Source organism: Dermacentor silvarum, chromosome 11 (genome assembly GCF_013339745.2).
Source record: "Dermacentor silvarum isolate Dsil-2018 chromosome 11, BIME_Dsil_1.4, whole genome shotgun sequence".
Taxonomy (NCBI): domain Eukaryota; kingdom Metazoa; phylum Arthropoda; class Arachnida; order Ixodida; family Ixodidae; genus Dermacentor; species Dermacentor silvarum.
The window spans coordinates 114890345-115034523 of record NC_051164.1 but is presented as its reverse complement, the minus strand read 5'-3'; the positions used below and the strand labels follow the sequence as shown (position 1 = coordinate 115034523).

The 144179-nt window shown below is 44.7% G+C and overlaps 5 protein-coding genes across 5 annotated transcripts in view; 2 read left to right on the top strand and 3 right to left on the bottom strand.

Moving 5' to 3' along the window:
• The window catches only part of LOC119432873 (uncharacterized), a 539288-nt gene extending 527334 nt beyond the window's left edge, over positions 1 to 11954 (bottom strand). Inside the window, exon 1 of the mRNA XM_037700026.2 lies at positions 11951 to 11954. The gene's annotated coding sequence lies outside the window, so the exon portion shown is untranslated. The remainder of the gene's footprint in view (positions 1 to 11950) is intronic.
• LOC119432347 (uncharacterized) lies at positions 8516 to 10046 on the top strand. The gene has a single exon (XM_037699512.2). The coding sequence runs from the start codon at positions 8562 to 8564 to the stop codon at positions 9780 to 9782; it is 1221 nt and encodes a 406-aa protein (XP_037555440.1). The 5' UTR covers positions 8516 to 8561; the 3' UTR covers positions 9783 to 10046.
• A 47376-nt stretch (positions 11955 to 59330) lies between the features above and the next one.
• On the bottom strand, positions 59331 to 92075 carry LOC119432930 (RUN domain-containing protein 1-like). Its single transcript, XM_037700076.2, has 17 exons — positions 91922 to 92075; positions 90600 to 90730; positions 89513 to 89657; positions 86727 to 86816; positions 86521 to 86628; positions 85442 to 85594; positions 82661 to 82751; positions 82505 to 82560; positions 82034 to 82126; positions 77609 to 77739; positions 73500 to 73605; positions 72683 to 72778; positions 69971 to 70081; positions 69796 to 69888; positions 64762 to 64859; positions 64530 to 64624; positions 59331 to 64039 (listed from the first exon to the last, which is right to left on the bottom strand). Exons 1-17 carry the CDS (start codon positions 91931 to 91933, stop codon positions 63933 to 63935), a joined length of 1716 nt encoding a protein of 571 aa, XP_037556004.1. The 5' UTR covers positions 91934 to 92075; the 3' UTR covers positions 59331 to 63932.
• A 5549-nt stretch (positions 92076 to 97624) lies between these two features.
• LOC119432931 (PDZ domain-containing protein GIPC3) lies at positions 97625 to 129291 on the top strand. The gene is made up of 6 exons (XM_037700077.2): positions 97625 to 98362; positions 118609 to 118839; positions 120034 to 120172; positions 122313 to 122431; positions 124925 to 125006; positions 126871 to 129291. Exons 1-6 carry the CDS (start codon positions 98063 to 98065, stop codon positions 127056 to 127058), a joined length of 1059 nt encoding a protein of 352 aa, XP_037556005.1. The 5' UTR covers positions 97625 to 98062; the 3' UTR covers positions 127059 to 129291.
• A 7866-nt stretch (positions 129292 to 137157) lies between these two features.
• LOC119433474 (zinc finger CCCH domain-containing protein 4-like) overlaps positions 137158 to 144179 on the bottom strand; it is a 28154-nt gene continuing 21132 nt past the window's right edge. The window contains exons 8-11 of the mRNA XM_049658413.1: positions 143838 to 144079; positions 142870 to 143018; positions 141422 to 141826; positions 137158 to 139182 (exon numbers count right to left, since the gene is read on the bottom strand). Coding sequence (XP_049514370.1) covers positions 137815 to 139182; positions 141422 to 141826; positions 142870 to 143018; positions 143838 to 144079 — 2164 coding nt within the window. The 3' untranslated portion in view covers positions 137158 to 137814. The remainder of the gene's footprint in view (positions 139183 to 141421; positions 141827 to 142869; positions 143019 to 143837; positions 144080 to 144179) is intronic.

The following is a 144179-nucleotide window of genomic DNA, read 5'->3' as shown; positions in this document are numbered from 1 at the left end:
ATCCCAACTCCAATTATGATCACCAACTGGGCAGGCTGCCCAGTTGGTGATCATAATCCAATATGCATTTTTATCGAGCGACGAATAAAAAAGTTAGACAAAAATATAACTAGGTCATTTCAGAACATCAATGAGCGTACAATGGCAGGCGTTTCAAACAGAGTTACAACGAGTAACATGGGAGGACGTACTTGAGGAAAATAATGCCGAAAGAGCCTACAATATTTTCATTGAAAAATTCTTAATTGTGTATAAGAAACATTTCACCATCAAACAACATAAACCCAAGTCGTGTTGAAAACCATGGATAACAAGAGAGCTATTAAAGAAAATCAAGAAGCGAGAAAAGTTCATTAAAACTCGTCAAATTGCTGACCTTAAAGAATATAAAGTTTACAGGAACAGTCTAAACAAGGAAATCTACAATCTTTTTTTATCGTGTGAAGGAAACTCAGAAAAACTGTGGAGGAACCTTAATGATGTAATGGAGCGGACACAACGCACAGAACCTATTGAAAAAATTGGGCTAGAAGGTCGTTTACTGTCCGAAACAGAAATAGTGAATGCGTTTAACGAATACTTTCTGAACAGAGAAACACAAACGCATACGCGCCCGAAAACCGCTCTCTCCTTACCTGGAAACTCAAACAATCTTTTGCCATCCAACTAATGTTGACGAGGTTTGCTCTGTATTTATGGGAATGAAAAACTCTAGAAGCTGTGATTCAGACGACCTGCAGATAAGACCCATAAAATATGTCATATACATGATATAGCCCCCATTCTAGTCCATATCTATAATACCTCTATTGCTGAAGGCATCTTTCCATCAAAAATGAAGATTGCTAAAGTCATTCCAATATAAAAGAAAGCAGACAGGCTCAATATACAAAATTATCGCCCCATATCACTTTTGCCTCACTTTTCTAAGGGACTTGAAAAAATAATATTTATTCAGTTATCATCCTTCTGTGAAAAATATCGCATTATCACGAAAGCTTAGTATGGCTTTCAAAAAAACAAATCAACACAGTTAGCACTTCTAGACCAGAAAGACCATATACTGCAAAATTTTGAAAGGAAGCTACTGACAATAGGTATATTTATAGACTTTACTCAGGCCTTCGATCATATTAACCATAACTTATTATTAACAAAACTTGAGACGTATGGTATCAGGGGCCTCCCACTGCAGTTAATTAAGTCATATTTAGGAAAAATACTGCAATATGTGCACATAAATAAATTTAGATCGTTTCCTGGAGAAATAAAAACAGGAGTTCCGCAAGGAAGTATTCTTGGTCCGTTGCTTTTTAATTTATATATAAACGATGTTGTTCTGATCAATCCGAAGGCACAATTCGTCATATATGCAGACGATACTAGTGTGTTTATTTTATCGGCATGTTATACTAGTTTAATAAATAGCGCAAACGAGTTTCTCCAGAGCATGTCCACATGGTCTACAGAAAATTATCAAAATAAATTCAAATAAGACAAAAGCCGTAATTTTTTATGCGAAAGGCACAAAGATTCCACAAAGCCACACTTTAGAGATGAATAAAGGGAGCATAGAAATAGTCAACCAAATTAAAGTATTAGGTACATACTTCTCTAGTACGCTAAACTGGGATCGACACGTAGACTCTGTAGTACAAAAGCTTAGCCGTATCACAGGAATGCTAAACAGGAACAGATATCGTCTACCAACATCCGTAAAAATAATAATTTACCACTCATTATTTTCATCACACATTAATTATACACACCTTGTGTGGGGCACAACAACTGAATCTAACCTCAGGAAAATACACTTAATACAGAAAAAGGTCATACGTATCATAGCAAACGTGCCATACCACAATCACACTGAGCACCTCTTTAAACACTACAACATACCCACAATATATTCCCTATATAACCGCTCTCTCCTTCGTATATGGCACTCAAACTTAAGCTCTGAAAACAGCGTATTTAATGAAATTGCTTGTCTGCAAAAAAAAAAAAAAAAAAAAAATACAGCTACCTATATTACCCGTCATGGAGAATATTGGTCTATACCCCCTTCAAGAACCAACTATGGCTTGCAAATGACGAAAAATAAATTACCCAGACTGCTTAATTCATTTCATGACGCCGGCATTGACATCATTAACATAACACGGCCCGAACTGTTGTCACTTATCGGAACCTTTTCCTAATTAATTAATTAATCGTAATTTCTTTTTCACCTGTATTAACATATGCGCATTGTTACATGTTTGTAATGACATAATTTTTGCTCATCCTATTCCTTCTCCTAATTATTCCAATATAATTCTAGCACCATTTCTTTGCACCTTTAATTATGCACCGTCAAGTGTACGTAATTTTCATTTTTATTTACCTATTGCCTAGTGTATGTAATGTGGAGATGTGTACTATCTGCATTGTTTGTACTTGCCATTGTCCAATTTCCTTGTACCCCTATTGAAAATTATCTTGAATTGGTTATTTATTGTACTTTCCCATTTATATGTAACGTTTCTGCATATGGTTCATTGCGCGATTCACTGCCGCCATGTAACACGGGGGCTAAGGGCACCTCAAGCTGCCTCACTGCAGCTTTTATCTTAGCCCCTGCCATTGTATTTTGAGCAATGGAAACAAATAAATAAATAAAGAAAGAAAGGATCTGTTGGGAGTGGGTAAGGGAGGGGTGGGTTACCGAGGCAGTCGCGCCACACTTGGCTCCGTTTGCAACGTGCCTCTCGAAACAGATTGTCCGCGCCAGCCGATATATCGTGAAATAAGAACACGTATAGAGCTGCGCTCAAATTTCACCTTAGAGAGTATCGCAATCGTCGGTGAATGTTTTTTTTTTATGTTTATACCTTAGAACACCTAAGCCACCCCTATAGATTAAAGACACGGGCGCGTAAGCTGAGGCGAGCTGCAAGCTCAGCGAAGAAAAAATAACTGTTCGCGCAGTGGCCAAAATTCCGGACAATAAAGGGTATTGGAAATTTGCGCCAAACAGCGTAAGATCACGACGTGGCTTCCACTTGCTCGTGTGATATCATAATTTTTTCTAATTTTTTTAATAGGAATTGTCCCCCGGACACACAGATGGCGACGATTGCAACTCATTTTATAGACATGTGGGCTTCTATGCAAGCTTCGCTATCAGTTCACATTTACCTTGGTCCACCTGCACTGACAGTCATGAAGCTGGAAGAGAGAACTATCTACTTTCCGCCCTCCTCCGATTTCACCCGAAACACATGTTTTTAAATCTCGGACAAATAAAATTTCTGTTCCAACGTAGGTATATAGACAGCATTTGGCCAAATGTAGACAAGCGGGGACATGTGGGCAATTGTAGTATGTCGTTATCGGTGGATCTGACGTGGCCTCATTCCACACGCCAGTGGTCCGCGCTCTATATGCATGTATGCGTGCATGTTTTGACCGCGCCGGAACAATTGAGCGCGTATGTGGCAAGGTCGACAACGTCGCCTTTTTCGCCGTTCTATTTCTGCCGACCGCGAGCATACTGTCAGACCAACACATCGCAGCGGGTTCTCAGACAGGCGTGTGACATGGAAACCGTTTTTGATGCATCTGTGGCAGCGTTTCGAAATGCCGGAACGTGGTGACCGCCGAGCGATCGTTGTCAGGCCTCCGTGCGCTGTGCAACTGCCGAGACGTCGCACATGACGCAGAGGACGGGGCGCATCCATTGTTTTCCGGGACAAAGAGGGTGATTCTCCTATAGCTTCGCACTGTGACACATTGGTGTCTCATAGCCAGGGGCCATATTTTCTGACCATCTATTTCATTTTCTATTCTTTTCGTCCTGCTTCATTGCTGGGACTTCATTGCTGTACTGTCGCTAGCTCTGGAATCGGTTACTCGGCGCCTTACATATAAGAATAGGGGAAAATTAAACGTATCGTTACAAAATACGGGCTTAGCGTAGCTTTATCAATGGATCGTGTACGTCTGTCAAAGCTTCGACAGGCAGCAGTTGTGTTGTCGTAGTAAATAAATAAATAAATAAACGATCGAAGCATTGACTGGTGCGCCGGTAGCTAGCCGCCAGATATATTAAAGCACAGGAGTTGGCTGGTGACTCTCTCTTTTGTAAACTGTTGCCACCTTTTTTTTTTTTTTTTTTTTCGGGAAGAGCTAACCGCAAGAGCTCGCACATGCGCGCAAGAAAGGTGGCCCGGACAACGACGACTGTGAATTTATTTTGCGAAGAAAGCAATGCTGGAGATTGCCGGGGCGCTTACGCATTACACAGAGGAGGTCGCTGAAAATGTAGCCAGGCTAAAGTCACGAGAATGTAATTACAGGCATTCCACCAGGGGCGGTATTCGCGGTCGTTCATTTAGTGGGATGCAAAAGATTTCGCGAGATTTCGCGTGACTAGCACCGGACGTCTACGGGCGACGAATCACAGTGCCAGAAACGCAGTCGCGAAAGTCATTGCAACCCCGAAAGTGAACGACCGACAATACCGCCCCACTATTCCTCTGCTGTTCGTACCGTAACAGTGATATCCTTCATTCCCGACTCAAGCTACAGCTACAATTTTTTTATGACATGAGTCTGTCGACTAGTCTAATAACGGAAATAAGATCATGATGCAAGGTTTCTGTTCAATTTTTCCCACAAATGTCCCACACATTCTCAATATCTGAGAATATTGAAATCATTTTCACATATGTTACGTATATGTAGGGCTACGTGGAGCCACCCGTCACACTTTAAAACTTGCTTTCTTTAACCACTACTGCGTGATTTTTTTTTTATTTGCTCGTAAAAAAAAAACATTTTCTTTAGCCTGCATACAAACCTCGTTTTTTTCTAAAAAAATTATTGGTCGCAATTTTATGAGACTGTCACGTATCATACACCATGCACTTGCGGCTATTTTATGGTGATGCAGAAATACACTTTAATTGAAAAAAGGCATGCGAGAAATAGCAGAAGGATTGAAAGAACTCCGGCAGAACCCATTCCACGATGAATGTCGACTTAACTGCGACTAGCATTGAAGCAGTGCATACCGACACACGGTATATGGCCACCGCAGAGACGCGTGCTGTTGTATGAGGCGCGTACTGCATCCGGGCTTCCCTCTGGACACGCTGCGCCATCTAGCGCCGCCGCCGCGAAGTCTGCGCGTGTGTAAATTTATATTCAGACGAGATTGTCTGAATGTATATCACGCGGGTTCGATTCCGTCCAGCACCGAAAATATTTTCAAGATTTTTTTTTTTTTTTGGCCATTGAAGACCGGCACAGACCCTGTGACTGATACCCCGTCAGCAAACTTTGTGTCAGGGGTTCATTAATGAGTGCCCAGCTTGGTGTCAAAGAGCGAGAAATAACATTTATTAGTCCCAAACGAACTGAGGCCCCAGTCCGGGCTTCCTGGCCCAGCACGTTCTTGACGTTCATTGAAAAGCGGCATAAACCCAAGTTGGCGTGAAAGAGGTTTATTGACGAGCGGCAGATGGCCCAGTGAACCAAGTTGGTCCTACGGTTGGTTTCGAATTGGGTTCTCTCGGCATAGCAGCCCATTAAACCATCTAGTGACCCAAGGTGGCGGGAAAATGGTTAGAGACAGACACCGGAAAATGCTTCAAATATCCTAAGAATTCTAATAGCGTATGAAACTTGAAATATCGATTTAAAAACGGAGTGTTTCTCGAAGCTGTAACTATAATCAAGTTTCTTTAAAATGTGATCAAATCATCCTTGATTGACTAAATGTAGCTTCAATATGTGTGCCGCTACATTTACAGACCTTAGTTTTATGTCACTTATTGCTCTGCAGTCTTTAGGAGCTTGCCGCAGGCTGAAGATGATGAGCCTTCTTGATGAAGCCTATGTACGCAAGAAAACCTTGTTCCTCTTCCTGCGAGTGTTACTTTCGCTGCTGTTGTTATTAGCCCTTGGAACACAGCAGGCCACGATATCTTCATCATAAACACTGCTGGCATTTAATTTTCTGGCCCGTTCATCACCAATAATAGTGACAAAAAAAAAAAAGCGCAGCCCACACAAGCATTATATTTTGCTACCAGATTTGTTCTTTCGCGAGGAAACAAATCTCTGTTCTCTACAAAACAACTTATAACTGTAGGCTGTATCATACTGGGTGTTTTCTTTTAGCTGCACCATTTTTTTTTTTTGTGGCAAATAGCACAATTCCAACCTTTGATATCTAAATTACTCGATGAGGCGGCCATTACGTTTACGAAAAATCACAATGCTTAATTGAATAATTAACATAATTACGCGAGCTAACTTGTTAATTGCTTCTCGGCACATATTTCAATCTACGAATTGTAGCTAGGAGTATGCAAGGCATATCGACTCGGAAAGAATGCTCAGGACTACGCCAGTTTCGAGATACTCATTTTCAACGTGTGCGACGAAATGCATTGGCATTCCAGTTGCTTTCGTGCTTCATTGCATAAAAGAGCGTTTTCTTAAAAAAGTAAGTGGAACACCAGTGCATTTTTACTGCAAGTTTGGTGGCGCATATCTCGAAACCGCGTCATCCTCAGAAGCACCGACTTTTGGGCGAGTTGGTACAAAAGTCGGTGCTGCTGAGCTTCATTTCTAGTACGCCAAGCGCTTGTGTTGTCTGCACCTCCCTCTGTCCTTGTTTGTGCGCGCTTGGTCGTCTTCTGCCATCCTCAGAGGAATAGACGGAAAGACAGGGATGCCATCCTCAGAATTCGTTCTATATAAGTCGATATGCCTCGCATACTCACTGTAATACTCGTACATTTTAATGTACGTGTGCCGTAACGTAATGAAAAGATTAATTAGCGTCATTAGGTTAATTATTCAATGAAGTATTTTGATATCCCGTAGGAGTACTGGCCGCCTAATCGAGTAATTTAGATAAAGGCTTAGAATTGTGATATCTGCGACAGGCAACTTTTAAAAATTTGGTTCACCTAAAGAAAAACAGCCTGTATATAATGCAGCAATTAATGCTTGCCTCACGGAACGACCCGAACGTCTTTCTCGATAAAAGCATCGCAGTAGGCTAATAAACAGTTAACAATTAAAATAATATCAGTGGTTTTACGTGCAAGAACCACGATTTGAATATGAGGCACGCCGTAGTGAGGGACTCCGGATTAATTTAGACCACCTGGGGTTCTTTAACGTGCACTCAACGCACGGTACACGGGCGTTTTTGCATTTCACTCCTCATCTAAATGCGGCCGCCGCGGCCGGGATTCGATCCCCCGCCCTCGGGCTATTAGTAGCGCAACCCCCTAGCCACTGCGCCAACATGGCGGGTGCCAATATACAGTAAACAATCACGCTGGTATTTTTGTGCGCTGATTTGAAGCGTATAAATTGTGGTGGAAGAAACGCTTGTTTACGAATTTTGTGCACTTTGTGTGAACTTCCGCCATAGATTTGGTAAAAAGAAAAAAAGAAATTACAGAGCAACAGTCGCTATGTATTTTATTGCTTGAGAGGACATAGATTCCGGCTGAATATGTAGGCTTTTCTTTCTTTTCGATTCTATTATGCTAGAAAAGGTTGTTCTATGTGTATCATATATGATACACCTTTCGGTAAGGGGCTAAGCTTACAAGAGATTCCGTATTCACTCAAGCCAATATTCGTAAATTGCACGGACAGTCACTAGCCTATAAATGTATTTGAGCCTTAGAAGCACGTGCAAAGATGAACAATGCTGTATCGCGTTAAGCGCGAGTCCGTGCTGATAAGCGGTGACAATTCTGGACCGAGCTTCGCATATAACGGCACTCAAACTTGCTCTAAACATGTGAGAATAGATGTAGAGGAGCGGCAGGAACAACGCTGACGCTGACGAATAACTCGGCGCCCCCTAGCGGAGAGCCATGAATATGACTATGGCTAAGCCAGACGCACCATTTCCGCCGCCTTACGTGATGAAGTGAGATATCATGGCGCTTGATATCGTTCAGTTTCGAATTAACAGCTTCAGAGCGATATTTAACGCCTATAATAACAGCCGTTTCAATTCCCCGTGACTATACGTCGCGCGATTGCCATTGCTGCTAAATTTTCGTGAGGCTCATTCATATCGGCTGCTAACACTTGTGCCGTCTGCAAGCGGCAGTGTGATCGATCTGGAAATTACCGAATTGGGAAACTTTACGTGCTCGCTATACGCTACGCCCATGGACCTTCGCTTTATGGGAACATCGGTTTGTTTCTGCTTAATTTTCTGTTTATTTTTACGGACGCATATGTTTTGTGAAATCGAGTTCCTGCCATACGCCGCCTGTGCGGTTTGTCACAGGTTTGTAGAGGCGCGCTCGCATGACGCGGCAAGGTACCAAAAGAATTTAAAACAAAAAGCAAACAAGAACGTGTTTGTGAAGCCACGGCTGCTTGCGACCCAGACCCCGCTTAAGCGCAGCTGTTCCCCTCTGTATCAGCCTCCTTCCTGTGCACTGGCGCATCGACCACGTGACCCCTTGTACGCCTCATCTGTACCTGTTCCCACTGCGCTGGCGGCATTTTTGCGAGGAACGCAGCCAAACATGGCTTACGTGTTGAGGCGTCCCCGTTACATCTCGTGCCTTTTGCTAGTACTAGTCTTCCTAGTTCTTGGAACACCGCTGTGTCATGGATCCGAAACCATGAGTGACTGTTCGGGACGCTTCTATGTAGAAGATTCGACCGTCAAGCTCATCGTCCAACAGTTCGTCAACTCCACCGACAGCCTCGTTGAATGCCGCTACATCTTCGAGGCGCCACGGGACTCCGGCTTGCTAGTCTTTGCGAATGACATCAGGGCCGTACACGACTACGAGATACCAGGGTGCCCCGTGACCATCTACAACAATGCCAATGCATCCGGAGACCCTGTCGTTTCTTTGTGTAGCCACTACGCTACAATGACAATTCCCGTGCCTTCTTCCGTAGCGTTGGTAGTCTACAAGCCGGAGTTCAACGGCAAACCGTACACCCTAACACTGGACTTGCAAGTTACTTTGACCGGAGGAACCAACCTTCGCGCATGCGGTGATTCCCATATTAACGCCGTGTCCATCGTACCGATGAAATACTCGGTGGGTTTCAGAGCCGATGCTGGCTCGGGCGACGCGTCTGATTTCTGCGACCTGAACGTGACGAGCAAGGACAATGACGAAACCTTAGGCACCAACTGTGTGCTCACCAGTGAAGGCGTCTGCAACTACGAGGTTCTTGTGAGCAATGGAAGCGCTGCGAAGTCCGCAGACTCGATTGACCTAGCCGCCGTTGGCGGATTGGCTACGGTCAGGCTTCACCCGGCTGGTATCACGGGTGTCCTGGTCTCCAATCTTCCAGCGGGATTCGTACCCCTGACCTCCCTGCAGCCACCAATCGCTGTGTCGCCGCCGGAAGAAACAGTTACCGGCTCTTCCGGTGCAACGAACGCCGCTGACGTCAGCGAGACTTCCACAGAAGGACCAGCTGGTTCTCTTGTGACCTTGGACACTGACTTGGCAATGAACGAGACGGAGACACCGATGCTGAACGTCACCGACTACAACACGACCACTGGTGTCGATGCCGCCAATGCGAGCACTGTTGGAGACAATGATGACATTGACGACGACGATGACGATAATGTCATCCATGTCATCATAATCGACGACACCCCGACAACGTTCTGGCGTAGAACAACTCATTGGTTCAGCGAAACGTGGACCACCATGTATTACACGGTTACGTTTACCTACAGGAGCTTTGAGACATGGGTTTTGAGCTGGTTCTGAGTCTGTTTGACAATTAGATGTTGTGTCATAAACCAAGCGAAGTATCGTGCTTTTTATTTTCTCGTCTTGGTGAACAGAGTGTGTATTCAATGCTTCTGATGTCAAATTACTCATAATCAGCTGGCAGTATATCCACACGTGTACTCCAGCCTTGGATAAACCCTGCATCTTCCAGCACCTGCCATGTTTTCGTTTTATGAAACTGAACATAATGCGCTGTTCATTCGTTAGACAGCCAATAAAGCTTCATGTGAATTTACTCCACGAATGTCCATGCTTCAAAAATTCCCATACTTCCCGCGCTATCGATGCTGACGCGTCATAGATCTCGCAGTTTGTGAAGTATATACGAATGGTTGTATATACGGCACCAAATTCAATCTCCTGGAGACGTAACATTGCAGCACCAAATGCAGTCGATCAGCTCACGATGATTCATTCGCCGACAACCCTTGCTTATTCTGGTTGATTCAGAAAGCTTTTTATAAATTGTTAAGGCGAATTATAAAGCACGAAGAGCTTTCTTTGTCCTTCCAGTACGTCGTCGTGGTGGTGGTTGGTGGCCGTACTTTCACTGCCGATAGAAATGCAAAAGATGCAGAGGGCGCATGCTCTCGCGCAAGCGAGTTTCGGGGCGCCTTCGTCGGCTGAGCGCCAGTTATGGCTAATTTATGATGCCGTCAAGAGAGAGCTTTGGCGTGCCTGCAGGTTTAGATGCTGCGGTGGAGCGCTTGGGAAGGACCCTAGCTCCTCCTTCGTCTGCCGTCTCCCCGTATGGCTGCTACGGGTGATAAGGCCAGCGGCGAGAGAAGGATGGAACTCGCCGTAGACAACACGCATGACGAATCGGCTTACGAGCATAATGATGTACAGTCACCTATCGCTGCACATGCTCTGGTAAACCTTTTCCCCCGTGCAGAGTAGCAAACCAGACGTTTCCTGTTTAACCTAGCTCCCTACTTTCCCCTTTGTTTTTCTCGTTCTACCTCTTGTTAACGGCTCTGTTCTCTACGGAATTACACGATGAAGCAACAAACGCTACCCAAGTATCGTCACTGCAACAAATGTATACCTTCAAGTATGGCTTTTTGGGCTTGTTGGTTATATACATCAGAGGTGGTCATAGCGCTAGAAGACACGGACAAGAACGAGAGAACAGGACGAGCGCTAACTTTCAACTGGTTTCAACCAGTTCAAAGTTAGCGCTCGTCCTGTTCTCTCGTTCGTCTCCGTGTCTTCTAGCGAAACCAGTTGAAAGTTAGCGCTCGTCCTGTTCTCTCCTTCTTCTCCGTGTCTTCTAGCGCTATGACCACCTCTGATGTATACCTTCAAGCGCATTATTCGTCTGATAAAGCGAACAGCTTTCTAGAACCGTTCAGCTATTCACTCACATTAAAAATTATCATCGATGGTTTCTGCGCATTTTAAGAGCGGAGCTGTTTAAGCCGACCGTTAGTCCGTGCAGAGCGAACAGAAAATGTGGGCCGATCCTGGCGGTAGTGCAGAAAAGGTCCAAGCGCAATGGCACATACTCCTGTGATAGCGAAGGTGTTTAAGCTCGAGGGTGGTCCGTCGAGTGTAGAGCGCAAAACCTACGCCTGGCGATGACGTCACCATGCGTCGCCTAGCAACGCTTCGCCCCAGCTGCGCCGACCGCGCGCCGCATCGCTTCGCCTAGAGTCTTCTTTATTGCGATAGCAATTATATGGGCACTCCAAGCGAATTTCTGCCGTCGCCGTGAGGTTCCCTATGAAGTCCAACGGCGATGAAATCTTCGCCGTGCGCCATATGCTGTATGGGCGAGTGAAAGCGCGCGAGGGACGCGCGCTTTCATGGGGAGCGAACGCACGGCGGAAAGCAAAGCGCGACTTCTTCCGTCGCGCGAAATGCCGTGGGGGGACGGGAGGGAGGGGAGGCGACGTTTAGCTGCGGCACCAAATGCTTATTTATATAAAAACATTGCGAGGCGAGAAGGTGGTAAAGACTTCCGACGCTGCTCGACAGTGTCACGTTGAGGAATCGATGAGTGTGTTATCAACCAAATATGACAAAGTTCTTGAGACCGTTGCGAAGCATGACAATGAACTAAAGGCACTCAAGAACAGAATTTGCAAACTAGAGGAGCCAAACCTGAGCGCAGAATTGCTTTCAGTGCGCTCCTCGGTAAATGAACTTGAGTACCACAGCAGAAAACTAAATATTGAGGTTCACGGTGTTAAAAAAAGACACCAACGAGTGTCTTATAGATAAAATTAATGCCATTGCATCGAAACTGCAACTTGCCCCTTTGACTGAACAAACTGTTACCTCGATTCACAGGCTTAAGACCAGAAGCGAAAGGCCTCCCGGCATTATCATACGCTTTTCGAACCAGTCAACAAGGGAACAATGGCTGAACAAAAAGAAGGCTTTGTCAGTTGCTCAACATGGAATGTTTATTACGGAAAACCTGACTGCGCAGAATCGAATGCTCCTAAAAGCTGCGAAAGAATGGGCGCGCGTAAATAATTTCCGCTTTGCATGGCACCGCGCTAGAAAAGTGTTTATAAGAAAGGGTGAGGGCGATCGCGCACACTTGTTAAAGTTGCCTGCAGATCTGGATAAGATCGTTTCTTGAGCTTAGGAGGGTAAGTAAGTTGTAGATAAAATGATGTTGGGACACTCGAACAAAATGTTTTTGTCGGATCTTCATGATAATGTAAGCTCCCAAAGCGGTGGATCGATTAGTTGCATACATATCAACTCCCAGTCGGTGAAAAATAAAAAAAAGATAAACTTGACATTTTCTTCAACAGCCTAAACTTTCGTTTTCATTTCGTAATGCTTTCTGAAACGTGGTACAGTGATTGTACGGTCCCCTGGTGTCTGCCAAGGTACGAGTGCTTTACACGATCAATAATGAATTCGCGCGGTGGCGGGGTTAGCTTAATTGTGTGCGATTCATTTAAAGTCAACTGTGTTCAAGAATTCTCTTGTGTTAACGATGACTATGAGGTATTGTCTGTGTTACATGCGCGCACTGTTTATTCTGTTGTCTACAGACCACCGCGAGGCAATCTCCAAGGCTTTTTTCACTTTTTTGAGAAACTCTTAAAATACATTGTTGAATTACCGTATAAATTCATTTGTGGTGGCGATTTCAATATAAACATGCTGGTTGACTGCAATATCACACGCGACTTCGAATTGCTTTTGAAAATGTATGGGTGTTCCAATGTTATCAACACTCCTACCAGAATTACCTGCGATACGTCCACATGCCTTGACTTGTTTATTACTAACTACGGATCAAATAGTATTAAATGTGGCACTATTTCATACAGCTTGAGTGATCACATGCCGGTATTCTTCACTGTCAAACGGAAAGATAAAAGACCACCAGAACGAGTCTGCTTCTCGCAAATTATAACTGAAGAACGTCTAGTGCGTTTTCGCGATGACTTACGTGACGTAGTGTGGGATAGTGTTATTGCTGCTACAAGTGCTGATAGCGCCTACGGTGCTTTTCTGGAAACGTTCCTCTCCTATTATGATAAACATTTTCCTTCCCGTCCTAAAGTATCTGCTCCATCAAGGATACGTAAGCCCTGGGTAACTATTCAATTATTTAAAAAGATAAAAGAGAAATCAAGATTATTCAATAAATTCCTCATATCTCGGGATCCTGATGATTTAAGAGTGTTTAAAACATTTCGCAATGGCTTAACTAAGGAATTACGTGCTGCGAAAACTACGTTTTATAAGCAATCCTTCGCAACGTGCAGCCTAGATAGCAATAAGATATGGCACTGGCTTAATTCTTTGCTGAATAGAGTGTCCAATTCAGCGGCAGGGTTGCGTATAATTTCTGATGGAACGAAAATACCTGAGGCGAAGTTGGCCGACTGTTTTAATGGTTATTTTTCTAATTTACCTAAATGCAATGTGAATGACAACGCATGCCGTTTCTTTAAAACGAACTGTGTGCATTCAATTCTTTTGCGTCCCACAACCACTTTAGAAGTAAATTTACTGTTTTCCTCACTAAATAATAGCAACTCCTGCGATGCTGATAACATTAAAATGAAGCCTGTGAAATTTGTAATAGACATAATCGCTCCAGTACTAGCAGATATTTATAATATCTGCCTTTCTACCGGTGTATTCCCGTATAAAATGCAGATGGCAAAAGTAGTTGCACTGTTCAAGAAAGGTGACAAAACTGCCTTATCTAATTATAGACCTGTGTCTATTCTCCCTATATTTTCGAAGTGTTTAGAAAAAATTATTTTTTGCAGAATATCAGACTTTCTGGACAAGCACAATTTGATAACTAAGCATTAGTATGCTTTCCGGAAAAATATGTCAACGCAGCTAGCTTTGCTTGAACAGAAAGAACTAATTCTAAATAATTTTGAGGAACGTTTGTTAACATTGGGAGTATTTGTCGACTTTTCAAAGGCCTTCGATTCTATAAATCATGATCTCTTGCTTAGTAAGTTAAATCACTATGGTATACGCGGCATTGCACTTGACTTGATTAGGTCGTATCTTGGTCACAGACAGCAGTTTGTACAATTAAATAGCTTTAAATCTGAAGTTCGCTCGGTCAAGGTAGGTGTACCCCAGGGCAGTATTTTAGGGCCCCTTCTATTTAATATTTTTATGAACGATTTAGTAAACATTGATGTTGATACACGTTACGTAATCTATGCTGATGACGCCACGTTATTCTTTTCATCTAACCGCTCTGCTGAATTGATTACAAGAGCTAATGCAGTTTTGAATAAACTGTACACATGGTCACTTGATAACGGTTTGACTATTAATTCGCAAAAAACTAAGGCGGTGTTATTTCGTGCTAAGAACACGCAAATTACTCTCGAGGTAGATTTGCTAATGAACAATTCTAAAATTGAACTTGTTAATTCGGTGAAATCGCTAGGTGTATTTTTTGACCATACTATGACCTGGCATAGCCATATAGATTTTCTTGCTAGTAAGCTTTCACAAATCACTGGAATTTTTTCATTCCTTGAACTATCTTCCCTACTCTATTAAATGCTTTATATACAATTCACTTTTTCTCAGCCATTTAAATTTTTGTTGTCTTGTCTGGGCTACCACTTCGGAAACAAATATCAACAGGTTGTATATACTGCAAAAGAAGGCTCTTCGCGCTATTTGTAATAAACCGTATGATTTCCCTTCAGCTTATTTATTTCATAAACTTAAGACACCGAAATTACAGGCCCTTTTAAAGTATCGTCTAGTGCTTGCGTATAAAAATGAACAGAAAAGAAACATAAACCACATTACTTTTATGGCTAACTTGAAGCTACACGAAACTCCATACAGTACAAGAAAGCCAGAGTACTGGCACGTACCACAATCGCGCACTAAATACGGATCACAAATGCTGCGCTCCAGGCTACCTCGCTTACTAAATGATCTTATTGTTAACAAAATTGATATTGCGTCTTGTTCTCTTCCCGATATTCTTGATTTTTTCTCTCATATGTGAGTTGTACATTGCCTATATGCTTATCAAGTGCAGTGAGATTTTGTGAGGTTTTGCAAAAAATCTTACTTTTGTTTCTGTTTTCTTTTTGTTTTTTCTCGCCCGGTTTGCGATCTCGTATGCATAATATGTTGTAGTGCTTCAATTTTAAGTACTTGAGAAAACTGTATTTCCGCTCTGCTGCTCCTTATTGTTTTACGGGTTTTGGGGGCTGGTCAAGCTGCTACGAGCAGCTTTTTTCCCCACTTTACTCCCACAAGGCTGTATTTACTTTTTGTGGAAATAAAGCATACATACATACATACATACATACATACATACATACATACATACATACATACATACATACATACATACATACATACATACATACATACATACATACATACATACATACATACATACATACATACATACATACATACATACATACATACATACATACATACATACATACATACATACATACATACATACGTTCTGATCTCGTCGAAAACCTCCGAGCCGCCGCCAGAGGCACCGGCAACAGTCACCAATGCCGCGCGCGTTCGGTGCGAACACGAGCAAAACGCTGACGGCGTCGACAACAGTTGTGCGCGTTGCTGGTGGGGCTACATGTCCAAGTTTATACAGCTGATAAAACTACTATCATTACTCCGTATAGCTCTCTACTAATTTGCTATCGCAATTGATGATTCGCCTTTAGGGTGAAACTGCGACATTTTACAAGTGTAACCTAACGGAATTCATTTTCAAGCAAAAAAGGAGGCTTGGAAGCTTTGCCGAGCCATGACATCACCGCGCAGTACGACGCAGTATCCTGAGTATCGCGCCGCCGAAGCGGCGGCCAAACGTCGGCGATTCGTAGAGGATCCTGAGTTACGAGCCCGCGAAACCGAGCAAAAGCGTTTGAGCGTTTGATCTTGCGCAAAATGTGGCCGAGTCTCGATGCATAGCCTCGCAAAAAAAAAAAAATCACAGCATATCCACGGGGTGAATGATGATGAGTGGGCGAAGCTCCGGAGGGAATCATCGGATCTCCCGCTTAAGGGGACGCTAGCACAAACGCGTTAGAAACGTGCAGTACTCTCTAGTAAGGGGGAGCGGCCACAGCGTCTTACGCAGCCATTTACACATGCCGGAACGTGCACCGCGTTTGCCGACGCCATCACATGACTGCTGAGAGAGTATACCCCCCGTATTCATAAACGCTCCTCGACTTGAACTTGACTTGCCACCGCCTTGGGCAGCGCGTTCGAAACGCGTTGAAGGTAAGACGGAGAGGCCACAGCGTCTTACACCAGCTTCTTACACGGGCCGTAACGCGCTAGCACAAACGCGTTAGAAACGCGGCCTTTCGTTAATGTTGGGTATTTATTGCCATCGTGGTGCGTGTGTCTATGTGCGCTTCGTGGCGTAGTGGTTAGCGCCGCGCGTTCGGAAGCGAGGGGTCCCTGGTTCGATTCCGCGCTACGGACACAACTTTCGGAATTTTTTTTCATAAAACGCCGGAAGCGTTCTCCGGAAGCTGGCTTCCGGAAGCGGAACCAGAAGTGGAAACGGAAGCGGAACCGGAAGTGGAACCGGAAGCGGAAGTCGGCTTCCGGTTATACTATACGTATACATATATATGTATATATGGGTATACATACATATACGGACACACAACGCCATCTATTGAGCAATTCATAAAACTAGACGTGGCTACCTACTACGACGGGGACGAACGGGTGCCGCTATAAGGAGCTTCGCCCCTAAAACTTGCCCGAACCGAGATACGCGTAAAGCTAGGTGGGGTCGCCGGCTTCGCTGTTTGTCCAGTCTTCGCACCACTAGTGAAGCTGTCCCTAATTTTTCTTTTTTTTTATTGCGATAGCAATTATATGGACACTCCAAAGCGGATTTCTGGCGTCGCCGTCGCCGTGAGGTTCCGTATGACGTCAACGGCGATGAAATCGTCGCCGATAAGTGGTTCTTGAGGGAAAGGGAAAGGTTGGCGCTATCTTCTGCAGCCCTTGAGGGAGCACGGTTCAGCGCCAGCGTCGCCGCGCTCCGGACGCTGTATGTGCGAGTGAAAGGGCGCAAGGGACGCGCGCTTTCACGGGGATCGAACGAACGTCGGAGAGCAAACACGCGTTCTGCGCCGTGCTCCCTGAAGGGCTGCAGAATTAAGCGTCTCTTTCCTCCTTTCCATATATATAGAGCAAACGCAACATTTTCCGTCGCGCGAAAGGCTGTCGGGGGACGGGCGGGAGGGGAGGCGACGTTTAGCTGCGGCACCAAATGCGTATTTATATAAAAACACCGCGCGCGTTCGGTGCGAACGCGGGCAAAACGCCGACGGCGTCGACAACAGTTCTGCGCGTTGCTGGTGCTGTTGCATGTCCAAGTTTATACAGCTGATAAAAATAATATCGTTACTCCGTATAGCTGTCTACTAATTTGCTATCGCAACTGATGTTTCGCCTTTCGGGTGAAACTGCGACAGTTTTTTTTTTTTTTCATATCCCGTCAATGGGATGCTGTCGCCACAAAACCCAAGCAATATTTTCTCATAAAAAAAGCGTTCAGCGTAGTAATCATGTGACCTTGAGTACCCCGACAAAAAAACACACACACACATTAACGGGTTAATATTAAATTCATAGCGCGTTTGACAAGAAGCCTGGTAGCGTTAACACTTAAGCATGGGCAGCATATGAAAATTCTGTCATAAGCGGCAAATGTAAACCCGCCTATTGGCAAATATGCTATTCCCTACCCTCCCTCCTTCGAGATATTCGCAGCAGATATGTACCATTGTGTCGTCAATACAACTCTCACTGCTTATATTCGCCCTTTCAACCGACCTCTTTCCGCGTATAAAGTTTTTTTTTTTTTTTTAACGCAAAGGGAGCTATCGGTCATGTCTATGACTCAATGTAAATTAAATGCGGATAGCACTTCAATGGCGTGGAATAATGTCTAACAGGCGGCCCACAACCAACGATATAGGAGGCTAAAAGCCGTATTCGGGTAAAAGTTCGGGTATCAGTCCGCTGTCCTTGTGCCAGTTTTGTGTAGGATCGTAATTAGCATTCTCATACTGACTCATAATGAAATATTTATTCATTTGAAGAAAGTGACTCCAAGGAGACTTGATTAAGGCAAATCGCCTTTAACTTACATGTGCATTGTATACCTACCATCCTGAAATGTAATATTCCCTTGTCGCCTATGTGGCGTGGCAGTACAGCAAGGGCGATATCCTACCTAGAACCGCACATGTGGTTGTAGTTATACAGGTCCGGGAAGGCACGCACGTAGATGGAATAAAAATATCAACAGTAACGAATGACCTCCGTTTCTGAAAGTGCGTTGCTAGATACCTCAGCGGCGCGCAGCAGCAGTTGGCATGCGCGTACCTGCAACTTCCGTGCGCCCAGTCACCCTGAGCACGTGACTAGCGGCATTGCTCATCACTCCTGTTTATTCTTTCTGCACCGGCGCCCGTGGTGCGCAGAGGTATGGCGCGCGCATTGAAGCAGTCATTCGTTCGGTTCTGCATGCTGCTCTTGTCATTGCTATTTCGTGGCACCTCGCTGGGTGGCGAGTCTGCACCTTTGGGAGATTGTTCCGGACGGTTTGCGCTAGAGGACTCGACCGTGAAGTTCATCCTCCAGCAGTACGTCAACTCCACCGAGAGTGCCGTCGAATGCCGCTACACGTTCGAAGCCCCAGAGAATTCTGGCTTGCTTGTCATCGCGAACGACATCAAGGCCGTGAACGATGGCGAGATCCCCGGATGTCCAGTGAGCATTTACGACAACGTTGACGCGTATGGAGACCCAGTGTTCTCACTATGTGGTCACTACGCCACGTTGACCATACCGGTGCCGTCATCCTTAGCCTTAGTCGTCTGCAAACCGGAGTTTCTAGGCAGTCCCTACACCCTGACGCTGGATTTGCAAGTTGTTTTGACTGGAGGGAGCAATCTTCGCGCATGCGGTGACTCTCGCCTCAGTGCTGTGTCAGCCGTGCCAGTCAGGTACTCTATGGGCTTCAGGGCCGATGCTGGTTCGGGTGACGCCTCTGATTTCTGCGACCTCAACGTGACGAGCAAGGACAGTGACGAAACCTTAGGCACCAACTGCGTACTCACCAGTGACGGCGCCTGCAACTACGAGGTTCTTGCGAAAAACGGAAGCGTTGCGGAGTCCGTAGACTCGATTGACCTAGCCGCTGTTGGCGGATCAGCCACGGTCAGGCTTCACCCGGATGGCATCACCGGTGTCCTGGTCTCCAATCTTCCGGCGGGATTCGTACCCCTGACCGTGCTGCACCCGCCGCCCACGGTTGCCCATCCTAATGGGACGACTTGGAACACCTTATCGACGCCAGTTGCAAACACTTCTGAGATTTCTACAGAATACGTAGCTGACGTTATCTTAAGTTCCTCTACGGAAAGCGCGACGAGCGAAGACACGGAAATGGTGACAGACGCTGTCGACGACCAGACCAGCATGGCTGTTTCTGCCCCGATTTCATCTTCAACTAGAAGGCCTAGTGATGAGGATGACATCAACAACGCGATCGTCGATGATTGCCCACCGACGTTGTGGAATAGGATGACAAACTGGTTCTCAGAAGCTTGGGAAACTGTAAAAAACTCTGTTATGTCCGCCTTCAGAAGTGTCGGAAATTGGTTTCGAAGCTGGTTTTGATATCTGTTGTGAGTCAACCTGATGTTGTTTCGGCTGCCGAATGTTTCCCTCGTCATTCGGCTGCCGAATGATGGTGGGTCGTAACGCAAATGAGGTTTCAAAAACCCTGGAGTTCTGTTTGCGGATGAGATATTATTTACATGCGACGCTAATCAAAATCAGAAGAGACTGTTACGCCTATGTACTTGTAAAGAATGACGGCTTCTATGGACACATCAGCGACTATGTTGGAAAAGTTGATGGAATTGTGATGACGTCAAATTGATATATTGCATTTGTTTAGGTTTTAAATTATTAGCCAGCAATTACGCCAGTTTTGGATATTATTTAGGTCATCCTGCAGCGATATCTGGTCATTAGCGTTAGTAACTGGTCGGTAAATAACAGTCGTCGGCAAACATAAAAGTTTGGCGGGAAACATGTAGCGGTAGGTAATTAAAGTATTTAAAAAAAAGAAAACCTAGTGCAGAACCTTGTGGTACGCCTTAGGTTACGGGAAGTGGGTTTGAAGCCGTGTTATTAACATGCACGTACTCACTAGTAAGGAATTACTTTATCATAATATGCTATGGCGCCAGGATGCAAGTTCAAGTGATCGAGAACGTCTTAGAAGTAAATGTTTATGGGCTGCTTTATCAAAGGCTTTTGCAAAATCAAGATAGATAATGTTGAACTGGATGTTAACATCATGGTTTAAGTGAATGTCATGCAAAAAGATAGCTTATTGGGATTCACAAGAGAATCCATTTTGAAATCCGTGTTGTGATGAATGAAAGTCGTTGCTGTCTAAAAAGTCCATTATGTGCGAGAACATGACATGTTCCATGATTTTACAAAGGACAGTAGTTGCAGAACTGGGGCGGTAGTTTAATAGTGAGTCTGTTACCTGACTTGTAATATGGGACAACCTTCCATGAAAGTGGCAGGTTTCCTGATTATAATGCCTGCGAGAAAAACAAGGTCAAATATGCGGAAGAAATGTTCTTAACATTTTTAGCAGCTTAGAAGTGATGTCATCTGCACCCGTTGACGATGACAATTTTATATTCTCAAATTATACAAGAAATTCCGTTCGCTGAAAAAACAATTTCGGACATCGATCGTAGACATGGAAGGAACATGCAATGCAGGAACCGACGCGTTATATTCCGTGGTAAAAACAGACGAAAAGGCAATGTTAAACATCTTAGCGCAGTCAGTGTGTGGAATAATTTCGTCCTGGTCGTCGGAAATACTGATGTTTGGGGATGATTTTGGCCTGATAACCTGCCAGAATTTCTTGGCATTCTTAGTCACCATTCGATGCAAATATATAAGTGGAAGAAGCTCGTGCTGGCTGTCATGGAGGCACGTTCCGCTTCTTAGTATCGTTCGCAATGGGTTTAACGTAGCAGAGCCGGAAAGGCGCTTTTCTTGTTGTTTTCGAGCGTTATTTGGGACGTTGTGAACCATGGTTTATTAAGAGTTGCGCGAATGGTAATTAATGGAATGCACTTTTTTACCAGGTCATTCATTTTGTTTTGGAAGAGCAACCAGTTTTCTTCAATGGAGCGGTTAAAAAAGCCCGATTCGTATGTTTCATAATATGTGACCAGTTCGTTGTTTATAACGGTGTAATCTCCCTTGTCATAGAGCCGAATTATTGTGGGCTTGACGCAAAGAAGGCATAAAGTTGAAATTTAAGTGGCGTGAATTAGATTATGATCATTACTTCCGGGAGGAAGTTAATACGGTATACACTTTCATGATGCGTAGTGATTATGAGGTCTGAAATGTTCGCCGAATCGTCTGTAACGTTGTTCGATTAGCTGAGTAAGGTTAATGTTAAGTCGTACGTTAATAAATTCGTAAGCTTTTGTATGTCTTACGTTAGGTCTGATACATTAGACCAGTCGACATCGGGGTAAGATTCAATATGCACGCATTGGGGTACTTTTTATTTAATTGATTCAGGATGTTATTTTAATTGTTGGGAAAGCCAGGATTTATTTTGGGATGCCGATAGCACCCACCTAGAACTAGTTGCGGCGCTGCGCGGCATAGTAGCCATGAAGTTTCGAGTTCGGATGCAATGTTTATTTTGGAGAACGTCAACTGTTTGTTAGTCGCGATGAGCACACCACCCCGTCTACCTGCCTGTCTTTGCGGAATGAATCAGTTGGGTAAGTCAACCAAAATATCAGCATCAAAGTGTCGTTCGTGAGCCATGTTTCTCTTATACAAGAAAACTGTTTTGAGATAAGACAAAATTCGACACGTGTTCACGCTTCGGAAAGAAGCTTCTGGGTAAAGATAACAGAAGCGACAGGAGTGGGTGAAATACCTGTTTGCTCGAATGAGATGCCGGTCGATAGTGACGTGTTTTACGCGTTACCTAGGGTAGATCATGCATGCTCTGTAATGGCTCACCGTATACGCATCGCTTCGAACGAGTAAATAAAGTTTTATATCGGAGAGAAAACGGAACAGATTTGTTTTTGGCAAAGGCAACAAGGTTCTTGCATTCATTTCGTACATTCTGAGAGTAATCTTCGCCAATGCTCAAGCTAGTTCCCTTCCATTTACGCCCATTTGATGGAATCTCGTCTTTTGTATTAAAAAAAGAATTGTTCGATGATCAGACTATTAATAAAAAACAAATGCAAGAAACAGCGCCCAAGATGGCGCCATGCGCACGTTCAATTTCTTTTGGCTCTAAGGTGATGTTTAGTCATTCGGAGCAGTGACGAACAATGATTTCTCCGGAACGCGAAAGTGATTCAGCAGAACTGAGATCGGGAAGGCCATAGAATAACAGCTTATTGCACCGGGAACGGTTTTCATCAAGCTGAGCTTCCAAGTTTGGTGACACGGCGAACAATACAGGCAGTGAAAGTAAGCAGAGCTTGAAGCAGGATGATGAATCAGTCAGTTAGTACACTTTCCAGTTGCTGCTCTAAAGGTTCGAGACGCTGGCAGTTCAACTGCTGTCATACAGTTACCAAGGTCTGAGAGTGCATGAGTAGTTGCCAAAAGTTCAGTTTTTAGATCTTGTACTTCTGACAGCAGTTTTGACTATCCTGCGCAGGGTTTTTTTGCAATTCAGCCAGCACGGCGGCCATTTCGGGTCCCGGGTTTGTTTCAACGTCACCCGATCGGCAGCACCAAGGAACGCGCCCAACGTTCTCTAGCGATGCACGTTCTCTAAACAAACACTGCGGGCTCAGCAGCGCTGCACCAAACAGTAATTACTGGATTTTTTTGAGCTGCGTGAAGAACTAACCTGCATGATGAAACAAAACGGGTTTGTGGTCTGTACGGCAGCACAGCCACCAAGCCACATAGCGAAGCAGTCGTGGGCTTCGGTTTTCTAGTTGTCTCCAGAAAATATGTCGCACGAGGGGGGAAGCACTGTTGGCCATTCCGGATCGGTGGCAGCCTGCAGCGGCTTTGTACACATCACCGGTGTGGCAACATTAGTGAGCGGCTGTGCGCAGCTCCGGATCGGTTGTGCGCAGCTCCGGATCGGTTGTGCGCAAGTAGACGCCGCATGTGAAGAGAGGACTGCAAAGCCAAGACGACGCAGCATTACGATAACTTCAGTGACGATTTGCATGATGAAACAAAACGGGTTAGTGGTCTGTTGGACCAAGCCTAACAGTTTATTATTAGAAACATCGCCTAAATTGTGGTATATGTTCTTTAAAAAATATTGTGTTCGCAGGTACAGCAAGTACACCCGTAACTGTGTGAAATGGAGAAGACTGAGACAATTCTGTTAGAAACTGGCATAAGGAGCGCAATAATTTCATGTAGAACCTGAATTTTCGTCTTCCTTGTTAGTCGGAGAATGCAGCGCACAGAAGACAGGAACAAAGAAAACACGGAACACTAGACGAGCGCTGTTCCGTGTGTTAGTTGTCCCTGCTTTTGCGTTGCATTCCCCAACTAACTATGAGCCAACTCGCCCAAATCAGTCCTTCTTGTCTTCCTTGACCACTACACGTGCTAATTCCTAAGTCATAGTTTATACAGCTTAGTTCATAGAATTTCGGTCAAGCTTCTAGTACTAATTGCAATGTTTAAGATATGCTTGGAAATCCCGCAATCTTTAAAATTTCTTTTAGGGAACTTTGTTCTGAATGTTTCGTCAGATATCTGGCGCCTTGTGTGTGTGTGCGTGTGTGTAAAGAAACTTTCCTGAATTGTTCGTAGTGCATGTGCACGTTCTGATTTCAATATTCAATGACAAATTATACGTCTGTGCTCTTCCAGCGAGACAGCTCCCTTGAACGCTTCTTTGGTAAGTTTTATTGCAACAGCAATTACATGAACACTCCAAGAGGATTTATGCCGTCGCCGTGAGGTTCCGTATACAGTCCAAGAGCGATAAAATCGTCGCCGCGCGCCGTATGCTGTTGTGCGAGTGAAAGCGCGCGAGGGATGTGCGCTTTCACGGAGAGCGTACGTACGGCGGAGAGCAAGCGCGACGTCTTCCGTCGTGCGAAAGGCCGTGGGGGATGGGAGGGGAGGCGACGTTTAGCTGCGGCACCAGCTGCGTATCTTGCGACCGGGCGCAACGGCAACTGGAGACTTAATCTCGCGCGCGAAAGGAGGAAAGCGGCAAGGCAGCGCGGGAGGGAGGGGGTGCGGCTTTACTCTGCCAGCCACTGCGTACTTTGCGCGGCTGCGGGCGGTCGCGCGCACCGTATCTTAAAAGTGATCTGCACACGGCTCCTACCTCTGTATGCTCTGTGCTTTCGCCGCTCAGTTTCCGTTCAAACGATAAACCGCACGAACCTTACCTCGCTGCTGCACCGCGCTTGCTCACGCCAACATTTTGACAGCGCGGTTGTGTACGGTCATCGAGTGTGATCTATTCATGTTTGCTTGTGCGCGCTGACACCATGCTTGCTAATTCAGTTAGTAAGTGAATGTCAATCAAATCAGTTTATTATTATTATATTGTATGTTAATGACAACATATAAAAGATACAGACGAGGGTCCCAAAATACAAGACTGCAACGGGACCCTTGATGAAGGTTACAAATAAATACAAGGATTAGCAGCAGTGCGAACCAATGGAACAAATATATGAAATAAAAAATAACATAAGCTAAAGGAATAGAAAACATCAAAATGCATGAACGCAAAAAACGAAGAAATTGAAATAAATAATGTATATAAAAACACAAATCTAGTACAACTTAACAAGCATCAACATAAAAAATTCAACAAATAATCTTTAACGAATTCTTGAATGAAATTGAAGAAACTTTGGATTAAACAGACATGGGTAAATGATTCCACAATGTGATCGCACACAAGGATGAAGATGATTTACCGTAATTGGTAGAAACCTTAGGTAACAAAAAATATTGTTAGCAGCAAACCTAGTACAGTTGGAATTTACTAAAAGATCTGAATCAATGAAATTGATGGCAAATTTATTTGTTAATTGTTTATATAGCAACAAAATTAGACTAAACCGAAACTAGTTATTAATAGATAAGATGTTGCAGCGAAGAAGAGCAGTGGCGCTGCCGTCGCGAGGAGAGTGAAAAATAATCCGAATGGCTCGATTTTGTAAATGCTGAAGGAATGAAAGATGATGCTGATAAGTATTTCCCCATGATGTGATGCCATAAGTGATATGAGAATGAATAAAAGCGAAGTAAAGACAAAGCAGGGTCTGATGAGAGAAATATGAGCGTGATTCAAGCAATGCACGAATGCCGAATGCTGCCATCTTTCTAATGTGAGCAATATGGTTAACGAACTTAAGGTTAGTATCGAGTTGAACGACAAGGAATGATACACTATCACTGACACTTATGAAATGCGAGTCAATTCTGATGCCTGTTAATGAGGTGAACTTACGCTGAGGTGATTTAAAAATAAGAAATTTAGATTTATTTGGCTTAGTAAGTAATAATTATCGTGGCACCACTTGTACACGCTACACAGAACATCATTTAATTTGGTAACGGCAACATTATTACATGAATCACCAAAGGAAATAGTCGTATCGTCGGCATATAAAACGCAGTGAGCCATGTGTATACTGTCAGGAAGATCATTGATGTAAAGTAAAAAAAGTAATGGAAGTAAAAAAGTAATGTTCGACCTGAATTATTTTTCTAGCCTGAACGAAATATGACTTGCTCATAGTGATAGCGTGGAAAACTATACGAGCAATTTTGAGGAATTCGCGTACATCATCGCGGTTTTCGTTGCCCGCAGGCGCTTTACGTATTACGTCATAGAATGCCTATATGCTACTCTAAGCGTGGCATGGAGGCTAAGAAAAAAAAAAAAGACGCATTTTAAATAGAGTGTTAGACAAACTACCGTATTTGCACGGAAATAACAGTTTGCGAATTTTCGGAACTTTCGAATAACTATAGTCCTATTCGATTCGGTGTTTGAATCGAATAGTCATTCGTAAATGCGCATATTTTTCGAATATTTTTTTTAATATTTCAGAACCTCAACTGCGCCCAAACCAACATAAAATGGGACCAGAAGTACGGTAATGCTTCACCTCCACGGCCATAGTAAAGGCGTAAAACACGAGAACGTGCGTAACGCAGCAGGCCACGTCACTTAGGTAGCCATACTTTACAGGCGATCATTGTCACTCTCTGAAGAGCCCCGTGCACGCGAAGAAACTACTTGTTTGCTCCTATGCTCCATTTGTGCTTTAAATAAACAGCGCTTCATAGCGTACTATGTAATGACAGAGATTTGTTAGCTTTAAGAATACTGAGATGTGAACATCGTTTTATATTAATTGTGATACAGGTTATTAATTATCCCAACACTATTCAAAAAGTGTTCGATTCGATTCACTTCTGGCACTTCTGATTCTGGCACTTCACTTCTGATTCGTATTCAATTCGGTCTCAAAAATCACTATTCGCGCACCTCTACACGTAAATATATTACGACCGCAAATATAACGAATGTAACGCGAAGGGTGACTTCTGTCTCTCATAAAAAGAAAAAAAATGTATTAGGATTTTAACGTCAAGTTATGTCTCAAATAAACAGGAAACGACGCATAAAAACAAATGCCCGCAGGGCTTTATTTATAGTTGCTGCGCAATACCGTCGCAAAATAAAATGAGAGGACGAGTCCATGCACAATTCACTTGTCACTGCTGACGGTTTTGTCACTGTGGGTGAAAGCGGCGTCGTCCTCCAGGCCGCCAAGGTTGTTGGACAAGCAGCACTTCAGAAATGCCCGTGACACAATCGAACACGGCAAAGCCTTCCACGCACTACGCGGTGGTCCACCGTCCGACTTCGAAGCGCCAGAGAAAATTATTGCGATAGCAGTTATATGGACATTCCAAGCGAATTTCCGTTGCCGTCAGCGTCACCGTGAGGTTCCGTATATATTTAGGTATATGTATGCTATATTACATGCGGTACATGCGGGTTATATTGCCACCCATTTCTACCACTAAAGTTGCTCATACCAGGTCTTGCATCCTTGACAACATTATTCCTCAGGATTTCGAGAATGGAAGCCCACAAACAAATGTCATGAAACAAAACACCGACAGCGCATGCCTTTCATCTTAAATCTTCTCAGATTTAAACATTATAAGCGCGAAACAATAACAGAGTTCAAACCTGAAAATGATGTAATTTTAATGGCGCGGATGGGGTGCACTACCTCAGGGATCGGCCCAGGAAAGAGGTTTGAAACATACCCGATTGATACGGAAATGTGGTGGTAAATTCGCTAAGAAAGACGTTGGTTTTAATTAGTAAACATAAATGAAATTGGCCAATGGCAAGATTCAAACTGAGGACCTCTAGCACAGCAGCTCGTTTTTATTTAGTCAGCTTACGTTTGCTTCAATTCATACTGCCACTCAAGCTACGAGTCTTACAATTCGTGTAATAGTCCAACATGTTGATATCGCATTCATTGTTCGCCCTTATGTGGCACAGGCGAGGCTTTTCTTTTATTTTTTAATGCCTCACCATAATTGTGTTCGCCCTTATGGCGAAACTTTGATATTAAAGAAAAGCGTGCTACATTCATGTCGCGAACCCGGCGCGTTCTGCACCTGGAATTTTTTGGGGGAAGTGTGTTATATATACTTGCAAACACGGTATATCCCTAGATTGAGCTCTGAAGGCTGATTCCGTGAGGACTTCACATTGCGTTTTATTAGTTACCGGTAAACGAATGTTTCGAGATCGCGGGATCGAATCCCGGCCGCGGTGGCCGCATTTCGATGGAGGTGAAATGCAAAAACGCCCTGTGTGCTTGCGTTGTTGTGCACGTTAAAGAACCCCAGGTGGTCAAAATTAATCCGGAGCCCTCTACTACGGCGTGCCTCATAATCAGAACTGGTTTTGGCACGTAAAACCCCAGAAAGAAGGTAAACGAATGTTTGCCGCAACAGGGATCTCCTCCCAAGTGTTGCTTGTATGAGCACCCTGCACTATCCAGAGGGCGTTACGACGTTTTCATTTTTCACCCCAGCGTCGCCGACACCGGCAGCTAGAGTGGTGATCAAAATGATACGCCATTCCAAACGATAGCGGTTATTTCGTCGCTCGTCTGCTTGTTATGCCCTGCGCATGCGCACTTTCGACGTTTTCACAACTCGGACACTCTTGCTCCGTGATAAGCGATCGAAAGTGTCACGGCGAATAAATGCAGCGTCCCTCCAGTTTTGCTTCGCCCACTCGCTAGGCTGGGTGCTCTGGCGCTGATGTCTACTCTACAATAAAGTCCCTATATAAGAAAAGTACCGCCATCTACTCTTTCCTCCGCCGCCTCCTCTCCTAAAGCGCTTGCTTTTTTCTTTACTTTTTTCTTGCGAAAGCCAAGTCGACGGTGGCGCACCTAGAAGTCCACGTTGAAGCTTTCTGGCCGGGCGCGCGCGCCGCCGCCGCCGGCGGCGACTGCGGCTGCGCAGAGGACTTTCAGCATGGCTCTGAGGCGGAAAAAAAAGAAAATATAAAGAAGTGAAAAGCGCGCGCTATCATCGTCCAATCGGAGATACAGGAGAGAGAGGAGCGGCGTTTATCAAAGGATGGCGGTACTTTTCTTATATAGGGACTTTACAAAGCTTTAGCGCAGGGTGCCTATAGGCGGTTAAAAAACACTGCCGCTGAGGCATATACATCGCGCGCAATAGCGCAATAGCAGGACGAGCGACGTACGCCAATCTCTGATCCTACGGTATTTGCTAGGCGCAGCTGCACTTTCGTCAGTGCTGGCCTCGCCGATACTCATCGCCACGCGACAGTTGCGACGGCTCATCCGTGTCTCATTCTGCACCGACGGCGGGGCGCACGTGCAACAGTCATGGTGGGCACGTTGAAGCAGGCTCGATCACCGTGCCTTCTGTGCTTACTTTTGACACTTATGGTTCGTGGATCGCCGCTGCTTCCCGCGTCAGATGCGACGGACAACTGTTCCGGCTACTTCGTCGTTGAAGATTCGACCGTCAAGCTTTTCGTGCAGCAGTATGTCAACTCCAGTGAGGACGCTGTGGAATGTCGCTACACGTTCGAAGCACCACGGAAGTCCGGTTTGCTCATAATCGCGAACGACATCAGGGCCGTGAACGACGGCGAGATACCCGGATGCCCAGTGAGCATCTACAACAACGACGGCGCGTACGGGGACCCACTGTTCTCACTGTGCGGTCACTACACCACCATGACCATCCCAGTGCCATCGCCTTTGGCCCTGCTTGTCTACAAGCCGGAACTGAAAGGCACAGCTTACACACTCACCTTGGATTTGCAAGTGGCTTCTACTGGAGGGAGCCATTTACGCGCCTGCGGCGATTCGCAGCTGAACGTGTTGTCCCTCGTGCCGATCAGATATTCGGTGGGCTTCAGGGCCGACGCTGGCTCGGACGATGCCTCCGATTCTTGCGACATCAACGTGAGGAGCACGAATGCTCACGAAACTTTAGGCACCAACTGCGTGCTCACTAGTGACGGTGTCTGCAACTATGATGTCCTTTTGGGCGACGGAAGTGCTGCACCGTCCAAGGATTATGTTGATCTCGCAACTGGTGGCGGGTCGGCTACAGTCAGACTGCATCCTGCGGGTATCTCTGGTGTCCTGATCTCCAAGGTTCCTGCTAGATTTGTACCAGTTAACTTTTTGGAACCTCCGCTGACGTTGGATTTCGCTGAGGAATCGATATCCAGCGCCACAGATCTCCCAGGTGACTCGAGTGTCGATGAGACACACGTTTCCAATGTGCAGACTGTAATCAACGACGACGCAGACCCCGGTTTGTGGAACAGGACGAAGCATTGGGTCCGAAAAGCATGGAAAAACGTAAAGAATGCGGCCAAATCTGCTTTCAGGAGTGTTCGAAACTGGTTTAATGGTTAGTTCCGAGATGCGATTGGCTAGCGCCCTCTTACGGTGCTCCAGGATTGTGGCTACGGGCTCGGTCTCGTAGAAAACCACACATAAATTTATTGCTCACCTCGTGAATTGCCTTTTTTTTATTTTTAGAACTGAGCTGACAATGCAAACAGAATGAATGAGACTGCTGTTTTTCTATGCTTTGCCCCGAGTGTACAAAATATCTATAATTGCGCACCGCATTGCTCATTTTCACCGTAAGATTTGCTGTGACAGTATAGTTCGCACCTAAAAAGTGTTGCATGCCTCAGTCCCGTTCGAGTGATCCCGTATCTTTGTTTTTCAATAGTTTCAGCATGATTTTCTTCCTTTCAGCTACTGCCACATCTGTTTTGAATGGCTCTCAGCTCCCTTGTTTATAATTTTTGGCGCGCTGCGTTCGTTCGCCTACGGAAGAAAGAAAAAAAAAAGCTATCCTGTTAGTTTTTATGTTCTTTTTGCTGCTGCTCAGTGAGGTCTTTGCAATTCGTTGTTTTTCAGAGCTTCTCGGACCTCATCTAGTTTCTCAATTTACGAGTACGTATACCAACCAGGTCCCATTGACACATTACCTTGTGCGTGATAAACCGTCTGAGAATCGCCTGAAGTTAGATCTTAAGAGTAGATTCTAAAAAAAAAAAAAAGCCAGAAAAATATTTCTGAGATCCCGAGCCGAAAAACGTGTGGTGTGACGCAGTGGCTGAATTTGTACTCGGGCTTTTATTCGAAGTTCTATGGGTCCAATGAGTTTTTCTTGTAATTTCGCGCGCTTCCTTCTCTCGTGCCAAAGTCGCTCTTCGACGCGTGCGTCACATGCCAGTGTCTCGCATCATTCCAGCTATAGCGCTTTGAGACGCTGTGCTAGGCTTCACTGCCTTCGGGATCAGCCCTCATTTTGATGCGAAAGCGTCAAATGGCTCATTGAGCGAAAAAGCCGGCGTCTCTAGCAGCCTAAATTCCCATTGGCAGCGATGCCGCGTCAGAGCGGGCGAAACGGAACACCATTGCGCTGCGTCGCTCTCGGAAGCCTGTGCACTATCGGCGGGTTCCTTCTCCGCGCAAGCTCTCGCCTGCGTTCTTAAAGCGCCAAGCGTCTCAACGCGCTCGCTTGCCCGCAACTCGAAGGACCGCTCATCGGCGTTAAACTGGACATCAATAATGCTTTTCGCAACTCATAAGAAGTGCCTAGGTGTCCTCGGATTTTTCGTCAGACGGATGCCTACAAAGGGTGTGAGGTCCACCTATATTGCTATCCCATAAAAATATCTTTAGCAGATCAATTCAAACTCCCAGCTGACACATGTCAAGAACAGCACTAGAAGCTCCACCTAGGTTTATTTCAGTATTATTGATTACTTAATTACGCTAGTTAAAACTTCAGCAGGCATACTTTAAGAAACTCAGTAGCATCTATACACACCATATGCCAAGTTTCAGCTCGACAATACCTCTGTTATCTTTCCTGCGGGGGTTCTTTGATAATCGCCTATACTTTGCCTGCTGCCGCGGCGCTCGTGCAATTCTGTTAATTACGGGATTTAGGGCTTTGCCAGACAACCGTTAAGGGTATCACACAGTACACGCACCGAGTCTACTCAATCACTATCTGTTAAACTTAATCTCGATGTCTCTAAACACAAGCAAGTGCTTTTAATATCGCCTACACGTCGGGGCCTGAGCAAACTGGACGGCGAACGCTGGATGCGCGAATGCGTAAATGGGTTTTCCAGAGTTCCTTTGAATACCCTGTTACACATCTTACACCAGCATCAACAAGCATTTAAAGCGAAGCTTTATTCACTTACTTGTCTCGGGGTCGGTGTACGCGGAAAACTATCATCATCAGGATTGGCTCGAGCGTCGTCGTCGTCTTCCGCAGCTGGCTGGTTGGCCCTCCTCGGGTTGCGCTCGTACCACTGCTCCCGTGTTCGTCGTTGTCTTTTTTTTTTGGTAATGCTTTATTTAGACAATTCATTGTCTGGGATGAAGGGGCTAAAGTCAGATGCAACTGCCTGACAGAGGCCCCCCTACCCATACATTACTCAGCGGGTGGGACATTATGAAGGATAGTGCAACAATGTAGAAAAAAAAATGAAAAAAGTGTATGCGGCACGCAATCAAATACAAAAGGAGCAAGAATCTTACACTGTATACATAGTATAGCATCGGTTAATGCGAGAGAACAAGGAAATATTTAAACAAGCAAATAATACCAATCAATGTTACAAAACATTATACAACAAATAGGAGAAAAAATGTAAGAGAACGAGTAGAGACTAAAAAAATGGGGAAAAAATATCGAGACCAAATAGAAGAGCTAAGCACCGTACAGAAGTTTTAAGAGCTAAGCAAAAGATAATTTCTAACCTTTTTCTTGAGACTGTAAGCCGACCTGCATTCCTGAATCATATTAGCGATTTCTCGATTATTATTTAGGAAATTAGGTATACTAGGTAGGCGAGTGTCTGAGTACCATAATTGGTTCTAAACATAGGTGTTCTAAGTCGGTTATGCCTAAGGTGATATTGTGAGTTGTCAGATGGCGAAGATGTGGACAGGGTATTTGGGTCATGCAAAATTTCCTTATGTGTATACATAGCAAGCCTTAATTGGAATAACTGATCTACTTTGAGTATGTTCAGTTTGGAAAAAAATGGCGATGTGTGGCCAATTCGTTTAAGGTTCTCTATGCAACGAACAGCTCTTTTTTGTAGGATTGTCAACCTATCTAAATTTGTCTTAGTAGTTGTACCCCAGATTAGTAGACAGTAGTTGTAGATGTGAATGAACAAGGGCATAGTATAAACTTCCACAGATGGCTCCGTTGCCGCTCATCATTCCAGCGTATTTCACTTCTCTTCTGTCGTCGTAATGGGGAGGCCGTGTTTACGGGGGTATGAGCCATTGCTTAGGGGTGGATGAGCCATTCATTGTCTTACGTGACGGACAGATTTAATTTTGAAGGAATTTAATTTGCTTTGGGCCGTCCAGCGAGCCATGGATGCCGTGCGGGAGCAACAGCTCCCAGTGGCCATCTAGGCGGCCTCAGCCCCGGGCCTCCCAATCGCCGGATTTAAAATAAAGTTATGTCGCTCGTTCAATTTAATTTCGAAGAATCGCAAGGGGCAATGGGCGGGCGAATGCTGCTAACCACGCCGCCGAGCAAACTCGAGACATCGAACGCAGGCGACAAAAGCGACGTGCGGAGCATCCAACAACGCAACGGAAGGAAAAGTTGCACGAAAGAGAAGGACAAGTAGTACAAAAGGGAAGGAACAGTAGGAGGAAAGAGAAGGAAAAGTATTAGGTCAGGCACACACACGACAACCTTCACTTACCCCCATTTTCTCGACAGGGGAAGGGCTGGTGATTTTTATTTCTCTAGTTCACGATGTTCCAGCCTGTTATCGAACATGTTTCTGCTTGCTCAGGCGTTATATATAGGCTAATTGGTTGGCCATTATCACTCTAAAGGCAGCAGCGCACTTGCGGAGACATGGCCTAACTCAAAAATCACAACCACGAGCGCTGAATTTCACAATCAGCGCAGTAATTCTGTGATTTTGTGTTCGTCCATGTCTCAACAAGTATGCTGCCTTTAGAGTTATAATGTCCCTGCTGCTGTCACTCTACCACGGCCCACCTTCACTCAATTAAAAGTATGTTTGCTTTTATCCCACGATGGCATCCATAGTGTAAGCTAATCCACAAGCTTGAGTTTTGGCAAGATGCTTCCACTACGCAAAAGGACAGCGCAGACACGTTCCATACGTCAGTATGGTTTATTTTCAGCACCATTGAAGCACTTCACAAAACAACGTGAATGAATTACAACGTGTGAAAAAATTGCAAGCGTCTCTCTGTGGAAACCGAAATAAACGTTTGTGGGAAATGTGGTGTACTTCTCGTTGGGTAATTTACACCTGTGTACAATAAAACATGTTTTAACGAACACTATTGTATGGGTAAGCGAATTGGTGCTCTTGTTTTAGATCAGTCAGAAAATTAGCGCCATTCGGTATGTGTTGCATGTGATGTTACTAATGAGTAGACAGAAGAAACTTGCCGCCTCGGCCTTGCAAGTAATGCCACCCAGGAGAAAGCCAGCTCCAGCACCTGAAACCATTCCGCAGAGCACTCAAGAAGGATGTGATCTCAAAATACGGCGAACAGCCGCCGGTCCGTCGTCTGGAGGAGGCAGACTGCTCATTCACGCGACTTTTTATTCAAAGCTCTTTGTGGTCTGGCCGTGTCTCAGTCCTCTGCTTGTGTTTCTCGCGTAAGTGCAAACCAATTCGCGTAGTCCTCCAGTATCTTTACTCGAAGCGAGTCCGGAATCGTTTAACCCCACTTGTCCATTATGTCATCATAGGCTCTCCAGCAGACGTGCGTTACCCTCTGTAAGAACGTAAAAAACGGCTTCATGAAATGCTGAAGCAAGTAGCACAACATGCAACGTACAACAGGTTGCAACAGGCCGCTGAATGCTGAGAATCCTATACGTCAGACCCCAGAGGAAGCAGGACATTTAAGGTAGCAGCTGTCCCGCAGAACATGGCGCTGCGTTCATCGTGGTGACAGACAACTTTTATTCTGAAAGGCTTAACGCACACAACACACGCAATTGATCACTTCATTAGACGCTCTAGAAAAATTATGTGCGAGAATGTGTCAAAAGCAAATACAGATACAATCGGAGCCCGTTTGACAATCGCCCTGTGATGTCTTCAAGCAAAAGAGCCTGAGGCTTCATCCTCTGTTACGGCTGGACGTTACCACTTTATTTGCGGAATTAAAATGAATTTATAGCATATGACGTGCAGTGCACACGATAGGATTGGTGCACTATAGTGCTACAATTACTGCGTGTTCAGCGCAGAAACTACTGCGCTGCTTAGCGAACGCCGCGTGCACGCCCAGCATGTTTCTACCAGGAATGCAACGCAAGCCAGTATAATTCCGCAGCTGTAGACCAAGAAATGGTCCCAGAAGGGTATTGGCGCCGCCGATACGGGGTCAGATGTTGCGTGAGAAAGCTTGTGTGTCAGTTTCCAGATCTCCATCGACATCATCTTCTGGTGGTGTCCGTGTTCCCTGATCTCCGTAACAAGCCGTCTCAAAGCTGATCCGCAATGAAACCCCTTGGGCATCATAGGAGCATTTGGCATGAACCGAAAGGTATCTTCGCTCGGCATGACACCGAACTGGCGCCACAGCATTTTGCTTATAACGTCATATACTCGTATGTAAACGTGTGTTCCGCGTCTGGTCAGCCGCAGGCACGTATCATCCTTTCCACTTTTTGTGTTGACGCAGCTTCGGCAGTTCGTCAGGAGTTCACGCAGTGCCTTTCCTACTTCGGTGGTCGAAGTTTTAATGAAGGCCTGGGAATAAGAATTCATCTCAAAGCAGGGGAGCACCTGCCTCTGCGTTGCGTACTTCTTAAGGTCCTCGGTGTTTTTTATTTTCCTGTCTTTCGTGGGAATGTTCACGTTGGATGTGATAACGGACTGCAGGTACGCACAATATGAAAGCACCCCAAGTGCCCAGAATGCGACTAGGAGCCGCGTGACGTTGCGGGCAGACGGTGCCGGAACAGGGTAGCCGCGACCTACTAGGTTGGATACGAGAAAGAGCACACACCCGGCGACGCTAGTGCGAAAGCCCGCAAATGGCGTCTGGCAAATGTAGGCGCCTAGCACAATGAGACCACAGCCGGTGAGGGTAGCCAGGGAGGTGCCCGAGGACAAGAGGGCGTGCGTGATCCGCGGTGGAACTTGCTCCGCCCGCCGTGAAAAGAAGACTAAGGATCGATAGGCGTTGATGGCTCGTATGTCGTTCATGGAGTCCATTTCTTTCGTGAGACCCGCCGGAAGAAGGGAGAGATCAGCTTTCTTGCGGTGAATTGCGTTAATCAGGCGATCCTGTCCTCGGCCTGTTCCTACAAAATGGTATGGAACTATTGTGGCATTGAAATATTTCAGCATGCTGAGGAGAAGTGTTGCCTCAGGAGCACGGGTGTACTTGTGGGTAATGTTTATAGAAGTCAATGTTACGTCCGTAACAACTACCATTTTTATACCACTGAAGATTCCGTAGGAACTGTTGGCCCGATTATTACAGAAGTCAGACGCCAGTGTAAGCGTTTTCCTTCTAACGCAATTGCTGTAACCGTTGGTGGCGACGTCGATTGTCGTGTCATTGGCGCCAATCAAAATACACGCAACTTCCGGGTATTCCTCGTACACCAGCTGCTCTTCTTGCCCCAAGAGAAACATGAATCGAACCAGCGACAGATCGAAACTAGCTGCCGACAGTCTTGTGGTCAAAGACTTCCTCTGTTTTGCTGATGATGCCGGCGTCAAAACCCACACTACTATGTTGCGTGCCACATAGTCCTTAAGCTCTTTGAGCTGAGCTTCTCCAAATACGGTCCACTGTTGTACAGGATGCTTGAGATAGTTCATCCATCCCGGTGCACGGTGAGGTCCTTCGGCTGCAAGCCACAAGAGAACAAACTGACTTGGGGGACACGGCGGCTTGGTGATGTCGCTCAGAAATGTCGACACAGCTCCAGCATTGGCGTTGCAACGGATGACAAGTGAGAACAAGACAACTGCTTCAATTGCTGGGACGTGGCGAACAACTCTCATGGTAAAAAAAAATGACATGAAGGCCATTCGCGGCGGACCAGCCTAAAAGAACCAGGCTGCAAACTCCAGAAAGTAGCTTACAGAAGTTGAATGTTGTCAGAACATATATGATAAATAGAATTTCACAGTATACGTAGCGTATTAAACGTCTAGAGCGTAACTTGGAAGGTATACCTGACACGAGACTTTCGCTGCGTACACTGTAGACGTCGCACCCAACCCTGTTCACTCCAGCAGCAAGTCGACCTACCGAAAAATTATGCCTATTTATAACATGCGTCTCATGCAACCCCCACAGTATATGTCCAAAAGCTGATACGCACAGAATTCGAAGCTGCCTGAGAATGACTCAAAGGCCGACGCAAAGCGAGCTTTTTATCGCAATACCTGCGCGCGGTTCTGACAGGATGAGCACATCGGCACCAAGATTTCGTTTTCTGTAAACACCGTGGAAGACCTCCAAATAAATCCACTGTGCTCTTAAAATTCGATTGCATCAAATATTATCATTTGAAACACGTGAAATTATACTTATTTACGTGGGTCAAAACATCCAATACGAGCGTGTTCAAAATTTGATTCGTTGCGTGACTTCAAAGAGATTGATGGCGCTTTGACGGGCATTACAGTGCAACGTTATTGCAAAAATCGATTCACGATATTTTTTTGTCAAATTACAAATTTTTGATTGCATTACGCGTGCACGTGGAATAACGTGCGCCTGCCGACAAGAGCCCCTACGTGTCGATCGGAGTAAACAATAAAAGCACTTTCCCAATAATATGAGAGAGAGAGAGGAAGGCAGGGAGGTTAACCAGAGGAGAGTTTCCGGTTTGCTACCCAGCACTGGGGTGGGTAACAGGGGTTGGAAAGAGGGCACAATTGCCGCGCGACTGGCCGCTCAAGGCACTTTGCGTATATTCGCGGGCTTCTTTCACACTCGGAAAAACACTTTTATGTAGCACGTATTGAGCAACATTGAGCTGTATCGGGAGTTTTTCACGGTGCTCTACAATTTTCTCATTGACACTTTGATAATTAGAATAGTACTTCTCGAGTTAGATAATTAATTACAATTACCTAATTAAATCTCAGTAACAAAAAAAAATTACTGGCAGCTCCTCCACTGTACTGGAAACAATACGCACTAGGTTGGCTTCGCGTAACACCGTTCCTCTTTTTTTTTTTTTTTTAATCGTGCTGCGTGATAGCTGGGACACCCTGTATATTCTATACGGCATTAAAGGCGTGCTTCATCACTAAAGTTGTTCATACCTTGTCTTACATTCTTTACAAAGCAATTCCTCGGAATATTGAGATTGACTGCTCGCAAACAAATGTCATTATACAAAACATCGACAGCGCATGCCTTTTATGTTAAATCTTCTCAGACTCAAATTTGACAAGTGCGAAACAAAAATTTAGTCACTTTAGCATACGCCAAAGAAGATGAAGGCGAAAGACTGCGCGCTCACGATACCTACATTCTATAAACTAAATTACTCGGCATTCTCATTCGAATGCGTTGTTACTTCTTATGACTTGTTTTCTCCCACCATAGTTCGTGGGTTCAAGTGCCTTAATTGACGCTAGCTTATTTAACCGTGCCTTAATTGACGCTACCTTAACATCAAAGGTAGTATACGTTCGACTCCTATACCAAAGGTCGAGGGTGCGACTCCCACCAAAGGTCGTGGGTTCGAGTGCCTGAAATAACTATATCTTAATTAACTTTGCCTTAATTAAGATGGAGTTAATTGAGGCACTCGAACGACGAACCCGCGAGTAGTGACACGAGCGCGAGGGGCAGTATGGGAACGCTGGCATGATGAGCAGCACCGGAGCCAGCTGTGGAAGAAGACGACGACGAGCGCGTCTCTGCCACCACGTGAACTTTTGTGTAGTCGCCGCGTTTTCGCTCACGGACTTTGAAGGGCGGCTGAACGATGATACATATAAGGCCTTAAAACAAAAGATTGGCCCTCGTAGCAGGCCGCGTTTCTACCAAAAAGCTCGCCTTCGTGCATATATCGTTCGCCGCCAGCTATCATCATATAGGCTGCTGATGATGATTATAAAGCTGCACTTGCTGTGAAGCGTGAGAAGCAGTCGGGAATCATTGAATGTTATCGCGTTCCACTTTTAAAGGCGAAGCTTAAGCGTCCTCCAAATTTTTGTAACAAGCGAAGCTTAAAGTGCTAGAATCGGTCATCTTTACGCGGGCGATTGTGTTATATATCGCGACATTCGGAACGAACCGGACAAACGTATGCTGAAGTCAGATTTACATTATATTACATACATGCAAACAGTAGTTAGTGGAAATAAACATTGACAACTGCCAATTATGTGTCTCGCAAGAAAAAAGAAAAAACGCGCTACAGTCCTAAACAATATCCCGCTTAGGGATGTGTCGTAAATACGATATTGTCGATATCTCGGCATAACTGTGGCGTGATTTAAATGTAAGGTGCATATCGAACTAGGGGGGGGGGGGGGGGGGTAAATTACTTCTTGTGCAAACCCCCGTGAGCTCCACATTGAAATGCGACCGCCTCTGTTTCAGTTCCTAACCGCGATAACTTCATATGTGCTCTTAAACTACTTGACAATAACGCCTACTCGTTTATTTTTATTATTATTATCACCGCGCGGCTTGAGTAACATGTATGTAAACCTGCTTGTGTTTGCCTGTGCAGCAAAGTTTTAATGGGAATAGCATTCTTTACCTGCTTCAACCGTTTTGAGTCCTCCATCTAGCCTCTTACAACTGAGCCAGTGGCCCAAGCTGTCTACCTGCTTAGGGTATGGTAGTGACGCGTCGTGGTCGTTTCATCATTCCTGCTTCGTGATATCTTCCACCCCGACCCAGTGGCTCAAGTTGTCTAAAGCTTGGGCGACTCGTGGTCGTAATTGCATCGCCATCATTGGTCATGCCGTCGTCGTCACAGTGATGCCGTCGTTCAATCGTCGTCATTCCAGCTTCGTGATCTGACTCTCGTCATGCTGCCGTCGTCACCCCTACCAGTTTTAGCCTGTGCCACTAGGTTCGGGGTATTATTGATGCGGTCGTGGTAGTTGTATCGTCGTCATTCCAGCACCTTTGTCATGCCGTCGCCATCACGCTGTCGTTTTATCATTGTCTCCACTGCAGTAGCATCATCCCATTGTCGTCATGCCGTCGTCGTCATACACGTTTCGTGACATCGTCACGCGATTGTCCTTAAACAGTCGTCGTCATTCCGTTGCCGTCTGGCCATCGTTTCACCGTTGTCATCACTTCAGTATCGTAATTCCGTTGTCGTCATACCACCTTCATCGATCCGTGGAAGTAATTACTTGTTCTATCGTAATCATGCTATCGTCATTCAATCGTGATTATGCCGCCCTTGTCATGCCATCGTCGTCACACATACGTTTTCATGTCATCATTGGACGTGTCATCATCATTCCTGCTTCTTCATCCGGTTGTCGTCATACCGCCGTCGTCGTCATGTCGGCGTCGTCGCGTTGTCATCCTTATACCGTCGTTGTAGTTTAAATGACATCTCATTCTCGTTATGCCGTCGTCGTTACACGCCTTTGTCGCTCGATCATTCCTTCGCCGTCATTCTATCGTCACTGCGTCGGTGCCATACAATCGTCGTCATGCCTCCGTGCTCATAGGCGACCTTGGCAAGCGGGTGCCATAGTGTTGCGGGAGATGTTTATTTACACGGTGAAGCGAGGTTCAGGAGGAAGCCATAGGAAAGGACCAGCCGGCGCGGAGTACAGCCCAGCTCACGCGCCCCACTTCCACTCCGAAAATTTCGCGCAGTGCTGCGACTCTGTGTCGTGCTGAATCCGGTCCACGGTGAACGCAGGTCCAGAAGTCAACAATAGCAAAGTGGGACGATATCAGGGTGTGTGCCAAATAACCGAAGCAACGAGAGTCTCATAATTACCACTACACGTTTTAAATAAACGTGACTTCAGGAATATGATCTGTCGGTATACACTACTCGATTCCTATTGGCATCATTGTGAGACGAGTTCTGCCGTAATCTTTTTCGCCTCTGTTGTTTCATCAAGTCTGTCATCGTCTTTTACACGAGAAACACAGAGAGAAAAGTGAATTTCGCCCGAAAGGCGAAGCATTGATAGCGATAATAAAGTATTAAAGAGACTGACAACCAATTTTTATGGTGTACCCGTTTTTTAATTCAATGGAAAGCTTACAGGTCAGTGTCCAATCATCCAGTGGTAACGCCGTAAGCGCCGTGGAACATTTTTTGTCACAAGTTTTCGATCTGCAGTGAGGATGTCGTTCACTGGAAGCATGCTGGAAACAGTGTTAGGTGAGCGCGATAGCGTTTAGATGCCGGCATTGATGGGAGGCAGACGACAGGTGCGGCCGTAGTTGTGAGAAAGTATTACAATTTTATTCCTGCGATTCATGTTTTCCGAAGTGTTAAATTATTTATAAAATAATAGCTATACGTGCTTTCGTGATTTGCTGTTCAATAGATTTGGTTATTAACAAGTCAAGCGTGTTTCTTAGCCAAGCCAAACTAAGTTCTACAAAGCGATACGGCGCGCTTTTATACACCTGATACGCAGTTGAGCGTGTTGCCGTAGCCACGCGTGCGCTTTTGATTTCCGAAGCATGTTGCCTCTCGAAGACCTGAGTGAGTTGGAACAAAGTATTTTAGCTCCGTACAGACGCAACACACCAAGGAAAAGACTGGCGCAAGGAAAGGGCACATGCTCCCTCATTGGCTCCCATGCGTGCTCGCGAGTGTACAATATCTATAGCACTCATGTGCGCCGCCATGCATTGAGGGCCGCCGCTCGTTAGCGTGGACTTCGTAATACGCATAGAATAAAGCCCAAGCGGCTAACAATATACGAACCGCAATTTTAAGCAATAAGTCATCATCACCAGCCTATATTTATGTCCACTGCAGGACGAAGGCCTCTCCCTGCGATCTCCAATTACCCCTGTCTTGCGCTAGCGTATTCCAACTTGCGCCTGCAAATTTCCTTACTTTATCACCCCATCTGGTTTTCTGCCGTCCTCGACAGCGCTTCCCTTCTCTTGATATCCATTCTGTAACCCTAATGGTCCACCGGTTATCCATCCTACGCATTACATGGCCTGCCCAGCTCCATTTCTTCCGCTTAATGTCAACTAGAATATCGGCTATGCCCGTTTGTCCTCTGATCCACACCGCTCTCCTCCTGTCTCTTAACGTTACTCCTAAGATTCTTCGTTCCATCGCTCTTTGTGCGGTCCTTAACTTGTTCTCGAGCTTCTTTATTAACCTCCACGTTTCTGCCCCATATGTTAGCACCGGTAGAAGGCAATGATTGTACACTTTTCTTTTCAACGACAATGGTAATCTCCCAGTCAGGATTTCGTAATTCCTGCCATATGCACTCCAGCCCAATTTTATTCTTCTATTAATTTCTTTCTCATGATCAGGGTCCCCTGTGAGTCATTGACCTAGATTAACGTACTCCTTTACAGACTCTAGAGGCTGACTGGCGATCCTGAATTCTTGTTCCCTTGCCAGGCTATTGAACATTATCTTTGTCTTCTGCATATTCATCTTCAACCCAATTCTTACTTTCTCGATTAAGGTCCTCAATCATTTGTTATAATTTGTCTCCATTGTTGCTGAATAGGGCAATGTCATCTGCAAACCGAAGGTTGCTGAGATATTCGCCGTTGATCCTCACTCCTAAGCCTTCCCAGTCTAAGAGCTTGAATACTTCTTCTAAGCATGCAGTAAATATAGCATTGGAGAGATTGTGTCTCCTTGCCTGACTCCTTTCTTGATAGGTAACTTTCTATTTTTCTTGTGGAGAACCAAGGTTGCTGTGGAATCCTTGTAGATATTTGCTAAGATATTCACGTATGCCTCCTGTACTCCTTGATTATGCAATGCCTCTATGACTGCTGGTATCTCTACTGAATCAAATGCATTTTCATAATCTATGAAAGCCATATAGAGAGGTTGATTGTACTCCGCAGGTTTCTCGATTACCTGATTGATGACATGGATATGATCCATCGTAGAATACCCCTTCCTGAAGCCAGCATGTTCTCTTGGTTGGCTGAAGTCGTGTTGCCCTGATTCTATTGGAAATTATCTTGGTGAATATTTTATGCAATGCTGAAAGCAAGCTAATGGGTCTGTAATTCATCTATTCTTTAACGTCTCCCTTCTTATGGATAAGTATAATGTTGGCGTTATTCCAGCTCTCTGGTACACTTGAAGTTGTGAGGCATTGCGTATAAAGGGCCGCAAGCTTTTCAAGCATGATATCTCCTCCATCTTTTATTAAATATACTGTTATTCCATCTTCCCCAGTATCTTTTCCCCTGGTCATGTCTTTCAAGGCCCTTCTAACTTCATCGCAAGTTAGGAGCTTCGGTATCCGGTTCATCACTATTTCGAATTAAAGTAGCTTGGCTGTTTTGGGCACTGTACAAGGTCAGTATAGAATTCTTCCGCTGCTTTTTACTATGTCATCGAAATTTCTGATGATATTACCATGCTTATATGTTTCAGGGCATACATCTTGCCTTGTCCTATGCCAAGTTTTAATCTTAGTGATTTCATGCTAATGATTTCATGCTGCGTCAATATTTTACGGCTTCATCAATCTTTCCCACGTTATAATTTCGAATAGCCCTTACTTCTTGTTTATCAGTTTTGACAGTTCAGCGAATTCTAGCTGCTCTCTCGAGTTTGACACTTTCATGTTTTGTCGTTTCTTTATTAGGTCCTTTGTTTCTTGGGAGAGCTTACTTACTGCATGGTTGCCTTGGTGCCTTACCTCCCACTTCAATTGCTGCTTCAGAGATCAGCCTAGTTACGGTTTCATTCATTACCTCTGTTATCTTCATCTTCCTGTTCTAAAGTTACACATTTGTTTGCGAGCACCAGCCTGAATTGGTCTTCTTTTACTCTTACTGCGTCTAGGTTGGCCTGTTTCCTCTTGACTAATTTCAAATTAACTTCAAATTGAGAGAAATCCTAGACCTCACTCACCTATGGTCACTGCACTTTACCTTACCTAACACTTCTACATTCTGCACTATGCTTGGATCGGCAGAGAATATGAAATCTATTTCATTCCTTGTTTCGCCATTAGGGCTTTCCCAGGTCCACTTCCTGTTGATCCGTTTCCTGAAGAATGTATTCATTATTCGGAGCCTGTTCCTTTCCGCGAATTCTACCAACATCTCTCCTCTTGCATTCCTAGAATCAATGCCGTAGTTGCCAATTGCTTGCTCACCAACCTGCTTTGTCCCCACTTTTGCATTCAAGTCGCCCATGAATACAGTATACTGAGTTTGCACCTTTCTCATTGCCAATTCAACTTCTTCATGAAACTGTTCAATTTCTTCATCATCGTGACTGGAGGTTGGGGCGTAGGCTTGTACTACCTTCATTTTGTACCTCCTTTTCAGCTTTATTACGACGACTGCTACCCTCTCATTAATGCTGTAGAATTCATAAATGTCGCCCGTTATGGACTAGAAGTCCTAGCCCGGATTCTCTCTTATCTGGAAGACCTCTATAGCGGAGGACGTGGCCGTTAGTCAGCACTGTGTAAGCCTCACCAGTTCTTCTAACCTCACTAAGGCCAATAATATCCCAGGCAATGCCTGATAATTCCAAATAGTCCTGCTAAGCTAGCCTCACTCGAGAGGCTGTGCGTGTTGAACGTTGCCAGGTTCAGTTTCCATTGGGGGCCTGTCCGGACCCAGAGATTTTTAGCACCCTCTGCCACGTCGCAGGTCTGACCGCCGCCTTGGGCAGTCGCTCCGCAGCCGCTGGGGACTGAGGGCCCTGGGTTAATTGTCGGGGTCATGAGGGAGGTAGTGGCCGAATACTGCACCAGGGAGGCCAATTCCTGTTCTGGTGAGGGAGTGACTGATGAAGCTTAGTGGGCCTGCCTAGTTTGGTTGCACCTGAACTAGTATAGACCCAATAGCTCTCGGCAATATATATATATATATATATATATATATATATATATATATATTGCCGGTGTCAGCACCACTCCATGCCTGAAAATGTAGTCGACTGGAGTAGGATTTGAACTTACGACCTTCAGATTTGAAGTCGGGTGTTCTACCTCTGCTCCACGCCACCACATCAAAAAAACAATAAGTATGCAGTACTTAATAACAGCCGACTTATGTACAGCAGTCTCGTTTATACTACATCTGAAGTACACCAAGGCTTCACCGCTAGTCCTCGTCATTTACTGGTTTTAACAGCGGAGCTGTTTAAGCCGGGCGTAATGTATCTGATGAATAAAAAAAATGTGGGCCGATCCTGGCGGCAGTGCAGCAAGGGTGCAAGCGCAATGGCACATACCCCTGTGAACAAACGAGGCTTAGCCTGGCTAAGTCTAGCTAAGCATGGTTAGGACTACTCAAGCTTAGTCAGTCACCGATAGGAAATTGATAGACCATCAATAGCTAATCGATCCATAATCAATAAATTCCGGAAAATGCCGGGGATGACTTAGTAGTGCTTAGCCTAGCCCAAATACGTGGCCAATACCTTGCGATAGCCCATCAATAGCTAATCGATCAATAATCAATAAATTCCGGAAAATGCTGGGGTTGAATTCATAGTGCACATGCTTACCATAGCCCAAAAAGCCAGGACTAGCTAGGTGCCCATCAGCTCCGCTGTCTGTTTAGCATTGCGCCTCCAGTACAAGGTACGCTAATTTTCATAGCGAAGCTACATACCTCTACCAACCAACGGTTATTTCGTGTGCCCAGCAAAAAACTTCCGCAAAGTGGGACGATCCTGGCGATAAGGCAGAAAGGGTCCAAGCTCATTGGCACATACCAGGGAATAAATAGAGAGAAAGAAAGAGAAAATCACCGCGAAGGTTAGAGAAAGAAAGGGAAAGAAAGCGAGAGAGAAAAAAAAGAAATAGAGAGAGAGAACGAAAGAAAATCGGAGATACAAAGAAAGAGAGGGAAAGAAATATATATAGGAAAAGAGAAAGAGAGATAGAGAGATCTTTAAAAGTTCAGCAAAAACTTCTAAATGATCACCCCGTATTAAGCTGTGGTGGTTGAACAGTACTTAAATACCCGGCTTAGTGGCGTATAGTGGCTTCGGCGTTGCACTGCCAAGCCCGAGGGCGCGGGATCGAATCCCTGCCCCGGCGGCCGCATTTTGATGGGAGCGAAATGCAAAAACGCGTGTACCGTGCATGTTAAAGAACTCCAGGTTGTCAAAGTTAATCCGGAGTACCGGTGTGCCTCATAATCATATCTTGGTCTTGGCACGTACAACGCCAGAATTAAAAAAAGAAGTACTTATATGAAAATGAATTAATGCGTGTGCACTAGCTGGTTGAACGAATGAAAAACGGATAACGACGAATCAGGCAGGGTGCCGAAAAAAAAAAGAGAAGGCAACATATTTCGCAAGCTTCAATCGCCTCAAAGGCACCAGCACTCAAGGCTTAGAGCACGAATAGCGTGCTACTTTGCCTAAACTCCTCCCACCTGACAGCTGAAGTAAGTTCCGCTTTGGAAAGACCCTAAAGTCTGCCATCACTGTGCATCACAAACTCTTAAAAATGCAGTCCTATCGTTCAAGGTCGTACCGTGAAAGCGTTTTCCACTAGTGTCTAATGGTGAAGATGACAGACAGTAAGTGAAGTTCTTTTGCAAAACGAAGAGTCCAGTAAATTTATTCCATCTCACGTGGATCGATAACTAATCTACCAGGTCACGGCCTCAGCGCGTGTGTCCTTTGTCTGGTACACGTAGCGCTTAAATCACGCCAATTCTTTCTAGAGGTACAGCCACCCAAATCTTTAACTAGCGTGCGCGAAAGGCGACTTGCTGTGCGCCAGCACCTTAAATTAAGAACAAACTAACAAATTACTACACTATCTTAGCCAGCTTTGTCAGCATTAGTTATCCTCGACCGTTTCGCAAGTTCGTTCCATCGTAACGCACTGGAAAGCAGAAAAAAAAACGCATTTACATAAGCTAGCTAAAGATTTGGCCGGCTATATACATCGCCACGAACGCTTGCATTGTTGCTGGCCGCATAATTATCTATAAATATTAGCTGCGCACGCGAGAGCACAGTACGTGTTTTAAATGGCCTGCTTGTGCATTTTGACGGGCACATTCCGAGGTGATCCTTTGAAATTACATAACCTCGAACGCGAAGACGCAGAGTTCGTTCACTGCAAACGTAGGATTTTTTTTCTCTCTCTCTCTCCAAAATGGGATGTAATGAAAGAACGTGCATTCAGACAGCAACTGTTGGATTTTACAGCTTGGTAGTCCAAATAATTATCAAAACAACTACACGTTATTGCGTCTATGGCCTTGGGCTTATTTCAAAGCAATTTCGCCTCAGTGCCACCCTGTTCCACTATGGACCTGGAGTGAGAGAGCCCTTCTCTCTGCGCGTGAGGAACAAAATGAGTGTCCCACTCCTTGAACATCACCTATGGCTCCAACGAATCTATTACCACCGTGTCAGTGACATCTCTTAGTTTGTAGCACGTCTTTTGTCGAAGTTACAAAGCATGCCCCCGACACACGCATCCGAATGCACTTCCTAGAAAAAATACTCGTGCACAGAATTCTACACGGACGCATCGAAGTTGCATGCGGTGTTTCTTATGCAGCGGTGGACGCATCGTTCTCGGAATCCGTTGCTCTGCTCCCGGAAGCAAGTATTTTCACGGCCTATGCATTACTCTCAGCTGTAAAGTATATCAGCAATATCCAGCTTCGGAAGGTAATTATTTATACTCACTCTTTAAGCGTCGTTAAAGCTCCTTCGTCACTACAGAATTAAAGATGAGAATCCTGTAATTACTGAGCTTTACTCGGTTCTATGTAAAGCATACGCTTCGCAGCATGTCATAATATGCTGGATTTCTGGGCATAAAGCCACTGAAGGCAATATGCTTGCCGACAAACTGGCTACATCTATAAGATCAAACGCTAACTGTTCCGTTGCTGTCTATGCCATAGATCTGAAGCCGTTTATATATGCTAGAAATGCAGCGCTTTGCGCTGCAATTCAAGCCAACGAAGGAGGCTCCCCAGGACGCAAAACGAGACACGAAGAAGGCCATCTTAAGTCACTTTCGTTCTTTGTGGTCTCCACAGTATCAATCTTGTGTGATTGAAGGACTCACTCGCCGTGGTTGCTCAGTGGCTACGGCGTTGGGCTGCTGAGCACGAGGTCGTGGGATCGAATCCCGGCCACGGCGGCCGCATTTCGATGGGGGCGAAATGCGAAAAACACCCGTGTACTTAGATTTAGGTGCGCGTTAAATAACCTCAGGTGGTCCAAATTTCCGGAGTCCCCCACTACGGCGTGCCTCATAATCAGATCGTGGTTTTGGCATGTAAAACACCATAATAAAAAAAATTAAAAAAAATTGAACGACTCGACAGAACTGATGCCGCTCTCCGAAATCGCATCCGCACAGGGTCAGTGCGAACTCCAGCTTGGCGGTGCAAGACAGGACTTGGCCCATCATCTCCGTGTGTGCATTGTCAAGCTCTTCGTGATATTGAACATTAAATAATAAAGTGTCCTGAATTTGAAGCAGAACGTAAGAAATGAATACATGAACTCAAGCGTAAGACGGCACCACACTCATATGCAAGTGATGTTTTGTTCCCGCGAAAGCATTGAATATTTAGGAGGGAGGTGCTTCGGCTCCTCCTAAAGTTCCTCCGTGATACAGGATTGGGAAGTGGATGGTGAGCCATATCCGTCGTCGTGGTTCGGAAAACGTGCAACGTATTGGGCTCCGAGTCAACTTGTATTTGATACCTGGTGTAGTGATATCTAGTAGTGAATCTGTTATCTCAGCGATGTTAGCGGAAGCGAGTTCCATTCGGTTATGCAAAATGTAATGCTGACAAATTCTGATATTTCTTCGTCTGGGCGGTGTTGGAAGAAAGCGAACACACGAGAACTATATGTCTATTCTTTTTTTTTTTTTTTTTTTTGCCTTGTCTGTTTCAGCGCTGTTTTGTCACGTATGTTCACTGCAGACTCAACTGGGTGGATAGGTGGATTGAGCATGCTCTTTGAAATTAAGTAGCGTCTTATGCTACCAAGCTAGTTATTACTTTTTATTTACCTCAAATAAATCTATTGACATAACTCGCCACAGGACATGCATGGTCATCTATGGTTCGAAAGCTCTCAGCAGTGACGGGGCCGAATAAATAGTTCCTCATATACGTAGGGTTCTATTTGAAGTAATGATATAAGTGGTTCAAGTTTCTTAAAAACGTTAACCCGCCGTGGTTGCTTAGTGGTTATGGTGTTGGGCTGCTAAGCACGAGTTCACGGCATCGAATCCCGGCCAGTGCGGTCGCATTTCGATGGGGGCAGAAGGCAGAAAACACCTGTGTACTTAGATTTAGGCGCACGTTAAGGAACCCCAGGTGGTCCAAATTAATCCGGAGTCCCCCGCTACGGCGTACCTCATAATCAAATGGTGGTTTTGGCACTGAAAACTCCGTAATTAAAAAAAAAAAAACATTCTTCAAAGTGTTTCTAAAAGTATCCATTTAAATGTTGAACTTTTCTACATTATTAGCAGCTGCAGCCGCGAGTGTACATTCCGCAATAGGCACTGAACCTTATTTTATTCTCTTGAGAAGCACAGCGAGGTGCCCGCAGGGGCGTCTGCGTAAGCATGCGTTTGGTGTGTTGCGACACCACGGACCCGAGCACACAGGGGTTGGACCCTCCCGCCTGTAGCCGTGCGCGGCTTAACCGTGTCTGGGGTAAAGAGGATCCTGGGGGTTGAGCCGATGCCGGGTGTCTGGACCGTTATGGCCCCCCGGCGGAGGCAACACACCTCTTTGGCCTCGGCTTCACGTAGACGGCACCCCCGGACTGACCCACCCGGGGGAAATCGGTAGTTGCCTTTTCCTGTCTCTCTCTCTCCCTCCAACCTTCGTCTTTCTTGTTTTCACTCTTTCCTGTCCTCTCTTTATTTTCCTTTCACTTCCGACTCCGCGGGCTGCAAGGGTTAACCTTGTGCATTATATCCTGCCTTGGGTATATGTATTTGGTTATAGTGGTGGCGTACAGTTGGCGTTTGCAGGAGCTCTCCCTTACAGACTCTGCAGCGTCCCCTTGTTGGGCTCCATGGTGGGTGGCTGGCGCCACCGCCGAAACTCTTCCCACATATATGGATAGCTCCTTTCCTGCACTTGCTGATCGCCGCCCGAAACGGGGGCGCACCGAAGAAATATTCCAATTTTTTGGCCGACAAATTGAGAACTTTCCACGATACCACGTCGTACATAGTGAGAAAACTGACAAGTCCGTGAGAGTGATCTCACCCTTTATTGTTGCAAAGAATCTGACAGAGACTATAGGACCAGGTTACAAGGCGACGAAGATGGCCAGCGGTGATCTCCTTCTGGAACTCCGCGATAAGAAACAACATGATAAACTACAGAATCTAGTGTCGTTTGGAAATTTTCCTGTGACTGTGACCCCGCACCGCACCATGAACACCACCCGCGGTGTTATTTCTGATGACGACATGTTGGAGCTCACTGCATGAAGATGAAATTCTGGAAGGATTTAAGGAACAAAATGTTTTGGCTGTAAAACGAATCAAGATGAGGCGCGATGGTAAGGAGATTCAGACAAAACACATAATTCTTACTTTTGGTTACTATACAAAATGAGAGCTGTCTATACAAGCACACTTCCAGTTTGCTGCTTGGGGGTTTTCCCCCTATTGTTTAAAAAATTCCCGCAATTTTTTTGGTTGATTATGCTTATTCTTGATGTGTATTGCAGATTTATATAAAAAATAAACTTTTCTATGTTTTTATATGTCTTGTCATTAAAGGATCAAGAACGCATGACCGTTTATTTACTCCCTGGTAAGGTATTCTGCATATATGTACCCCTCCACCTCCTATGGCCTTGTCGCCGAAGTTTCCAAAAGCGGAAAAGGCGTCGTGCCTTAAGCACTTTTTCAGCATGTCGCGTGTGCATAAGACTGTAATTGCGGTAGCGCATGCGCAAGCCAGGCTTCGATTATCCGTCCATGAAGAATTGCCATATGTGAATCGATATCTATCGAGAGTGCACACACGTTTTCATTATTCACGGGCTGGCGCTGCCTTCCTAAGAGCATGCGCAGATATGTTTCTGTACTACTTCCTTTCGGGTGATAATCGGCGTTTGTGTCCTTGTCGTTCGTGCCCACGTCTTCTACACGTAACCTTTGAAACAATGCATTCATACGAACTCGCTTAGCTTTCTGTCTTTTTAGGTTCCTATATTCCGCGCCTTTTATTGGTATGTTAATTGTCACGGCCACATAAAGCTCGTTTGCGTAAAGTTCAATTTGACGCAAAATACCGAACACTCCAAGGGTAAAATTTATAATTCCATATGTTCGATGCTTGTACCAATCACCGCCCGTACAGTTTGTTGAATGCTCCATGAAAAGGCCAAGGTCGATCTATTTCACCTTTGCGTGCTAATCTAGACTAACTGCCTTTTTTTACCCCAAAATAAAGGTCTGCATGCTGTGGTGCTATTGCAAGCAAAAATCGAATTTTCATATGACGAAGACTTGTCACGCACACGAAGACCTGGTGTTTAAATTCTGGAATAGGAAATAGCTGCTATAACTTTTTCAGGTGATAGAAATGGGAAAAAAACGAACTGCTTCGTTATTTTGCCTTTAAGCATTTCCATTAGAAATTTTGACAATGTTTCATGGTAGCCAAGGCGACGAGTCGAACCAATAGGTCGAAGCCTCCAATATGCATCACTTGCCGTTCATCCCTCCAAAGCTCGATTGACTGGAAAGGGGGTGGCATAGGTGAGGGATGGAACTGTTGATAAGCACTCGCGGCCGACCTCATGCAATTTCTAAGGCGGAATCTGCGACATCAACCGAATCTCCCAGTCAGGATTTCCACGCAGTCTCCATCCGACTGTTGACGGAAAAGGCACAGCGGAAGAAATGGCAAGGAGAAGCCCGCTTTCGATTCTGCCGTTGTGTTGTTTGCATGCAGTGCTAATGAGAAATGTTTTTAACGCTGCAGCATTGCGACGCGTCACTTACACCTGGCTAATCGTTTTCCCGGTTTTCTCATTTTGCAGTAATCAAACTATACCTCGACTGCTACTAGATTTAGCCGGCTCGCTGCGCAGTCCGCAAGCTGTTGTGCTGTTGTGGCTCAAAGACAGGTCTTTAGAAGATTCCAAGTCGATTTTGAAGATCGTTCAGCTACCTGTTATGCAATGGAACCAACTTGGGGAACAGCAGCTGAATGAGCTGAAAGTTCACGTCAATGAGAACAGGAGGGTCTGGGTGGTAGTGCCATTGGCTGACATGAAGCAACAGAGTGACCTATTGTCAAAACTTAATGAAACTGTGTTCGGCCTGTCGCTTGTTCGCTTTGTGATCGCACTCCAGCCCGATGAGCAGCTCCCGCACGATCAGTTCACAGAATTGTCCTGCATTGTGGTTGGCGTCAAGGACACAACCATCGATGTTGCCATGGACGGCTTCCGTAACTGCATACAAAGAAAAGTCCTGCCGTCACCTGATGAACTTTTCCATCACAACAGCAAAGCCTCTTACAGTGTCTTCAACAACAGGATGCTCATCACCGCGACAGAGATCACGTTAACGACTGTGAATGTTTACAGCCGCTACACTCGCATTCCAGAGTCGGTCCTCCTTGCTAACACCCTGCAATATCTTAACGCGACTATCATACCGTACCACTTCAAGGGAACCGGAAAGGGACAAGATCGTCTCATTTACAAGGTTCATCGAAAAGAAATCGACCTGTCACTTTTTCCAGCTGGACTCAGTGAAGAGGAGGACGCCCGCATCGACGCCCGGGCTATCAATGCTTTTCGATCCATCGTATTCTTCTCGCGCAAGGGAACGCGCGTGCCTCCTCGACTTTCGCATGTGCTTTTGTCATCGGGTCACCTTTTAATAGCTGTCACAATCTCTGCATTCATTGTCGTCTGCGTCTACCTTTGCCAAAATCCCCTGCTTGGCTCTCGCACCAACTTGATCAAATGCTTGCTCTTCCTGTTCGCCAACCTTGTCGGCCGAGGCTATCCTGAACCGCCCCCGCGCCGTGGTAACGGAACTCGAATTATTTGCTTGTTCTGGGCATTTACCATGCTGTCAATATGCGCATACCTACAATCAGCGATCACCTCCGAAGTGAACGTTCCCACGCTGGAAAGAAAAATCAAGAACTCCGACGATTTGCTGAATTTCGCCAAAGCGAAGCTTGTGCTTCCGTGCTTGGAGCAAAGTTCCTTCTCCGAGAGGTTTATCATGACCTCAACAACAGAAGTTGGATCGGCACTTCGTGAACTGCTTAAGAGTTGCCGTGGCTGTATCAACACCAAGAGCGGCCGGGACGGCATTTGTCTGGGCCTCGCCAAGCGCGGCACGCACGTCTACATACGAGTATACGACGTCATCACTCAGATGTACTGGGAGCGGTTCGGAATCGCGGCCAGTGAGGACAGTTTTCGTTTCTTGCCGAACGCTCCGATGATGGCTAAGGGCTTTCCGTGCGGACCAGCCTTGAAGCGCCTCGTCCTGGAACTGCGGGAGCATGGACACGAGCAGAAGATGACGAGAATGAATGTGTGGCATATCATGAAGGAATTATCCGGCGTTTCATATGACACAGCGATAATGGCTCCAATCTCCTTTTGGGACAGCTATCTGATCTATACAGGCGGGACACTGCTCGCTTGTGTTTCGTTTCTTTTGGAGCTTTGCTGCGCGCGTACCGTTGAGCGGTACCGCGGACGTGCTCGGTGAAAGACATTCGCCACGATATCTGCACTATACACAATTCGTCGCTCATGTCACGGCCACCGCTATCGCATTCAACAATCACGACGACACACAACCTTTGTCCGTAAAGTTCCGAGATTGAGTCCATTTAAAAAAAAAAATGCGTTTAACATTGAAATCATTTGTGCAGCACCCCTTCAAGATAGTCTCCCTTGCAGTCTATATACACAGCTTCCAACGCTTCTTGAGGTCTTGGAAACAGTTGGAAAACATTTCTTTTGGCAGGGGTGTCAGGTCCTTTGTCGTGGCGTCTTGAATGGCCTCCACGCTCCCCATCCAGCGACCTTTTAGGGCTCTCTTCACACGAGGAAACAGGAAAAAATCGCATGGGGAGAGGTCAGGCGAGTATGGCGGATGAGGAAGTACAGTAATGCTGTGCTTGGCGATAAATTTTGTCACGCTGAGAGCAGTGTGCGGCCTTGTGTTATCGTGGAGAAGGCTCCATTGTCCAGATGCCCATAAGTCAGGACGACGGCGTCGCAGTGCATCACGCATGTGTTGGAGCACGCGGATATAAAACTCCTGATTCACCGTCTGCCCTTGTGGGACGAGCTCGTGGTGTATGACACCTCTGGCACCGAAAAAAAAAAAACTATCAGAGTCGTCTTTCTATTGGTCTTCTAGCTGTCGCCGCACCTTTCTCGACGCCGGGGAGCTTGTGGACCGCCATTCGGCGCTCTGCCTCTTTATTTGAGGATCGTATTGAAAACACCATGTTTCGTATTCAGCAATGATGCTGTCGACGAATGCAGCATCCTTCTCTGCCTCGGAGAGCAAATCGGCGCTCACTGAAATCCGCGTGTCCTTCTGGTCCTGCGTGAGGGAGTGTGCCAGAGGTGTGGCATTCAGCTTTTCTTTCCTCAAGTTCTCACGCAAAATTTGGTGGCATGTTGTTTTACAAATGTCGAGAGCATCCGATAGCATGCGGACTGTAATGGTGCGGTCTTGCTGTACGATCTCCCTTGTCCGAGCCGCGTTGTTTTCATTCCGTGAGGTTGCAGGGCGCCCCCGCCTTGTGTCGTCTTCCACCGACGTTCTCCCCGAAACGAAACTCTTGTGCCTCTCTAAAACTCGCGCCCGCGATAACGTCTCGTTGCCGTAAGCGTCACGAAGGAGCTCATACGTCTGTGTGGCTGCCTTGCCAAGCTTCAGACAGAATTTTATGTTTACAGGCTGCTCGTGGTGGACGTCCATCTCTCCACATTCACTCACAGTAAAATCATAGAATAAAGATGGTAGAATGCGCAAACGACTAGTGGCAACGTATTTTTCTACATGTAGTACCATCTAGCGGCTGCCACAGCAATTAACATAAATAGCTCAGGTTAGCCCGAAAAGATGGCGCTATATATACATACGCACTAGAGTCACCAGTGACTCTAATACGCACCAACATTTGTTTTGCGGAATCATTTCTAGAGAAGAAAATAAATCAGTCTCGAAACTTCACGGACAAAGGTTGTAAAACCAAGCTTTATGCAGCGACTACTTTCGAAAATGGCGTCTCGGTTAGCGATAAAAATTGTGACTTACTGATGAATGCAACAGAGACAGCAAACTTCAAAAATACAACTGCGGCAAGAAGGTCGGTAATTTGAACGCTAACAGTGTTGCCCGAAAATGTGCCTGCAATGCAAATATATAAGAAAAATGTGTTTCGCTGTATAATTCGAGTAGCCTGCCTAAGCGGCGGCTATAGCTTAGCTTGAAGCTCTTACGTCTTTCATGTATGCGTCATACGAAAAAAATAAAAAAATTCTGGCTGAACCCACCTACGATGATCTAAGTTACGCGAGAGCATTCACACAGCACACATACTTCCTTTACAGCCGATCAGACCGTACGGTGCGTCCGTTTGGCTTCGCCGCTTTTGCGGTCAAACGCACGCGTCCATAGAAAGCCACGTTCGAGCCACCCATCCATATCGTGAGATATACGATTGTGCTCTTCTGGGGCGGTATTCTGTAAGAGTCTACCTAGTGGACTGTCCATTTCTACGCCCGTTGATTCGCTGCTGCTTTCTTCCTGCACGTCAAGCAGCTGCGAATCAACGGGCGCAGAAATGGACAGTCCACTAGGTAGACTCTTACAGAATACCGCCCCTGTTCTACTGTCGCACGTATTCCACGCCCCTTCTTAACAGTTGTCGTGGCGCGGTCGTGGCGAACGAGCTTTCGTTCCTCAAAAACAGGAACGAAAACTCGTTCCTTCCCAATATTGAAACGAGTTCCCGTTACAAGTTCCTTTAATGCGAAAGGAACGCGTTCCAGTTACACTTCGAACATTGGAACGTGTCATTACATCAACGTTAGATTTTATTTTTTAAAATTAAAATATAGTGTCTGATAATCCTGAGGCAAAATAAAGTGAGGAATTTAAAACTCACATTGATCGAACTACGTATGTTATACGAATTTCAACATTGCCGACAGCAGATCTGGAGATAAAAAGAATCCAAAGAAATGCTCCTAGACGAATTTGTTCAGGGAGCACCGCACATACCCCAGGCATGTCCAACTGCAACTTTGGTGCTCCTCTATTACAAATGCAACACATATGGTACCTTCCCCTTTGGTCTTCAAATGCGCAGTCAAGATACTGTGCTTCAGATGTGCAAATAGAAAGTTACTCACTTGCATGAAAATAATTAAATTTCTTTCACAAGAAACCGCATCGAAAGGAACAATACATAAGCGTTTAATAAATGCTGATCCAATATTGCAGTATGAGCGGAAGAAAAATGTCCACTATACATATTCGCAACTTAGTTAAGTCCCTTGTTTGAACTCTGCAAGAGTTGCACCTCGATGTTGGTGTCCGACAGACGAACCCGTTTCTTCGTCAGCACTTCGTTGGCAATGTTGAAGAGCCATTTCACAGAAGCGCTTGAGGGTACTGCCGTGCTGTACTTGAGGAAAAGTTGGTTCAGTCCCTCGAAGTCCTTCATCTGTGACAGTAGGTAGTCAACTGTTACCAGCAGGTACCGCGACAGCTCATCCTGTTCCGCGGCTGGAAGGGTTTGGTGCCCGAACGAGAAGAAATCTTCGGGCGCGGACGAGGTGAAAACAGCTGCGCTGGCTGGTTTGGTCACCACAGCCAACTCTGTCTTTATGTTTATGGTCTACAGGAGGCAGCGTCACGTGCCAATCTTGAAGCCTAATCATAAAAAAAATATAGCGGAGAACTCACGAAAAAAAATGCACCATAGTCACATGACAGGCAAGCGGTAGTTCTTTGCGCCTCACGCGGTCGCCCATCCGTCCTGCATGATGTGCTGCGTATGTGCGTGCGTCTGTTCAATGCCGTGGAACGTTTACAGAAGGAATGCTGTTCCCTCTGCCGTACCTTCGTAAACGTAACGAGTTACCGTTACAGTTCCACCTCCCCTTAATGGAACGGTGGCGTTGCTCCCAAAAGGAACTAGTTCCAGGAACGCCGTTCCGTACAACACTGTCGTGGCGTTGTGAAAATATAATCCACACAAAAGCGAGCCCTTAGAAAGCAAATACAGTAAAAGCTCGATGATACGATCACGGCTAATACGAATTTCCGGATGATACGAATTTTTCTGTGGTCCTGGCCGAGCCCCATTACTTTACAACGTGCTAGCGAACGGTTGTTACGAATCGATTTTCAGCCTGCGTCGGTTGATACGAATAAACGCCGCCCCACCGACGGCCGCGAAAGAGAACAGCGCGCAGTCACGCGCTTTCTCTCCTTCTCTTTTGGTGCGGAGGCGCGGCGCCGGACAGCGCGGACTCCGCGACTGGGCGCGAAGAGTTTGAAGCGGTGGCGCTTCAAGAAATAAATGCTTTTTACGTACATGTGCCTGAGTGAGTTCACCTCTGACTCTTTAATTTAGCTACAGTCGAATCTCGTTAATTCGAACACGCTTATTTCGAACATACCGCGTACCGACAATGCTCTTAGCAGCGCGCCAAATAACGCGGCGGCGCCTCCGACCGGCATTGCTCCGACACCGCCATAGAGCAAAAGCTCAGGAGAGACCCCTCAATGCCGCGCGCGAAGGAACGGGAAAAAAAAAAAAAACCCGCGGCGGAAATTTCCCCCTCTCTCAAATTGCAAGGTCGCCGTTTCTGCATCGCGCCGGAACAAGCGTGTACGTTCCGACTAGTGAGTTCTAGACAACCGTATGCTAGCACACACTAGTGCCGACGTCTCAGCCACGCCGATAAAATGGCAGTGAACCCTTCTCTATTTTCTAGTCACATGTTGAACTTGCATGCTGCGGCAGCAGCGCAGAGGGAAGCAGCGGCGGAGGCACAGTCGGGCTAACGAAACTGCCACGCCCGCAAACGCTCGCTTCCCGATAACGGCAGAAAACGAAACTTCAGGGGGCGGCTAAAATAAGCTGGCGCCAGCACGGCGGCGGGCGCGCACGGAGATGTGCGCACGGAGTGTGCCAAATCCGCTTCCCTGCCGCCCTCCTCCCTCACCTTCGACGGTCTCCGCGCGCACCCGTGTGCCGGCGCCGCCCGCTCGCTCCCTGAAGCTTCGTTTTCTGTCGTTATCGGGAAGCGACCATTAGCCGGCGTGGGCAGTTTCGTGGCCCGCGCTTGCTATGCGCTTGCGCGCCGCGATATTTCACGACTCGCACCGTTCGTGCATCGTGCTATGGTGCACGAATACTTCAAAAATACGTCCTTTTAATTCGAACAAATTTTCGGGCCCCTTCGAGTTCGAATTATCGAGATTCGACAGTAGTTTTAATTGTGTTTCGATGATACGAATTTCGGCTAATACGAATATTTTTCGTGACCCCGTGAGATTCGTATCATCGAGCTTTTACTGTACTTTCAACAACCTCCGTCAAGAAATCCCAAGGGGCCATTGTTACATTTGGATGGATGGATGGAAACACTTTATTCATTAATCAAGGGAGGGGAAAAGGTAGGGTGAGAGGGAGCGGGTGTGTGGGTCCTTATTCCAGGCCACCAATATTGATCCTGGCTACGCTCTCCGTCTGGTCCAAGAGGCCCGGCCCTTTGGACACCCGGCCGGGGAGGAGGATCTCCCACGGCTCCCTACTGTATATGCGAGTTTGCTTCCTGTGGTCTTTTTGTCTATTCCCACGTCACATGTGGTAGTGACGGCCATGCACCGCACCGACATGTAGTGTGGGATTCATGTGGTGTGTTCCTCCCAAATGGGGATAGGTGTGTGTTCGTATTCTTCTATATGCGCGGGCTTCTAGTGCCCCCATTTGCCAAAGGGGAGGGGGGGGGAAGGGGGGGGGGTTTACAAGGTGTTGTAAACTCCAGTGTCATGTAGTCTTTCATTTGCGGTGTTCACCGGTAATCCTAGTGCCGCGTGAATGAAAAAGATTTCTAGGTACTTACCCATCAATAGAGAAGGAACACATTAACCATGTGCACATTGAATGCTTTGTGAACAAACCCTGTTTATTTTAGGTAGTTACATTTTAACATATGTGCGCGCGCACCAAACCTGAGCCAGCTTAGATATGCTACCAACAGTTATTTCTCCATGTAGCAATTAAGTAACCATTAAATACAAGATGCACATACCCCAGATTACAAATTATTATGTAATTGCTATAGACAACACACTGAAGTCAAAACCCTAACCTTAAGTAGGTAGACAAGTGATGATTTCAAAACTCATCATCATTATCCAATATGTACATTAATGACATAAAGAAATAAAACAGTTATTAGAATGTCACCCCAAAAAGATGGCATCCACTGTAACATCAAATGTAGAGAAAGACCACTCAAACAATGGTTACGCTGTGGTGCTTTCACATTCAACATGCTTGTTGAATAAGCATAGAAGTGCAATTGTTTCAATATACCTTCATAGAAATCATATGTTATGCACAAAAATCAAATTAGACATTTGTGTAAACATCAATTATTTACTACTTGTACAGAACACACTTAATGCAAATACATCACTGCTCATGCTTTCAGGTAAAAATGTGGTACAATGCAATTTTCAATATATAATATACAATGAACATTTGAAACTGTGAGTACCATATTGCTATAATACAATAAACTTCAATGCATGCTTAATTCCTTGGAGAAAGTGAACAACACATATAATTTATCATGTAAATTTACTTTGTATTGGCTCAAAAGCGTCCACTGCTACACTTTTCAATTCACATAAAGACTGCAAGAACAGTCATCAGTAGTACAAAGGCTGATAACTGCAAGGGTGCATGCTATATATATACTCAAAAACATTATTTGAAGCGCATAACACAAAAAATGCCAGCAGTAACCCAGTTCTCGTGCATTGTGAAGTGGTGGAAGCGGATGAATAGATCACAACAATCACAAGTGGATGTAGCTGTTTCACTAGTTTCACATAAAATAGTTAAAGGTTTTGATGGCAAGCAAAGACAGACTCATCCCTCACCTTGCACACCAGAGATAATGTTTGTATTCATAGAAGTGCCTCAGTTCCTCAACCCTGTCTGTGGAGAGCAGGCTGCCTCCTGAATGCAGTAGTTGCCACTGTAGTTCAGTAATGCCTCTCGGCGATTACTGATGTACAATATCCCAACTGGCCACCTCCAGTATAAAAATGAAATCAAATTACAAGGCTGAATGTCCCAAAGGAACACTATCGATGGGGGACACTGTAGTGGGGAGTTCCAGATTAATTTCAACCACCTGGGTGTCTTTAGCCCTTTATTGACGAGCGTTGCCTACAGACAACAAACCAGAAAAGCTTTTTTTTTTCTTGCCGAGTTTCAGTATTGAGTATGAAGTTGCCAGCTAAATGTCTTCGGCCAACACTGAATGACAGGCAGCAAGCGTCATTTGTTGGTTTAGAGCAGGAACACGGACGAGGAAGTAGTAGTTTGGCACGCGTACTCACCGTCTCTTAAAAGCAAGGTCGGAGGAGACAGGCCGATGCAAGATATCCAACTGCGGTGCTGTCACACAAGTGATATAAAGCAAACGAAATGTATACCTATGGTTCACATATGATGAGAGCTGTCTATACAAATTAAAGACGAAGCCTTAGGTGGCTTCGGGTGAAGCCCACATCCAGTTTCCTGCCTGGCGTTTTCCCCTTAATGCTGAAAAAAATTCTGAAATATTTTTTTCTTTTTGTTGATTATGCTTATTCTTGATGTGTTTTGCAGATTTAGATAGAAAATAAACATTTTTTCAGCGTTTTTATATGTCTTGTCAAGGGTTAATGTGCACCTAAGTCTGCATTTCTATCCCGTCAAAATGTGGAATCGTTAAGGTGTGTTGTTGAAGCTCAGCAACTCATCCAGTTGTGGGATAACAATGCCTTCCATGGCAGAGTTGAGGAAAACCATCATGATGAGGCACATTCGTGAATGCAGTGCTTACTAAGTGACAAAGGCCAATTCCAGCTTAGTAGCTGACATCTCCATAGAAGTGATACAGACAGAACATCGACTATTAGCTCTGGCCTGTGGATTCTATGAAGGGTAAAATGAAGTTTGTGAGGTTTTGAAAGACCTCTAGCGACTAGGTCATAATAAAACTTGTTGCTGGGCTAGTTGGTTCATGTCATACCGTTGACCATATCGTCGCTTAGCGCAAAAAATCAAGAAGGGACGGGGTCAATTGGCGCTCCAATTGGCGCTCCAATGGTGACCCCATCCCTCCTTCATTTTTTGCGCTAAGCGACCATATGGTCAACGGTACGACTAGGTCATAGCAGCACCAACAGTCAGGCTTTTGCTGCACAAAACAAGCATGTAAAAATATACTAGCATAATTTTGGAAAATTTACTCACTTGCAGAATGCAGTGGCCACAGCCATCTTCATAACAAGCTAACCTGGACTCTGCTTTAGATGAATTCCATTTAAGTACCTTAAATGAGTGTCAAAAGAAGTACCGCACTAGAGTGCCATGCAGATACAGCTCTGTAGAGAGAGAGAATGTGGCTTCCTGTGCAGTTACATGTCTATCCAGTGACCAGCACCTATGTGACTAGTTGGTAGCTTTGGACACAGTTTTTATCCGAGATGTAACCTTAAACATCTGGCATTATAGATTAAAAAAAAAAAAAAGAACTGCTGTAACTTAGCCTGTCTCACTGTTTCGTAAGATCCATTTCCAGATGTTAAAAAACACTACCTGCTATAGTGTTCTTTAACAGCTGGAAATTAATCTAAAGAAACAGTAATACAGGCTAAGTTATGACTGCAGGTAAGAAGTGAACATTCACTGAGAAGCTAATACTTAAAAGTAAACAGACCAGCTAACCATAGTTAGGGGGACATTGTAAAACATATGGCATAGAAAAATATAAACGAAACAAAAACAAATTGCCCTATACCAGTTCCACATGGCTCAAGTGTATTGAAAGCCTTTAATGTAAAATTTGGTACACTTTAAAAATCTTCATACTGTGGTTGTAAATTATTTATTCAAAAGACATATTTATGCCCTACGAACAAGACAGCAATATGTGGTAGTCTAAAATACAGGATGCTTAAGCAGTTAAGAATGAACTTGTTGCCGACTATTCAGTTGTCTGCTATGCATGAACACCAAACAGAGTGATTACGATGCAGATTATAATGTGCTAATTTACGGAGAACAGCAAAAACCAGCAAGAGGTGTGCCAGTGTAGGGGTAGGCAGATAAAACTGGCCAGGTGGCAACCTTATCGCCACAGTCGAGATTCTATCCCACAAGCTACATCTGTGGTGAACATGCTATCTAGCTGAATATTTTTGTCTTGAACACTTTTGTAAACATTTCACACACATTGTGCAACTATGGCCTCTTGAACGCAAATTTGAGTGTTCACTATCCTATTGCTCAGCAGAACCTGTCACGTGCCTCTCTGAATTTACAATCCCAAACAAGATTTAACAATAACATTGGTTTAAAAAGCCCAATCTCAAAGCATGCAATTGGCAGTTGTACACAGACAGATGTCAGGCTGGCGATGGTCAGAGAGCATTGCCACATTGGTTCATCTTCAAAAAATCTTGAATATGATGGGTGGTGTACACTGCTAAGCAAAAAAAAAAAATTGTCTTCATTTGATTCATGTGTTGCCAACTGCCTACAGTTACCTCCTCTTTTTCAAAGAGTCACCAAATTAGACGCTTCATCTCAAATGTGTTTGAAATGTCTGTGTGAGAGGATTATAAAATGTCCCCAATTTTGCTTTTACCCGTCACTACTGCAATTGTTTTTTGAAAGACATGCATACCTTTCAAGCAAATACATGAGATGACACCTGTTCATTACCCAGTAGATGATCAACGCTAGATAGGATGGAGCCCACACTTTGCAATCACATAAAAAAAGGCCTAACTGACTAAGATGTGTGCAGTAAAAGATGTGTGTAGTATGGCACATACTTCTAGAATCAACAAACAAAACATGATACCCTCAGTTGCAATTCTAAAAGCTGCCTTGAGCAATCTTAAACAAGCCTGCAATGTCAGTCAATTTGCTTCCTAACTAAACATGTAACAGAAGGCTGTGCAGTAAAGCTTTCTGGTAATCACTCAATTGACTATCGCTTGCTTTCAATTACACTTCAGTCTAACAACCATCCAGTAACATAACTGTTATCACTCGTCAATGATAATGCCATGAGCAAACCATATAAAATAGAATGGGACATTGTAGAGTCAGACCAAATCCTCTCATGCACTTGGCTAAATGTAGTTTAAAGAGAGAGCAGTACTCACCCTACTGCCTACTCCCCTCAAAGTTACAGCAGCTACACTCGTTGCTATACAGGTAAAAATCAGAACACCTCACAACGGAAGCCCGTGGAGGTTAAGTCCACATCAATGGCAGCTCCAAGGCATCGCATGAACACATTTGTTTTGTTTTGCACGACATATTCACAGTAAAAAGGTACATGTTTTCAATTATTTAAAACTAGAACTTGACCTCTTACATTAGCCCTTGCAGCACAACACAGTGAGATAAAAGTTCATCCCGAACTTGCCGAGACAAGTGGCACCTCTTCCCCTACGGGAGTGGTGGCACATCAAAAAGCATCCTTGATATTCTGCAGCTGGCGTACAGCCAAGTCAACAGGAAGATCAAAGTCAAACCCGGTTAGTCGGTCAAGGGACCGTAGGGCATCATCAAAACCTTTGGAAGAAAAAAAAAACATACGACAAAGACATAAGTATTACATAAGCAAACAGAACATTGTCTGGACACATTTAAAAATCAAATGCCTGTCTTGAACAATGGAATCATTTTTTTCAAGAACAGTGTTTGCATCAGTGCTAAGTCAAAATTATCACCATGGAAAGAAAAAACTGTTTATTGATAAAACCATACCAGACGCTATGTGCTGCTGCATGTAAGATTTCCCTCTTCAAGCTCTACACACTGTGTTTCCACATTTAAATAACTGTCAGAGTTGAGTAGCCTACCGTCAACAGTCCAAACACAGAATGAAAGAGTTGATAATACTACACACCCTGCTTAAATCTAACATGCACCCTTTTTCAAAACCCTCTTATGTTTTATCTCTTCACAATTTATTAGCCAGCCCAGAATGAAGTCCTTTTAAGCGTTAAAATGTTCTTTCTAGTGAGATCTGCTAGAACAATCTTGAATGAAATTAACTCACCTGTTTTCCGCACATAGCTCCAGTGAACATAATAGCGTTCAACAAGTGGTATGCACCTAAAAAGCAATTTTAACCAGGCAACTAGCCGCTTTTCACTGTAAAGCAATCGGACAGAAGGTTTACTGTTTTAGTGCTGTATTCTTTCCCGTGTCAAGATTAGAAATGAGGAAAAACAAACATTTTTCCGATTTAAAACCCCATGTCAGAAATATAGTGTCAAAACAGTGCTTACTTGAGGGCTGCACACACAAATGCCTTGAAGTGAGAATCATAGCTGCGCTTCAGTGGCGTATGACTTGATATGATACTGTGCACTGCTGTCAGCAAAGCCTGCATAAATGTTGCACTTAACACACTCTATGAATTCACACAGAAACTCTCAGTTTTAACAGATGACACAAAAATCGGCAATGTAAGCCCACATTTGGTAAATATTTCATAGACATACTGAAGCATAAAAGAAAGCAAATGTATTTTTTTAAATTATGGTTGATACCTCTTTCATAGGAATCGGTAGAACATGAAAGTGAAACATGTCTTCACAGAAGATGTTGCATGTTTGCTTCGTGAACTCACGGACCGCTGCAGCGAAAGCCGCACGATTTGCGGGCCGGCGACCGTGTTGCAAGTTTGCTTAGTGCGCGGCGTCCTGCTAGCGAGTGGCTTCGGTGAAGGTGTGAGCATTCTGGTCCGGCTCCAGAGTGGCTACGGCAGCCAGTCAAGGTACGACGCGCACAGCTGCAGGAATGCCAGTGGCAGAGTTCGCACCGTGCTCCGCGAACATGCGAAGGCATTCTGCTTCACACTGACGTGTCTCTCGCCGGAGCAAAGTGAGATTCGCCCGGCGACGTTGTTGCCTTTCTGCACCTTTTAGCGCAGCAGTTGTCTTAGGTGGTGCCATCGCAAAGGAGCAGTAGGTGATGCAATGCTGATGCACCTTGAAGCCTCAATCTGTAGGCGACGAGGTGCCACAGGCTAATCCGACGCGAAAGCCAAACCATTTGCAGTAACTGCCTACATGAGGCCACAGACTCTGGCGCTGAAATCGTTCAGCCAACATGGGAATGATGGGAAGTACATGGATTTGTCTGATCTTCGTGCCTGTCTATTTAGACATTCTTGTGGCTTTGTTTACTGCACTTTATATGCCTTCATTGCCATAAATTTCTGAGCGATCTATACTTTTCGAAGTGCCGAAGACGCTGCTAACGCACACAATTGCTACTAATTACAACAGTTCAGCTTGTCGAGGTGGCCAAATCGAAACACGCCAAACGTCTCAATGCACTGGCTTGCCTGCGATAAATTCATAAGGGCATTTTATGTCGCTTGTCGATGCATGCATCCGTGGAGTAATGGTTTCAATATCGGGCTTCTCTGCTAGAGGTCCTGTGTTTTAATTCTGCCATCGGACAATTTTAATAATGTCTTTATACAATAAATAATTATACAATAATTATTTATTGCATAATTATTGTATGAAACTCTATGCACGAGGCTACACTTTGTTCTTTATTCTATGGCTACACCGCGTTGGAGCCTCCGCTGCGCTGTGACTACTGAAGCACTCCCTGTCGGCGCTCGTTAATGTCACGATGCAGTACTTCGCTTCACCGCTCCTAGTTGGCAGCGCCGGAGCCGACGTTCACATCCGTTGCCGGAAATCAGTCTTTAAACCCAGCATAAAACACTTTCGTGTTAAAAAAAAAAAAAAGAAACTGATTTTACCACAAATACTGAAAAACACTAATGAAAGTACTGATTCCAGGAATCTATGGAGACAGCAAGAAGCAAACACTGATATTGCAGAGGAAGCAGCTGATACAGTGTAGTCATTGTGATGTAAGTGAGAAGGCTAATGTTCCCCGTGACCTTGCATTGCCTGAAGTATATTTTTCTTTGACTAATTAGCACTTTATAATGAGGTAGTCTTCATCATTTAATAATGGTATTTTGATGTCCAAGTATTATTATATCTGCACAAGCAAACAAACAATCCAACATCCTTCCTGTTCTGTCATCTTCTCTGTGTCCTTCTAAGGTGCTTATTCTTTTTCCCTAAGCACTGGAGGTGTCGCAGATGTATAAAAATTCAATGGTCTGCATAACACCACCAATCGTGTTTTCGATACCAATCGGCAACTTTCACACACAACCACATCCCCAAAAATGAATGCTTAAAAAGTTAGCCAATTAGCTGCCTAGTTATATATTACATAAAACCCCAAGTTACACAAGGCACACAACAAGGAACACTGTGTTCATTTCACAAATGTGGATTGTAACTTAGTAACGTCTGCTGCAGGGCTAGCTGGTGCATAACTAGAAGGGGGTTGAAGAGCACAATAAGACAACTAAGAAGATCTTGTTTGCATCTATTCTTAGTCCTCAACTTCTTTCTAGTGAATTGTAATTGCTTCTTTAAAGTCAGTCTCAAGTTATGTCAGACACACATCTGTATGTTGTGCATTATAAAAAGACAAGACTGTTAAAAAAAAAAAACATTTCCAGTGCACTTAACACTCTGCAAAGGGAGGCTATTCCACACATGAAGCAATAACTTTTCCTGAGCATATATTCCCTGCAGTCACAAATTATGATGAACTGTCAATAAATTTGTCAAAGCTACATAACTTTAATCCAAGGTTCTCCAAACTCTACTGAATGAAACTCAAGGAGGTAGTAGGATGATGCTTTGTCCATTTATAGTGAGCCCTCATAGTTACAGGGTAATTAAATGCCATATTTACTTGCATAATGAACACACTTTTTTTCCCGAAAAATATGCGCCAAGTTGGGGGGTGCGTTTATTATGCGGGGTAAAATTTTCAGCGATTGTTTTTTTCCATGGCCACAATAAAAAAGTTGCAGTTTTGCCAGGCGAACCATCCATTGCGATAGTAAATGCGTAGACAGCAATACGAAGTAAGGATAGTAGTTTTACCAGCCGTGTAAACTTGCACACAATTGCTAACTATGTAAATTAACAAGCATGGTGTCTGCGTGCACAGGCAAACATAAACACATCACACTCACTATCAAAATGCTGGGATGAGGAAGCACGGCAACAACAGTGAGCAAAGTACCCTTCATGCTGTGCATCGCTTCAACGCAAAATGAGCGGCAAGAATGGAGCATGCACAAAGGTACAAGCCGCCGTCGCACCTAGGCTCAGCCCCCGACGCAGATCGCTTTCAAGATAAAGCGCGTGCGGCCGCGCAATGCGCAGTTGCTGCGGTGCCCCCCTCCTTGCCCTCCCCCCGGCGCCATGCGCGCTACAAAATACGGCGCATTTCCTCCCAGCTTTCCTCCCTTGAACACACGGGAGACTGAGCCGTGATCGCCGGCGCCGACGGCAAAAATACGCCTGGAGTGTCCATAACTGCTATCGCAATAAATGTAGGAGACAGACGGTACGATCTGGTGTCCGATACAGCGTCCGATACAATCGTACCCGCCGGACGCCATACCAGATGCCAAATCGTATCATGTCTCTACGACTTCACGGCAGCAAGTTGAGGGTGCGATCATTATGCAAGGAAAAGAAAGAAACACACTTCTTGATTGGAAATGTGGGGGGGGGGGGGTGCATTCATTACGTGAGAGCATTCATTATGCAAGTAAATACGGTATCAGTTCATTGTACATTCAGTAATGTTCTCCCTTCGTAAAAAAATTAATCACCTGTTAAAGCATGCGCGCAAGTTAATAATTCACTGTAAGTGCTGCGAGAAAGAAAAAAAGTGTTCCTTCGCACAAGGGTGCTGAGCTGGGCTAGTTGGTTTATGTTCACCATGGCGAAACAGTGCAGACATCGAGACGGGTGAAACAGACAAGTCAATGCGCTGGCTATCAACAGATGTTTTTATTCGGAGACACGCAGTATATAATGCAGACAACAAAAAGGCACAATACTATCTATAAGGGACTCGGCCAGCCTTCCGGCAGGCATGGAAAAGCAGAGAAAAATAATCGGAGCAGGTCATACTTGATAAAAAAGACAACAGGATTTAATTAAAAACAGACCAAGAGCACAACAAACGTAGAAGTATAACCTGCTTTTAACAGCGGAGCTGTTTAAGCGCGAGTTCCAGCCGTGTCGGGCGTGGCTTAAAACTCGGCGCAGGTGTGAGGAGAGCGGCGAGGGCGAGAGAGGAGGAAGGCGCGAGCTGGGTGAGGAGCATGCACTAGGGTGCAGATGTTCGGAGAGCAGCGAGGGTGAGAGAGGAGGAAGGCGCGCGCTGAGCAGCAGGTGGGTGGAGCTAAAGAGGTAGCGATGACGTAGCGGTGGAGAGATTGAGGGATATTGTGCGCCAAGCAGTAGTTGAGGCGGAGCTTAAGAGAGAGAGAGAAGTGATGACGTAGCCATGATGTGCGGGGTTCTCCTGAGCTGAAGAGAGCATGCGCTGGCGGCGGCATCTTTCTGCCGTGAGCGTGGCTAGAATGAAGAAGAGGCGCGACATCAACGGCGTCGTGATGCTATCGGGAGCAGCTTCAACGACCGCACGCAGATCCGGAGTTCTGAGCAAGGGCTTCCGAAGCAAAGCGACGGAGGAGGGTTGGAGATCTAGAGCTTGCAGAGAGAGAAGCTGCGTCTCGGCAGCGCTACAAAGAAGCTCACTGTGAAGATAGACAAACAGATGTTAAAGCAAAGTAAAAATTCAAGTTATAGCTAAGTAAAAGCCAAATTAAAACTAAGTAAAAGCTAGTATAAGCCACCAGCTCCGCTGTTTCATCAGTCTTCGCAGCGTTAATTCGGTGAAGTTGGCTAAATTTTTTTTATTATTTTTCACTGCATTTCCTTGCCGGCCAGCTTAGACACTTATAGATAGCACTGTGCCTTTGGTGTTCTCTGCCTTACATACCGTATGACTCTGAATAAAAACATCAGATTATAGTCAGCGCATTGTCTTGTCTGTTTCTCCTGTCCCATAGCGCATGCTTTTTTGACATGGTGTTCTTTCACCATTGCTGATGACGAAACGTAGCACATCGAATGTCCCATCAAACATGATACCTTCAGCAAAATGATAGTGTGCAGCAATACACAACAAACTGCAGGGAAATGAAGCCACATAGAGTGTGCATGATGTTTAATTTACCTGAAGTTGAATGTTCGTGGCTTTTTCCTTGCCACCACTGGACAAAACTGACAAAAACAAGCTGAGTACACAAATGTGTACATAATGACTGAAGTGGATATACATTTACAATGTGCTGGGCAGGTTAGAAGTGACGGCACAGACAAAAAGACAATGCAGCTCACATGCTTTGGCGTCTCCATTGTTGAGGCAACAATGTCCAAGTTGAAGCTTTCTGACAACTTGCGTGCTGGTGAAGCATTGTACTGCGCACCATTCTGGCACATTGAAGAGAGAAATATGCCAATCAGCTTGCAGCATGTTATGACACACCATAATCCGACACAATGCAAAGCTTACTTTGATCTCGTAATACTTTAGGATGAGGTCCCATGCATGCAGAAGTGAGGGTGCACTCGCAGACCGCAAGGTGAAACAGCCCAGGGGCACAAGGCTGCTGCTCTGGCCAATCTGAAGTTAACAAATAAGCAAAACAAGAAAACACAATGCACTCACGACAACTCTGAATACAGTCGAACCTTGCTATAATGAATTCACATCTCAACACAAAGATACTTTCATGGTATCTGTTATTTTGGTATTTGTCAAGGTATCTGAAATAAGAATATTTTCATTACACACTGATATCAGCAAAAAGATTTTTAGATTTAATGTCTAATTTTAGATGCCTGATGACACTAGTTTGACATCTATACAAAGAAACATGATGTTTCCTATACACATTTATTAATGAATCACATTTGCATCTTGAATCGTGTATTCAAACGCCTGCCAATTTACATGTCTTTTTTTCCAAGGAGTCTGCATTTAGAAGCACTGACTCTACGGCTCGTCATATCAATTGAAGGGCTCACAAGACAGATCACAGCGTCGTAGGCCACTGAGCTTAAAGCATTTAGAATTAATGTGTTGCCCGCTATTCATTTGGTATGAACAGCATCATAGAGCAGTGTGATGCAATCAATAAAGCAAAATGCGGTGGAAAAACAGGAAAAAATTTTCAAATTAAAACAAACAATAAAGTAATGAGCTAACTAAGGTTGCTTAGCTTAATCACCCATGGCTACAGTTTGCTTGCCTCAGAAATTTCAATGGTGCACAGATGAGCAAGCAAGAGGCCGAAACATATTACTTATCATGCTCACTTACAAGGAGAATGTACTGCAAGACTTGTGAAAATTTAAAGCAATACAGATGGCACAAAGCGCATTGCTTTATGAATGAACACTTGGCCTTATATTTCTATTTCTTTTAATTCTAACTACAGTAAAAGCTTGTTAATTTGCACCTCATTAATTCGAACCTCATTAATTTGAACTGACTGTCACCGTCCGGCTAGGCAGTGTAGGCATCTATGGGTAGACCAACTCGTTATTTCGCATGTGCATTGCTCCTCCATCATTAATTCGAACTGTGCGCTCCCACGCAGTGATAAAAAAAAAAGGAACCCGCAACATATAGTAATACGGTGAGAAACTCTATGACTATAGTGTCTAGAATATACTGGCTAGTGTGCCGAGGGCGGGCTAGAAGAAGGCCCCGACTTTGATGATTTGCGACGGCGCCCGCTTGGATGTGCTGCTGTGCAAGTGGGTGCATCTGCATCCAATCCGCGCCGTGATCTGCGCGCTCCGAAGTGCTGCAAAGCTTTCAGTAAGCCGAGCAGCGCGACGCAAACTTGAACTTTTTCCGTGTATTTGGAGCGTTCTTTACAAAACACTTTGTTATATATAAGAACTACGCGAGTTCGTTCACAGTGCACGCATTTTTCAATACGAAATGTAGACCAATTTGTGACATATACCTCGCCGTATGCTTCCACCCGCAAAAAACTCAATTTGTCAGTAACCACCCAACCGATTTTTAAAAATTTCCTTTGCTCTTGATAGCAAGAAATATCACAGAAAGACCAAAAAACCTTATCATATAGCCTTCATTCGACTAGATTTGAAGTAAAACCAAAGAATGACAACAATGTCAAGCAATAACCTGACACTAAAGCAATGTGTGAGATTCTGAAGTGCCTTGTTGCACTGGAAATCAGAAGTTGAAATCGAAAAAATTATGGAAGTGAAATTTAAAGCGGCACCCTCGATTCGTTTTAAACAAACACTGATATTTGAAAATGTCTCTAAAGGGCTGTCTTTGTTGAAGATAAATAATGAACAACTTAATGAAAATTTCACCTATTACAGCATTAAAAAAACTACACAGAACTAATATGAGCTTTTCAAAAAACTGTTATAATGATATACCTTAAGGTAATAATATTGACGTTTAATATAGAGCAGCTGTTGTGCTTCACAATGCAGAGCATTAAAAACAAACATTTTCTTATATCTGCTACTTTAATTTGTTTCTCATGAAGGGCCTAACCCACAATACTACAACCAAGATTTATGATACCTCAACCGATCCCAAGAGCTTCCTCATAATTCAACTAATCCACTTACCAGATAGATCAGTGAGATGTTAAGAACTGAAGCACTGCATTCAACGCAGCACGTAAAGGCTGGTATGCCCAAAGCATGCCAGCAATTTAACCTGTTTCTCATTTTGCATCCTGAATAATTAAGCTTCTTCTGACAAAGCTATATTTTAACGCGATAGCGTTAAGGGCCCCGTGTCGCAGAAAATCCGGCGTCGGCAACCGGCGTGCGATGTCGGCGGGTGGCGGAGAAAATCATGCCCAACCACGCAGGCCCTCTGAATATATTTAGGTACATGTACATGCCACGCCTTCTTATATGACATGCGGTATATGTGGGTTAACCATTCTGTTGCACCGAAATTGACATTTTTTGTCTGGCATCTCCAATATAATGCATACTCCTGATCGATTCTGTACAAAACAGGCAAATATTGCCCCCAACTGCATGCACTATGAAATGTTGGATCAGTGTAAAATTTTAGCATGGATGAGCCAGCAATTTGGCTAAAGGAGTCAGGCATAACTGGCTCTTCTATTTAAACAACATATGCTACCTTCATACATAGTTACATAGTTAACCTTTTAGAAGTGGAAGGCAGTTGTGACAAGGTTTCACTTACCTCCATCAATCCATGCTGCATCAAGTCACGCAGGGCAGTGGCCAGATCTTTTCTGACAGCACTAGTCAGTTTCTCATTACACAGCACAGCAGGTGCCTGCACAATCCAGAGGAGCTGTTTTATCCCACCACAATGCAGACATTCACTCAAGATGCACTCCCATACCACAACTAAACCTTGCAAACTAATGTTCACAAACGCAAATATTTCACATGTGAAGACAGCCTCTCAGCAGTTTGCTACTGCCCCTAAATATCTATGTTACATGTAGCAAAACATTTCACCAGAAAGAGCCACTTCAGGCACTGGATAATTGGCACAGAACCAAATGCAGAATGCTGCTATCCATACTGCTTACGCAACATGCAGTGGCTTCTACATGTTTAAACTTTACTGCCAAGGGTAAAGGATCTTGCTATACCACAATATCATCCTGAAATCTTTGCACCTACCAAAGCCACACACTGGCAATAGCAATAGTGAATGCATCAATGATTGTGACAAACAAGCTGCAATCAAATATGCTCCCACTTCTTAGAGGGAATTCGCAGCATTTCTTGGACAACACATGATAGCAAGAGAGGGGGGGAGGAGAGGCCCCTATTGGAGCACCAACTCACTTGCAACTTTTGTTTTATGAAAGCACTAACACATACATGTACGAAGTGCAATCTATGACATACTGCATACCCCCGCAACGAGACAATAGGCCCCAATAAAGTGCACATAGACTCGGTAACTATAACCTGTTTGCTTCTTGAAGCACACAGCCACCAGGATTCCAATAATCATACAGATCTTTACACTTCATGCTCACATCTTCAGAATCACTGGTGTAGTCGCTGTCCACACACTGCGACTCCTGCTTTCCCACCAGCTCGAGGACCTGGTTAATAGCCAGCTCGAGACATGCCCGCAGATCTCTGCACACAGAAAATTAGACCATCACAACATTTCAAGCCTTTGACATATTGGCTACAGACACAAGCATGGTAGAACAATTTAGACGGAAAGCACAACGTGGCCAGCTACAATAGCCACTGCAACATTTGTGCTATGAGCTTGAGGCAGGCACACAGCTGTACTCATGATACAATATTATTAAAGTGAAGGATCAACATAGAAGGAAAAAAAATATAATGCAGCTATGTATTATGAAATGAAGTTTCACTGGGTCTTCTGGTTCATAGAAGAGCAAGCATGTGCACACACAACCACTGATGCAATAACGCACACAAGAAGATTAATTAGTCTTGTGTCAGTGTAGGTCACTTCCTCTGTTTCCAAAAGCACAGCTCTCGGTAGAAAGCTTATGTACCTGTGATCATGGGTTGGCGGACATTGCTACCAAAGTAAGTGCACAAATTTCTAAGCCATCCCACACTGGCTTACAGCAGTACTTTTTGAACAAATGTCTTCCTTTCATATTCACAATGTTCAAGAAGCCATGACTGTCTTTGACAGTTGCAATAGTAATTATTGTACAGACAAACACCATAAACTAACAGAAGTACTACACTTTTTCATAATGGGTGTTTTCTGCCATTGCAATAGCTGAGATTGCCTTTCTACAGGTGTTGTCAAGAGCCTGAAGCAAAAGCATCTGATCGAATAAAAGGGGCCCTGAAACACTTTTTAAAGAAGTCGAGAAATGCATTTGAAGTTAAAATAGACTATTTCAGAAATACTTTGCAGCAAAAAGCACTTCAATGCATTCAGCAGAAGCAAAGTTATTGGCAATCAAAGATCGCCTGTGATCCCCTTCAGAGTGCTCCCTGCTCCTTCTTCAATGCCTTGCACTGCGAAGGCTAACGGAGCGGCGGATGCCCACAATGCTCTGCTTACTGAATGTCACCGTGGCGTGCAGTTAAAATTTGATTTTGGATGTTCACCAAGAGGCCAGTACTTCCAATTTTGGCACCTACGACACGCCAAGCTCGTAGGCTATCTCTCACCTTATGGTTGAGTTCACGGTACCTCGTGCATTTGCTGTGCTGCAGTGAACGAAATAGCTATGCACGGCTGTGTTTTCTAGCAGTCAGTGGCATGAGCAGCACATTTCATTTCGCACTTATCTCTACGGCTATCACACAATTTCTGAGGGTCGAATGAAACGTCTTTATGATCGCTCGGAGAATGTTGGCAACGCGCGCATCGGCTTAAAGGCGCGAATATAGTCCGGCCATGGCTGGTCTGGAGTACACATCTCGCATTTCAGCCATTACCTGGCGTAAAATGTGAACGTGCGCCAAGACGCAGCACACTTCGCTGCGCCAGCAAAAATTCGACGTCTAGCTTCCGGTGCATTCAGCGTGACCTACAGCACTCAGCACGGCTGGCGCGAGAATAGAACATGTCCTATCTCACACCAGCCCCTAGACCAAAGTTCATCGTGCACTATCTCGGCTGGCCGGGAGCATGCTGGTCTAAAGTACAGGAGCAATGAAGCGAATGTGCTGAGTTAGCACCTTCACTAAATGCAAAAGTACTCGCTCGTCAAGCACATGTTCACATGCATGTTCACTGCGCTGCTGTGGCTCCGTTCATCGCGCCAAACTATACAGGGGCAAATTTTAGGCGATCCAGGTCTCGCTGGCGTGACGTATCCAACTTCGCCGGTCACTGACTGGCATGCTGGAAATGCCAGACTACCGTATTTACTCGCATAATGAACACACTTTTTTCCCCAAAAAATATGCGCAAGGTTCGGGGGTGCGTTTATTATGCGAGGTAAAATTTCGAGCAATTTTTTTTTCCGCAGCCACCTCTAAACAAGTTGCAGTTTCGCCCGAAAGGCGAACCATCGATTGTGATAGCAAATGCGTAGACAGCTATACGAAGTAAGGATAGTAGTTTTATTGGCCGTATAAACTTGCAAAGTAAATTAACCAGCATGGTGTCAGCGTGCACAGGAAAACATGAACCAATCACACTCAATGACCGCAGACACTTAATGTCGTCGCACACCCGCCGTGGTTGCTCAGTGGCTATGGTGTTGGGCTGCTGAGCACGAGGTCGCGAGATCGAATGCCGGCCACGGCGGCCGCATTTCGATGGGGGTGAAATGCGAAAACATACTTAGATTTCCCCAGGTGGTCGAAATTTCCGGAGTCCCCCACTACAGCGTGCCTCATAATCAGATCGTGGTTCTGGCACGTAAAACCCCATAATTTAATTTAATTTTTTTTTTCACTTAATGTCGTAACGCTGGTGTGGGGAAGCGCGGCAGCAACAGCGAGCGAAGTGACCTTCGTGCCGTGTATCGCTTCAACGCAAACTGAGCAGTGATAACAGAGCACGCACAAAGGTATAAGCCTCCATCGCACCTAGACTCAGCCCCTGACGCAGATCGCTTTCAAAATAGGCCGTGCACGGCCGTGCAATGTGCAGTTGCTGCACCACCTCCCTCCCTTCAGCGCCATGTGCGCGACGAAATACGGCGCGTTTCCTCCACGCTTTCCTCCCTCGAACGCAGGAGATGGAGCTGCGATCGTCGGCACCGACGGCAAAAATGTGCCTGGATTGTCCATATGATTGCTTTCACAATAAAAGTAGGAGACACACAGTACGATTCGGTATTCGATACCCATCGGACGCCATATCGAACACCGAATCGTACTGTGTCTCCCCTACTTCACGGCAGCAAGTTCAGGGTGCGTTTATTACATGGGAGAAAAAAGAAATCCAAATTTTGACGACTAACGTTGGGGGTGCATTCATTATGCGAGTAAATACGGTATATCAGTGCCTTAAGTGATGAATGCCATTCCCCGGATGGGCATTGAAAGGATTGGATGGGCATTAAAAGGCTTTCAATGCCCATCCAGCGACTGCTTTGAAAGTAATGGATCCTTTTGACCTCGCCTTAAATGTTATCAGAGCCCACGACAATGACATCGTGATGGCTCTTTTAACAAACTGTGCCTTTGCTTGCCGTGAAGCGTAAGGAATCCAGGCTGACCGACTTCTGGAAATAAAACTTCCGGTAAGCGAAAGCACCAAGCTTTCCGACTTTGTCATAAATATGCAATGAGATTGTGATAATTCAAACCGCTTCACAGCGATGATGCATGTGCCACAAAATGAGTGTTTCGCGATCGGCGGGCACGCGTGTTGGGTTAGGCGTCATCCGCAATGTACGAAAAATGCTGTAACAGTGGCGCGAAATGCATTCTCTCGTGAAGTTGACACTTTGTTGACAGCCTTCGGTATGTCTCAACCTTTGCCCCCACGCCATTGCAAAGATTTCCCGGACGATGGTTTCAGGTTTTGTTCGCGGCTTTGCCGTTTCGCGTACGTATATACATACTAATTTCCCTTCAACAAAGTTCCGCCACAATAAAATGTTTTGCGTGTCCCGTGAATTTCGTTGAAGTGGGACTCGACTGTATTGGAATCGTGTATAAACAGACTTCATTATATTGAGGTTCAAAATACATGATGTTAAATACTTAGTTAAATCCAGGATTTTGTTAATCGAGGTTTAACTGTATATGCTTCAGCATGTGACAAAGTTAATTTGCATAGTTAGTTAAGTTGCATAGTTAAGTTGCATAGTTGCAACTGTTAAGAGTTAGAAGTGCTGAGGCCATATTGTTGGACAATCACTTCCACACATACCATAATTTTTCAGAGATTTTACGTGACTAGCACAGGAGATGTCAGCATCCGCGAGCAACAGCCCTCCTTGCACTGCTCTACGACAGTGTGCGATGTATGCCATCGACTGTTGTTGCAGATACGTCGTTAAATCTTGCAGCAGTATCTTGAGAAGTGATCATCCAAGAATATGGCCACTGCATAATCAGCAACAATTATAGGCCTGCTCTCCACATGAGGCCAGCATGTAGCCTGTGAGGGGAGCTTTGTGCAAGTATTCACTCCACCCACGAAAAGTGCTCGTTGTGTCGTTACATCTGCACTCACCCCCAATGATTTCCCTTTGGTGTCCGCTTCATGATATTTCTCTGGAAGCTTCGTCGCCCACAGCCAAACTGGGTCAATGCAAACATGTGTAGCAGTGCTAGCATGCGCCGCAAGATCTTGTTCTGGGCCTCCTGCAGAGGAACAGTGAAGGAGAAATTTCCAGCATGAGTCACAAGAAGGTTTCATGACAGATAATTTAGGCAACTCTGCATTTTACAAAAGCACCAGTAAAGCATGTGTCATTCACAGTCTGACTCAGCTTCGAGGTCATTTCTACAAGCTCATAGAACTTCTGGATTCGAGATGATCATAAAACTAATACAGTGTCTTCTAGAAGGACAGGGTTGCGAAATTAACTCATTTCAAAGGGCATTTGTATTCGGTCTTGTGCATTAGTAATCAGAGGAAAATTCCAATATGAGGGATATTAGAGCTTTATAAAATTGTTTATTTCCTATATTTTACAACACCTTGATGTTGTTGCTTAGTATCCAAATAATGAACTCAAAGTAGTTTCGTACTCAGCAAATTCAAGGTTTGCTTAAGAAAAATTTTGAACTTGATAAATTTTCAGTTTATATGTGTCACAATTCAGCCCTAAATTGAACATTGAGGTGGTTCATGCAAAATTATGCAACATGATGCATTTGATAGATGACCACAGTAACATTTCTTACAGTAAATTTAATCGTAGTGTTTCTTGCTTTAAGTGAGAAAAAAAATTTTTAAGTTCGAGCCCCCCCACCACCTGGCTCGGTTGCCCGACGTTACCCCTCACTACTACTTAACTACACTGCACGGAGCCGCTTGTCCACAATTGATACAGCACTGCTGCTGATCTATTGCGTGACGGTATAAAAGTCCTGTCTGGGTGCCGCGCTTCCACGAAGGCTGCTAAACTTATATGTTCCAAGTGGTACTCTTGGGTCGGTGAGTATGAAGTGAGTCCAGCACGGAACATTGCAGAGGGATGATGGTACAAAGTGAAGTGTGCGTGTGCTTCTGATGGAAATAGCCTTTTCGAATATCAGGGTGATTTCGGCTTTCCTTTCTTTCGCAATGCTATCTGGAACACAGAGGACAACGCCCTTGATGCATTCTTGTGCCCATTCAAATAGCCGGTGAGGTGTTGTAATGTGCCCTTCGTAAGGCCTTGGAAGACTTGCCCTAGTGGCTAAACACATTACTGTTCCAACAACACCATTGCATATGCTTTTCCCATCTGATGTAGAAAAAAAATTACATTCAGCTGTCAAGCCATACTCATCTTCATGATGACAAAGACACCGTCGCTTGCTAGTCTGGTACAGTCAGTCCTTTGGAATGAGGTCAAGATTTGCTTTTCAAGTTGTAATCACCAAGGATGCACGTCGGTTTTTCGCATGCGAGGAGAACGGGTCGATGCACCAGCATCTCTCCCAGTCCACTCCATGATGGGTAGGCCTTGCTATTGTGCACTCATCAAGAACAGGAAATGCGTGAAGAAAATGACTATGGATTGCTCGTGGCGTACCATCACTTCTTTCAAACTGACGGATACGGTTGAACATGAGCTCTAGCAGGGCACGGATGGCGAAGCACCTGAACAACTACAAGCAAAGTAGGCGCATACATAAGAAAGAACGGAGAAGAAAGAGCGGTAGAGAGCGACAGAAGAGAGGAGCAGAGCGTGGGCGTATGGTTTCACACTCATGTTCTCAATCGCCTTCCTACTACAGCCCGCAATGCGACTAGGCAAGGCAACACAAAGACAACAATCATGGACAGGCGCAGGAATGCAGTGAATGGCAAGGAGAAGGAGGACCACACGTGTGTGGTTTTGCACTGGAGCCAGGTCGTCTTTCTTTTATGCCTGCACCACAACAGACTTAAAACTGCCAGCAGACACACGCACGGGACCAAATAAAAAGTCGGAGAAGAAAGGCGAGCGGCGTTTGCTTTTGGCCACACGAAGTTGCATCCGAAGCTGGATGCAATGTAATACCTGAAGTTCAGCTGCCTTGCTGGACGCCTGGCATCTGGACAGGACTCCTGTACCGTCGCACAATAGATCAGCAGCAGTGCTGTATCAACTGTTGACAAGCGGCTACGTGCAGTGCAGTGAAGACATAGTACGGGGCAATTTCGGGCAACCGAGCCAGGTGGAGTGGGGGGACCCAACTTCAAAATGTCTTTCTCTCTTAAAACAAAAAAGACTCCGAATAAATTTCCAAAATCAAATGTTACTGCGTTCATCTAACAAATGCATCACGTTGCATAATTTTGCATGGGCCACCTCAATGTGCAATTTATAAGCTGAACACAGGGCTCAACTGAAAATTTATCAAATTTCTTCTCTCGCAAACTTGAAATTTGCCATGTATGAAACTACTTTGAGTTAATTATGTGGATGCTGGGTGACAACATCAATATGTCAGGAAATATAAGAAATGAATTAACATTTTTATAAAATATCTTCATATTGAACTTTTTCCTCTGATTACAAGCACAAGAAACCCAATACCAATGCCCCTTAAGATGAGTTAACTTCAATGCCCCATCCTTCTAGAAGACATTGTAACACTTTTATGGTCATCTGGGGGAAAAAATTTTTTCAGCCATGGTCAGATCTCCAGTGTGAAATTAAAATGGTGCTCATGCAGTGAAAACTTTTTTTTTCTTCTGGTGAAATATCATGGGTATGTCACTCTTGTGATACTGTTAATAGCCATGATTTTTTTGTGTTTTTCATAGAAATTGGTGACGGTCAAGCGCCACCTCTGGTACGTTTGGCATGGATTGACCCAATGCAAATCAGTGGTTCACTATTGATTAACTAAAACCATCTGCACCATTTCCAGTATTCTCAAAAGCCTGGGATAACCGAAAACCTGCCTGACACTGACGCTGTTGGGGCATAGTTCAAAGTTTTCTTTTTTTTTTTTTTTTCATGGGGAAATTATTACTGCAAGACAACTGTGCCATCTAGAAAAGCAGAAGCTTTATGAATTGAAAAACATTGTTTTGTTTCGTTCAGAAAAAAAAAAACTACACAATTTTAACAAATAATGAAATTCTGGGAAATTTGTGGCAATCGTTGGCATTTCACGCAGTACCAAAAGGGTTAAAGGTTTGCTAGTAACAGGAGTTTTTCTCCCCCCTTTATGAGTCCTGGTGATGAGATGCCTGAGCTAACAAACAAACAATAAGATTGTAATATGGACAGTGATACCTCAAAACACTAGAAGATTATTTCCGAGGAGCCCAGCTGACACAATTGAGTTTGGAACTGCAAGGATCTTTGTCTAGGCACCCATAGTCTTTGCCGTCTACACAGCATCTGCCCCAACTTGCACACACCAATCATTTTGTAAATTGTAGCTGCTAGTGGGGCACTGACGGCCACAGGACAGCTATTTTCTTTAGCCTATTGGATTTCTTGAGCACGTGTCCTCTAATATGTTTGCCCTGTTCATTCCAAACAAGTAACCATTATTATTTACTTCTGTTAAGGTTCATGCATGTTCCATGAATATCAGTTCAGGTCCGGGTCCAGTTCCGGTCAAAATTTGGTTCAGGTATGATTTTCATTTTAGGCTCAGATTCGGTTTGACACCTGGAGGGGTATTCTGTAACCTAGTGGAATTTTTACTTCAGCTGTCGTGATTCGCTCCAGCAGCACGAGTGAGAAGGAGCCAGCCAGTCTTCTCTTTCGTGTTGCTGGACCCATCGCGACAACCGAAGTGGACAGTCCACTAGGCGGACTCTTACAGAATACAACCCTCCCCCCCCCCCACCCTGGATACAACCCCCCCCCCCCCCCCAAAACTGTAACAGGTATTAAGTGCTTGAAAAGATAGGGATGAAAGGAAATGACACAACATGGTATTGTTACATTGCTACAATACCATGCAATACCACAAAGATTGAACGTCAAGCGTTTTTGAACCAAGAGCTTGTGGCTACCACAAGCTTCCACACAATTAGAAAGATAAACAGTTTATTACATTTTCTTTGCAGCAACTTTGTCACAATCTCCAGCTAAGATTCTGCAGAGGAATAAAGCCAACACGAGTATCACAAATAAATACCTATAACATTCAGCTAGCCACTTTATGCTCTAGCTCAAAGAAGTTTGAGAGTGTAGGTGGGTTCACAGCAAATAAAAAAAATCGGCCATATCTCCACGTGCTTCAATGCAAATGATGTCTAAGCATGTATGTGTGGTGATACTACATCAGTACACAGCTTAGATGTCACTGACTGCCTCATAGCAATCCCATAGTAGTGTAATACACTATTTCTTAACATATACGATCAAACATAATGTGCTAGTGAAGGTACGTAGCAGATATAATGCCTATTTAGCTCAATATGACTGTACTTGCATGCTATATCTACATGCAAAGCCTTCAAGACATCAAACAACACTGTGGAAAAGCCTACCTGGCTCTCCTTATGTGCTCGACGAAGTTGGTCCTTGTACTTCCTTGTTGAAGCAAAGCACTCGGAAGACGTTTCAGAATGGAGTGTGTCCGGCTGCATTTCAGTAGAGACATGCACAGACACGAGTGACAACAAAGAATGAGCCATCAATCGTATCACTAATTTACTTAACAAACCTCCATTTGTTGAAGTGAACATACTATAGCTTTTGAACAGTCGAAGAAAGTGGACTTGCTAGCATTTTCTTTCCAGCTATGAACACTGTAGCTTCCACACAAAGAGAATACAAATCTGAAGGAGGGCAAGTGGTGTCTATGTGACACACTTTCATCTTGCACACACAACACTACAACTTCAAGAAGCCCACTGCTTTATTTGTGAAAGCTCTCTAAACTGTGATTCACAATTCCACAACGAATGGCGTGAGCAAAGTGCCAACAGAAATATGATTAATATGAAATCTTCACTTGCCTTGCCATGAACTGGACAGTTGCACGTGCACCTTGGCTTTCCATCCGATCCCTCTCCTGAAAAGCACGACATGGATGAGATTTCATGCAGCCAATACACAACAGCATGCAGTTAGTATGTCAGATAGAGAAAAGTTAAAAGGGTTAGTGGCACTACCTTGAATAAACTGAATGAATCTTTCAAGGTCAGTGATCTGGGTCTTCAGTTGTGAAACCAGCTGCTCCTTCATTTTGACAGGGTTGACCATCTGAGCCAGTTTCAAAAGCATTAAGAATAATGTGGTTTGCAGTTTGTGAAGAATTACGTGGCTAATGTAATGCCTTTCCAGCTCATTTGATACTGCAGAAGAAATGGTTTACAGCCATACATCTGCATGCATGCACAAAGCAGCTGTTTCTCTAAAAGATAGAATAACTTCTGCTTACTTATGTGCAGAAGTGCACTAGTAAAGGGGCCTATCTGCCATCACACATTATGATCAGCAACCCTGTTTAAAGAATATTTCCATAATATTGATAAGCAGGCGCTAGTGAATGTCTGTACTTGTCTTTGCCCTTGTCTCATTACACATTATACAGGCTATAATGAAGCTTATATATACGAAGCATATATGAAGCGTATATTACGAAGCTTTAATCCAGCATGAATACCCACGTCATATTGTGGATTGTCAAAAGGTGTGCACCTGCATTTCTAGCTGTCATTGTTCCCTACTTTTCTATTTCTATTTTGACATTTGACTGTGCGGCTGAAACGTCAGTAAAGTCGTGTTATTGTATTTTTTTCTTCTTTTTTACTACATTCTCCTGTTCTTCTAATTTTTATATGTATATATATAATATATATATGTATATATATAATGTATACATGCATTTCGTAATGGTTTCGTAACACATATTAAATGGCATGTGTATGAAGTGATATGCATATTTCCGCAGCATTAATTCTAAACTATCTTGATGTTTATTACTTAACCTTGTCTTTAAGCCTTTCATTTATATTACATTTTGTTTTTTCACGCACTCGTAGACCTTGTATAAAAAACGCCTGCCTGCAATCACAAAGAATACCACATGTGCAAAGAATGCAATGGATCGCAGTTCGTTCAACTCAGAGGTTAGTGGAGGTCACAGTGCAGGAGTCCTATGGCCAGGTGAGGGTGTATTAACCGTCTTTGTGGTCAAATGCTCTCCTGGCAGCAGGGACCCCTGGCATGCTTTTTGTTAATATGTTTTCATAATGCCACTGTATGTAAGGGCAACTTTGTACCCCTTTATAGCACCACTGTATATGCCCATCGTTTTTGATGACCTTGACATGAGTCATTAGACATGTTGACATTCACAACACCTCCAAATCTTTTTAGGGACCCCTGCATGCTTTTTGTTAATGTGTTTTCAATAATGCCACTTCATGCACGCACAAATTTGTACCCCTTTATAGGATCACTGTACATGCCCATCATTTTTGATGACTTTGACATGAGTCATTGTACGTGTTGACATTGATGACGACACTAAACCTGTGCGCGCCTGTGGTCATAGGCTACCCACGATTTACAAGCTTGTTTTCACAGCCTTGTTGTATTCACTTTTTTTTAATAATTCCACTCTGTACATGGGCAAGTTTCATTCACTTGTTTATTGTATTCCTTTTTTTTTACTTTGTATTTTTTTCTTGTATTTTTTCACTCTTATGGCGAAAATGTATAAATTGAGCTCTGTATGCTGGCAATCGCACTCTTGATGAAGGCCGGACCCTGGCCAAAACGTCAGTAAAGTCCTGTTATGTTTTGCCTACATGCTTATATTTCTTGAACTACTTCTGTGCCGGCTCCTGTGATTCTTTGCTTCACTGATATATATATATATATATAATATATGATCGTCTCATATGTATCTGTTGACTTCATATGGTCATGATTAACAAAAATGAGCCCCTCCGTTTCCCTTCTCCTCACGTTCCTTCATAGCGGGGGTCTTGAATCTGGCAGCCTTGATGTCAATCAGGTAGCATACAAGGGTTTTTTAGCAATGTGCCTGCTCTCCAAAGTTCATGTGTTATGTGACGTCATCGGGCAAAAAAAGGATCATCCGCCCATCATGGCGGTGGCTAACACTCCCAGGGCTAGATCTAGTAAACATAAATACCCAAGTTAGCAGACAGATTCATAGCCATCGCCGTAACACAATTGGTAGGGCAACACGCGTAATGCGGAGGCGACAAGTTATCTTTTCGTCCACTTTCATTTCCCTTTCTTATTATTTTCTACATTTCAATTTCAACCATACTTAATTTCCCTGGCTTCATTATCTGTTGGCTTTAGGTGGTTATGATTAACAAAATCGAGCCCCTCGATTTCCCTTCTTCGCTTGTTTATATATATATATATATATATATATATTGTGAGTGTGCGCACGCTAAACTGGTCGCCACCCTACAGCAGCCCCCCCCCCCCCTCACTTTCCACTGAAGGGAGACATTAAGCCTTGGTTCAGACTGGGTGAATTCGGGTAAAAAAAAGCTATAAACTTATAAAACTTTATTTCCTATACAGACAGCATTTTTTGTAAAATGTGTTGTCTGTATTTCTTTTTTAAAATAAATTTATCTCCTCAAAAGCTAACTCTTTCTTTTTTTTTCCACAAAAGATGCCACCAATCAATAGCTGACAACAAGGGCAAGTTTTAATTATTGTGCTACAAGCAAGTGCAATGGGTTTTTTTTAGCACGCCAAGTTTACTTGTGTAAATATGAACGTTACTATAATTGTTTACGGTATTTATAGAACACGAGGAAAGCTAGAAACATTGAAACATTAAGCAAAAAATGGATCATGTAACCTGTATTGAAAGCTCAAAAATGTAGAATGGGTAAAGAAAGCAATTCTCTAATCATGCACTATGAACAAGGAAACAAACACACGAATGAACAGACCTCCCGTACGGCCTGATCAATCTTTCTCCGTAGGTCATCAGGATCAAGGAGATCCAATTCATCCAAGTTGAGTGGAAGCTTCTCCTTGAGATGTTCTATGATGACTGACTGTCGTTCCAGGAGCATGCTGGATGGCATGCCTGCATCACCTGTCTGTGCAACAGGAGGGAAAAAGAGATAAAACACTCCAATTCCTTTTGTTACTTGGACTATACTGTGATAGCAGATAGAAATAATGTCCCCCAATGTTATGCAACATTGTGCTACTTGTTCAATAAGTTCCAGTATTAAGTTCAACACAATGGATAAATTTAGCTCATTTTCCCACTAAATTTATGGAAGCTGTGTTGGTTTAAAAATGTTCATTTTGCCGACAGGCGATTACTTTCATGGAGAAGGCATGGTTAGTTCATTGTATCATGGTTTTTTTTTTTTTTTTTTTTTTTAAGAATGCTTTACCTAATTACCTTCCTGCAATAAAATTTTATATTGAAGCGTGTGCTCTAGGCAGACGACAACGACGATGGGGGCATTAATGGACTCCATCTAGTGGGTCAGTGGGTTTTGGCTGACGACGAAGAAGACACCGTGTCTCCGTTCTGTTTTGCTTGAACAGGTTGTCCTGCTGTTCTTGAAGAACGTCTCCCTGTCCTCTCTTGGCGTTGTACCGCGCCAATATTCACATTTATGCCCGTAAACATTTAGAATGGCACAAGAGGGTGCCAAGAAGGAGAGGGTGCCACCCCACCCATCACCAATATTTTTATGTTGCCATATGCACGTGCTCATAAAATGTAAACAGAGTGCTGAAAACATGCTGTAAAACAAGCAAAATAAAATTTTGGCCTATGCCACTGGTATGAAGTAACAATACCTCTTGTTCAAAGCACTTATGCAGAGCTTCAGAAAAGTGACAAAATACAAGACTGTCAGCAGGGTAATATTCGTCAAGTCGCAAGAGTTGGAAGCCTACTTTAACATAGCTTGGTGTGTTAAGCATGCAGCTTGTTCATGACATAGAAAGAGCTAAGCAGGACACACACACACATAATTTTTTAATGAGAACTGTTGCAACTCACCTCAAAAGCATACTTCTCAAGATCTTCGAGTTGTTCCTTCAATTGCTGAATGAGTTCCTTCTGTTTTTGTCGCTGCTGCTCTAGCTTTTCTTCTTGTTCTTGTTCCGTCTACAACAATGACAATGCATGTAGATGTCACATTAAAGTAAAGACAATTTGTAAAGAAAAGGACCTTTGCAACACGGAATGTGATGATGGCAACATACCTCTGAGAGCAAGATGCCAACTCCAGTGTGACAAGACCGCAAGTCTGGGATTCCACGAAAGGCAAACTCTTCTAGTTCTTTCAGCAGTTCCTATAAAGGCATATGATTCATTTTTCTTTGCTTGATAGAACACAGCTGTTACTTACCAAAAAATGTTCTTAACCCTTTATTGATGAGTGCTGCCTACAGGCAACATATGTACCAGAAAAAAATATTTTTTCTTGTGAAATTTTGGTATTCAGTACGAAGTTTCTTGCTAAATGCCTCCGGCCAATTAACACTGAATGGCAGGCAGCAAGTGTATTTTGTTAGTTTAGAGCAGGAACACAGGACAAAAAGGAAGAAGTTTGGCACGTGACTAACCTTGTTTTGAAAGCATGTGCAAAGGAGACAGACCAATGCAAGCTCTCCAGCTGCAGTGCTGTCACAAATGTGACATAAAGCAACTTAAATGTACACCTACGGTTCACATATGATGACAGCTGTCTGTACAAATTCCAAACGAAGCCATACGTGGCTTGGGGTGCAGCCCACTTCGTTTTCTGCCTAGCTTTTCCACCCCTATTGCTGAAAACGTTTTCGTAATGTGTTTTACACATTTAGATAGAAAATAGTAAACATTTTTGGGGGGCATTTCATGTGTGCCATCATTAAAGGGTTAAAAATGATGGCAGAAAAATAGAATGGCACAAAACAATAGCAAGGATAACCAAGCAAATGCACTGCTATAGGGCAACCAACATGCCATAAACAGAAGAGCAAATGTTATTGTGCAGTGAATCATCACATACTCACTGCAACCAAGAGAATATGTCTTTAGCAAAACTGCAGTTTGGGCCAGTTGGGTAGTGATCATATTCAAACTAGAATACATCATCAAAGAACAAAGGATGTGGTTTCTTATATAACTTTTTTTTATGCAGTTTCCTGACATTAGTGCTAGCGCATTTTTGCTTACCAGGAATTGTATGCATGAAACAAATGAAGTCTTCAGTTCCGAGTTCAGCATACGCATCGTGCTCCACTTTCTTTGTTCTTCGCCCTTTAGTGATGTGTTCTACTCTGAATATGAAGTCTACCCACATGCCGATATGACAAAAGTTGATAACAAGGTGTACGGCAGACACACATGAGCAGGGGTGCCAGACCCAATGCAATGTGGTTGGTTGCACTTTGCTTTTAGTAAACCACACTCTGAAAATTGGGAGAGGAGGAGGTTTTCCTAAGAATCTGGCAACATGCAAAACAGGGTTGTTCAATACTCAAAAGGGCCATGTAGGGAACACACAAGGCTTTGGCAGCACAAGACACTGTGCACTTGCAACACCTGCACTAAAGCATGCGTAGTTTTGGCAGGAAAGCATTTCTTAAGCTACCGCACATCAAATTCCAATATTATTTCAACGTTTTATGTGGAAGAGACACCTGCTACATTCAATGGGAGCAAACAATCAGACATTTTATTTATTTGGCATACAAAGTTGCTTTAATATGTTATTGGCTACAAAAGCTGCTGCCAACAAAGCTGCCAGTCTTTCAGCAGTTCTCCAAGGACCACACTTCTTCCAATGGCAAATGAAGACATTTGCTACCACAGTTCACAAGCATGACAGCTGGGGCAAGTCGGTAACCCATGCTGCTGCAAAGCACAGCACTAACTCGATGCAGATGGAGAAGTAAACACATAGATGGTGCAGTATGTATACAGTTAAACCTGGATATGATGAAATTGACAAATTCCCGAAAAACTTAGTTATAAAGAGGATTTCGTTGTATGCAGGTTCGGCACGAAAATTCGAAAAAGAAACGCTTACCGTATTTACTCGATTCTAACGCGCCCTCGATTGTAATGCGCACCCGTTTTCCGTGACCAAAATAGAGGGAAAAAAATCCTTTACAGTACAGCGCACCTCATGCTTTCATACAGAAATACAACTCAAGATTTACTCCCAATACACTAAAGTTGCGATGAACAAAAACGTCCCGTGGACGCGTGTCGTTTCGCACAAGCGCGAAGCGTCGTATAAGAAGAGCGAGCGACACGATGGCATTGTAGCGTTGTATAGTGTCACCTAGTTTCAGGTTAGTGAAGTGAAGCACAGAGACTTGCGCAGTAACCAAAGAGTGGCGCTGCCAGCGCGTTGAAAAAAAAAAAACATTTTTTTTCCCTTTGGCAACATCAACTGGAAAAGGAGAGTGCCGGCTTGGCGGGCTAGGCCAGCTGCAGCAAGCGGCAGGATCAGGTTTGAATGAAAGGAGGGGGAAAGGTCACGCCCGGGGCGGCAAGATCGCTGGGTCGAGAGATGCAGGCCTGCCTCGCGCACGCTCGCACGCACGCACACGTGCGCTCGCTCTTGCCTTGCAGTCGCCGTGAATTCAAGCACATCAAGCGCGCCGCCGCCGCGCTTTGCATTCTGTCGCGGCAGAGAAGGTACTTCTGGTTGCTGCTCGCGCAAAAGTGGCAAAATTTGGGGCAAAATGTCTAGGTTGTTGGCGGGGAAAATTCGTTATTTTGAGGGGATCTTCCACTGCCACTTCGTTACGTAGAGGTTTCAAATACATGTGCTTCTTTGGAGTAACGGCGGGGAATAGAAAAACTTCGTTATATCCAGGAATTCGTTATATGAAGGTTCGTTATAAGCAGGTTTAACTGTACATGTTGTCTGCATCTAGTTCATGCTATGGCTCACAGCTCTACAGCCTACGCTTGTAGTGTAGTACATCCGCTCATACCATGCATGATTCATGACACCCATTAGGCTACAATTGCATCACAAGCATCTCACCTCCTTTTCCTCCTGCGATGCATTCACAATCTGCCTCAGCCGAAACTGGACTTGTGCAAAGTGTGTTGTAAGTGCGACCAGCGATGTGTTCAGCTGCTCCTGCTCTTCTTCCAAATGTCGCAGACGCTCAAATTCCGACAGGCTGCTGCAATATTCAAATACATGAAATGTTGGCAAGAAGGAGTGATAGTACAGTTGAACAAACATGTCATAGCCAAACTTAAGCATTAGCAAGGACCACAAAGCAAGGGGCTTTTCTATGCAGAAGGAAGTTGTGCACAGTTTCTACAACCACATTAAATACACAAGTGCAGAAAAAGAATTGACAGGTTTAAGAGACCAACAGTTTGCATTCTTTGTGAATCTGTCCATGTCGCTTCAAGACTACTAAGCAAGGCTCAAAACTCAAGCTGATAACATTCACACAGACAAGCTTTTCCCTAAGATTCATTGGAACTTATTAAAAAGAAATTCCTTGTTATTACTTCGAACGTCTACATAACTGATAAAACATTTAAATTAAAGGTTGTGAACAGTCACACATGGTTACAACCATTAAGACATTGGATAAGAGAGATGTGGAACTTGATTTGTCATCCATCCGAATGGGTGGATGACAATTTCTGATGGATGACAATTTTCTTTTTCATGACACTTCCTCCACCTTGCAGGGTTCTGCAAAACTGATTCGCCATATTCAGTACGCGTGTGCTTTAAGTTGCCGATTAATTCACCCTCACGCTGCAATCTGCTAGCCTCCTGGTTAGCTGAGATGGCAGAGCAACCACCCCGGAAAGGTGTTGGTCCGAGGGTCGAATCCTAGACGAGGACAAGTTTTTCCTCAACTGCAAAGCTTTCTGAGAAACCTGTATGGGTTTCCTTTGTAGCTTCGTGTTACCTTCGGGTAGATGACAATTTTCCTTTTCATGACACTTCTTCCACTTTGCGGGATTTCGCAGAACTGATTTGCCAACAGTGTACAGGTACGTTGTGCAGCAAATCTTGATTTCAGTTTCTTGTTTCTCTTCCTCCTTTAAATATCCCCTACTTAAAACAAATTCAAAGGTCGAGCCAAAGACAAAAGTACCATGTTTCAGGATCGTCCCAGGCATCATCGATTTCACTTGAGCCAACAGGAGCCCACCTCTCAGGAGGACGGTCATCATCTGGGCTCTCTCGACCAGTGTCGTCCAAGGAAAGCGATTCCATTTGAATAACCTGAAAGCAGAATTCACCAACACCATGGCCTCGCTTGCAATTTTGGAGATTCCTCCATATTGCTCTACAGCTAGAGATCTATGTATTACATGCGCAATGAAAGAGACAAGCCTAAATTTATCTTCAACTTCCATGCCTTCTGCACCGATGAAGCCATTAATAATATTCTCCTTTCAATAATTTTGACACTATTTTTGTTTGTGTACTTGTTTTGTTCATGCTACCGTACTGCCTGTGGATATATCTCGACAGTAGGTTCCTTTCATACTCGCCGCATTTCTCCAACGCATATTACAAGTAACAGACCTGTTTCAGCATTTTCATCACCTATTTTCCTCATATATCGAACTTAATAACTGCACTCTCTCCACTCCTGCTACATAAGAACAAAGTCGCACATTATAATAACGAAAGGTGGGAGCGCGCGCGCACGTACTTTGATGATTTGAGTTCATCACCGATAATGAAATAGACGAGCAAACATTTCTGCACAGTACGCCCGCCAGCACGCAACAGAGTCAACACGGCGTTTGCTCCTTTCGGCGAACACTCGGCATTTGGTGCTGCATTTTCGTGGCATTTGCGGACATGCACTTGTCCATAATAGTGACAGCTGTGCCAGTATTCCGAAGGCAACGCATCCTTCGAGATAAAACGAAAGAAATAAGGTACATGTTGTGTGCAGCTGACGAAAATTAAGCCGCGAACCCCTCTGTTCAGAGTAAACCAGTAAATTCTGCGCACCTCAACGTCAACAAACTCAGATGCAGCACGCAGAGTCTGCGGATAAAGAAAAAAAAAAAAAGTGTATACCGCAAGAGGCTATAAATGCTTGAGAAGTGCACGTCTGACTACACTGCATAGCTGTGTCGGCTAATTCATAGTTTCATAATAATTTTATTTTTTTGTGAAGAACCTACCACTGGCGTATGCTTTCCAACCTTTCAGGTCATATGTTTCTCCATCGCACGGCAATCGTAACAACCTGGTCCCAAGTTATACACCCACATGCACGCTTTCTTGTAACGGAACGAAAGTTCAAACCAATACAGCACGAATGCATCATGCGATGCTAAACATCACACCTAATGATCAGGCAGAGTGCGGTATGGCGCGTCAAACACAGCATTGAACCGCTTCCCGGCTCAAATAGTAAGCGAAAATGAAGCTACAGTGAGCAATAATCCTTGCCTGCGTATCCATGAAGGATGACCCTTGGGAGCTACAGCAAAATATATACGAATCGTTCCTCGAAATGCCTCAATGCAACCTGCAGCACACGCACAGATGTTTCGACCAAGCTTGTGCCTGCACCCCGAATAAGCGAATGTTTTGCTGTTTATTATTTATTTTTGTTTCGGGTCGTCATGGCTGCCATGGATGATGGCTGTTCAACGTCATGACCGACGTCACCTACCGAAGCATCCTGTCGCTGTAACTATAGCAGCGCTGCAGTCGCTACTTTCTTGACAGAGGCGTCGGAGGCGTCGGAGGCGTCGTCTGCTACGCAGAGAGCGAGCGCTGCCGTTTCGACAGGTTTCGCTGCCTCACTATTCCTTTGAGCTGTGAAAGTACAGTTATGTATCCATACATTTCATCTCAAATATATTGACATCCTTATAGAGTTCAAGATTTCTTGGTGAGCAAACGTAGCTAACTGTTAACAGTAGTGACATAATTGTAGTGGCGGCCGTTACGGTCGGTTCCGCCAGGGTACATCCAAGGGACGAACGTATTGGAGATAATTCAGGATAACTACGCTGAATTAAAAAAAACTGATTTAGCTCAGCTCACAGTTTGCGGCTCATACACTGTACTGGACAAATCTAATAAAGGTGCGCAGGGCTGCGTTGTTATTGCGGCGATAGATGGCGACGGGACATAGGGTGCCTTGATGCAACGCGGTAGGCGGCGCTGACATCGAGGCACCCTAACAGGACACGTTGCATTGAGGCACCCTAACATGACATAAAGCCAGGGGCTTTAACAGGACATGGATATCATATGAATGTGTCGAATACGTCCTGTGGACGTCCCTCACATGACCGTTTGGCCGCACTTTCCATGTCCTGCGAACATCCCTTGCATGACCGCGAGGGACAAGATCTGGATCTGCTACGTACATTTCATGGGCATATGCCAGGGCCTTCTACTCGTACGCTTGCCGGCGGTGCGCGAAACCTCACGCCTGCGCCCCTATGCCTGCGCATAGGGGCGCCAGAAACCGTATGCTGCGCCCTATATCCACACAGTACGCAGTTGCTGCCGGTGTAACACCTGTGGCCGGAGCATAACGTCGCCCCCCCCCCCCCCCTCCTGACTCCCTTCCACCGGAGCCTTCCTCACCGCTTTCCTCCCTTGAGCGCGCGAGATTGAGCCGCGATCGTCGGCTCCCCTCGTACGCTTTCACTCGCACATACAGCATGCGGCATGTACGCGACGACGGTGTTATCGCCCTTAGACTTTATACGGAACATCACGGCGACGCCGACGGCAAAAATGAGCCTGGAGTGTCCATATCGCAATAATACGAAACGATGTCTACGAAGACAAAAATTTTGAGCCAGAAATAGTGAGCTTGCTCAGCGCCTTGGAAGAACTGAACGCGCTGCAGTTTCTGGTGGATATAGGTAGCGTCGTGTAGGTACTTTTCAGGAAAAGGTTCAAGGGTGTCAGATAATTATGCGTTCTCAAAAAAAGGCAAGTACTCAAATGTTAACGATCTTCCTGGGAGCTGTACATCACTCAAAGCTCACATTTGGTAGAAATGGGAGGCAGAATAAGGGCGGTGTGTGACGGAAGTTCAACGTTTCTCTCTTAGTTATATATTAGCTGCGCAAATAATTACTGCAGATCCGTTTTCCCCGTTTTCATGCGCTATAATTAATTATAGCACCGTCTTCATAGTTGGTGGAAAGGGGGGGGGGGGTGTTATGTCTAGATAAATACGGCGTTTACAAGCGTTATATGCATGTTCTTCTGGTTTCTTGAAAAGTACGAAATGTGGCGCCAAGTTTAAATTTGCACTATGTAGGTCGATCTCATGTCTTATGCGGAACGGTTTCAAGTGTGCCTTTAATTATATAGAACCTCATGATGCAACTGCTGCAAGATGCGCACAAGCCTGATATGTTTATTTATTTATTTACCCTGAGGGCCACAAGGGGCATTACAAAAGGGGCGGGGGGGGGGGGGGGGGGCGACATAAAGCAACATAATTTTCACACTCTCATCGCAGAGACGCGAGCGGCGTGTCATCAGCATCGATGCAGAAGTCAGCCAAGTGAATTTTAATAATTTCATAGTATCAAACGACCGACACTCGTAATTTGTACGGATTAGGTGAAATAAATTCGCATTTAAGTGTTTCTTTCAGGCTATACTTTTAATTATTGTATCAATTTATCAAATAACTTATTTTTATTCAACTTGCCCCGTCTTTCTCTCTGCGTGCATTTTCATGCATGCGTAACCAATCGCAACCACGCATATCACACACCCATGTCGACTCGTATTTATGCGTATACAAACTTCCGTTATGCGAAAGATGCATAAATAAGCGTGAATATTTGATCAGCGCAGTCGTTACTGTTTTAATGCTCAGGTGTGTGTGCCTGCGTGTGCGTGTGTGCCTGCGTGTGCGTGCGTGCGTGTGTAGCTGGACAGAACCAAAGTAATGTTTGCCGTCACCTGGAGATACTCAGATCATTTTTAGCATTCCAGCCTAATGACAAAATTAGTCTTAATTAATTAATCAACTTCTCAAATATTATAAGTTAGATGAAAAGTCTCAATGAGAAAATTGTAGAGCAACATGAAAAACTCCCGATACATCTTTCTGTTTTTCAATACGTGCTACATTCGCGGGATCGAATCCCGGCCACGGCGGCCGCATTTCGATGGGGGCGAAATGCGAAAACACCCGTGTACTTAGATTTAGGTGCACGTTAAAGAACCCCAGGTGGTCCAAATTTCCGGAGTCCCCCGCTACGGCGTGCCTCATAACCATATCGTGGTTTTGGCACGTAAAACCCCATAATTTTTTTTTAATACGTGCTACATATAAAGGTTTTTTTTTTTTTTTTTTTTCGAGCGAGAAAGAAGCCCGCGAATACACGCAATTAAAGTGCCTCGAGCAGCCATTCGCGCGGCAATAAGTGATACCCGATGCTTCAGCTGAAGAAAACTCCCTCAAAAAGAACAAGCAAGACGAATGAAGATGACGCGTTGAACAAGTGAATAATGAGTATTTGCTCATAAAAGCGCGTGAGGAAGTGAACCTGTTGAAAGACGGTCGACAAAATGATTCTGTGTGAGAAGCTTCAAGACGTTTTGGCAAGTACGACGACAACTATCAACAGCCACATAGCAGAATAAAATCAGCTTTAAGTGCCGCGGCCACAGTTAGCAAGAAAACGACTGCTGCGTGCACTGCAGCTGGCAGATTTTTTTTTTTTTTTTTCCTGCTGCAAGCCTTCTGTACTGTTTGCTTGTGAGCAGCACAAACTTGAACTTACGAACAGCATCTTCAAGCTAATTCATTGCTCGCCTGCACTTCCTTGTGACGAGCAAGAACTTGGCTCCTGAGCGTACTCCGGAAAAATGAAGCACGTCACGCTACGCTACATGTATTGTAAGCGCTGCGATGCAGTGTCCGTGCTTAATTTAAGGCTATAGTTTGCTGTAGAAGTTTGGCGCGTTGCTGCTTTACGCGTGCGACTCCAGAATTACCCTATGAGATTCAAATTTATATACATATATACGACCATCAAGAGTCCAAACTTTTATTTGCATGCTACAAGCTGTTATACTCTCATCATAGATCGGTGATCATACGTCACCATCGAACAAAATAAGAAATCGTTTTTTTTGGCATAGAAACAAATTTATTTATATTGGCAAAGAAGGTTGTTCATTCGATTATATGGCAAACTTGTACAGCTCGACACAATTAAATTACCATACATCTCGTTAGCACCCATACGGGCAAAGAAATAAAACTAGGGAGGTTAGCTGTGCGAATATCAATATTTATTCGATCATATTTTACATTCCTTCAGACCAATTGAGTAATTTTCATTACGCATTTCGTAGTATATAACAATACCCTCTGCGCGAATTGCGTTCGCACACATCACCTAAATAGTGATTCGCAAAACAAATTTCGACTCTAGCTCTCCCTTAAGAACTGATGAAGGGCTATTTCGTCCATGCAGAATTTTTGCTCCTCTTCCGTAGACTCAGTTCTGTCGTGTTTACCGAAAAAAAAAAACAAAAAAACAAAAAAAAAAAAAAAAAAAAACAGCCTCTCAAACATGGAAACAAACAGCTGACGGACAAGGCAAGTGCGCTACATTCGCAAGTGACAGAGCTCTGCGAAATCTGTAACTGTCTATATGTCTTAGTGAAGACAGTTTCCAGTTTAAATACAGTAGTGATAAATACGCCGCATTCCTGCAGTAGCACCACACGTCGCGCGCCGCTTGTGACAGGCATCTGACCGCAGCGCCACGTTTGTCGTCATGAGGTGGAGAAGCGCTGAACTACGCCCGAAAGATCGCGGAGGCCACGGGAAGACGCGGCAGAAGCACACCAGCAGTACACTTGAGAACGCTCTATAGCACACCTACCCATCTAGCCACCGTAATGTGGTGATACGCAATAGGTGGTATCTTAATAACCCAACCTCCCAGAATCGCTTGCGTCGCATTCAACCAGCAAAAGCATAGCCTTAAGATTCGCGTTTAAAATTCAGAGGGCGCCACCCTATGAAGCGTGGATTTGGACACCACCTGCTGCTTCCGCCGCATGCAACCAGCAAAAGCATAGACTTCAAGATTTGCACACATTTACCAGAGGGCCCAGTAGCGCACCCAGTATCTCTGCCAGGGGAGGGGGGGGTAACAGTTTGTCTTAGTTACAGCACTAATTTCAAATTCTTCACGGGAAATTGTCAAGAAATGCGCTTTCTGCGCACGTTTGCGAGTGTGCAGACGATTGCGCGTCTTACGTACACCTTAGTTGCAGTACTCAAAGGCGCAAGGAAAGAAAGGGGGTTTAACAAAAGGGGGGTTAACTCGGCCTCAGGGGGGGGGGGGGGGGTTAGAAACCCCGAACCTCCCCCCCCCCCCCTCCGTCGGTGCAAAATAGCACCCCAGTGAGAGGGCCTCACCACCAGGAGTAGATTTGGACATCACCCGGTGGTGGCGCCCTCTAAATTAACAATGCAGATCTTAAAAGGCTATGAATGAATGAAATACCCTATTCAAAATGAAAAGGGGGTATGTGTCATAAAGTTTTATGGGTGGGACTCTCTGTTACGGTAGTTCTGCCCAGGCTCCACTGGCATCCGCCGCCCGACGGACTTGATCTAGAATTGCTTGCTGCAGCCCAGGTCCGAGCTGGCGAGCTGTGCCTCCCACTGATCCATACTAATAATTGTTTGATATGCTTCTGCTTTGCATGCAGCGAAAGAAATTGTGGGAGCCATCATCGACAATGGGTTCTGGCAATCCTGGCAACAACAGGTGGAGGTCCAAATAGCCCAAGTCCACGTTCCAACGACGGCTCTCTCTGGGTAACAGAAGCCGATCTCAAAGGCCATGCTTCTGCTGATTACATGAACCGAAAGCGATTGTAGATCCGGAAACACGCCATATACACTGCCCAAGGAGGATTAAAAAAAATTTTTTTTTAATCCTCCTTCACACTGCCATATGCCATATGCTATGCCATATACACTGTTTTAAACCTTACAGACAGGCGCCAAAGGTGCTTTCTTTGAAGCAGGAACGCAGCTAGTGCACCCTGTCGGTGATGACGCGCAATCACCGCGCACCTGGCCACCTGGCGGACCCCGACCAATCGCGTGCTGGCGTTGCCCACAAACTTGTTTGTTCCCCCTCGTCTGTCTGTGTTGCTGGCGGCTGGTGGCGCGAGAGGCAAAGATCGCTCGGTTGGCGGTGGGGGGGTCGTGCACGGGACACCGAAGCAGTTGCATGGTCGGTAGGTGGGGCACCCCCGAGGCGGCGACCAGTTACCTCTCCAATTACGCTGGCAGTCCACGACTTCCCGCATTGTCTCTCCGCGCGCCGTGCTGTGCTCGTTCTGTGTTATGTGCCCCTAATGAGCGCCTCTTGCCTGCCACCGATGGTGTGTGAAGTCCACAACGGCCATGCGCGGTCATGGTGATTAGATAACGGACTTCGGCCGGCAGTGGTGCTTGCTGGCGGCCTACCCGCGAAGTGTGCTTCGACCGGTGTCAATCGGGAAAGTCCTGTGACAGTGCTTGAGGCGGTGGGTTTCCACCGTGCGTCGTCGCGACTCAACAGCATGCCGCTCTTTGGTAAGAAAAAACGAGACTCAGATTCCCTGTCCCCTGACGGCGACGCCGATGCCAACGGCGCCGCGCCTGGAGGATCGCCGACGGCGAACGGCAGCGGAGGCGTGCACCCTGCTTCCTCGCCCGCCGGTTCTACAGCCGACGGTCTGTCCAAGAGCCTGCCCAAACCAAAGCTAGTGTTCCACTGCCAGCAAGCGCAGGGCAGCCCGACCGGCATAATCTCCGGCTTCTCCAACATCAAGGAGCTCTACCTGAAGATCGCCGAGTGCTACGACTTCCCTGCTTCGGACGTGAGTAGTGTCGCCGCGTTTCCGGCTCAACGGGAAAAACTTGAGCGCGCGGCGTGTTATGTGACGCGCCACTACATCCACGCGGAAAGCGCTACTGTGACCTAAGCGTTGCATGAACCAAACACCTAGCAGTTTTGTAAGGATTGACGAGTAATTTCCTACTTTAGGACTTGTTGCTGAAGCATTGTTTCTGTACGTAATTCCGTATGATTTGTTCCGAGTTGGACGGTTCAGACGAAAGTGTCGGGCACGCATCTGTGTGCTCCCTCATGGAAACATTCGCATGTTCCTCTTCGAAGAACCCTGCGACAAATTCATGGTTCATTATAACATGCTGAAATGTGGGTGCTGCCCGCGCGGTTTTCAAAAACATATGCATTCCACGAGCAGAACCTTACCGCACCACGCGCATTATTCATTGTACGTACTACCAGGGTCCTTCAATACTTTAGGTAGTACGTCGTTTTGTATTTCCCTGAAAGGAAGGTGGAGGGGGTCACACAACAAGCCGGCACGGCCAGCGCGCGTCGGCCGGCCCGGTAGGAAAGTGGAAAAAATCGGCTTTGTGCCGGCTGCGGGGCTTCCTGCGGCCGCGTGGACCGCACGCTGCGCATGCCTCGTTGCCCTGTGCTGGCGCGTTGCTTCATACCCGTTACGTTTCTTGTCGGCAACAAAGGAGAAGAAGCGGGAGATGAAAGGAAGCTTTTCTTTCTTCCTCCATTATTATTTCCCAAACGGCGCACTGCTCGGCTTAGGTCACAGCACACGCCGTGGCCGCGGATTACAAAAAGTCCGTTGCTTCTGCCGGGACGGCCGGCTTACGTGTAGTGTGTGCGCGTGGCCCAGCGACACGAAAGCAAGAATACGCAGTCCCTGGGCGTCTGTCGACACGGTTTTGTGCGTCTGGTGTAACGCTACACCTGGCTGACGCCGCTTCGACCGCGCGCGGTCGCTCAGGTCAAATGCCGCGCCGATAGCGGATGGGTGGTTGGGAGGAGGCTGTCGTTTTTGACGGCTCGCTGAAGGCTGACTCGCGTGCGAACTTGTCCCGCACAGAAGGGCGCGCCGTTGCTGACTAAGTGCGCGACCTGTCCGTGGACACGTGATCTTTGACATCTGCCTGGCCGTACTGTGACACTGTGTTTTGAGATACCAATATGTCCTTGGTAGCGTACTGCAAAGCCATGCATTCTTGCCGACTCGGCAGTCCGCCAATAGTACGTAGTCCGAATAACATTGGCTACTCTTCCCCCCCAGCCGCGTTGTTGAACGTTCATGGACTTGCTTCATTGTCTCGCTGCATTGCACGAGGACACTGGTTCGATCGCCAGTCATGGCGACTTCAATGTGAGGCAAGCAGCGAGACAGACGAACGTTGCTTTAAGTGCGAAGCACTTTAGGGGGCCGGGCTGTCGGCGTCTGTCGCGTGATCACGCTCAAAACAAGAGCTAAGCACAGGGTCAAAAGAAGTGCAGAATTGATCAAATCCGGTTCATAATAAACTAACATGATTCAGAATAACTTAAAGGACAGGAGTAATTAAGTGCATTAATTCACAGAAATTCGTTAAAATCGCTTCCAGCTATCATCGGCAAAGGCTTTGGCTCCAAGTGCGTGGCGGTTTCCCAGTAGTTGTGCCTTAGCACAGGTGCCAAAACGGATGATGGATTGCTAAACAGAAGATAAAAACAAGGGAAACACCAGCGAATCACTGCTCCGCACTTCCACAGCTTTCACGTTGAGTGAAACTGCACTTTCAGGTTTGTTTACCATCCCCGCAGCAATTGCGATTTTCTGACTCAGATTAATCGAATAACTATGCGTGTGTAAAATTTATGTACTCCATGTGCCTATTACAGCGAAGCTGTTAAGGGCTAGTTCCCCCAGGATCGTGTCCGCTTGTAGAAAAAAACTATCATCAGCATTTCGGCTCCATGTGCGTAGCGGTTTCCCGCCAGTTGCGCCTTAGCACAGGTGACAAAACGCGTGACTAACATGACTGATAGGTCATGACATCAATAACATCGCATGCTCGTCATTTACGTCACGATTAACGATAATAAAATCACTTGTGGCGCATACCCGCATTAGATAGCGATGATGCGCCAGGGACAAGGAAGGAAGGAAAAAGAGAGAAGGTAAGAAATAAATCACGTGTGGCTCATACCCGCGTTGGATAGATATGTAGTTATGAATCGCCGAGAGCAGGAGCGGGAGAGATCTCACAGGATCCTGACGCTGCAGTGTCTATGACGACGCTATAGTCTATGAGGGTGGGGCGGACTTGGCGCAGCAAACGCACTATACTTGGCCATCGCGCCGGACGAAAACAAGACGCCGGTGTCCTTGCTCTTTGACGAACATGCCGAAGACGCTCAATATAATCAATAATGATAATATATAAATTCACTATAGCAATATTCACTACAGCAGAACCACCATAGTCGCCGCTTCGCTGGCTTCCATCTTTACTCCATTTTTTGTTTTGAGCTGATATATAATTTCAGAGAAAACGTGTATGACATACGTTGTTTTCGCACAATATATTTCCGAGGTTCCGGCTGGTAAACCAGCCTTTGTCCAAGTGTGTCAATCCGCGTGTGGTAGGCGCGTCTGCTTGGATATGTGGTTTGGCGGAAGCCTTCTTTGGCACAGCATGCACAGAAATACTTCCTGCTTGTTTGAAGACCTTATTTAAGTCTATTGGCGCAGGACAAAATGTAAATTTGTTCACTGAAAAGTGCATTAAATTTATACAATGCATGCGCCCCTCCAGGTTTGCATACAAGGTTTCGTGTTCCTAAAGACTGCGACGCGAGTACGCCTGAATAACGTCGCTCTATACTCACTATTTGGTACTGCTCTCGTATGCGCTATAAATGTGCGCGCCCTCCACATTTGGACCCTTATATTATCTTTTGGCCTAACAGCGACGCGATCAACTTTTCGGTACGTGAAAGAAAACACTTAATATGAATGGAATGGTAGGTGAGTGCTTTGGAACTCCCTGTGCCTTCGTTCGGATGAAAAAGATCGACGCCGTCAATTGATTTTGGATCGCGAGAAAGGCATAACAATAATATCGGCAGGATAATACAAAGGTTGAGTGTTTTGCTGGCGTGTTGCCGGTATCTGAGGAAGCTTGTGGTCATTGTTTGTTGAGCTGTGGGGCAAAACGTTGAGGTGAATTAGAAGCCTTTAAACGGTACAGAGCACAGTGCAATCGGCGATAAAAAGAATAAAGGCTGCGCGGCAGGTCCAACGCAATTTGTTGGAATCTACATATAGAGCGAAGCTTCGTTTTAACATATATAGAGTGCTGGCACCTGTGTTATTGCAGTGTCAGTGCAAGGTTACACCGAAGGCCCTCGCCCCAGCCGCATCGTCCATGTGCTTCGAAACCCTTTGCTCGGGTGCGCGCGCAAGTGCTCTCGCGCACCCGCACGGGTGTGACACACACACGGTGCAATAGTGTAGAACTGGGCGAGGTGGCTCATCTTCGTGGTAAAAGCAGCGCAAAAATAACGGCAACACTAGAAAGCGCATGTCTTGTGTTGGCGTTATTTTTGCGCTTTTACCATGGTGATATAGAAGTGGTCGGACTGTGAAGTGTTTTGTACAAAAGACGCCGTTTCCTTTCCACTCTTTTTCTTCGTGCGTTGCGTCTTTCCGTTGTATGAAGATATGCGGGTAGCTGCTAGAGAGTCGGGTAGAATTCAGGAATTGACAGCTGCAGGGTGAACGTAAATTGGAGCCAGACTGGGTTAACTTGAGAGCGTTTGAAGCTACCTTTGTCCAGCTGTGCAGGCTTAATTAGGATAATGATTTGTGAACGTGCGCCCGGATAAGTCCGTGCAAGCTTGGTGAGCAAGCAGCTTTCGCTTCAGCGAGGCATGCAAATTTTGTGTAGGTAGCTGACTGATGGCGGGTCATCGTCAGCCGGCATTCTCATTACAGCTGGAAATGCACAGGCTCGCCTAGCCGCGTTCGGCGGCTGTTGTGACGGTGTTATCAGCGAATTTTAATTAGCGTATAGTTGCTTAGCCGTGACTGTTGCGGAGCGGGCCATTCACACCGTGGATGAACCTTTCGTGCAACGAAAAAAAAGAAAAAAAAGCTGTCCTCCACTTTATACCTTCAACAGCAAAGGGACGAGCAAAGAGAACACAGGACATTCGCAGCGTATTACAGCGATCTTAGTATCTTTTAAGTTCTAAAGTTGGCAGGATATACAGATATGAGCTTGCCACCTCATATTTCCGATATACTGGCGAAAATTTGCCTTCAGAAAATATTTTCCGGTACATTCGGGCATCTAGTGGACAAGCTTATTCCGCCTGAATAACTTTGCTGGTATGTAGGCGTGGTCTACCTATATTTGCTGTCAGCTCAGTTAAACGGTCATCGCGTCCTTTCATTTGTTGCTCAAAAACTCAGGTCAATGCTCAACTGTTCAACGTAATCAACTACTGGCAATGCTGCCCGCAAATATGTCAAGAAAATACAAGTGCCGCCTTTGTCTTATTGTGCGAGTGTTTATATTCATTGTTCTTGGTTTACATAAGTGCGTTCATGATGAAAGCCTCCGAATTCGGTCTTGGCGTTTTGACAGCGCGCTCGAGTTCCCGCCTCCCTGGTTGCCACAAGATTTCTCTGAAATAATCTCATTTGAAGCACGCAACTTGGCAATACGGGCTGTTGTGTTGAACCGACGGGACCGTGCTGCATGTCAAAGGCAGCGAAAGTTGGGCAAGTTGGTATTCATGGCTGGAGAGGTTCTTCTTGTCCTTTTCTCTGTATCCTTTTTAGCGCTGCTTTTACCATTCTAGTGCTGCACTTACTACACGAGCCGGCTGTAAGACGAAGCGAGTGCTGTACACCGTTAGCGAGCAGCGTGCACGTTCGCACTAGACAGTTTCGTTCGCTATTGACCATGTTCACTGCTGCAGCGGGAGACTCGTGGCAACCACGATATTCCACTGGACTGAGGCAGGCGGCGTGGGCTCAGCGCGGTGTGGGAACTGAGAACTAGCGAAGCCTTCGAAGTGTTCGGTATATCGAAACATTTGCTGCTCGGTGTGACGTGTGTGGTATTACTGTTACGTGTTTACAACGACGGGCGAAAGCAAGAGGCTTGCGGCCAATTTTCAGACCGTTCAAATCCATTTACCGCGTCAGGAAGCGAACACCTGGCCGAAGGCTGCGTATGCAGAATAAGCGGGCTGTTCTTCATTTGTTTTCTTCGTCTGTCCTTCGGCGAAGTCTGGTTTGCGCTGAGCCTCTTCTCTTTGTCGTCGCGGACTGTCCGGGACGCTGCATGCGCAACGCTCATTGGCTATGAAAGCACCTCGGGCAGTCCGGGATTGTCAGGGACGGATAAGCGAAACTGTGTAGGTGTAGTTGCAAAGCCATCTTTATCCCAGTGATTGACGGAGTAGACTTTCAGGCATCTGAAATGCGTGCCGCGATGTCAGGTTTGGCGGGGGCAATGTATCTGTTTGCTGGGTAATTGACAATGGCGACCCTCCAGACCACAACGACAATCCGAAAACGGTTAGGCGCGAGACAAGACTGCACTCATCTCAACCGAAGCTTGACTGCGCAGATGACTGGCTGCTTTCAATGGAGAGCCGTGCGACACATCCCGCCGCGCGCAGCAATCGGGCCGCGCATCTAGATGGTCCCGCCCGTGGAGCCACATGACCCCAATTCTGGCCATTACATACACACTCACGCCCGAGTGTCGCTGGGACGCATTAGCACACGCGTTCGCCGCCGCCCCTGTATTGGGTCACCTGAATGAGTTCGGTCGGCCACTTGTTGACGAGAAGTGCGTCCACGAACCTCCTATAGGTGACGCTTATATACCGGGTTGGGGCAGTGCGGAAAAAAATGCGGCGCCTGGATGCAGTGGGAGGTGACGCTGTGATGCCCCGTTGTATCTCGCATCTCACCCGAAAGCTTCAGCTCGCTTCGTTCAGCCGCGCAGTTACCTTATCGCAACTCAAGGAATGAGTCTAGTATATACGTTACGACGCCTGGGTGGCTTCGTGTGGTGTACGAGAACGAGCGATTTTACCGCCCTTGCAGAAGGGATCGCCCGCGCATTAAGCCATTTCTGGAGCACACGCGTATCAGGAGTGCATTGCAGCGGCGGATGTGTGATGTAGTGCAGGAGAGACTGCAGCTGGCGTGATGGCTGGTTTTATCCCGGGTGAGAACATGTGCATATATACAGGGTGTTCATTTTTAAGCTTTACGGAATTTTTAGAAATCGCCTGTGGCAGGTAGCAAAATTCTTATCATTGAGCTGGGTTATTCGATGAGGCGGACATTAGTAGCGCGAGAAATCGAAACACATGTTCAAGTAATTAACAAAAAGTCACTAACTTCTTAGTTAACTACTTTACGACACATATTGCAATTTACGGATTGTAGCCGGTGAGCTTGTCAGGCGTATCGTATCCACTTGGAATGAATTTCCAGAATGACACCAGTTTGGAGATATGCGCCATCAAACTCGCCGTAAAAATGCATTGTTCCACTTACTTTTTTACTACAATGCTGTTTTATACATTGAAGCACAAAAGTAAATGGAACGCCCATGTATTTCGTCCCACACTTCGGGAAATATCCCGAAACTGGTGCCATCCAGGAAATTCATTTCAAGTGGATACGCCTGACAAGCTCACCGGCTACAATCCGTAAATTGCAATATGTGTCGTAATATAATTAACTAAGAAGTTAATTAGTGAATTTTTGTTAATTGCTTGAACATGTGTTTCGATTTCTCGTGCTACTAATGTCCGCCTCATCGAATAACCCAGCCCAACGATAAGAATTATGCTACCTGCCACGGGCGATTTTTAAAAATTCCGTAAAGCTTAATTTTGAAGACCCGGTATATTGAAGGTGAGACCAGTACAAAACTAGCAAACGCACCAGGCGCTCACTATATAGGAACTACGGTTCATCGTTGCATTTTCACTGAATGCGGCAAGGAAATTAACGCGGCACAAGGCAACTGACGTGGTCAGTAATAAGGGTATACTATAATTACATTTTCTGTTAGGCAGTGATGACGCATGCTTCACTCTTCGATGTCGAGTGCTCCCTATATACATGTGGCATTCTCCGTGTGATAACGTTCCGCTCGGCCATAGCAACGCATTCTTGGCAGTGGCTTGCCATCTGGCCGCGCCGCGTCGATGCCCTTCAACAAACACGCGCTCTATATACCTGTCGAAAACTTTACAAGATTCACCATTTCAGAAAGCCTAATTTACCCGCCATCTCACCTGTAAATATTAGTATCAGATACTTCAGCAAACAGTGCATAAACGGGACACAGAAAAGGGGCACACAATACAGGTGCTGCAAGTGGCATTAGTATCAGGTCCACTCGCTCATTTCATATTTTTTTTCTTTTTTTTTTCACTCTCCTCTGGAATCATTTGATCCTCTATACAAAGTGACATATATATATATATATATATATATATATATATATATATATATATATATGACAGGTAATTGGAGATCACAGGGAGAGGCCTTCGTCCTGCAGTGGACATTAATATAGGCTGATGATATATACCATCGCGCACCACCGTGCGATAATGAATGCAATATTTAACAAAAGAAGGGTATCAGAAATTCCTATCTGATAGCGATATCCCGTTTTTTGATGGCCTTCCAGAAATGTCCATTCGCGCTCGTTTAGCATGACAGATGGTTGGCCGATACATGCATCATGTATCTTATCGTTTTGTTGTATGAAATGCCTCGCTTATTTCTCTGATTAACCGATCACTGTGATTAGAAAGCATTGTATCACTGAAAAGTGGCAAGAAACCGCATTTTGAACAATGCCTTTTATCTGAGAATGAATGTTGCTCTGTAGTACGTGACCTTTTGCGTTCTGACAATCGTGTTACGTACGTTGACCAAACTGGTCGCTGTGTCAACGCACGCCATTTGCACATACACGGAACCGAAATCGATATAACGAGCAAATTTGGCAGTATTGCTACCTTTTTTTCGAGGGTCTCGTTAAACTGAAGCAATTAATATGTCGCGCTAAATTTTGCTGCAAGTTCGCTAAAATTGTCGCTAAAACTTTCAAGTGAATTTTATATCGTATAGGCGTTTTGAAACGATATAATTCAGGCTAAGACGGCGTAACGCATCTACCGAAACGTTTCACGTTCGTCTAGTGTCGATGCAGGTGAGGGATGAAGTGAATTTGCCGCCATGCAGGCTGCATGGAAAGGGTTTTCATGCACTTTGGTAACATAGCTATACAGAAAAACGGATAATACATGACAGCTGAAGTTCTGCGTTTACCTTCAGATTGTAAGGGTACAAATCCAGCACGGTTAAATAGAACACGGGTACCATTTTTTTTCTGGGCACAAACACGCACTTAGTTCACGTAATGCTTGCAACTTTTTTAGTTTCCAGCGCTCCCTAAATGATAACTAAATTTTGCGACGCGCGCTTGGTCGTGCTTTTAACATGACAATTATAATTACGTGACCTTTATACAAGTCAAATACTACATTGGCACGATTTATCCACCCGAAAGCTGCGTGCAGTATTTGGGTGAAGGCAATGGGAAACGAAGCGGTACTTTCATATTCGCGCAAGTTTTGGCAATTCATTTTTCTGCGACGCTTGTGAATGCGCTTCAATCGAACGTATTTAGCAAAACTGCAGCACCCACATCCTTAGGACCATTCTTAAAGGTTTAAAAATAATAATAATGGGGAAAAAAGTATTTTGTGAGCACAATGTGAAGCCCGTTTCTTTCGGCGCCATTAACCGCAGTGTATATATACCGTATACAGCGTAAGTGGATATCACCGTTGCTTCATCATGGCTAGTTAACTACAATATTATTCTGGTTCACTATGGCCACAGAGCTTATGCGCCTTGCCGCCTACTTGTAGCTCTTCAATACTGAGGCGCTTTCTAGAAAACCATGTTTTGAAGCAACTTAACTTTGAAGCCGCTAAAATGTCGCCAATTAATCAGTCAGTCGCTAAAACAAGTCGTCGGTTCCCAAATAGAAACATTTATCGCTATACTGGCAGAAAAGTCGGTAAGTTTAGGGACAAAATCGCTGAAATGGCAACACTGAAAAGTGGAGGTCAAAGGGGTTGGACGTTTCTGTGGGGAAGCCGGAGCATAGTCGAGACCGCACTGTCATCGCACCAAGGCCACCACAGCCCACACGAGTCAACAACGAAGAAAGAATGCACATGTCCATCTCGCTATAATCATTCAGCCGAAAGCCTCAGACTTGACAAGTTGATATAAAAGCAGTTGCACTAATGTAGTTTCAGTTTTACATGTATACTTTGCGGCAGTGTTTCTTGCAGTCTATAGGTTCATTTACGCGCCTGATTAAGTATTTCAGACCGCAAAATCGTTTCTCAACGTAAAAAGACAGGGACTCCAATATTTGTGAGCTCCAGCTTCAGTTAATATTTCACCATGCTTGCTGTCACACACATTAAAAAATTAAATTATGGGGTTTTACGTGCCAAAACCACGATCTGATTATGAGGCACGCCGTAGTGGGGGACTTCGGAAATTTGGGGCGCGATCGCGCAAACAGCTCGCTTTTCCGTTCCTTCGCTTGCCCTCTCTGGATTGATCAGAATTGTTATTGCGTAAGCGGCCGTCAGAGACAGCGGGGCGGTACCGCAGATTTCCCACATTGTGACGTAGCAGTCAAACCGAACGTACGGAAAGCGAGCTTTTTGCGCGATCGCAGCCTTGGACCACCTGGGGTTCTTTAACGTGCACCTAAATCTAAGTACACGGGTGTTTTCGCATTTCGCCGCCATCAAAATGCGGCCGCCGTGGCCGGGATTCGATTCCGCGACCTCGTGCTCAGCAGCCCAACACCATAGCCACTGAGTGTCACACACATGCAGGTTAAACTCGTAATGAGTTGTGGCCCTTGTTCTTGCCGTTCGGGGATTACTATAGACACTTCTTGGGATCGGATAGTTGTACTCCGATAGGAGCAATAATGAGCGTGCATACTAAGCTAAATCGTACGCGGTGTATAACTTCCTTGAAACATGCAATTTAGCTCGGCCAAGTATGAATACCTAATAATTCGTAGTGATCGCGTCTGTGGTAAATGTTCTTCTGCCGGAGAAGTATCCAAAGCATGCAGCATGGCTGGTCGCGGATGCCGTCGAACATTCGAGTTTTGCGTGCTTTTCTGTCAATATTGCGCCGCATAGAATACGCGGCCGAGCCGTGGGGGAAACGTGACTCATGGATTAAAATTAGTGCTGTGGATTGCCGGCGGGATTCCCAAGGAGAACAGGTTTCGAACCTCTTTGGTTTTCGGTGCATGGATTTCTGCACCTGTGCGTGCTTGTGCGTGCGGTCTGCTGGCTTTTGTGCCTGTTTGCTTTTCGTCTTCAGCGAGGGCTGAAGGCGAAAGAAACAGCGGCGCACTAACTGAAACCAAGGCATGCCAGACAGATCCCGCGCCTGATCTGTGTCTTGTGTTGCCGTTATTTTCGCGCTGTTTTTACTATGCAGACAGATACTTCTCAAAGCCCTTAAACTCCGCAGTTCCTTGCTTTTTGTCGGTCCTTCTGCGAGCTTGTGGTTTGCACTGTCACGAAACAGTGCGCCCAAACTTGCTGCCCTATATCAAGTTATCCTTCAAGTGTTCTCACGTGGTTAGGGTCCGTCATTTGCTTCCTCTGGTAAGCTTTTCCAGAGAAGAGATGCCGCCATGTTATCTATTTGTATGAAATAAGTGTAAATATACGGCTGACGTGCATTATTCAGTGCATATCTACAAACACAAGTTGCGCAGGCATATCCGAATAAATTGCACTTGTCTGCGTCTGTATAGTGATTTTCGTCTTTTGTGGCAACTGCCGAAAACACTATCACGCCAAGTGGCCTTTACCAATGCATTGTTGATACAAAAATTGGCAACTAATGAGGTTTCCACCGCACGATGTAGACCGCAACATCACGGTCACGCAACACCACGCGATGAAGTCCACGGTATGTTTATCGACTGCTAGATATTCTGTGAGTGACATGAGCAGTTTTGACGTCAACATCGTGCTCGTGTTTAAAGTTGAGTGGGGTCGGACGTTCGGTGGTGCTGAGCTGCGAGGTCTGTTTTCTCCGCACCTGCTGTGATTTAAATTCATAATTTTGAGAAACATGCCTACATCTGAGTATAGTTGGCCTAAGCCATAAGAGGCTTTCACATAGCCTATTAGGCAACTGAAGTCTCGCAATGAAGTGTTTTCTTAAAACACTGTATTTAATTCTCTGTCTCGTGATTTGAGCCACCTATGTCGGAGGCATCAGAACAAGTTTACGTAGTTTTATGCATGGGAAACGCAAGTAACTACGACTACGTACATTGGCATTGAGCATCCGAGTTTTAACTAACGAAATGAGATTAATGACCTGACCTCAACCTCAACAACGAGGTTGAGGTGAGGTCGTTGGCGCCCGCTGAAAGTTCAGCTGAGATCTCCTAAAAGCACTGGAACATCATGCTAAGGTTGAGAAGGCTGATAGATGCCAAATCTGATTTGAGGTATGCTCGTTGAAGCCTGTACCCTCTGAATTCGATTGTCAGTAATAGCACGGACCAACCAACTCGTTGTGTGAAGTGATTCTGTATTTTTGCTTGAAACGACCACGTGGAGCTTTGGCGCGCTTGCAATTTCCATAGCAAAGCGGGAAGTATACATGTGGCTGCACATTAGGGGCTTCCGGCAGGTTTGAGTGCAGTTGGCTCCAAATCTCAGGGTAACGTGTGGTACAAAATGACGAGGGCGGGAACTCAGTGTAACCGGACTCGTCCTCGTTGTTTTGCGTCGCTTTTTAGCCTTCGACAAGAACGATCAGCTAGCTCAAAACAAAGATTGTACTATGTGACAAAAACCACATTTGACAGTGACTAAACGAAATGGTTGTGAATTCTCGGATTCGGCGCTTTAACGGCTGGCATTTTCACATCAAATCTGCTTCCTTATTTTTTAGTTTGACATCAGTTTGCTCACAGAACCCTTTTGAAGTTTCTCGGTGTAGTTATGTAATATCTCCGTCATTCAGCAGCGTGCTTCGATCCAGGCTTAGACACTCTAGAAACTCACGCGAAGTATATGCCATACAAGAAGCCTCTCTACTCACTAAGCACCAGTCCAATGACATCAACATTTATACCGACTCCAGCGAAGCCATTCGCAACATACAACACCGACTTCTGGAAACAAACCTACATGACATTCTAATCGAATCCTGTAACCGCATCCCGAACATTACAATCACCCTGCGTTGGGTACCTGGTCACGCTGGGATCGAGGGAAATGAGTTGGTACATCAACGTGCCCGCGAAATTAACCTCCGGGCGCCCTCGATCGATTCCCTGGCCAAACCCAACGACAGTGGAAGACGCCGCCACCTACAAAAAGCAAATAGCTGAACACTACAAGAACATCAGGGAAAACCGCACTATTTTGCCCCACCCTCACCCTTCACGAAACACGGGACAAGCACATGTCCTTCGCAAAGTTCAGACTAACACTTTCCTCACCCCACTCATGCTCTGCAACTTCGGATGGCGTAGCACAGCTCACTGCCCCAACTGTCCGGAGACAAGTGCAGATACAGAATACATCCTGTACTCATGTAACACCGCCATTACCTCTCCTTATTTCCCTTACCCTTCCCCTCCTTCCTGGAGTGATAGGCTTCACTCGGACTCGGCGGATCATCAGCGGAGCAAGCGCTCTTCTTTACTGGGGCCTTAGTTTGGTTTGGTTTGGTGCCTGTAGATATAGCACAACCCACTACGGGGGATTGGCCATGAATCGGGCGGCAGTGGGAAGAAAAATGAAGGGTACCTAAATGGGGCCTTAGTGCTGGTCTAAAATAAAGTTTTCCTCCTCCTCCTCCTCGTCCTCGATCCAGGCTCTCTGGCAATTCTATTGGAAATCACCGTAGGGCTAGACTTGGTGTCATTGTTTGTTGGCTTCTTATGATTTGACTAATAATAATCGGGCCCCTTTTCCTTTCTTATCTATCTATCTCTAGCTATCTATCTATCTATCTCTATCTATCTACTTTTATCTCTCTATATATATCTATATTCTATATCTCTCTATTCTCATATCTCTCTCATCTTATCTATATTATATTATATATATATATATATTATATATATATTTATATATATCTTCTGCGTGCGCCTGCACGCACGCGCACGCACGCACACCCACATTGTACTGTGAAATGAGGAGCAGTGGGGATATGGCTATGATATATGTATTGTTACGGGGAGGCAAACACTACAGGAAAACGTATTTACAGTATATTTACAAGGCATCAAGCCCACATGCTCTGGGAGTGCGGGTCGAGATACCCCAAGTTCAGCAAGGATGAGTGGGACTCGCTTCTGCGTAGCCCCGCTCTAGACATGCAAATCCTGGCTGTCCGGTGTGCCCGCGACCGGGCTGGTGGGCTAGACCTGCCGGTCCCGACGTGGGACTAGCCGGGTGCGCGACGAGTTCGCGTCCTCGCCGGACCTGTAATAAAAGTTATTTCACTCACTCACTCATCAAGTGTTCAACCATATGGCCGAGAGCGTGCGCCAGATCAGCGTCTTCTTCACCGACGTTCCTTTTGGAGAATAGTACCGTGACAATATATAAATATAAGTACCATAGGTATATTCTTGTGACTCCCGCCTCTCGCTACGCCTCTGTTCGTACAGCGTACAATGCCGTATATCGCGATGTTATGCCTCTCGATCCTGAAACTCCGGATATTTGAGCGGTTCATGCGAACAGTAATCATATCATGGCCAAGTAAGAGCCGTGTAAAGGTATCTTGACCGACATTGGGAGAAAAAGAAAAGTGCGAATTCGTTGCCTTTTCTGACACGAGCGGTTGCGATGCTGTGCAGCACACGGGTAGCACAGCAACAGTCGGCGACGTATAACGAGCGGGTGCGTGTGGAGCTCTGTGACATCCGTAGTCAACGACTCGCTGAATAGCGTTTTCTGACCGCCCGGCTTCCTGCTTGTGTAGCTTCGCCTCTTTCCTTCTCGCCACGCCTTCCTTTCATGTTTTCCCGTCCGTTCAGCTTTTTCTCCAATCGACAAGCAAGGCCGGTTCGTGCGCCACGGTCACTGGGAGGAAGGGGGCAACGTCAAAAGCCGTGCTACCTTTACTAAAATAAAAAAAGCCAGCAGATCCCACGCCCTGTGGGAATCGATGTTATGCGAAGCAGTGTGCGAGGAGCCTACCAAGTTAACGAAACGACCATGATAGCACCAATACATAAGCGGCTCTTACATGACCTACATGACACGCATGTCACGACATTCATGTCATGAGTCCTCAGGAGTCCCTTTAGCTACACCTAAGAGACCTTCGGGCGAAAGCCTTAGTCATACTCGTGATTACGACTTCTACCATCATCCTTTAGTGTTTCCTTCACTTGTACCGACGTCCGAACCCATTCCAGTGGTTTTTGAGTGTTAATTTTTTTTCGCTGAGTCATTGTCATTTTTGCTGAATCATGCTCATGACTACGATTTCTACCATCATCCTTTAGTGCTCCCTTCACTTAGTGCCCACGTCCGAACCCATTCCAGTGGTTTTTGAGTGTTAATATTTTTTCGCAGAGTCATTGTCATTTTTGCTGAGTCATGCTCATGACTATTACTTCTACCAGCATCCTGTAGTGTTTCCTTCACTTAATAGCCACGTCCAAACCCATTTGAGTGGTTTTTTCGCTGGGTCATTATCATAACTTACATGACACGCATATCATGACGTCTCACTTATGTTCGTCATACACTCCTGTCATAATATATCAATTTTGGTACCTACCAAGTTAACGAAACTACCATGAGAGCACCAAGACGTAGGCGCCTGTCTCATGACCTACAGGACACGCATGTCATGATATTCATGTCATGACATATCAGTTATGTTCGTCATGCACTCTTGTCATAGTGTGCCAATTTTGGTACATAAGTTAACGAAACGACCATGAGAGCACAAAGTCATAGGCGGCTAGATAGATAGATACGGTGAAAGTAGCAAATGTTCGCCAAGAAATGCTTCGCATTTAAAATTCTCTTCAAGCTGGGCTGGCGTCTCCCTGCTCGCTCTCGCACTTGATCTCAGCTAGGTCTCGTACTGAGGACGATGCTTCCACTTTGTACCGTTGCACGGCGTCTTTTTTTTTCTTTTTTTTTTTAAAGCTTGCTCTTAACATACGCCTTTTGGGGGATACATACGCACTTTATTAACAACCTCCTTTAGACGCAGCAAACATGGAACAGCGGAGACTACTAGCAAGCAACTAAGCAGATAACTGACTTTTTTCAGCTAATTTGCTGTTGCTGATTTCGACTTCAGGAAATTGTCTGTATAAACTTGTTCAAAGGAAGCGCCCCTCTGACATCATTTCACCATCGGAAGACTTTAATTGGCAAGTTAATGGCAGATATAATGTTTCGTAAAATTGGGTGCAACGTTCGCAAAATCGTAAAAGGAGCCCAAATTCGTAAACTTCACGAAAAGTTAGGGAGAATTGGTAGGTATGTACGGCGCAATTAACAGCACTTGTAATCCTTTGACTTAAGTAAACACACGCCATTTTCGTAGAATGTGAGTCTCTCGCAAACTCATATTCTTCCAACTTCATTCCTTTCCCTAAGTGTGTGTGTCCGACGCTTTCCTGTCAGCAACGATATATGGATGCACACATCGTGGGCGCACAAGTTCAGAAGAAGTATTCAAAGTCACGGTATTGTTGGTCATCATTCGGTTATAGCGATTAAACCTTCACCTATTGCAAAAGAGAGAAAGTCGAAAAATGTCAGCACCCATTTACGATTTCGAAGTGCAGTGTTGTTCACACAAAAGAAGCATTACTTTAGGGCGCACTTGCGTTGTTGCCTTTCTGTCAACTGTGCAATTGCATACGAAAATGGTGACGATTATCGCTGTGTTACAATACAGCTCGCAAGGTGCAGCACATTTGCAGCTTGCACATTTGCAACTTTTAACTCGCGCTTTCTTTTGGCCGCAAACCCGAACTGTGCGTCCCTTGGTGCTTGAGGAAAAATGCCAAGCGCGGCAGCGGAAGTGGCGCGTAGCGTTTCAATGGGTTGGCCACGGCCGCCAGCTTCCGGTACGGTGCGCGGAACTGCATACCGAGGTTACAAAAAGTGTCTGGGGCACATGAGTGCGAAATAAAAAAAAAAAAAAAAAAAGCCTGTGCACACCCCCTGGATTACAGCGTGAGGGAGTGGGTGGACTCACGACGTTGCGCGAGCATTCCTGCCGGCGGTTCTTTAAAAAGGGCAGATGCTCCGATTAGATAGGACACACTGTGGTGCGCTTTCTGCGGACGCCGGGATTATTCGGCGTGTTTACTCGTGAACCACTTTCGCATTCTCTCGTTAACTCTGAAGCTAGCGGAGTCCGCTACAGAGCACCGCTCCGCGGTGCATCAAGCTTGGTCGGCCAAGCGTGCCGGGAGAAAGCGTCTCCCGAGATGGGAAATGGGTTCACCGGAGTGGAGCTCGTCTACCGGAGGCCTCGAAATCTTTTCTCGCCACCTTTGACGCTTGACGGCGCACGGTCTAGCCGGCGGTCGACGATTTCTGACGATCTCGCGCTGCGGCGAGCGGAAGGAATTTCGCCGGCGTCGACAGTTTCTCGGGAAATACGTTGCGCCGGAGCTTGGTCGGCTGGCGGGTCGGCAGCTGCTGCTGCTGATCAGGCCGACGAGAGAGCAGTGTTTAACTTCGGAGGAAGTGCAATACATGGGCTCGCACATCGATGACCTCGTATTTTATTGCGATAGCAATTATATGGACACTCAAAAGCAGATTTCTGCCGTCGGCGTCGCTGTCGCCGTGAGGTTCCGTATGACGTCAATGGAGATGAAATCGTCGCCGCGCGCCGAACGCTGTATGTGCGAGTGAAAGGGCGCGAGGGACGCGCACTTTCACGGGGAGTGAACGCACGGCGGAGAACAAACGCGCGTTCTGCGCTGTGCTCCCTTAGGGCTGCAGAAGTAGGCGTCTCAATAAAATGTTTACTCTCTCTCTCTTTCCTCCTCTACAATCACCATATATGTAGAGCAAACGTGCCTTCTTCCGACGCGCGAAAGGCCGTGGGGGAGGGGGGGAGGGGGAGGGAAGGCAGGCGACGTTTAGCTGCGGCACCAAGTGCCTATTTGTATCAGATGCTCCGGCAACAGTCACCAACGCCGCACGCATTTTGAGCGAACGCGGACAAAACGCCGACGGCGTCGACAACAGTTCTGCGTGTTGCCGGTGCTGCTGCATGTCCTAGTTTATACAGCTGATAAAGCTGCTATCATCACTCCGTATAGCTCTCTTCAAATTTGCTATCGCAATTGATGCTTCGCCTTTCAGGTGAAACTGCGACAACTTTTTCATTAGAACGACATGCGGCGTTCTCGATAATCGGACTGCGCCGTCCTCGCGCTCATTGCAAGGTTCCTAGATAAAATTTGGTTTCGGTGTAGGGACATTAACCTATAGCAACGCCTCCTATAAAGACTTTATAGGAGGCGTTGCCTATAGACAAGAGCAACCCCTAACCGCTTTCTCTCTCTCTCTCTCTCTCTCTCTCTCTATATATATATATATATAAAACACCCTCCGGGCCGAAACACCGACCTTGCACTCATATAGACATGCGTATAACGCAATTTGATCTTCTCATCCAAAATTGCCACAACTTTTAACCCCCGCCGCCGCCAGTGCGTATTGTTTCCAGTACAGTGGAGTAGCCGCCAGTAATTTTCTCGTTACTGAGCTTTAATTAGGTACTTGTAATTATCTAACTCGCGAAGTACTGTCCTAATTATCAAAGTGTCAATGAGAAAGTTGTAGAGCAACATGAAAAACTCTCGATACAGGGGCGCCATAACGTAAAATGACTCCAAACTGGTTTGATGCCAATTTCTGCAATCAGCCTCCACGATTGGTCAAAACATTTTCGGACCACTCCCAACTTTGTCTGTCTGTCACGCAACGTCACGAAAACCGCGATAGCTCCCCATCTGATATAACGTGTACACACTGATTATGCATGATTAAACGGAACAATAGAAAAATACCTGATTCGACGCCTTTTCGCCGTTAGTTTTCTCCTATTGGTCTAATGTTTTCTGGCTACGCCCACTTTACCTGTCTGTCACGCGACCTCACAAAACCGCGAAAACTCACCACGTCAAAGTGACGTGTACGCGAAAAAAATGCATTAATATGCCGAACAAAACTGAAAAACTTTTTGAATAGCCGCAGACTGCCCCGTTCCGAAAGGAATAAAAGATGGCTGCCCGCCGATCGCTCAGGCCCTCCCTACTCGCACCTGCCGGTGAGCATGTATTATTTGCGCACGATAAACCTTTTTGCGTGGCAGTAAAACGTTATCGAGCCCTTCCGGCATGCATACGACATCGCTCTGCCAACTCTTCCTTGCTGAGGATCCGTTTTTAGCGGCATTCATATCCTTCCGTTGCACGCCACCGCGATTTTCGACCAGCCACCGCAAGCTAAGTAAGGCGAAGCGGACGAATCGGAGAAGCCGGCATCACCCTCGATCTTCATGCGGTTATCTATTTTCACTGTGCTGACTCGGCCCCATCGAAACCCTCTCCACTAGAGCGTGCTCATCGCCTCTTGTCAGCCAATTAGATAAGAAATACCGCTGAGTGTAGACAATGTTATTGGTTTTGAAAGCGAACAAAGGTGACGTAAATGTGACGTCAGGAGTTTGGAATCATTTTACGTTATAGCGCCCCAGCTCTCTCGTGCTTCATAAATGCGTTTTTCCGAGTGTGAAAGAAGCCCGCGAATACACGCAGAATTGCCGTGCGACTGGCCGCTCGAGGCACTTTGCGTGCATTTGCGGGCTTCTTTCTTTCGGGCGGCAGCGCGCGAATTACGGAATGACCTTGCTCTTGTTTCGGTTTCGTTCGACTTCTTGCTTAACTGCAGTTTAAAAGCGTGTTTACACTTTGTGTTTCTCGGCGCTATAATTGGTTATTGCGCCAGCCGCTTCGATCAGCAACGGTCGCTGAAAGGACAGCGCACCGCCCTTTCGGTGCGATCGCGGAACGCACGACGGCGGCCGCTTGCAGCACAGCGGAACCTGGCGCCAGCGAACGAGGCGATCCTTGTCTGGACGAAGCCTCGCTGGAGCAGGAAAAAAATATATATATTAATAAAAATAAAAACAGCGCGTACCTGGCCAGAAAAAGTAAAAAGTCCAGAAAAGGAGCAAGGCGAAGACGAGGCGCAAAAAAGCAAAAAGAAAGGAAAAAACCTGTCTGGGGGGAGTGCGCACGCTGCTCGATCCAGATTGAACCTATCGGTTTGCGCGTGCCTCCAGCCTGGCCGCTGCTTCAAGGGGACCTGCCCCACTTTCAAGGTGGTAGGTGAGAAGCACGCAAAGACAAGCAGACCGTACTTGTACCCTGCGGGCAAATGTATACGTACGCTTACGGCGGGAGAGAGATGCCGTGCACTGACCAGTCGCGAATGGAATTTCTTTTTTTTTGCTTCAGTTCTTTTTTCCTGAACTTGTACTGGCCCCTTCTGGATTATCTGTGCAGAAAGCACTTCCCGCCATGAAGCGTGCTTTGCTGCGAATGAGCTGATTATTTATTAAAGCCTATATGTAAGTGTTTGTTGTAATTCTTTAAACATCTGCAGACTGCTTGCTGCGCCATTGTACACCTTCAGAAGTTCTTCCTTTTGTCTGAAGATTGATCAAATGAAGACTGCATGTTGTTTCTTGCAACTTTCTTGCTCGCAGCATTTCTTTGCATTTAAGTCTCAGCTCTGACCTCTCTTAATATTGCAGCAGAAATTGGGTCATGCATATGCCACAGATAATTCAGGACGAAACCTTGCAGAGATAACATTAATTTACTTTATGTAAGGCCATGGCTGCACTAAGGTGTAGCTGGATTCACTTGCGATGTATATAAATTTCTCTTGCTTATTGTGAGAGTGTTGACATGTGCTTTGAGCGGACCATCAATTAATGCTGCAGTACTTGCTGCAGAAGGTCCCTCTAGTAGTCAGAAGCCAGGCGTTGTTATTCTGTGGTATTGAGGGAAGCATGCAGTTTTGGAGCAGTGCATGACAAAGCTGTTGCGTGGCCTCCATGTGCAGATCCTGTTCTGCACACTCAACACGCACAAGGTGGACATGAGCCGTCTTTTGGGCGGCCAGATCGGGCTCGATGACTTCATCTTTGTGCACCGTCGAGGCCAGCCAAAAGAAGTAGAGGTGCTCAAGGGAGAAGATTCCTTGGGTCTCACCATAACTGACAATGGGGCGGGCCTAGCATTCATCAAGCGCATCAAAGAGGGCTCCCTTATGGACCGCATCGGGTTTGTGCAGGTGAGCATGCAGGCATGCGTGGATCACACTTGTTGCTTGGCCTTGTTGTGAAGTGAAGGATGAGTTCCATTTGCCCTGAGATATACATATACTAGACACACAACATTAAAGGGACCTGGAACGCTGTTTTGGGGTCACCATATTTGCTCTAGATATATTCTCAGTATGTCAAGAGCACAGAACAGAAGGAATTATGAAAATTGGCCAACACAAACCCAAGTTATTGATCAAAAAATTAAAAATACACGCAAAGTGAGTTACCCTCCACTTAGATTTTTGTGGCTTTAAGGTGCACATTTCACTCTCCCATGACGTTATATGGTGCCACCTAATAGCACCAGGGCATTAGCGAAAGTCTGTGCATCAAATGTTGCCAAGCCTGCTCAGACTCTTGATGGCGTTCCAAGGTGTTCCCATGGGCTCCGCGATCGAGCGGCAGCGGCACGCAGTCTAATCTTGGAGGCCGTGGCGCCAATTTTATAGTTGCAACAGCTTCCACGAGGTGGCCGTTAGCATGCCAGAGTGCTCAGCATGTGATGCGTCGTTCCTGTGGTTGCAACACCTTAAAATGGTTGTAAAACGTAATGCAGTGGCATTTTTTGCAGTACTCACAATATCGTGCGAAAGTAAATTAGGCAATACATTTTTAATCAGTCATCAGTGGCACTCTAGCTTGTAATTTCCTGTATACAAAGTACACAAAATTGCTGCATCAAGGCGGTGCCATTCAATAAGCTTTCCCTGATGGGCCCCTTTAAGGGCTCCTGTTTCTTGGCAACATGTCATTGGCAGCAATGTGCATGATGTTGTGATAACTGCCAAGAAGCTCATTAAAATTCACCTCTTAACTTTCTTTTGAACGACTTTAACTCAATTGCATGTTCTAGTTGTTGCACTGATGGGCCTTAGGGCATGTTCGTTTATGATTTGGTAAATTAGGTGTAGAAGAAAACTGACACATGAGAAACAAGGATAACACAGGCAAAGATCTCAGCAGATTGCACCGCACCAAACAATTGTAACACCATGCAAAAAATCTTTAGCAGATGACCACAATGCTTGCAGCTAAATAAATTGAGATATTTTGGAAGTTTGTATGTACGGGTTGTTCACTCCAGCCATGCTTTTGCACTTGGGTATCCTCAGCCATGAATATGTAACAATTGACAGTCCCATCTTTTTTACTTTTGACAGGTTGGTGACCACATAGAGCGCATTGATGACAGAAGCATGGTCAACTGCCGCCATTATGAGGTAGCGAAAGCACTCAAGGAGATCAAGAAGGGCTCCACATTCACACTTCGCCTGGTTGAACCTCTCAAGGCTGGTTTCTGTGAGTAACTACAAAGTCACGGCCTGCCAGTTTCACATGACATTTGTTGCCAACAACTCATTGCATGATGCATATCCTGCCGCTACATTGTGCAATCTTCTGCGTTTGTGTGAGGCATTGTCAGAATGCCACCCGCCGTGGTTGCTCAGTGGCTATGGTGTTGGGCTGCTGAGCACGAGGTCGCGGGATCGAATCCCGGCCACGGCGGCCGTATTTCGATGGTGGCGAAATGCGAAAACACCCGTGTACTTAGATTTAGGTGCACGTTAAAGAACCCCAGGTGGTCCAAATTTCTGGAGTCCCCCACTACGGCGTGCCTCATAATCAGATCGTGGTTTTGGCACGTAAAACCCCATAATTTCAAGTGTCAGAATGCCCAGAAAAGTTCTCAAAAATTGAAAACTGTGGGAAAGCTTGAATATTTGAAAGCTTAAAAAAGCTCAGAGCTGTGCTTATCACACACTTAATTGTGAAATGTCATTCCCTCTTGTAGTTAGTTTTGCATTGTTAAAACTTTTTGAGTGGGCACAAATGAGCATGCACATTGCTAAAGATGAAACAAAGGCTGTGGACCTGGTAACAAGGGATAGTAGCACAATCACCTTCCTTTTCCTGGAAATTCTGCTTTTGGATGCTACTTAATATTTTATTAACTTGTGCTGCCCTATAATGAAACGATGTGCCAAGATTTGGTGGTGGGAGAGTGTTTTTAGAGCGAAAATCTTTGCATGATTGTCTTCATTTCATCATTGTGACAAGAGAATTATAGAGGATGGCTAACTGGAACTTCAGCTCTAATGGGAGCAGGCAAGCTGTAAAATGAATTTGCCATGAATAAAAATATTTTCTTGGCATTTGGCTAGAATACAAAAAATAGAGAAGCATATATGGTTCTCTTATTCATTCATTGCCATTAAAACAATGTATGGAATGCGTGCACTTGCAAAGCTAAACGCAACTTTTGTGTTGTTGCATTCTAAGGTTTGATAATTGTGAAGAAAAGGAATACAAATACATGAAGAGGGAACACAAGGAATAATATTCAACTGAGAATCCTAATGGGAAAAATGCTTTTGTGTACACAGCTTGGCGTTCACAATTCAGAGATAATTTAAATGCTTCAGTGCACAAGGCCTTGTTTTTGCATCCACTGAATAAGGAAGTATGAAGCCAAGCCCTGTATTAGTTACAGCTAAGGATTTTTCTTTGCTCAAGTAACCACAGCTGAGGTTGACAGTGCTGTCTTCGTTTCTTTGCTTTAATCAAGTAGTTGTAGAAGCCAGTTGGGTGAGGAGAAGGGGGGAATGAACCGAAATGTTTTCTCTCTAGGCCTTCCTGCTGGGCTACTTGGTGCTGGTTGTCAGAATGAATACTGGTGCAAAAGGACACACGGAGAAGCAACTATGACATACTTTCTAAATACATACCCTAGAGGGAAATCTAGTGTTAGTGTCCTATGTGGGTTTCTTCAATACTTCAACCACCACAGCAATGATGGGAAGTGCCTAAACTTCGTCCTAGTGGCTTCAGTCAGCCTTGTGGATTCTTACGTTAATATTAGTTCATGTTTATAGTTTGTTGCAAAATGGTTGTATGGCAATTATTAGCATCACTTAACCACTAATTATTACCATTCAATCGTTTTTCGGACATTACAAGCAAGGGCAGTTATCTAAAATATTCTTTTACAAAATGTGTGCATGGTGAGTGTTTCGTCACCTAGATTTAGTGATGTGCATCGTTGAATTTATGTGCAGTACTTATGTGTGAAATGAATTGTAAGCATAGTTAAAGACCTGACTTCTAATGATGTGTTATGAACTGCACATCTGGACCATGCCAAATCTCAAACAAATCCATGTAGTACCCCCATGATTCCTGTGAAAGCTGAACAATTGCAGCAATAGATTTCCCTCTAATAAAGTTAGTATGAAACCCTGTTCTCGACTGGAACGAATCTGGACAAGCTGTGTATTCAAGGTGATGGGAAGCATGCTGAATTGAAATGCTAAATGTTTCATGAGTTATGCTTTACATTTGTTGTCTGTGGAATAGCAGTTGTCCACTTGTGTGCATACCAATTCAGCGTATCAGAGCTTGTAATAATTGAGGCCTACTTTACTGTTTGTGATGTGCGCAGCACACATAGGGCCTCGGAGTGGAGCAACGGCTGGTCAGGCTAAGAACAAGGGTACCCTTGGCTCTGGCAAGGAGACCCTGCGGTTGCGTTCCAAGGGTCCTGCCACTGTGGAGAAAGCTGTGAGTTTCCTACTCTGTGACTTTTTGGTCAATCAGGCAGCACTGTGTCATGACGGTTTTAGTGTATGAATTCACACCTCGTTTGGGAGAAGGCTGCTGCATTGAAGGTTGCACACTGTTTATTTAGGAAGGTAGTGTGTGGCTCACTATTTCCTATTGTTTTCTTGGAATATCCTTAACAGGACTGCTTATCCCGGGGCATAAGGGCAGAGGACAGCTGTTCATTCAACCATCTTGTGTGTGTAGCACATGTGTGACTGTGAGTGCCCACAAGTGAATTGGCAACCCTAGCTTTGTATGCGGCACGAATGAACTCCTGTAAAATGTGCCGAACAGAAATGCTCAGCACAAAGAAAAACAAAATAAAGAAAAGGCCTGAGAAATACAACAGAGATTGCAAGATGTTACTGAAGCAAATAATGACATGAATGGGACATGTAAAGCGGTGCCTAAACTATAACATCTTATGACCCATCAAAACAAAACATCACACTGAACCTACAACTTTTCAATTCCATTGTATGGACACTCAAGTGACACCCAATGTTATTTTTCAGCAAATGTTGTTTGAGTTGCGAATCAACCAAAGGGCATCATTCCCTTTTGCTTCAGTTTTTACAAGTTCACAGGCCCCTTATGACTCTACTGTGTCTAGCAAAGCCATGGGAAATGAGACATTAGTTGAATGCTGCAAATTGCGGTGAACATGAATAATACAGGCCAAATGATTTATGCACAATTTCCTAACACATGTTGCATTTATGAATACATATGTAGACATATGATTGATATAATAAATATTTGATGCTGGATCGGTAGGAAATCAAGCCTCCCGTTGCATAAAAAAAGGGGTTTATTAAGAATCAACCGAGAAACTACTCCGTAGGTATAGCTGCTGTTGCGTGTGGTCCGAAGCACGAGCGCTTCATTCTCTTCGTCGTTCTTGTTCCAGCAGGATCAACACATTTATTTACAGCACTCATGTCACCACTGTCATGCTAAGCTGTCTAAAAGAAGGTTGTGAAATTCACTAGGAGTGACTGCAACTTTCCATTTGCATCACATGTTTACCCCTTATTGTTGAACATGCCTGCACATAATTTCTGTGTCAATGCATTAGCCTGCTGCACAAGAGTGCCCAACTTTATGTCAGTGCAACCATTTTGTCGTGAGCTCTTTTTTACACATAATTAATCAGGTTGATACAGTAAACACTGTTTTTGTTTTAGGCCTTAATATACTTTTTTTTTTTTCATTTCATTTCGTTTACTGTATAGCCTTAAAGGCACGAAGGCATTACATCAGGCGGGGGTAAATACAGGGTAGTACAACTATGTTTGTAGAAAAAAATACACAGAATGAAGAAATACAGTAATTATACAATAGTAAGTATGTAATTCAAGCATATAACAATCATGCAAAAAATCGGTGAGGAAATGTGAATTCATAAAGTAATGGTCTCATTAAAAAAAAAAAATTATGTCTGCTAGCAATTTAGCAGTGTTCATGTAAGTTTTCTTTGATTTATTTGTCTTCAATATTGAAATATGAAGCAACCTATGTGCTTCATTGTAGAAGTGATCACTTGAACCTTTTGTAGAGAAACTATCTTGCTGCATCACATGGCTTGAGCTTTGTATGCAAATGTTTCCGCATGCACCTGCTAATGAGTTGTCTCAAGCCTGAGATAAGAGAATTTGTAAACCAACATAAATAATTATCTCTGGCACCAAATCCTTTACTTAGCAGCACAAGGTTATTGCGGTAGTGCAAGTAACACACATGTCTGTATGAAAGTGATCCTACCAGTGAAATCGTCCTTCATATCTGATCCCTGTTCTTATCTACCAACTCTCTTGATCTTTATAAAAAATACATTTTGTTTGTGAACATGTTTTAATGGCACTGAAAGATTGGGTGGCAAACGATTGCGAGAACAGAAAAAAAAAGTAAAAAAATTCTGGCCGTATGTGCGCCGTCTTCTTGCGGCAGTGCAAGACGCCATATACTACCAGAGGGTTACTTCTTTCGAGCAAGTGTATTGAGACAAGTGTGTTGAGAAAACTTCCTGAAGCACACGAAATCGACAGCAGCCAACTTGGTTGAAAAATCACTGATATATCTAAAAAACAATCTGTTGCTTGTCATTTTCTGTTCCAAGTTTACTGCTGCTTGTGTGCTTCAGCTAAAGATAAATAATTGTTAATAGTGTGTGTATGCACTATTCCACAAATGTTTGCTCAGGGCAAACTTAAAAAAAAAATGCATGCTACTACCCCCTTCTCTGGTGTTACGTCCGCAAAATCGTTGCTAATTTTTAAGTTGGCAGGTATGCTTGTTAATAACAAATAAAATATTATCAAAGATTCCAGTACTTGCATGTTTTGTATTGCACATAATTGCAGTCTAGGCATGTTTTAATTTGAGCCACTGACAGCAAACTTGCATTAGCAGCTTCATTGTGCACTTTCTTTTTTTTTTCTTTATACACAGCCTGACAATGTGATCCAGGCAGCAGTGGACAAGATTAATGCTCTTCTTGAGTCTTACATGGGTATCAACGACTCTGAACTAGGTAATGAATTTTTTTCTGTTTCCATGAGCTGTCAAAAGCACATTACATATTCTACAGTATCTACCTCGCTAATTAAATTTCAACAAACTGGAAAAACTCGGGGGAATCATCTTGGTCTCAAATATTTTGTGTTAGGCAACCTTGTTCATGACTGCTAAGGGTGAAGTGCAGGGCAGACAGTTAGTAGGTTAAAGAGCACATGTGTGCAGTGTTTCAGCTAGTTAAATGTTGGTGTATCACCAGCATAATTAAATGGAAGCACATCATTGCATTATTTTAGTCACTGTGATATGGCATGTCACTGGTGCATGAGTGGTTGGCAGATGTGTTGCAGCACCGAAGCACCATTTCCAAGCTTGAAACACACTGATGTCATTGACGTAAGCAAACATCGAAATGAAAAGGTGTGCTTTCTTAGTATTGTAACGTAGGCCGAAGACGGAGGCTTGAAAATAGACGCGTCCCTTGAATGGCGGGCCAGAAGAAGAACGAGCAGGTTATGCGCTTCGTCTTTCATGGCGCCGGCCTTTGCTCGCGCTGTACCACGATGTGGAAGCCCCACCACTGTGTCAGTATGTATATGTATTTCAGCCTTTTTATGCATCGGTGTAAGCTTGTACTGTTGAACCTCATTATGATGAAGTTGCAACTGGCACGTAACTACCTTCATTATATCTAATACCTATTATCGGCATACACAAGATTGGGGAAAAAAATTGCGATTGAGTCATTACGAAAGGAACACAATCATAATGCCTCCGATGGGACGGCAGAGCATCTCTTATAGATTTTTGTGGCCTGTTGGCTGCCAGTATATGGCACGTGAACGATGCTAAATCACAAACGTGCTTTGCACCGTGCCAATATGCAGGTGTGTGATCCACATGGGATCGGCTTGTTGGCTCGCAAGCTGCTGAGCCAGCCAAGCTAAGCCATTGGCCAAAATGCACACGTGCATCCACAATGTGCTGTTTCAAGCTGCTCTTGCTACCAGAATACACATTTTGAGCTTCTGAGCAAACAAATATTCACTTTACTGTAACCGATATTATCTCGGACCTTGCACTGTTGGTTTTGTTATAGCAGTAGAGTACGCATTGAAGCATGGCCAACCAAATTTTAGATTTACTTCGCTATATCCAATAATTAGATTCGTGTTCGCTGTGGCAAAGCTTGACTGTAGTTTGTTATTATGCTACGTCGTGCTCTATGACAACAGGTACAATATTTTTTTTTTTTATAGTACACACTGTACCATAGTTTCCAGATTGTAGAAGCTAAACCTCCTCATAGCTACAGCATGCAGCTAGGTAGCAATGGGTGTAACAGTGTTTTTTTCATTCTAATAACTTTTAAAAAAGATTTAGTACTTATCACCATTTTTCTTTTCTGACTTATATTGCACCAAGATTGCATTAATTGGTATGCATCATTTGGTAAAACACCTGGCATTGCTGTTTACTTGGGTCATCCAGACTTCTTGTTGCCAACAGGTAACGAAGCTAGCCCATGTCTCTGTAGCAGCTCTCTTCTGCCGATGGCGAAGTGTGCATATGACACTGACTTTTCATGGTTTTTTGGGTGAACCGAACAAGCAAAGATGCCAAATGTTTTGCAATGCAGTGCGGGCTAAAAATGCATTTTTGCGAAACTTGAGGGGAAAAAAAAAAAGCAGAGCACCAGTAGAAAAGGTGCTTGAATAAGAAAAGGTCCCTGTATGAACCGACCTGTACAGTGCACCTTCAATTACAGGCTGGCTTTGTGCTATGGGCATAAAGAATTTCAGGTTTTTTAGAGTTTCCGAAAACATTTCTGGGAACCTGTTTCAAGCACTTATGTTTAAACTGCAAACTTCTCTGTACAGCTACTCAAATCTGGGAGCTTGGTTGCGAGAGGCCCAACCCACATGAATTTGTGACTGCGGTGGCCGATTCTGACCTGGATGCATTCGGTTTCACTGAAGACTTCCTCTTTGACATCTGGGGTGCAATTGGAGATGCACGGGCTGGCCGACTGCCACCCAAGGACCACACTGCCCGTACTGACCTCTGAGCAGTGGTCTTGTGAACAGTAGTTTGTTTTTTGAGGGGGGGGGGGGGGGGAGATGTATGCATGTCCCTTTTCGGGACCCTACGGAGGTTATTCAAACAGCAGGTCCCAGTTCAGTGCATGACTGAGTTAACCAATTATGACTGCTGCTGGAGTGAACTGGTCAGCCTGTTCTCTGCATCAGTCTGTGAAGTCACCGTGGACAGCGTCTGTGCACCATGCATCAGCAGTCAAAGAGAAGCTCTCCTTTGAGGCTTTATGGGACACAAGTGTCTTCTGTAGCAGATACTGTGCATGTGTGTTAGCTGCTTTCCAAGCAGAGCTGTATGGTGGCTTCTCTTTATTTCCCGGCTGGTTTGTTCTGATACACTGGTCAAGCGCTAACCACCGCTGTGATTTTTATTTTCAGGTTCTTGTGTAGGCGTAAAGTTCCTTTCACTTCCCAATCATGACATTCCAAGCATTGCGGTTGGGCAGATTAATTGGTGCTACATGGTGTCACTAATATAGTACGAGCTTTCAGAACACTTGTGTGGCTAGAAGCTCTAGAATTGACATCCACTTACACTTTTCACATTAGAGTACTGAGGACTTGGTTTTGAAAGTTTGAGACATATTTTTTATATGCATATAAGTGAACATGTACAAATACTTCACAGTGCAATTTTGAAGCAAGATGTGCAGCCCTGAGAACTTACCAAGCTACGAGACATAACAAACTGAGAGGAAGGCCTTGTTCATCTACTTAGCATGTTCACTTGACTGAGCATTAGTAAAACTGTGGAAAACCAACATGACAAGTTATGCATATCACACAATGATCTGAAACAGCTCTGCCTTATACATCTGCTAACAATATAAAGCCTATATTTTCTGCCAGTTTATGTGCTTTGACACTAGAGTTATGTGTGCACAAAATGCCTTTTTCTCGCATCTGGAGGAACACTACGTTTTCTGGACACACTCCAGGTTCTTCCAATCCAGCATACACAAGCTCCCACTGAAGTGACATTCCAACTACACTTTTGAAATATTTACACTTTTTTGTTGTCTTTTTGTAGTGCTTTTTGCAACATGATTTTGTACATTAAATTTTCATTCACTTGCTCCCTTTCTAGAGGTACTAATGTGTTGCAGTTGTGCTTGGACATAGCTGGCATAGCTTGATTAAATCAAGAGTGAATGGAGTGAGGATGATTTACCTGTTTCCTTCTCTCAAGACAGTGGTGCTCCTGAATCCCATTTGTAAGGTATTCAACGGCACAGTCTAAGCACATGCTGTGTAAAGAAACTCGCCATCCTAATCCATCCTGCAACATGTGCATCATTGCATATTTTTGCATGGCACAAATATATTGACCAACAGGGACAATGAAAATGGAAATTGAAGTGTATTCCTACCAAATTTTCTATCAGCACTTCAACACTGTGTGCTCATGTCTTTTCCGTTAAAGTGCCTCTAACTTTGTTAGATACATGCAAAGCTCTTTTTGTGGAGCTGCTGTATTTTAGCTTTTGCTTAAAACATTACAAATATCTGTGCCACAGACTTGATTCATTGTATTATGCTCTGGCACTGTCATACTATGCAATGTACGATAGATCCCTGTGTACATTTCACAGGGGCCTGCTGTCATATTTGATAACTTGCAAAGATCACTGGCATTCAAGAAAGGAGACACCAAATCAAATTTTCCGTCAAAGTGTTGTGCAAGGCAGCTATTTTCAGCATTCAATTTAATTAATTTATTTAAATGAGGCTGCTATCACAATATTGGCAAAAAACAAATATCCATGGCAAGCATGCCGATTATGCCCGAGAGTTAGGCCTCTAAAAATGGGAAGAACATGGTAGAAACAGTCATGCGTGTAACTGTGAAAAGCAGTAAGCTTGCACTCGTTGTATGAACTGTGCTTAATTCAAAACAGAGGATGGTGTCAAACTGCACAAAAGTTTGGCAGAGGAAATAGTTTATCTGGCTAGGTTCTAAATAGAACATAGTAATGAGCAAGAATGTCAAATTTCCACTGAACCGCAAGAATACTTTGAGTGGCCTCAAACCTATTGACGGCTGTCTAGTATACCATTTCTTGCACTGATACTTGTCTCGCGAAAGTTCTTGCAGACATCCACTAGTCAGACATGGTTCTTTCTCTAAATGTGCTAGACAAGGAATGAAGACGGTAAACATTTATACTGTGACCTTGTCTCTGAATAAACCATCTTATTTTTCAACTCTCCTGTGTTGATTGAATCAGCCTCTACCACCTTCATTTTCATACTTGGCTGGCTGAACTCCTTGTATGTATTGGGCATCATTCAGTCCACACAGCTAGACCAAATGGTTTTCAAGTTAATATCAAAATGGTGAGCCTCAGCATGGTTAAAAAGCAGTCAGAAATTGCTTCAGCTAGTATTCAAACTAGAGCATCTTGTTAACCATTGGCCAAGAAAAAAAAAATATATTGGTGGTACTCAAGTAGTGTCGTTTATAAGCCATAAAAATGAAGAGGGGAAGGGGGATTACATAACCACAAAATTGGCTATCTTTGACCTGGAGTAAACCATACTCTGTTGGGGCTAGACTCTGTTCAGATAATTTTATGCTAAAGAGAGAATGGCTAATATACATTCTGCTATTCTACACAATACATATTCATGCCCAATCTCAATTTCTCGTTAGACATAAATGCACTCATTGTGAATGTGCTCAACCAATTTGAATATCCATTATATTTAAGATAAATTCCAGTGATCAATGACAATTTTCTTAAGAGCACTTGCAAATATGACTCGTTACACTTAAGACTAAACTGCCAAGTTATTCTCTGAATAGGACATAATAATAATAATAATAATAATAATAATAATAATAATAATAATAATGTTTCCCATCAATACAAAAATGATGGAGGGGGTGGGAATAAAAGCGACAATCTGCTTGATGAAGTTCCCACCCCCCTTACAAGAGGCAGCAGTAGTGGGGCGTACAGTGCAGAAACATTTGAGTGCACATACGTAATAATGTTGGTTCTGCAGTTGAACCAACGAAAAATAAGAAAAATAAAAAAGGAAAGAAGAAAAGATGCATTTGTTGACGCTGGCATAAAAAAAAGAGAAAAGAAAAAGTGCATATACGCATCTACAGGCATACATGAACGCCCATATAAACATAGGTATACATATATACATATATATATAGGCTCATATATACGAAAGCATACATATATATATAAATACAGCCGTGGTAACAAAGAACATAGCTTTGCTCACAAAAAGAAAAGAAAAAGAAATAACCAGCAAAAAATCACCTGCATTAGGAGAAAGTGGGTAGATGAGAGTGGTTATTGTTGCTGATTTCTTTTTACGAAAAATTGGCGTATGCCCAAATTATTGATGTCCGGAAAACTAACTTGCACGTCGATTAATTCATTTAATACAAGGGGTAACTGGTAGTGCAGCATTTGCCGTCCGTAGTTAGTTTGTGTAGTCGGTAAGGCCCAGCGAGCTTTGTGATGGTGTGGATACGGGGATTGGAATAAGCTTAATGACGCAAGACTAGAAAAGCTGTACTCATGGTTTTTCAACTCCGATTTGTACCTACGCAGTAGCCTGTAGTGGTATAAACTAAATATATTAATAATATCAAATTGTTGATATCCCTTGTTGTGTATCCTTGTTGTGTTGTGTTGGTAGTCCATAGATTATCCTAAGTAACCGTTTTTGTGTGATGGATATTTTCTGTAGGTTTGATTTTGTGGTTGTGGCCCACACAAGTGTACAGTAGTTTAGATAGGAACAAAAAAGAGAGTTATACAAAATTAATTTTACTTTTTGAGGCAAAATGCTTCTGTGGCGCAGCAGAAGGCCTACTACTTGGGATGTTTTTAAGAGGATATGGTTAATGTGGTCGTCCCACTGCATGTTTTCTGAAAAGTATACACCAAGCAATTTAAATGATGGTACGATCTCAATAACACTTGATTGATATACAAGATTTGCAATGACCTTAATAGGTTTATTTTTAGGATGAAAAATTATAGCTTTAGACTTCGATACATTGACAGAAAGCAGGTTAGTATCAGACCATTTTTCTAGATTTAGCAATAAATTATTTGCTTGAGTTAATACGTTATTATAGTTCTCGCTGGAAGTAAATGTACTAGTGCCGTCTGCATATATTATAAATCGGGCAACTGTATCAATGGTTACGACGTCATTAATGTAGATATTAAAAAGTAGTGGCCCGAGGATACTGCCTTGAGGCACGCTGCAGACAACATGACGTAAAGATAACTTAAACTTATTAATTTGAACGTACTGCGTCCGTGATGACAAGTAAGACCTAATGAGCAAGGCATGACCTCTTATCCCGTACAGTTCTAACTTTTGAAAGAGGATATCGTGATTTATTCGATCAAACGCTTTTGTGTAATCTATAACGATCCCTAAAACAATTTTTTTTCTGCTCAAAACACTCTAATATATATTCTTTTTGATGAAGCAGGGCAAGTTCAGTCGAGCAATTTTTTTCTAAAGCCATATTGGGAGTCAGTGATTATATCGTGGGTTTGACTAAATTTCTCTACGAGTCAAAGAATTACTTTTTCAAGACCCTTGGAAAAAACAGGAAGTATACTAATAGGCCAATAATTTGAGAAATCATTTATATCGGATTTTTTGTGCAGAATGGTTACCCTGGCAATTTGCATGCCTGAAGTAAATTGCCCAGATTGTAAACATAGATTATATAAATGTGCAAGTTGATCAGATATAAGATCGATTACGTATTTGACAGGACGTATTTGGATGTCATTAGCATCGCAGGATGCGCTGTTGTTCATTTCAGAGAATATGGCTATTATTTTGTTTCCATCGACTGGTGCCAGAAATATGGTAGGTGAATGCCTCTTAATGGGCTGGTGTAGGCATATCTACTCGACTATTGGACTGTTCAGTGAAGTACCCGTTGAATGCATTAGCGAGAGATTTGCCCACGTATTCGTGGCCATTCTGAGTAACCCTCTCCACTGGTCTGCGGCCGATGTTTAAAGGATCTAGTGACCGAAGTTTTTTTCCAAAGTCTATCAGAACGGTTTACTGCACATTCAAAGTATTTTTCGTAGTAAATTCGTCTTGCATTTCGGATGTCATTATTTAAATTATTTCTGAACTTCTTGAAGTCATTCAGGGTGGCTATGCTTTTGCTAGTGATAAACAATTTATGCAATTTTTTTTTCTTTAATGTGAGCATGTATTTCACGGGTTATCCGGGGTTTTCTTATTCTTTTATGGATTCTAAATTCATAAAATCTAAATTCATCTAAATATATATACTAAATTTCAGTAAATGCACTTAACCTTCAATGTACACCTGTGAGCAAAAGTATACGGACCACACGGTCGCCGAAAAAACTGAATTTCTTCGTAATTAACAACCATAAACTGGAATTGATAAGTACACTGAAAAGTTTGCAATGCCATTTGGGCTGCAGTCCTCGATTTCAAGTTGCATTCACAGGCAGAGGAAAAAATTGGCGTTTTCGCGCAACCCCTGGTCCGTATACTTGTGCTCACGGGTGTACATGTTTTGATGTTTGTCACTATTTTCATATCTACTATAGCTGTGCGAGTACAGGGTTGTAGACTTGACATTACACATTTAAAAAATTTTCCATTTTTGATCAGTTTATATTTGAGGGGTTAAATAAAGGTTCAGCAACCTTCAGTCATAAGAACTTTACCTTTATTTTTTTTTAAAGGAACACTTGAGAACCTCAGCGGTCTTGGTAAATTATCGCTCTACAATACCAAGAAAGCCACTCTTGCCATGAGCATAGGCACGGCAAACCAGAAAAGATGCAAAAGTAAAATACCAATGGTGACAGCCTCTTACACCACCTCACAATGACGTGGTGGATTTTGAGGCCATCTGCTCTGGCCTAATTAAATTTTCATTGGTAAAGATGGACTACACTGCATCTAAAGACTAATCTTAGCAAGTTGCAAGAGCATTTTGTATGCCACGTCAACCCAAATATGAGAAAACTGAAATTCGGAATGCTGCATTCATGTACTCCCGCTGGGGTTTAGGCATTAAAAATGGAAGTTTGGCCTTCATTTTCTCCTCTGTTATTAACCTCTAACTGCAAAATTAACAAAAGTGAATTTCTCGGAGATTATCAATTAAACTGGTTCAGTGTTTATTGTTCTTTTCGATGTAACAAATATTCAGACCACTCGAGCAGTTCGCCAATGTGTACTTCTGTTTCCCTTGTACCGGTATTTCATACTTAAATTTTAGGCGCCTCATTTTCTACAATTTTTTAGATCGTCAATCTAGGGGACGGTGCTGGAACAATGAAGACAGTGGTCTGAAATTTCAGGCTGTTCAAGATGAGTTTAGCTTTTAAGAGGTAGCAAAAAAAGTATCTGAGTTGTAGGCAGGCCGGCAGAAGTGTGCAGTGCCAAGTTCTGCCAAAAGAAACCTACATGAAGCATGATCGTTAAGTTTCGGTGCATGGTTTAGTACGTTAAAAAAAGGACAGAGGAGAGACAGTGGCGATTCTCACCGTCTCTCCTGTTTTTTTTTTCACTAACTACACCACGTTCTAACACAATGTACAGCAAGCCTAAGCACGAACTTGCCCAAGAAGTTCTTTTGTAGGTTTATCAGGTTGTTGCACCAATCCGAATGCATTAGAACTGTACAGGTTGGTCTACTGTTAAAGCAAATTCTCATGTGCATCTATCACTTTCCTGGTGCTCTAACTGCATGTGTGGGCTGAAGCAATGCCAGTGCACAACACAAGGGTGTAGATAAGTGCCAGTGCTACCAATGTCACGTCATCTGCTACTAAGTTAGGTGATTGTACACATGCAAGAGGGGAAAAAAACCACATGCTCTAGACTCATCTGTTTGCTCTAAAAGTGGGCCGAGCTGTACATCACCTCAGACCAAGGCTCCTTACTGCCGATAGAGCAGATGAAGAATGGAGACCCAGGGCCATGATTTTGTAGCGATGCCTTTTTCCAATGCTAATGCCTTTCAGTGCCTTTTGCATTCGCGAGTGGTCAAGCGATGCTCCTTCCTGGGCGGAGCGTCACATGCAGCTACTTACAAACGAGTGCCAAAAGTGCTAAAAGACATTAGCATTGAAAAAGGCATTGCTACAAAATACTGGCCCAGGTGTGCTTTTAACAAATGGACAAATAAGGTGGTAGGTGAGGCACAGGTTTTAGAGACATTAAACCAAATTGGTTAGACCTTGTCACATAACAGACCGAACTATGACAATGCAAGGAAACACAATGAATTGGCAGAGTGGATAGCGCTGACAAGCAACACTGTGTGATATATTCTGTTTGTCCTACGTCCTCTACATTGTGCAGTGGACTATACCATAATAACGTGCCCTAGCATCGACCCTTGTAAAGCTATAGACCTCATATACTGTAAAGCATGGTTGACAATTTTGTACGCAAAAACTTTATCTGGTTCAAGTCCAAATTGCAGTTCACAACTTCCAATTCATAACTTCAAGTTGACCTCTCAGTCCAGCTCAGCCTGTCACAATTGTGTACAGACACTGCTGAAAGCTCAGTATGCTTGACAGGCTAGCTATCACCCGCAAAAGAAGCCTACTTACAGACCTACCATCAGTAGCACACATCTAGTTCAAACTATGGAATGCGTAACATTTCAAGTTGAGTATAATTAGCTTCCTCCTCAATCTTAGCTATCAGAACTGGTCGGTAATTGCAAACACAGTTGAGCTGACAAGGTGAATGGACCAATGTCAAACTGACACAAGTAGACAGCATTTACATGGAATTCCACGCTGGAATTGTCAATATAGTGCAAGAAACTAGGGCAAATTGACAAAGCTATCGGTGAGTTATTCAATGCCTCTGTTGTTGCCTTGCCAGCTGCAATGATTGGTTTGTGCACAAGAGAGCTACCCAAATAAACAACTAAGAATGTACAGTATTATTAGTCAATAACTTTAGAGTATATTATTTTCATAGTGCACAATTGGCTTTTTACACTGAGCACAAAAAGCACTAGCATGAACCTTTGTGCACAAAGCTCATGTATAGTTTGATACTAACATTACTAGACAAAAAGCTGGCACTGCCATCCTTCCGACATCATGGGAATCATAAGTACATGAATTTGTCTATGGTTTCGTATGATCCAGTGAGGCAACATAATGCAGCTTCTTTTAATGTTCTTCGTGCTAATATTGCGACCTTGTGTCATGATGCAGCATATAGGAGGTTAAGTATACAATCTTCACTTGTTTCTGAGGCTCCATGAGCCATCGCCAGATTACAATGCTGTTTAAAAGCGCCCTCACTTTGTCGTTCAACTACATGACAATATTTTGTTTCCTTAGAGCAGAAAACTGTTTTAAAGGGAGAGACTCCTCAAAACATCCTTTTTATTATTATTATTTGCACTAGGGGTCGGAAAATTCAGCTAATTATAGAGTTTTTCAAACATATTTCGAATATGTCATTAGCTTTTTGTGCAACTGCTATAGTTCTTGAATTATGTTCTACACAACGGTAAAATATAGTGATCTTTGCAGGTACTTTCTTGTGTACTAATTTTGACAAAAGGCATTGTGCTATAGCTTATTTAACTCTTTGTAAACCACAGAGTGCCGATATCCAAACAGCGTGTACAGTTACTAGAACTATGCAAAAAAATGACGACACTTCAACAAATAATTTTTCCCCAACTTATTGAAGTATAACCTCGTACTTTCACTACTACTGGTGGGAGATAATGCAATTTCAAGTAGATATCAGCATTCTACATATCTTCAAGAGTATGTATGGTGAGTTTCGTTACTATAGGACAAATATAAAGGTACAAGGTTATTTTCATTGGATTGTGAAAAAGAAATTAACAGATGGCTAACAAAAGATCAAATGCCTATAAGACTTGACTGAGACCTGAGAAGTCCTTGCTATAAGTGCAGTTTAAGAGGAGTAAGCAGGCGCCTCTGCAAATGCTTGCTGGTGAAGAACCGTGAAAGAAATGAAAGAAGTGCACAGATGTGTTCATGCACCACCCGCTCATGGCATGGATGGATGGCTGCATGTGTGCAGTCATGCAAATGAGCTCACGGCTTCGCGTCATTTTATGTTCTCGGCAATCGCTAGGCCTATCAGCATTTCATGGAGAAGGCAGAGCGCTGCAAACCTCTGATTTTGTTCAGTGCACATTACTGGACACACAGACAAGAAAGCTTCAATTTTTTTGCACTGGCATCCAGCAATGACCATTGTACAAAGTCGGAGGCTTGCAGTGCTTTATTGGCTTGCTCACAAAATGCTGAAAGCTAGGCAATCGCCGAGAATATAAAAGCAGGACTGGAAGCCCTTAACAGGAGTTTATGGGGGCCACAGTTGGATGGCACAGCATCCATCGGTGGTGAGGTGACGGGAGTGGAAGAAGTACAACGTGGAAGTAGGATGTCTACCGACTGGGTAATGCAGCCAATTTGGTGCAATGCGAGGTGACCAAGAGCTCGTGGAAGTTTTGAACTTTTCATTAGGAGTTAGTAGCAGCATCACCTGTCACCACATTATGGCCTAATCTGTGCAAAATAATCAGTACTTTTTCATTATTAACAAAAAGGTTTGCTATATGCGTCATTAAAATGACACTTGAAATTCATGGGCTTCTATGGGAATTCGATTTATTTCATTAAGCCCATGAGTTTGTTATCTGTTTCATTATAATGACATGTGGCTACTTGAGCAATGTAGTACAAACAAAAAATGTGTGGGGAGCTGTAAACAGACAAGAAATGAATAGACACTGCTGCATCATCATCAGATCTTTGGTTATAAATGCTGAACATTTTTGTTTGTGTACGCTGCTGATGTTTTATGATGTGGCTTTCACTTCTGTAAGGCTGTACTATGAAATAGTGCCATCTGAAGGTGTCATAATTAACCCCCCCCCCCCCCCAACACACACAATTTTTTAAAAGTTGTGCCAATGCCAAAAATGAACAGATTTGCAAAACAATAGTAAGCACACAAACAAACACAAGCCATTCATGTTGTCCTGGTTTCGCAGCAAGTATGGTAAAGTTCTTTATTTTGTCCCACCAGTCCATTAAGAACAGAGAAATGCGCATCCCTTGTGCTGGAACACATCTGTTGTTCTCCCAGTACATCTTTTTAACTTTGGACTGATAGTGAGGTAAAATGTACATCTTCACTGATGCCCACATGAAAAACCTTTATGCCTCACTGAACATGTTGACCTTTCTGCAAAGACCATTGAACCGGGCAAGAGAGTGGGAAATTACATACAGGCAAATAAAACATGCAAGGAAGCCACAAAGGCACTGGCAGTTCTGCACTCCATCATGAGTAGTGCAGACTGTAAGCAGTCGGCCTTTTTGAGACACAGCAGTAGTTGTATATACACGGCACACCTCATGTTCCTGCATGCTTCCACTGACGAGTGTTCACGGATGGCGAGCTATTGCTTTGGTTGTGCTTGGCAGCACTACCCACAGGTCTGTAGCGATGCATGCACTTTCTTCAGCGCCATTTGGCACCATGACAACAGCCCATTTGTGTTCCGTGTTGAGGCTATGTACAGTATGGGCAATACTCGCTGGCACACATTGCACATGGGGTCCCAGCAGAAGCCACATCCCAAACAGTGAGCAACTTGTGCCTGAAACAATTTCCTGGTCATGTTATTTACAAAAGCAGCTGCTTTCATCAGCAAAACGGTGAAGCCGTTGGATCTTTCGTCTTGAAGACATCTTTGAGTGACTTCATGGCCTGGTCAGCCTCAAACAAGAGGTCATCTGAGATGGCACCTGAAGGTGGCATATTTGGCATCAGGTCGTGCATAGCTGGGGCTGGTGGCATGACTGATGGGGGCGGCGGCATGACGGGTGCTGGCACGTCAGTGGGGAGAACGGGCGGCCGTGGCTGTGGTCGCCGCTGGTAGCTGCTGTAGCCACTAGGCCTGTCCCCCTCACTTTCGTACGTACTCAAAGGCGATGCATAGTCCATCCGGTTCTTGCGACCTGCCCCATCAGCACTTGCCTTGGGTCTTCCAGCACCCCTGGTCCTATGCCTGGGATCGCGCTTGACGGCCAGCTTGGTTTCCTGCTGTTGCTCTCCGTCAACATTCACTGCGCTTTCGTCCTTGGGCTTTGAGGCAGGTGTCTCACTCGTGCTCGGGGTGACCACCTTTTGCAGTTGATCGAGCCGTCTTGCAAGGCGTGGGTCCAATCGTAGTGGCATGGCACTACCGTTGGCAGCTAGTGCAGCAGCTTTCCTGGGATCAGCTTTTGGAACGACTTCAGCAGGCAGAGGTGTGACCTTTGGTGGTTCTGAAATAAGTGGCTTGTTTTCCACTATATGTGGTTGCTGTGGTGGCTGCTGCTGTTCAAGATGACGGGCCATTCTTGGATCACGCCTGCTGACAGTGGGCAGCTTTGGCAACACAGTCGCAGCAGGCAGGGGCAACACAGTCGCAGATGGCAGGGGCAACACAGGCGCAGCAGGCAGGGGAAGGGTGACTGACTGCACGACTTCTGCAGGAGGCACAACTTCCGGCACCTTTTGGCTTGCATACTTGGCAAGACGTGGATCATTCTTGAGCTTAGACTCTGGGATGGTACCGCTGCGCGCAACATCGTCATACTTTGGAAGCGCCCTGAGGATTGATGTGAGTCGGTAAGGCACATCTCCGTCCTTGGACTCCACAAAGGCCACTTCTGCAGCTTTGAGGACAGCTGGCGGCTTGTCTCTGAGTCTTGGGTCTCGTGACAAGTGCGACACTTCCGTTGATGGTTTGGAAAGCTGGCTGTCAGCCCTGGCCCGCCTCGGATCTCTGCTTGCCGCTGGCACCGAAGAAAGTGGTGCAGGTGTATCTGCCACCGGTGTAGCAGCTGCAGTGGCAGCAGGCACTCCCGAGAAAAGCTGTTTCCAAAAGTTAGTCTGTGGCTGACTGGGAACTTGTCGGATGCTGCTCAACATCTTGGCAATGTCTATGGCTGCCATGGAAGGCAACGTGCCAGCAGGCTGCAGGCACTGCTGACGGCGCACTGGTGGGGCAACTGCCGAGAACATTTGCTGGCATTGAGCTTTCCAGTGACTGAAAATAGAAAGCGTAGCAGCGTGATTACTTTACTGGCACTGACCACTTGCTAGTAACAACGCAGTTTCTCGATGCAGGAGTTCAATATTTTTCAAAGGGGCTCATACGTGCACATGCAGACAGGCTGAAATGCCACCAACCTCCATTCATATTATGGATTAAAATGAATTATGCACCACTGAACTAATGTCTTGCACCTTTTTCACATAGCAAGTATGACGTTATACACAATGAATGACATTCGTTTAACCTTGCAATATATGAAACTACACATTACAGGTGGCTCTAGTCATGTCACAAAAACTTCAAAGGACATAAGAGGTGCTCTGACAGTGTAAATGGGAGCACTGTCACAGGCCAGAATTTTAAAATGACCCTGAGGGCTCATCAATATATGGGCTACCCCAATCTCAAATGCCTAGCTAATGTAACAATGACAGAATGCACAGAGTTACTTGTCTTTTACTACAAAATTCATGCAAATAATTACACAATTGATGCAGGTTTGAAGAAAAAAAGAAAAGATGCCTAGACTAAAATAACAGAGTACATGGATTACATGGAGAGAGCTTATGTGACAAAGCATGTAAAGCACTAAATGCTTGTAGGGTTGCATAACATGGAGTGGAGCAGCAGCACATGCTGCTCAGTCATAGACCAAAATAAGGAAACACAGAAGCAATATAGCTATTAGGCGCTCTCTTTATTTTCTACAGCCTGCACTTCGCCATATCCGCCTTCATTGCTGCTTGCAATGCACTTTCCCACCTGCAAGATGGCTTGCTACGTCCATAATAGCAGCGATTCTGCCTCAGGGAAAATCATCTGCCTCACTTGAAAGCTATGAGGACAACCATGACTCAGTTGGCAACAATGTGGTGCAAAATGTGTGGTTAATGGACAAATTCTGGTACTGGCAACTAAACTCGCACACTCTCTCACATTGCTGGTTTGTGAGCATGCACAATGGATGAGCTGTGAAGTCAATTGTCAGCTGTGATTACTATGTACTGTGTGGCACTTGACTAGCTACCAGTCTTGACACTCACTCTGAAGCAGAGCCGGGACTGGCCATAATTCACAATGTTACCTTTAATTGTTCACACATAAAGCATTCATGACTCCCTGATTACCGGGCACACAGCTAACTGTCAAACTTTTCGGATCCTTCAAGCACAAGCGAATTTAGAAGTAGTTATCAGACCGATTAGTGGCTTTCTCTCTCCTTTAATTTCTATTAGCGTGCTGGAAGCTACACAAGGGAGACGGCAAGGGAGCAATGTCCCGGTAGCCCTGCCCTAAGGCTGAACGCGGGACGGCTCAAGGCGGCATTGCGTGGTGGCCGCGGTATCTACGCTGCGCTTTTTATTTCGGAGGCCACATGCAGCAGACGCAGCAATGCGCTAATGTCATGTTTAAACCGGCAATGCAAAAATGAAATGTTTTTTAAAAAGTTTTTTTGACATTGCAGACATGTACATTTTTCATTTATTTAACTCAAATAAGCAATAATTCTGTTACTGAAAATGTACACTTGAATCCGGATATATCGAACCCACATAAAACGAATTATTGTGTATAATGAACAGCAGTAAAACCCCCTTGAAAATTTTTGCATAACATTTTTGTGATCCCCTTCACATGCAATATATCCGGGTTCTACTGTACTACTAAGAATGCGGGCCGCGTGCCTTCATAACTGCATGGTTGCCGTCCATGATCGCGTTGATAGTGACTGCCGTTTCATCCGCAGCAGTTGCTGCAAACAGTAGTTTTGTTTTGGCTCAGTGCAATGGCTGTACGCGCAATGTCACAAACATGGCAGATGCTGTCAATGATGAAGAGTGCTGGTTACATCGGGATGTGCGTGCGATAATGAAAACTGTGTCTCAGATGAAGACTCATGTCATGGCCCCGCTGTGAAGGAAGTCGCGAGGCCTTCGCTGCTAATCAGTCACGAGATGACAAGAATTGCAGCTTCCGCACAGCTCTTGTGCAAAATAGAAACAGGATTTGCTGTTTCATTAGGTAAATAAAAGTGTGTTGATGTAGTAAGCACTTGTTTATTGTTTTCTTTATACCCTCAATAATTTGGCATTCGGTTAATTTAGACATTTCTTTCAGTCCCGTGAAATCCTAATTAACAAGGTTTTACTGTATGTTCAAAAAGTGTTTCAGAGCTCCTTTAATGAAACTATGACAAGTTCTACTTACTCCCTGCTGGAGTTTCTTCAAGACAGCTCTGAGCGGCTGGTCGTCGTCATAATCCTCGTCATCATCACTGCTCTCACTGTTACCCAGACAGACAATGCTCTTTGGCTCAGGCTTGGCTACAACAGGATTTTCTGTCTTGTCAGTGGCTACTGCATGACTTGTGCTGCCAGAAATGGACGACTCAGCAGCTGCTGTGATCTCAGCTGTGCGCTGCTGCTGCTGAATCCTCATGAAGAGCTCTCGCTGCCTCCGTGGCAGGTTTGGGGGAAGGACTTTCTTGTCACTGACAGCGTGGAGCGAGTCATCACTGGTGTCCTGTTCATCAGCATGCACAGGACGCTGTGGTGACTGATGAGGTTCATCTGAACTTGTGTCAGCCGAGGGAATCTTGGTTGGCTCTGGAGCCTAAAAGCAAATACAATTTTACTGTTAGATCAGCAATGCGTCTATGTATGGCTGCAGCTGACAAGACCCACCACCCTGCCCTTAATGAGCGGGGACCTTATGACCCCTCTAAAAATGTTGCAAAATGCTTTGCACATAAATTGCACAATGCCATGAATCTTCTCCCATGAGAATTTTTCAGTGGTATTTTGCACGAGCCAAGTTATCAAGAACCAAAAGCTGCTGCTTGCAAATCTCTCGGGCCTTCCTTTTCTGCAGCGCTTCTAGAGCTTTGGAGGCTGGGATTCCTTGCCACTGGTGCGGGCGATGCTCTGTGACATTTCGCGGTGTTTCTCTCCTTTCTAGCAACAGCCACTGGATCCTGTGATGCTTTAGTGCTTTTACAAAAGACAGCAGAGTTATTGCAATACGCAACCATCATCATCATCAGCCTATCTTTATGTCCACTGCAGGACGAAGGCCTATTCCAGCAATCTGCAAATTACCACCGTCTTGCGCTAGCTCATTTTAAGTTGCGCCTGCAAATTTCCAAATTTCATCACCCCACCTAATTTTCTGCCGTCCTCGACTGCGCTTCCCTTCTCATGGCACCCATTCTGTAACTTTCATGGTCCACCCCCTACGGTCCATCTTTCATGGTCCATCTGCCCTACGCATTACATGGCCTACCCAGCTCCATTTCTTTTTCTCTTAATGTCAACTAGAATATCTGCTATCCCAATTTGCTCTCCGATCATGCATACGTAATAATATTAAGCACACATGTTCATCACTGCAAGATCTGACAAGTCTTGGTGGGCTTGCTTACCATGTAAAATAGTTATCGCAATGCCCCTCTGCCATTTCATTCCATCTCACTTAATGCTAAGATACATGAAATATAGCGAAATATTCAAAATACAGCGAAGCAGCACTTTCACCAGGAACCAAGGAAGAGAATAGAGTTTAGTTTAGTTTACGCCAATGCAGTGTGCATGGTGCCAGGCGCCCAAATTTAAAATCCACTGTTCCCAATTTGTGGCAACAAGAGTGACCTCACTTGCCTGGTTGTGTGGCGGTGAGGGTGAGCTGAGCAAGTTGAGGCCAGGTATGGACTGCTGTTGCTGATGTGGTGGACTCATTGGATGATCCTGGCTCGGATCAAAGAAAATCCCCAGTGGTGACATACGACCATCAGGAACAAAAGTGGGACCTGGAATGGCACAACCTTTATTATTCTGCAGTCACTGACTGACGGAGCATCCCGTTTGGAGCTGCACACAGGACAAACATGCAGCACACAACAACCACGAAATTTCAAGATGTTATCATAGTTAAGTGCAAAACCATCAAAAGTCTATGAACCAGATTCCGCATGCAGATGGCATGATGTAAGGAGATGCTGATTCCCCCCGTCCCCCCCATCACCCCACTTTAACTTCAATTTTATTAAAACACTGCCCAATTATTAAGAAATTTTCACAATTGCATTCATGGGCAGTCAGTCACTGTACTAACAAATATTACAAAACTGCAGTTTTTGTTGCAGCACTTGTAACTGCATGTGTGTTACAGATGCACTTAGAATGTCAACAAATGTCCATCAAATTAGCAGCTCCTACCTCCATTTCTCTGATATTGAAACTCACTGTGGCCTGAGTTCTTACCATTACTGAGAATAGCCCATCAAACAGTGATGGGCCTGAAAAACTTGTCTATCAATGAAAGCAAACACACCATTTCTGACAGCAAAAGCAGTAGGTACATTTCAGTGAAGTTAGGGCCCGCGAACTTTATAGCAATGCCGCTGTTTCTTTACTGCTTGCACGGAACAGCAAGATGAAACTTAGGAACGTTTCAACAAGGGCAATAACACACCACAGTGCCAAAGCACGCGCAGCAAGAAATGGGCTCTTTGCACAGCATACAATTCCTTCTGTGCTGTGCGATGCATGCGAGACTGTATGATGTGCAATGAGAACACAATGCCAGAGTGCAAGGTGAAAAAAATAAGAAAAGGAGCCAAACGTACCACAGCCACCCTGATCTTGCAGAGGTGGTGAGGCTATGTTCGGTGACGCAAACCCACCCATCTGGCCGTGAGGCAAGGGCCGCATGGTACCGCCAGGACCCATGGGGCCTGATGGTCCACCAAAGCTATCCTCCATACAGTGCACAGGTGATGGGCCGCCCATCTGAGGTGGGCTGGCACCTGGCGGTGGCATGGAGCCACGTACGGGGCTTTGAGACAAGGAGTCCATATAGAATGCAGGCCTGTATTGGCATAGAGACAATAATGTGTTTTTTTTTTTTACTCTTCCTCTGCGGCTGAGAAACGATCTGAGGAACACAGGAAAAGGGAAGACACTGTATG

Coding starts and splice junctions, on each gene's coding strand:
- LOC119432347 (XM_037699512.2), top strand. CDS start 8,562: ATGGCTTACGTGTTGAGGCGTCCCCGTTACATCTCGTGCCTTTTGCTA.
- LOC119432930 (XM_037700076.2), bottom strand. Junction 86,817..89,512: donor CATCGCAGGAGGAAAAGGAG/GTGAGATGCTTG, acceptor ATGCCTTTATAG/GAACTGCTGAAAGAACTAGA. Junction 77,740..82,033: donor GAGCACATAAGGAGAGCCAG/GTAGGCTTTTCC, acceptor GTTCCTCTGCAG/GAGGCCCAGAACAAGATCTT.
- LOC119432931 (XM_037700077.2), top strand. CDS start 98,063: ATGCCGCTCTTTGGTAAGAAAAAACGAGACTCAGATTCCCTGTCCCCT. Junction 98,363..118,608: donor ACGACTTCCCTGCTTCGGAC/GTGAGTAGTGTC, acceptor CTCCATGTGCAG/ATCCTGTTCTGCACACTCAA. Junction 120,173..122,312: donor ACCTCTCAAGGCTGGTTTCT/GTGAGTAACTAC, acceptor TGATGTGCGCAG/CACACATAGGGCCTCGGAGT.